The sequence below is a fragment of the Micromys minutus genome (assembly GCF_963924665.1).
Source record: "Micromys minutus genome assembly, chromosome: 22".
Lineage (NCBI taxonomy): Eukaryota > Metazoa > Chordata > Mammalia > Rodentia > Muridae > Micromys > Micromys minutus.
In genome coordinates, this window is record NC_137957.1 from 16,341,636 (window position 1) to 16,485,814 (window position 144,179).

Genomic DNA, 144,179 nt, shown 5'->3' on the forward strand with positions numbered 1-144,179 from the left:
GAAAGAACAAAGATGTTTCACATTCCTGGTGGGGGAGCTTGGGGGAGGTAGAACATAGCTGAGTCTCAGTCTCTGTTGACAGGGTGACTCAGCAAGTCCAGACAGTGACCTCTGTCTCCCTAAGGGACTAACACCCTCAGAAGGAAACATGTACAAACATGTCCAGGCAGAGTTTCTCTGGGGTAGAAAACAGAAGTCCTGCTATGGTCAGTGACTAGACTGGCATTGCCAGTGTGTTGCTCTACAGCCTAACTACAGTTACGGGGCTACACGTTAAAGGAATACACATTAAGCTGGACACACCAGGAGAGGGCATCAGATCCCATTACAGATGGTTGTGAGCCACCATGTGGTTGTTGGGAATTGAACTCTGGACCTCTGGAAAAGCAGTCAGTCAGTGCTCTTAACCACTGAGCCATCTCTCCAGCCCCTACCAATAGGATCCTTAACTAAGACATATACCACATATTCTAGCCTCTCCCTAAATCACTTGCTGCTGAGCAGAGAAAAAAAAGAGTAATGGCTGCAACCACACGTGAGGATCTTAAGATCCTCCCATCTACTAAGGATTAGCAATAGGTCCACTGGTATCATTACAGACCTTGTGACTTTTGCATTGTTCTGTCCAGTCAGTTGCTATGGCTACCAGGCCACGGTAACCCCTATTTCAAGATGGTGTTTGGTGAATGTGTCATTCACAGAGGAAAAAATGCCACAGGAAAACACCCCGCCTCTCAAATGGCTGAGACTACAAGCAGATACTGTCAAGCCCAGAAGAAAATCACGATTTTCATTATCCAACCGCCTTCTTTTCCAGGGCCTGCTTGGCTGGGGGGAAACTCCAGCAGCCTTTCTATCTTCAGGAAGGAGGGTGCTGCTCACTCACTACCCTTCTGCTCCCTCAGCAACTTTCCCTTGAGATGTGATTGTCAGGTCTTAGATATATGGGGCATACCAGACAGAGATTATAGACATTGTTTCTTCAAAAGATAACCTCTGTTGTTCCTGTTCTTCTCTGTGGAGGTTTGAATGAGAACAGCCTCATAGGCTTATCTGTTTGAATGCTTCATCTCCAGTTACAGCAGTGGACCTCAGCCTCCCTAATGCTGAGACCCTTTAATACAGTTAGTTCTTCATGTTGTAATGATCCCAACCATAAAATTATTTTTGCTGCTGCTTTTAACCACTGAGCCATCTCTCCAGCCCTTTGATTTTAATAATAACTTTATAATTTTGTTACTGTTATTGTCAGGGTCCAAGAATCGCTGAAGGAAGACCCCAGACTCAAATAGTGTGCAAAGGCAAAGAGCATTTATTCTGCAGAAATTACCCAGCATGCAAGGGTCAACCATTCATCAAAATGGCAACCCCAGACAAAGGCACACAGGTTTTTGTTTTTTTGGGTTTTCTGTTTGTTTGTTTGTTTTTAATAGGGAACTAGGGGGAATTTAGGAAAGGCTAGGTAATCTAAAACTGTATTGGCGAGTGCTGGGAAGGTACATGGATCGGCTTTTGATTCTCTGCTATGCTAGTTTCACTATATTTGGTGAGGCCTTGAGGAAATTCCAGGAACTGACTCAGCCCTGGCCTTATCCTCACTTTGTCAGAGCCATCAATGATTGACAGCCCATTGTCAGTAGCTCCCTCTGGGGAGCCTGGTCTGCTTCCCTAAGAAACCAAGACTTTTTATTTGTAAGGTTTTCATCTCTCGTTATGACCTGTAACATAAATACCTGCCTTGTGAGGCCAACACTGATACATGTTGAAGCCAGGTCAACCTGGTTAGGCTGCTCTGCTCTGCCTTTGCTGAGTGAGGCCTGCCCCAGCTTCGATCCTGACAGCCCTTCCTCCACTCCAGTGTGGCACAGCAAAAACCCAGAGGTGTTGGAAAAGGACCCATCCCCCACCCACTGAGGGAGATGGTGTGCACATGGACTGTCACATTGAAGAGGACATTGTCAAAGAGAGAGGGTGGCTTGTCACACTGACACGGGCTCTGGGGCCCCCGGTATCTGTGGACAGATGTACCTGGGTTCTGGTCAATGTTGTGGGCATGTTGCTGGGGTTTCTGGAGGGGTGGTGAGGCCTGGTGTGCAGCCTCTCAGGGAGCTTGCTTGCCACGCTGAGTGCAGTATCCCCAAGTATAGTTTATTTTTTCTACAGTCGAACGATGTTGTAGATTTATGTAAAAATACATTCTCTTTTTAAAAATAAAAGTTTTCATGTCTTGTAGAAAACAAAAGAACAACAACAAAAAAAAAAACCTGCATTTTCTGATGGTCAGGTTGAGAACCATGAGTTTTAATGGAATTGTTTGAAAAGGATTAGGAGGTGTGCTTCTTAGAGATGGTATGTCACTGGGGGTAGTAGGCTTTGAGGTTTCAAAAGCCCATGTCTGGGGAGATGGCTCAGTGGTTAAGAGCACTGGCTGCTCTTCCAGAGGTACCGAGTTCAATTCCCAGCAACCACATGGTGGCTCACAGCCATCTGTAATGGGATCTGATGCCCTCTTAAGTTGTGTTTAAAGACAGCTACAGTGTACTCATATACATAAAATAAATTAATCTTAAAAAAAAAAAAAGACTTGTCACATCTGTTGGATACCTGGCATTCGGGCATACTGCAACAGTCCTTACTTAATAGAGCAGCCACATTGGTTCCCAGTGTCCTGAAGTCCTGCAGTACATGGAAGGCAAGAGAAAGCCAGTAAAATCAGTTATTACTTCCTCAACTCCATTCTGGCCTTTGGCTAAGGAAAAAGGCTGGGGCTGCAAAAATTATGGAAAAAGTCAACTGCAAGAAAGAATCCGTTGAGGAAATTCGTGTTCTGCAACAAGACATAGAGTAAACTCCTAGATAAAATGACAACATCTTTCTGGAAGAGGCGCAACTCTTACCAGATGTACCATGATCGAACAAACCTGTGAGCCATCGTAGGTTCCTAACGATGGAATGTGGATCTTTGTGTACAGGGTGTCCTTGCAAACGTGAGTATGTGTAACACTGTAAACTGTACCAGCCAACAGGCAAACTTTGCCCAGGGTTGCTCATAGAACTAAGAAAAAAAAAGCTCTCTTCCATGAGTTGCCTTGGTCATGTATCTCATCAGCTTGGCACAGAGTCAAGGCCATCTTTCTGAGTTTAAGGCCAATTTATCTTCCATAGTTAGATCCTGTCTCAAAAAAAAAAAAAAACAAAACAAAAAAAAAAAAAAAAAAAACAAAAAACCCAAAAACCCCAAAACCTCCAAACCAGAAAGCAAACAAAAAAAGAACAGTATTTTAAAAATAAGCCTCAACTCGTCCCAAGAAAAGCTTCAGGCAGAGTGATATCAGGTGAAGGTAAACAGCAGAAGTGGGTCTGTTTTTCTTCATCTTTCTGGTACTGGGGATTGGAACCAGAAGAAATGTTTCACCTGGGTTTGGAGTTCGGGAGGGGGCTGGGGGCACTGAGGCAGATTTCCATCTGGGTAAGGGATGTATCAATGCATTAAACAGGTAGATAGTGCAGCTAGGGAAGGCAGTAATTTCTGGTGAGTTTGGAACCACAAGATAGACGGGTCCCTTTTTGTCAATCCCAGAGGAAGGGAAGGATTTCCTGTGGCCAGGCTGTCTGATTCTCTTGTGAATGGCAGGGGAGGAGGAGGAGAGTCTTGCCAGGGAAAATGTGTGACTTCAAGGGAGGAGGGGGGCTTGGGGCTTCTAGATGTAGGTGGCCGACAGGTGTGAGGGACAATTAGAAAGTTGTCTTGCTTTGCAAAGACTCTGGAATGTTAGCGTTGCCCTCAGAAGAGCCGTGATGGCCTGTGGCAGTCTCATTATGAGGAAGGACCCTCAGTCTCCAGAGCTGTGAAATGGCCTCATGTAGATTGTCTTAGGTGGACATGTCTCAGAAAAATGTCTCTGCCTGTGGTCTGCCTAGTAGTAATGTAGATAGATGTATATATATTACAAGGGGGTTGATTTTCAGGGGGATGCTTGTGTCTACCCTATGTCCAAGAAGCCATCTCGGGGCTGGGGGAATGGCTCAGCGGTTAAGAGCACTGACTGCTCTTCCAGAGGTCCTGAGTTCAATTCCCAGCAACCACATGGTGACTCACAACCATCTGTAATGGGATCTGATGCCCGTTTCTGGTGTACATAAAGACAGCTACAGTGTACTTATATACATAAAATAAATAAAAAAGTTTAAAAAAAAAAAAGCCATCTCAAAGTGACATGACATCTGGACTGGAGAGATGGCTCACTGGTTAAGAGCACTGGTTGCTCTTCCAGAGGTCCTGAGTTCAATACCCAGCAACCACACAGTAGCTCACAACCATTTATAATGAGATCTTATGCCATCTTCTGGTGTCTGAAAACAGCAACAGTGTACTTACATATAATAAATAAATAAATCTTTAAAAAAAATGACATGTCTATTTTGGGGTATACCCTTGTGTACACCGTAAACACTGGGTACTAAATCCGTCAAAGACTGAAGATTGAAACCAGAAATTTACGTGATAAACAAGCACTCTAATCTAACCATAGTTATTGCCAGCAAGTCTTTGGTGAGGATTAAATCCACCCCCACAGGGTTTTGTTTTGGGATGTCATTTTGATATATAGCCCAGGTTGGTCTTTGTGTTTTACTTGGCTTGGGTCTCCTCCTCTCACTTCGGTCTCTTCAATGCCAGGATTTACAAGTGCGTGTTACCAGGCCCTGAATTTTATGCATGTATATATATATATATATACACACCTTTTCTATTACTGGAGGTTTCTCAATGAGCTGACATTACAAACATGTGACATCACACTCAGCTGGATGTTTTTACTCATCCCTGTTAAGTATGGAGTCCGACAATCAGAAACAGAAATCTAACCTTATTGTATTTGATTTGATAAAGACATGATTTAAAAGACACACCAAGTTCCTGAGGTTAATATTGGGGGAGCTATTCTGATAGAGGATCTCCTGTTATCTTGACTAGCCTCAAACTCACTGTAGCTAAGGATGACTCTGAACTTCTGATCCTCCTGTCTCCACCTCCTAAGTGCTGGGATTATACCATGCCTGGTTACTACGTGGTGCTGGGGAGGGAACCCCGGGCTTTATTCTTGCTAAGTGAGCACTCCACCAACTGAGCTACTTCATTTCCCAAGGTTATTTTTTTCTCTTTTCTCTCTTTAAGACAAGATCTCGGTATGTAGCCCTGACTGATCTGGAGAGCACTGTGTAGACTTGACCTATCTTGACCTCACCTGTCTCTTCGTCTCTACTGCTGGGGCTAAAGCCTGTGCCAGCATGCCTGGTCCAAGGTTATTACATTTAAAATGAATATTCACTCCATTCCTAAGAGGAAAAAGGTGAGGGAAATGAAGGCTATCAGTAATAAGTCACAAGCTCCAAAGAACAAAAGTGTCTTTCTTTTCTTCTTTAGGTAGGTTACCCAAATTAGCTTTAAATTGCTCATCTCAAGCTCTCCTCCTGCCTCAGCTTCCTGATTATCTTTGACTGTACAAATGTGCCACCACCCCTGGTTTTAAGTCTTTTAAGATAGGGGCTTTTGTTTTGGGAGTGCCACACACCCTCCATTCTTGGATGTATCTTAAAGGGTGGACCCAGTCAGCTGCTGCTCGGTACCTGAGATTACAGATGTGCACCATTACATCTGGCCTCGTCATGAGTTTCTTCCTTTTACCTGCATCCACACCATCAAAAGCAGCAGGTTCAAGGCCCTGTTCCTGTAACTTAGAATGCTATCTTGGGCCCTCACGGTAACCACCAATTAGAAAGTTTGTGAACACAGGAACGTATGCATTGAGAAGGCTAGGCTGATTTCAGGACAAGCTTCAAATTGGCAGTTAAGGAGAGTAGGCCTAAATCTGTTTCCAATAATTGGGCAATTCCAGGCAAGTCCAGGCCTAAGAAGCTACCTGAGGCAAGGACAATGGGTCAGCAGCTGTTTCCAAACCTCCCCAACAAGTTTCCAGCCCCCTCCCCCAGGAATGGAATGTCCGTTGAGATGGACCCAACAGATTAACCTAGAGGTCACCTACCCCAGAATTCCCTAATGTGCTTTAAATCAGGCCTGCAAACTCACTTGGGTGTCTATCTTGGTAATGGGGGACCCCAGCATGCTGGTCTTCTGCGTTTACATGGTATGTGTTCAGGGTATCATGGATCCTTTTCAGTCTATAGTCTTTAAACATTTTTAATTTAAATTTTAATTATGTGTATGTCTGTACACATCGAGTGCAGCTGCCCACGGAGACCAGAAGAGTGTGTTAGATCCCCTGGAATGACAGGGTTTGTGTGGCGTGGGTGACTGAAAACCTAAAAAGGTGCAGATTTGCCACCGGGCCATCTCCTCGGTCTTATTTTTATTTATTATTATTACTTTTTTTTAAAAATTCACTTTACATTCCGCTCAGTCCCCCTCCTGCTCACCCCCTCCCACAATCCTTCCTCCCTCTCCTCCTTTCCTTTAAGGGGGCGGGCTCCCCCACCCCGTACCCCCACCTTGCCTATTTTTAAAGTCTAAAAATAACTCATTTGGATACAACTTCAGCTGCTGGTGGGATGGATTTAAAAATACTACCCAGCTGTTATTCTTGCTTCCGTTTGGTAGCAGCGACAGTCGGATACGAATTTGCCTAGGTACCATTGCGGTTTGAGTGGTAAACACATCAGCGTAAGAGCCACACCGCGACCCCTCCCTACCTCCAGCTCCCCACGCACCGCGCGGTCGCTGAGCCCCGCCCAGGTCCCGCCCCCGCCCCGTCTGTATTGGTCCAGGAGGCGGCGGCCGGCGTGCGCGCGCTCCGATGCCCGGATGGCCCGTGGCTTCCGGCGCTCTGTCCGCGGGCGGTAGGGGGCGCCCGTCACGGGATTCTGCTTTGTTAACGGGGCCTCGGAAGCCGGGGTAGCCTAGGAGCGGCCGTGTTCTCCGTCAAGAGCCGCCGCTTCTCTCGAGCTCTCGAGCGAAATGGTCGCTCAGGCGCCGGCCGCCGGGCCTCCCCGCTCCCCATGAAGGGTCGGAGGCCGCTCGGGGAGTAGCAGGTACCCGCCGGGAGCGACGCTTCGTACCGGGCTGGGCGGAGGAGAGTCCCGATCATTCCCGCGTCCTCCGGGGCCCACTCGCAGCCGGGGCTGGCTCGCGGGATGGCGGGGCATGAGGCTGGGCGACCGTTTGGTGGCGCTGGGCCCTGATGTCCTTGTCCCGCCGGGTGTGTGGGGGGAGAAATGTCTAGGTTAACAGTACGCACGCGCGGGAGAGGGTGACGGGGGCTTGGAGGGAGGGGAGGGGAGAAGAGCCGGGGTCTCCCGGCAGGCTCCGCGCCCGGGGGCGGCTCCGGGGTCGCGCAGAGCTCGCTGCAGGGGTCGGGGAGGTAACAGGTGCCTGGTGCGGGGACGCGGCTTCCGGGACGGGTGGGACTGGGCTGCGCCGAGTTGACTCAGCTTTTCCTGTGGGGCTGGTCAAGTTGGGACACGTTCGGCGTCGGCTGTTGGAGGAGCTAAGTCCTGACATGTCTCCAGCTGGGGCTATTTAAACCCTGCCCGTTTCCGCAGAGGTCTGCTGGCGAGCGGAGACCGACACCCCGGGGACCTCTCCGACCACCGCGCTTCTCCTGCGTGCCTCCAGGTAAGGGACAGCTCGCCAAGTGTCGTTTTGCCTTTGGAAGCCACTGTTGAAAGACGTCTTCTGTCTCTTTCGTAAATGCATTTATTTGTCTCTTTCGCAGATATTTTGCTATTTCAAGTTTTTATCGTGTATGTTGTTTTCTTTTTCTTTTTCCTACTTGCAGGCCAATGTGCAATACCAACATGTCTGTGTCTGCCGAGGGTGCTGCAAGCACCTCACAGATTCCAGCTTCGGAACAGGAGACTCTGGTTGGTATTTCTGTCTTGAGTGTGTCAAAGTAGCTTGTTTTACCAGGTAATCGAGGAAACAAAATTTAATCCTGAATTGTAGTACAGTCCTTTAGGTATTTACCTAAAAACTTTTAACTTTCTCGGTTGTCTCTGCATTAGAGAGTGGTCAATAAGATCTGTGTTTCCATAGCCTTTACAGATGAAGGCTTTAGAAAGAAGTTCACATTGTGTGGATGCTGCTGTTTATGACATGATGTTCTACCACTGTTTTAACTTTGTACATGATAATCTGAAAATATGCATAAAATATATAAAGTTCCAGTCTTTGCTCTGTATCTCTTAAGTTCTCTATGTTAGCATATAAAGGTGTTCTACAGCTTGTCAGTAAACTACAAAATTACTTTTAATAGCTGCATAGGATTTGATAATGTGATTGAACCCCAGCCCTTGGGGGATGTGTATGCAAGCACTGTACCACGGAGCTGAGCTACATTCTTAGTCTCCTGACCACTATCGATGTAAAAGTTGCTCAAGTTTTTTAGTAAACTGAGGGTGTGATTACTCTGTAAGGAAGATAGGGAAGTAGATCCTAAGTCTGAGTAAACACATTTGATTGCAAACTGCTAACTCTGCTCAGCAAAGGTTATGAAGTCTCAACTCCTGCCAGCACTGACTAGCACCAGCTTTCTTTTCTTTTTGATGTAAATTCGTACATATTTGTGAAGAATACATGTTTGCAAGTTAACTAGTTTTCAATTTCTTTAAACGTGTAGCATTTCTTTGTTAGAAATCTTCAGACTCCTAGTTCTGTATAAAATATGTCCTAGAACTGAGTTCTTACCATTACTGCTCTGGAGAAAGGTGGACTGTACTGTTTGTCTCAGTGTCCCTGTCCCAGGTCTCCACTTAAGCAGAGCCTGTTTACCCTGCATTTCCCAGTGTCTGTCTCTTTAGCCTCCCTCTTCCTTTCCCCTCTTTCCCTCCCCCCAGTCTTTTGCATATTTTTAGTAGCTTGCATAATTCTCTTTCAAGTAAACCTAAGAAAAGTTTTTTTTTTACAAGTACTGTAACCTGATGTCTTCCCCATTGAGAATTTCTTTAAAGAATCAAATTTATTGTGATAATTTTTAAGTTTTCTTACAATGCTTTGTAGGAATTCTTCCATTTCAAGATTATGCACATATTTAAAGTATTATTACAATAGCATTTTAAAAATCTTTTCCATTCAGATCTTTACTCAGAACTATCTTTGTTAAGTGTGAGGTTACAGTGTTGTCTTTCTATAGTAGTGTTTTTTTTTTTTTTTTTTTTTTTTTTATATGAGTACACTGTAGCTGTCTTTAGACACACCACCAGGGGGCATAGGATCCCATTACAGATGGTTGTGACCCACCATGTGGTTGCTGGGAATTGAACTCGGGACCTGGAAGAGCAGTCAGTGCTCTTAACCACTGAGCCATCTCTGCAGCCTACAGAAATCAGTTTTAAAAGAGAAATAGAAACTAAAACAAAGGTATTATTACCCTTATTTCCAGATTGAGTAACTCAGTCTTGGAAGGTTTGAAAACGGCTTTAGTTTGCTGTCATTTACACAGAAGTCATGCTAGTCTTCTCCTTAGTGTGTCCGTCTTAGCTTCCGTGCTGCCCAACAAGTTCTAAACTTCGCATATTAAATCAGGTCAAATCAAAAGTCCACAATAGAAAGCTAGTTTCTTATCAAAGCTTACAAGATAAAGAGGTGATTTTAAAATCTATTATAGGGCTGGAGAGATGGCTCCGCAGTTAAGAGCAGAGTTCTAGAGGTCCTGAGTTCCATTACAGCTGTCAGCTATCTGATGCCCTCTTCTGGTGTGCAGATGTACATGCAGACGGAGCACTCATACACAAAATACCGAAATAACAAAGTCTTTAAAACTTTTTTCTTTATTTTTGAGATTATACATATCATTTACCATTTCTCCTTTTTCCTTCCTTCAAATTCTCCAATATGCCCCTTTCTTTCTTTCAAATTCATGACTTTTTAAAATTAATTGTTACATCCCTACTACATGTTACATTCCCAGATACAACCTGCTCAGTCTGAATAATGTCATTTGTATGTATGTTTTCAGGGTTGACCATTTGGTATTGGATAGCCAGTTTGTGTGCTCATCAGGAACAAATAACTTTTAAAATTGCATTTTAAAATTGTACTACAAAGTAGTCTTTAAGAAAGAAAGAAAGAGAGAGAAAGAGAAGAAAGAGAAAAAGAGACAGAGGGAGAGAAAGAAGAGAAAGAAAGATGAAAGAAGTGGGGCTAGAGAGGGCTTAGCGGTTAAGTGCATTTGCTGTTTTCACAGAGGACCCAGGCTGGGCTCGCTAGTGGCCTTGTGAGTGACAGCTTGCTAGTTAGGTGACAGTTGTCCAATTTTTTATTTTTTTAAGGATTCATTATATGTATATATATATGAATGCTTTGCCTGCACATGTCTATGTATAACATGTGGATGTCTGGTGCCTACAGAACCCTGAAGAGGGTGTCAGAACCAGAGTTACAGGTGGTTTTGGTCTATCATGGGTTCTGAGACCTAAATTCAGGGTCTCTATAAGAGCAGCAAGTGCTCTCTTAACCTCTTAGCTTCAGTCCCATCAACTACTATTTCACTACTGGGAAAGCTAGATTAGAGTCAGACAAATTGTAGCTAGCTACCTGTTTTCATAAATAAAGTTTATTGTTACATATTTACTCCTATAGTTCATGTAGTACTTTGCTTTTAAGTTGGTTAGACATGGAAAAAAAGCACCTTCTGGCTGTTCTGATCTCACTGGCATGCTCTTTTAAGATCATATATCATGAATTGTGTGTGTGTGTGTGCGCGCACGCACATCTGTTTATAAGTGTATTGTAAGTGATAAGTGGTTATAAATGGTGTTGGAGGCATAAATTACATACAAAGAGTGAGTTGTAGTTGAGGACCATGATTATATTCTTTGAATTACTCATTACCTTTGTGACCTGGGTTCATTCTCTAGCAGTGAGGAACATGGCATATGATAGATTGGTGATAGGTTTTTTCCTAAGATATATTCTTCTCTCCTGTATTCTGTAAGTTCCCTGTCAGTAGGCTCACAGGTTTATACAGTACAGTAAGCAAACTGGATCTCAAGTAGATGGTGTGGCAGTGAGCAGGTGATAGAGCTGGAGGAGGAAAACAGTGCTCACCCGGTGCGTGTAGTTCTTGCAGAGGCCACAGTGGATGTGGATCACCCAGAATGAACTGGTTTCAGGCGGTCGTGAGCTGCCTTCCGGTGGCCATTGGAATCTAGACTTGGGTCATGTTCAAAAGCAGCAAGTGCTTTTAATCTCTCCAGTCTCTTGATACTGTTCTGGTCACAACAAATTGATTATTTGATGTGACATCAAGGATTTGATGACTTCATGATAATTTCATAATAGCTTTTCCCAGAACATTCCTGTCCTTACTCTTGGTGATATGCACTTGTACTGAGTAGAACCCCAGCTTGGTAACATTGTTAAACACGCGGCATTTGCTGTCTGTATTTGGGCTTCTTTCTGGACATACTTGAGAGGCTAGTGCTGTAGAGTTCATTCATGGGTGTAACATCAGCTTTCTTTTACAGGTTAGACCAAAACCGTTGCTTTTGAAGTTGTTAAAGTCCGTTGGAGCACAAAAAGATATTTACACTATGAAAGAGGTGAGCAGAACTGAGGGTGGAGAGCTGATGTCTCAGTGCTTACATGCAGGCATCCCTGGTGGCTTTCTCAAGTTTGTGAATGAGATTGGTCATATTTTGTAATAAGCAAGGACATTACATTTTGTGATCATTTGAACTATATTTTGAAGCTAAAATCCTAATTTACATGATTCCTCCCTCTCTCAGTCCCTCTGTCCCTCCCTTTCTTCCTTTCTTTCTTGTTTTGAGACAAGGTCTTCATGGCTGTCCTGAAACTACGTAGACCAGCTGGTTTCAAACTCAAGAGAGACCCATCTGCCTCTGCTTCCTGGGTATTGGGATTAAAGAGATGTGCCACCACACCTCGCATTTTGTTTTATTTTTTAACTAGAAACCCAGATAGAGTTCTTAGTGTTTTGGTATTGTAAACTTATTTGTCAGACTGGTAAAAGTTTCAGGAATAAAAGAATTATATTGATGTGTTTGTTTTAGACACAGTATAATAGAAAGGCATTTTGATATTTAATGGTGACAAAATCAGACAGCACTACAAATGTTATAGTTTGTCGCCTATATTCATAATTGAGGAGAAAACCAATCAGTTTAGGTTTAGTGAAATGAAGATACTATTTCCCCCATCCAAGTTATTGGATTCCCTCAATTTTATCCAAGGACTTCTTGGGCATTCCTGGATCCCAGGTTGGAACTTGTACAATTGTGCTGGAATGCTCAGGTGGGCTGATCCATGGACACAACCAGTTGTGTTCTCTACCTTAACTTTCTTAGTAAAGTATGGTTTTCAGTTAGAGATTGGGCAGTTGTAGACAGACTTTTCCTGTGGCTGAGATACAAGTGTTTATCTCTCTCACTTAGGTTAAGACTTGTTTACTTAAAACACTGAAGTTCTTGTGACAGGCTAGTGGCTTCTCAGCTACACTTTTCAAAATGTCTCAAAAGATAGTTTCTAGGAGGAACCCAGGTTCCTGTCCCAGTGTCAACAGTTTGTGATCCACAGATATGTAAGAATTTCCGTTAAGATTGATTGGCTCCTGCTTAGCTAAAGTCTCTTTAAATGTTAAGTGATGTTTTTAGGGTTAACTTTTGATTTACCTTTATAAACATTAAACAAGTAGGATTTAGCATAGACATATGTGAGAAAGTAGATGAAAGCCATTAGAAAGATTGAGTGCTTATGCTAAGGCTGTGCAGTGGCTCAGCAGTCTTCCTTTGCCCTCTGCAGGGCATTGGTATTAGGACACTGCCAAGTCTCTTACTTAAAACATGAACCTGTTTTTGTTTGTACATCATCTCTTACACTTCATCTGTAGGCTATCTGTAATACATAATGTGTAGTTGTTATGCTGTATTATGTAAGGAATTTCCATAAGGAAAGACATTCCTACATTCAGGATAGATGCCAGGAACATTTTTAGATCCACAGTCCAATGAAGGCTGGACTTACAGATTGTTTGTGGTGTCTGATACCAGTTTTCAGTTACAAGATCTTTATTCTAGGACACTTGAAAGTAGTGAACCAGTGTGGTACATGGTACACTGGGATAGGTGTCAGGTCCTGGGTTAGTTTCTCGTCTTTTTTTATGTCCCCCCAACCCCCCCATGGTACTGGGTGTCTACTTGTGACCTTATTTTCATACAGTAGTAATAATTCTGTGGGTGTCAGCATGATGAGACTGTATTGACAAAACCGCACTGTGCACTGTAAAATGCCATATAGATGTATGTTGTTAATGGGCGTGTTTTGGAATAACAGAATATGTTGCTTAAGTGATGTGATGGAGCAAATGGAATACAATTTAACTTATTGTTGGTTCAGCCATTGACTATTGGGTGTAGACGACCTCAGAGACATGTCACTGTTCTAATTCATTGCTGTATTTTATTTTACTTGATTCTTTTTTTTTTTTTTTTTTTTTTTTTTTTTTACTTAATTTTACCTTTTTTTCCCCTTGTATGTTAGTATCTAGGTTTCTGGGAAGAATTAAAACTTAAAGAAAAAAAAGAAAAACAGTATTTTTAATGTGGAAGAGCAGTTACTTCTATTTTCATCACCTTGAAAATGTTTTAAAAAAGCATCTACAATACACAATGTTTGGTCTTGTATGTGGTTGTAGATGGGGTTTTTAGTGTAATCTGTTCAGATAAGTGTGGTATTGCTAAATGTGTATGAGATTGATGCGTACTTTCTTTAATACTTAGAAACCATTTTTCTATTCCAGATTATATTTTATATTGGCCAGTATATTATGACTAAGAGGTTATATGATGAGAAGCAGCAGCATATTGTGTATTGCTCAAATGATCTTCTAGGAGATGTGTTTGGAGTCCCAAGTTTCTCTGTGAAGGAGCACAGGTGAGCCTTCTTCGCGGTCGTTTATAAAAACAAACGGCAGCTGTGCATGGGGCTGGAGAGATGCTCAGTGGTTAGAGCAGTGGCTGCCCAGAGGACCCAGATTCAATTCCCAGCACCCACATGGCAGCTCACAATTGTTGGCAATACCAGTTCCAGAGGATCTGGTACCCTCACACAGACATACATGCAGGAAAACATTAATGCATATATATATTTTTAAAATATCTTAAAAAGAAAAGCACCAGCTTGGCAATCATTGGGTCTCACTTCTGTCAGAGATAAACTGGCCATGTATACAAAATGATAAAATTTGGATTCATATTTGGGGGCCCTACTGCTATTAACAGTATTGGCCCTGAGTTTTTTTGTTTTTTTGTTTTTTTGTTTTTTTGAGTTGGGGAGTGATTGTAGTATATTGCATGGGACCCGAACTCTGGAATCTTAACCTTTTTGTTGTTGGGGACTTTGTGTGTGTATGTGTGTGTGTGTGTGTGTGTGTGCTTTATTTTTAATTGTGTGTGTGCATGTGCACATGTCACTGTGAGTGTGGAGGTCAGAAGACTGAGTTTAGGAGTCAGCCCTCTCCTTCCACCACATGGGTACTGGGGATCGAACTCAGGTCACCAGGCTTGACCTATTTTGAGACAAGCCCTGTCATTAGTTGTGTGGGTGTCTAAATGGATCTAACATCCCTCAGCTGTAGGTTCTCTACTTACAATTTTTTTTTCCTTACAAGGAAAATATATGCAATGATCTACAGAAACTTAGTGGTTGTAAGTCAGCAAGGTAAGTTAATTTTGAATATTATAAACATACTATAACTTAAAAACAGTTCTTTTTGATACAAGGTCTTATGTATCCTAATCTAACCTCAAACTTACTATGGAGCTAAGGATCCTTGAACATTAAAAATAAAACTTTGAGTAGCTTTTTGTGTCTGTGTAGGATGGAACACAGATACCATGGTACATTTGGAAGTCAGAAATCAGCTTTGTGGAGTTGGTTCTACCTTTTACATGGGTGCTGGTATCCAGCGCAGATCTTTAGGCTTGCATGGCAGCACTTTTACCTTCTGAACCATCTTGCCAGTCCCCTACTAATATTTAAAGACTTGGATGTGTACTTAGTAGTAGAGTGCTTTCCTAGCATGTATGTAGTTCTGGCTTTAGTTCTAAGCACTGTAAAATAAAAAGGCAAAATATTACAGACACGTTGTTAATATGTGCTGCTTTCAATTTGTGTTTGTTTCTGGCTCTCTGTTATTTTTTTAATTAGCTCTTTGAGTGCCCATCTTTTTTTTTTTTTTTTTTTTTTTTTTTGGACTGTATTAGTGTTTTGCCTGCATGTATGTCTGTGTACCATCTGTGTGCATTGCCTTTGGAGGACAGAAGAGGCCACCATCAGGTGTCCTAGAACTCGTAACAGACAGTTATGAATGCTGTGTGGGTACCAGGAATTAAAGGGGAGTAGCCAGGGCTCATAACTGTCGAGCTATGTTTCCAGCCTCAACATTGTTTTGATTTTGAGACTGGGTCCCTGTAAATTATGCAGGCTCATTTGGAAACCAGTCTTCTTGCTCCCTCCCTAAGTTGCTGGCATTTGTCCATTTATTCAGCACTACCGGAAGCTAAACTCAGACTCACCCTTGCTTTTAGACAGTACTGTACTACTAACTGCCCCAGAAGCCTTGGATTCATCTCATTATCTGTTTAAAAGATTTAAAAAAAATTCATTTTATTTGTATGGGTGTTTTTCCTACCTGCCTGCCTGTATGCATGTATGTGCACAGCAAGGTCAGAAGAAGGGCTTTGAGTCTCCTAGGACTGGAGTTAGACTATTGTGAGTGAGCTGCCACCTCTGGAAGAACATCCTGTGCTCTTATGCACTAGAATCATCTCTCCAGGCCTTCTGGAAATAATAATTTAATTACAGGGCCTAGTGTGCTTATACATACGTTTAATCTCAGCAGTTGGGAGGCAGAGGCAGATGGACTTGTTCAGTCAAGTTTACCTAATGAGACCCTGTCTCAAGAGAGTTTTATTATGTGTGCGTCCCTTTATGTGTGCATGTGCACATGAGTGTCCGTGTCCACAGAGGTCAGAAGTGTCAGGTTCTCGAGAGCAATGGCTGGGAACTGGACTGAGATCTGCTGTAAGAGCAGTGCGTGCTTAACCGCTGAGCCATCTCTCCGCCCATGTTCTCCTTAAAAATAAAAGTCACATTTATCTGTGTTTATGAGCATTCTTACGCCATGTTGTGCACTGGGAAGTCAAATGACAGCTTGAGGGAATCTGTTCTCCTTCTTTTGTGGGGTCAGTCCTGGAGCGCAGACTCTGGAGTAAACTTAGGTTATCAGGCGTTTACTTGCCAGGCCAAGTGGTTCTTTTGAAAGTTACTTTATGCATAATTGTATTAGGACGATAAACTTGAGTAGGAAATGTATGTGAGCTAAAACTATTATGAAAGGTTAAAATAATACAAAATTAAATGTACTGTTATCTCTATAGAAACCTCAGGTTATCAGGATTTTTTGTGAAGAACAGATAATGTTAAAAGCTGCTTGGTAAATGCAGGATCAAACCTCACAATGCATTGAGATGTTTTGAGAAGTAATATAATTAGCTAGTAGGACCTTGAAAGAATGGGGTTTCATCTCTTCTCTTTATGTGCCCCCCTTTCTATTCTTGTGTTTCTTGAGTGGACACTTAGCATTTTTAGGTAAATATCATTTTAGCTCTCTACTTGGAAGTTCTTTTTTAGTGAATTGAGCACAGGTTCTCATGTGGTTCACAAGCACTCTGACATTGACCTACATACATAACTGATGTAATTCGTTATTATTTTTGGGATTCAACCTTTTAAAGAATCTAGTAAAGGTACTTGATTTTCATTCTGTAAGTGTACACACACGGATAGTGCTTTAATACTTTTTTTTTTAAAGAAAGTTTCTCTTTTTAAAAAAAATATTTATTATATAAGTACCATGTAGCTGTCTTCAGATACACCAGAAGAGGGCATCAGATCTTGAGCTACCATGTGGTTGCTGGGATTTGAACTCAGGACCTTTGGAAGAGCAGTCAGTGCTCTTAACTGCTGAGCCATCTCTCCAGCCTCAAGAGTTCCTCTCACTATGCAGTTATGGTTGGGCTAGAACTCACTGTGTAGAGCAGACATACCTTGAATTCCCAGAGACTCATCCACCTGTCTGTGCCTTCCAGGCTTACACACCACCATATCTGCTACTAGTTGTATTTGAATACTAGTAGATGTGAACTCTGAAACACCATGAACCTTATAGTTTATCCTTAAACATGACTACTGTGTTCAGAAGCTTGCTTGGTTTCTAGACTGAATCAACTGCTCGTGTGATCCCACTATTACATTCCACATTCAGGATGTTATGAACAAATGCGTTGTAAAAGGCACCAGGATCTTCCCTTAACAAAGAACAAAGTAATTAGTTTGGCAACTGAGACCTATGATTTTTTATTACATCTGTTTTATAACTATTGTACATCCTAAGACAGAGTTCCCAGATAATACAGCCTATCTACATATTCACCGTTAAAATTCGTATAATGCTAGAATACAAGACAGTTAACTGTGGTAACTCATTCTTTCAAGGTGCATAGTTAGTGCTCAGCCACGACTGTACTGTTGATGGAAATGCATTAGGGTGATAGTGTAGGGTATTTGATTATTTTTGAATAATTTTGTTCATTCCAGTTCTGGAACTTGGATCCTTTGAGAGCTTGGTCTATAAAACTAAGTACAAGCTGCATCTATCTGTATAACTCATTTAAGTTCATTATTTTCCCAAGCTTAATCACCTTTCTACAGTCTCCTGGTTAGTGATACCACACATTTTTCATCTAGTTAGACTCTTGGGATCCTCTTTAACACTTCCTTTTTTTTTTCTTTCTTTTTTTTTTTTTTAAACACTAACTTTTCTTTACAAACACCTGGTCGTAATTTTTCTTAAGTTGATTGTCTTAAGTTGCATTGCTGTAAGAGACACCATGACCAAGGCAACTCTTATAAAGAAAAATATTTCACTGGGGCTGGCTTATACTTTAGAGGGTACGTCCGTTACCCTCAAGGCAGGAAGCATGACAGTGTGTAGGCAGACATGGAGATGGGGGAACTGAGAGTTCTATACCCTGATCCAAAACTGGGACTGGAAGGCAGGCGAGAGGCTGGTTTCTTCCACATTGGTGGATCTTGAGCAAAGGAGCCTCATCTCCTCCAACCAGTCTACACCTACTCCAACAAGGCCACACCTCCTAATAGTGCCACTCCCTGGGTCAGGCATATTCAAACCACCACTTACTTTAATACTGTTTTGTTTGTATTTCAAATATTGTTTGCTTGCGTCTGTACTGCTGTTTGTTTTCCCATGTGGACTTGGGGTCGAGGACCTCCCACATGCTAACTGAGGCCTCCTCCACTGAATCACTATACCCCTTCCCTTTCTCATTGGACAGTCTCACTGAGTTGCCCAGGCTGGCCTGGAATTTGTACCTCCTATCTAAGCCTGCTGGAGATGATGGGTGTAAATTACTCTGCCCAGTGGGTTTTTTGTTGTTGTTTCTGTGGGTTTTTTTTTTTTTTTTTTTTTTTTTTGGTTTTGTTTTTTAAATTCTATTTTGTCAGAGTGATTTGTTGCTTCTTATTGAGGAGTTTTAAGATTTCTCCCTGGGGAGAATAGTTCTGTGAGCTAGGCATTAGCTTTATTTCTTGCACTAAAACCTCTTTAATGGTGAGAGGTTGCCAGGTGGCCTCAGGCAAGATCTAACTGCTTGAATAACTCGAGAAGAATGACATTTTACGCTGTTAGGCTGAGCATACATGGCTCTGCACAGCGATTCTGCATTTTACTGTTTCTGTACAAATGAATTAATTTTAAGATTGTGCCACAGGAACTGTTTGTGTCTATATGCTTTCTCACATACTTTTTCAGTCTGGAGTGTCTTTCATATACCAGCTTCAACATAGGTTCTTACAGAAGCCCTGGTAGTTCTTCAGAGCCCTTTCCCCATGTCTACTAAACAGTACTTTCCTTTCCTCTGCTAGTAGGTCTTAAAAGGTACTTACTTTACTTCACAATTCCACTTGAATTTATATCTCCAGCGTACACATGACACTTGACACAAATGGTTGATATTTGTTGAAAGATTGAATTTTGTACAGGGCATGTGTTAGACTGCTGTACGTTTTGCTGTCTTTGTTTGATTCAGTTTTTACTTTTTCTTATAATCTTCAGACTCTGGCACATTGCTGAATGAGAGCAGATGTCAGCCTGAAGGTGGGAGTGACTTGAAGGTAATAGTTAAATAAAGTTCTTACTCTAACACCACACTTCTTTTTAAAATATTCTATCTGTGTGTATTGTCTGTGAGTATGTGTATACATGGTGGAAACCAAACTCATCCAGGCAAGAACAGCACATGTTCTTAATCTCAGAGCCATTGCTCCAGCTTCATGACAAATAGTTCTTGAAAGCAGAGAGTTATATAAAACAGAATTTGGAATAGCCAATGTTTTATGTTGACTTTGCAAATTTTACTTATTTAGGACCCCGTGCAAGCGCCACAAGAAGAGAAACCTTCATCTTCTGATTTAGTTTCTCGACCATCTACCTCATCTAGAAGGAGAGCAATTAGTGAGACAGGTACATAGGAATATTTATGTAATATACTAAACAGTTGCTTGATGTTTCCCTGTATGGTCAAATGACCCTTTCACAGGGGTCTCCTAAGACAACTAAAAAACAGATGTTTTCGGAAGGTTGGGAGCCCTGCACAAGACTCCTAATAAAAGTCTTTTCTTTTTCTTTTTTTGGAGAGAGGGTCTCTATATAGACCAGACCAACCTTCTTACATAGTCTTATTTTTAAAGCTTAATGTTGACAGGAAAATTGTATACTGTTGGATAGGTAATAGTTCTAGATGGATTAAACTTTCCTATCTTGTGGAGGTAAAGTTCACAAAGATGGTTGCAAGCTTTTAAGTCAAGTTTGTACTGAGTTGAACAGATCCAGTGAATACTGTTGAAACATTAATGGTTGACTTTTCTGACTAGTGTAATTGAACTTGAATTTTGTTACAAATAGGTGATGAAGATATTTCAGTCTCTAAATCACAGTACAGTGATTTTTAGCTACATTTTCCTTTAATCCACAGAAGAGACCACAGACGAGCTACCAGGTGAACGACAAAGGAAGCGCCACAGATCCCTGTCCTTTGATGAGAGCCTGGGCCTGTGTGTGCTGAGGGAGCTGTGCTGTGAGAGAAGTGGCAGCAGCGTGTCCACAGAGACCCCCTCACATCAGGTAGTGCCGGCTTTTCATATGTAAGAGTCTTGCCTGCCAGAATGCATGCCACATGCATGCAGTGCTCTTGGAGCCCAGAAGAGGGTGTGGAATCCCTTGGAACTGGAGTTAGGGATGGTCTCGAACCACTATGTGGGTATCAGGAAGTGGAGCCTGGCTCCTCTTCAAGAGCAGCAAACCATCTAAAGTCCTGCATTCTGGTTTTAAATAAAACAAGTCTTTAAATAAATCTATCTAGTCCCTACAGTCCTAATAAGCCTATAAATAAAATGCCTGTGTTTAATGTGAGATTGTTGGCTGAACACTGGTAAATTTTCATTTCAAATCCAGTACTGGGTTAGGAGGTAGTGTGGAGGAGCTCTGCTTCTGATGTCAGCCCTTGTACTAGAGAATCTTTGTGGACCCCTGTGCTAGTGTCAGTTTAGGTGTGTTGTAGCATAAAGTAAGCTGAACATTTAGACACTTTTTGAGTAACAGAAGGTAACTGGAAATTCAGCTCAGTTGTATAGAAACAAATCTAAAGTAAGTTTGTTTTGACTATTTGTTTGATTGACTTCTTTGCTAAGAATCAAATCCAGTTTACATGTGCTAGGCAAGCATTGTACCTACCACTATAACCTAACCCTTGAGTGTTTAAAGATGGGGATTCATTCTATAATGCTGGCTGACCTAGAGCTTTCTGTGGAAACTCACATTGAACCTCAGAGACCTGCCTATCTCTCTGCCTCGCAAGTTTTGGAATGAAAGGAATGTGCTTGCTAGAGACTCATTTGAAACATTAGGAGGTTTACCTGAGTTGGTAAAGACGGTGCTGGTGTTCCTTCTCTCTGTTAGTAAACCTACAGTACACACAGCTAATTAGTAAATAGGCCTCTCATTTCTAGACCTATGTAGATACACCAGAAGAGGACATTAGATCTCATCACAGATGGTTGTGAGCCACCATGTGGTTGCTGGGAATTGAACGCAGGACCTCTGGAAGAGCAGTCAGTACTCTTAATCACTGAGCCATCTCTCTAGCCCCTGAAAAAAAATGTTAAAGGATGATTTTTTTTAATGTTGCACTAGACAGTGAACTATGTCCCCAACTCAAGGCCTTATAGGAGTAAAGACATACACCATTATGCCTTGCGTTGAAGTTGAATCTTTAATTTCAGTACTCAGAAAGCATGGACAGCAGAGCTCTCTGAGTTAATAGCCAATATGGTGTACATATCAAGTTCCAGGTCAACGAAGGCTATATCAGAAAACCCAGATGCCACCTTTGTGTGTGTGTGTCTTGATTAGCATTTACCTACACTAATAGTGTGAGTAGAGGAGGCCTCACCTTCTTGTGTTTAATAGAAGAAAAAAACCTCACAGTTGTGCTTTGTATAATTAATGGTTGTGTATGTAATCATACAGGTAGGAAAGGTCATTAAATGGGGAAGAACTTTTATTTATGGTATTGTGAGAATCTTAGCCAAAGAAGGATGAGCAGGACTTAAAAACTCAGATTATCTTAGTGAGGAAAAGTTAGTGTGCAGATTGATTTAGGAAACAAGATCTGGCTGGAGCATGGGTATTGAATAGGGTGGAGGGTATGTTTAGCTGGACAATTGAAAATGTCATACAGTTATACTGAGTGTGACCTCAGGCTAAGGAACTTTGACTTTTTTCCTTCATGAAGTAGAATTTTGAGCAGGGAAAATTCAATATTAATGTAATAACCTTGAACCTTAACCTAGGGCCAGTCTGTGTATATTATGAGGCTGGGAAGGAAATAGAGGCCCAGAGGCAATGCATTTACATTCACCTATTCTTTCTCCATAGGATCTTGATGATGGTGTAAGTGAACATTCTGGTGATTGCCTGGATCAGGACTCAGTTTCTGATCAATTTAGTGTAGAATTTGAAGTTGAGTCTCTTGACTCAGAAGACTACAGCCTAAGTGACGGAGGGCATGAACTGTCAGATGAAGATGATGAGGTAGGTTTCCATGTTCATTAGATTTTAGTAAGATGAAGATGTGATCAATTCAGATTCTCTTGAAATTCTTACTTTTTCATTTATTCAAGATAGAATGTTGCTTTGTGGACTCAAGGTAAAATTTTATAGTTTCTTTGCTCGCTTGCTTGCTTGATTTATAAAGATGTATTTGTTAAGTCTACAGCATTCTGCCTGCATGTAGAAGAGGGCACCAGATCTCATTACAGATGGTTGTGAGCCACCATGTGGTTGTTGGGAATTGAACTCTTGGAAGAACATCCAATGCTTTTAACCTCTGAGGCATCTTTTCAGCCCTTTGCCAGTTTATTACAGTCTCATGTTACTAAGTAAAAAACCTTAGGAGAGTTTGAACAATGTCTTTAAACTTTTTTTTAGTTGGTTGGGTGTTTTTGTTTTGTTTGTTTTTTTGTTCTTTTGAGACTTGGTTTCTCTATGTAGCCCTAGCTATCCTGGAACTTGCTTTGTACACCAGGCTGGAATATCTTCCTGCCTCTCCCTCAAGTCCTGGGATTAAAGGTGTACTCTATCACACTGCTCTGCTAATGATGAGCATTCTTATAATGGTTCACCCACAAAACTCTCCATTCTGTCCTCCCATTTATGTATGTGTGTATGAATGTGTTTGTTTTTGAGACAGAGTATCATCATGTATCCCTGGCTGACCCTGAACTGGCTATCTAGACCAGGCTGACCTAGAACTCACAGGAATCCTCTTGCCTCTGCCTCCCGAGTGCTGGGATCAAAGGTGTGAGCCACTACTTTTGCCCCTACCTTCTCAGTAATGACTTGTTTTTCACAAGTGTAAAACATGTAGCAAACAGTGTCACATAGAACCTGAGCATCTTTCTTGGGAGTAATTATACCTTTAACACTTCTAGTTTTCTGGCTAGTAACTCTAAATTTTAAAATGTTTTCTTGAGTATTTTGTTTGGTTCTAAGTATAACAACTCTTGCCATGGTAAAGAAAGATTTTACTGTCCTGATATTTCTGCTTGACTTGAACTGCATTTAACTTTCAGAACTTCTTGTGGACAGTTAATGGCTCAAGCTATTTGTTTAAGACTTATTAAGAATTCAGGCTTCAAAGAAAAAAAAAGCCAAGCACTGACACAATTGTATTTGTATACATTTATGCAAAAATGTTTAAATTTTTTTTTCTTTTATCTTTGTTTTTTAAAATAAAGTTTAAAAATAAAGAATTCAGGCTTCTTGGTTGAAGGGTGGATTGATGCTAATGAATTTATCTTATTAGGTCTATCGAGTCACGGTCTATCAGGCAGGAGAAAGCGATGCAGACTCTTTTGAGGGAGATCCTGAAATTTCCTTAGCTGTAAGTATACAGATTCTTCAAAGAAATAAAAACAATGTTGACAATCAGAATTAGGAAAATATGGTTAATTTTTAAAGTGAGATAGTTTTATACTGTTAAAATTTTTTAAACTCTTATGACTTGAATAAAGCATTTCTCTCTTTGTTGTAGTGGGATCTGTTGCTACATTTGTTTGGTTTTATGGGGTGGTATTTAAACTTGAACACACTGCAAACTGGATATACTTATTCAGGGTACACTAGGAGGTGTCCTCAGTTTAAGCAAGGCTATAGAATATGTTTGGTAATGAGGCAGGGATGTGGAAGAGTTGGCCTTTCTAGGTGTGTAAAGAGAAGTTGGGATAAGGAAGAGACACTGGGCAGTTAGAGTGCAGGAAAACACTGACAAGGATGGAACATACATTTTTGGATTGTGGAGAATAGTAGATTTTTGTTCCAGTAGCTGACAGGAATTGTGTGCAACTTCTCTTATGGGTGGAAACAGGGTATTTAGTTGCACTGGGGCTTTTAGGCCATGTTTTAAAGAATCTTAGCAACTGGTATGTTGGAAGTGATTCTCTAGGAAGAGCAGGTTTCATCTAGATTCATTGTGTAATGTCTGCAGTGTCCAGGGTTGAGCTTTTTGAAGGAAGTGGGTGCAGACTAAAGACACAGAGGGAAAGATTCTGTGCTGTTTTCTTCAGCAAAGTGGATGAGCTAATCTGTGCCCTCAAACATAAAACTTGATGGGTATACAGTACATTTTGAGGGTTATAACTTTTTAAGGTTCCCCCCTCCTTTTTTTTACAGTGCTAGGGATTGATCTCAGGCCTGCAGTAAAGAAACTAACCTCTCTCTCTCTCTCTCTCTCTCTCTCTCTCTCTCTCTCTCTCTCTCTCTCTCTCTCTCTCTTTTTAAAGAATTATTTAATGTATGTGAGTACACTGTCACTGTCTTCAGACACAGCAGAAGAGGACATTGATTCCCATTACAGATGGTTGTGAGCCACCATGTGGTTGCTGGGAAGAGCAGACAGTGCTTAGAACCTCTGAGCCATCTTTTCAGCCCGAAACTAACATCCCTTATTTCACATAGTTCACTTTTTTGTGTGTTTATATCTGTAGGGAAAAGTACCTAAAGTCTACTCTGTTAGCTAATATCTGATATATAGTTCACCTGTAGTCCTCATGTTCTTTGCCTGTTTATGTAAAATGTGAAATGCTGAAAATTAAACTATAATATGCTTTTACCTTAGGCATTTTGAAGTCATTAGTCTTGCTATGAATACTAATTGAAGAGTTGCTCTCTTTTTTACTGAAGGACTATTGGAAATGCACCTCATGCAATGAGATGAATCCTCCCCTTCCCTCACACTGCAACAGATGCTGGAGCCTTCGTGAGAACTGGCTTCCAGAAGATAAAGGGAAAGATAAAGTGGAAATGTCTGAGAAAGCCAAACTGGAACAGTCGGCTCAGGCAGAGGAGGGCTTAGATGTTCCTGATGGCAAGAAAATAACAGAGGATGATTCTAAGGAGTCCTGTGCTGAGGACAGCGAGGAGAAAGTCACACAGACACCCCTGTCACAGGAGAGTGACAACTACTCCCAGCCATCGACTTCCAGTAGCATTGTTTATAGCAGCCAAGAAAGTGGCAAGGACTTGAAGGAAGACACACAGGACAAAGAAGAAAGTATGGAATCTAGCTTCTCTGTGAATGCCATTGAACCGTGTGTGATTTGCCAGGGGCGGCCTAAAAATGGTTGCATCGTTCATGGCAAAACTGGACACCTCATGTCATGTTTCACGTGTGCAAAGAAGCTAAAGAAGAGGAATAAGCCCTGCCCAGTGTGCAGACAGCCAATCCAGATGATTGTGCTTACTTACTTCAACTAGCTGACCTGCCCAAAAAATAGAATTTTATATCTCTATCCCAAATTAGACAACATGGGTATTATTTTTATACATTAAAACAAGAAAACTGTCCACATAAAATTCATTTGTAATTTATCCTTAATAAGAATAGTGAATGTTTTCTTCCTTTAGGAAAATTTCATTTGATTATATTTGTGTTTTAATGTAATTTGCATTGTCTTTGTTCATTTTCCTTCTGTTTTAAATAGTCTCCACTGGGAAGGACCTTTGGAAGTACACTTTGCACAGTGAAGAGTCCTCTCCATCTCCATCTCTTACAGATGATAATGGAGCTTCCTCAGGATTACTTGATTTGTTAATAATAACATTTAATTTATTTAGTATCTTTCATGTAAAGAGTTACAGACTATGTGAAGGATTGTATATTTAAGTTATTGACATTCTGAAACTCCTTAGTTCTCTGAAATGTGTGAGTCATGGGCTGCAGAGAAGACGCGGCAGGTAAAGGTACAGGTTATGTTTGTCTAACGACACATTTGATCCTCGGACTCCCCAGAAAGTGAGCCCGTTTCACAGAGTTGTTCTCTGATCTCCAAATGGGCACGTATACACACATTGTTTTTTAAGGTAAGTGAAAACACAACTTGTTTTCCAGCTTGTCCAGCTCTTTGTCATATGGGGTGTGGCACAAGTGCTGCAGTTGGTCCCAGGTTGAAAAATCTGAGGCTCTTAGAAGCACCTTCTTGGCTCAACTCCATGGCTCCTGATGGCTGCCTAAGTTTCAGGCCTGTCATCTAGGTTTAGAAACCAGTCAGTTCAGAAAAGCTAAATCAGAACATGGATAGATTAATCTCTTGATTCATAATAAGAATCTCCTTTGATCGAAGGGTCAAGTCTAAATATAGAAAACAAACACCTGAACTGTAAGTTTAGAGCAACCAATTGATAGTTTTGTATTGCTGTTGACTTAAGCATCAAAGAACACTCCTCCCACATGGTTTAGCGTTTAAGTAGAAGGCAGCCCTTCAGCCTTAGCATCCGAAGTGGGTGGAGATTTATTTCTGACTTACAATATAATACTGAGGTTATATCCTTGTGTATTATTAAATGTTTAGGTGTTGTATACACACTTTATTTATTTGCAAATAAATGGTTTATTGAATTGTTTCAAGAGATTTGCATATTTTTCTGTCAGTGGTCTTTTCGGAATTCATTTTTATTTTATGTTCATTGGTGTTAGGGCTGTATGTTTGTGAGGGTGACAGAAACCCTGGAACAAGAGTTACGGACACGTGGGTGCTGCCATGTGGGTGCTGGGAACTGATCCATTGCTCTCCGCCCTTTCAAATTTTAATGTGTATGAATATTTCGTCCACATGTATATGTATTGTGTGCATACAGTGCCTTGAACTATCTGCAAGTGCCTGAAGAGGCCAGAAGATGGCATTTGATCCCTTACAACGGGAGTTCCATCATTTGTGTGACATCCTGTCCATGTTAGCCTAACCCTATCCTCTGCAAAAGCAGCACACAGCTGTCTCTCCAGTCTGCCTTACTTTTGGGACATGTCCTCTACTGTCCTAGCTGACCAACAAGTCCCAGGGATTTGCTTGCCTGTCTCAGCCGTAAGACATACATACTGTCTGCAGCTTCTTACGTGGTGCTGGGATTCGAACTGAGTCCTTGTGCTTTCATCTAAGCCCGTTGTCCACACCAGTTACCAGCCTTCCATGCTTTTTCAAAGCTAGCTCCCTGAAAAGCTTTAGCAGGTGTTTATAAAACAATACTTTTATTGGGTAATTTCATATGTGACCATGGTGTATTCAGATCATATCCATCCACCCTTTCCCAATCCCTCCCAGATACCTCGCAATTTCTTTGGTGGCTCCTTTTGTAAACGGTCCAGTAAGTAAGTACTGCTGCCTGAGCAGTTTTAATTACTATTTTTGTTTCAATCAGTGTCCCCCCCCCCCAGCCTTCAGAATACGAACAGTATGAAGTCATCAGAAATAGTCTCTTACCTTCCAAATTCCCAAAGTAAGCTTTTAGATCTATTTTATGCTGGATGAGTCTTATAACTTGTTTACAACTCCCCAAGCCTGTTACTTGGGGCTTTATACAGGGTTAGAATAACACCCCATTGACTTCAAACTTGAGATGTAGCAGAGGCTGGCCTTCAATTTCTGATCTCACTGCCTTCCCGTGTGCTAAAAGTATAGGTATGTGCCATCATGCTTGGTTTCCATGCCTTGTTGGTTGGTCTTTATAGTCTCACAGAATCCAAATTGGCCTTAAACTCTTGAAGTAGCTAAAGATAGCCTTGTATTACCTGTACTGGCTGGTTTTGTGTCAGCTTCACACAAGCTGGAGTTATCACAGAGAAAGGAGCCTCAGCTGAGGAAATGCCTCCATGAGATCCAGCTGTAAGGCATTTTCTCAACTAGTGACCAAGGGGTAGGGCCCAGCCCATTTTGGGTGGTGCCATCCCTGGGCTGGTAGACCTGGGTTCTATAAGAAAGCAGACTGAGCAAGCCAGGGGAAGCAAGCCAGTAAGTAACATCCTTCCATGGCCTCTACATCAGCTCCTGCTTCCTGACCTGCTTGGGTTCCAGTCCTTACTTCCTTTGGTGATGAACAGTGATATGGAAGTGTAAGCTGAATAAACCCTTTCCTCCCCAACTTGCTTCTTGGTCATGATGTTTTGTATAGGAACAGAAACCCTGACTAAGACATTACCAATCCCTTTACATCCTCTTAAGTGTGTGGTTCCCTGTATACCATCAAGCTCGGGACTTGATGTATTCTGGGCAGCACTTGCCAACTGAGTCACATCCTCTGGATCCCTCTGAAACCACTGCTTGCTTTTCACACTCTAAAACAACTGCTGGACTGTAAGCTTCCATGTCCCAAAACCTTTACTGCTAAAATATTCATAAGCTTTCTTTAGTGGGGGGCCAAAATCAAGATCACAGATGGGCTACTCTTTTAGTGACCTTTGAATCAGCATTAAGTGTATCAGACACACAGAACCACCTGGAAGCTTGCTGGCCAGCCAACTTGCAGTATGCATACATCATGGCAGAAATGAAACTGCGGAAAGGTAGACTGTTAGATTTGGTCTGTTGCTATGTATTGTAATGCATGTAATGTATGTAATGCTAAATACTGGCCTTGGTTGACCCCAGGAACCAGGAAATTATCATTTAGACCCAGATGATGCTCTCCAAGTTATTGCTGATTGGTGAATTAAGATGCTGTCTTAGGGTTTCTATTCCTGCAAACTTCATCACCAAGAAGCAAAACCAGCCAGTACAGATGCCTACAGCCTGCAGCTGGGTGGGAGACAGGTGGGGTTTGGGGTCTGAGGCAGGAAGAAGAGAGAAGATGGAGAGAGAAGACACCATGGGGTAGGTGAGTCATGAAAACATGGGCAGTTGGAGTTAAAAGCTGCCCAGAGGGAATGTGGCAAGTTCTAACTTGGGGTTATTAATGGGGAGGTAGATTTTAATAGCTTAGAGAGTAGGTATCTGCCAAGCTCCAGGGTATTAAAGGCTTATAAATATAGAAGTTGTGTCTTCTATCTGGGAACTGAATGGTGATGGTGGAGTAAAACCCCCAATTGAGATTAAATAATTATAACGGGGACAGTTTCTTAAAATTATCCTCTGACAACACATAATACACATGCTAGTTAAATATGCAATATATTTACCTTTGAAAAACTGGCAAGTATTTCTATTTAGGGGCTCAAAGGGGGTTCAGTGGTTAAGAGTACTGGCTACTCTTAATTTGCAGTCCACACATGGCTTGTAACCCACAGCTCTGGTCAGGGAATCAAATGTCCTTTCCTGACCTCTGGGCACCAGGGACACTAGTGGCACAGACATAGTAGGCAAAACACCCAGACAGATAAATAAAATCCCACTTGTAGCATTTCTGGAGATAGATGTGGACTTATACCAACCTGTCCTTGACCACAAAGCACAATCAAGATTTTTATTGATGAGGTGAGGACCCGTAAGTGTCCCAGCTCCTCCTGGAAGCAAATTCCTTATTTACAACTATGCAGTGTGTTTTAACAAGCAGCTGGGAAACAATAAAACTCATTAGTTGCGACAATTTTTTTGTTATGATTCTCCAAAATGTGTTTGGAAATCTAAGATCACAGTAGGCTAATTATTTAGCAAATGGCCCCATGCCTAAGTATACTTGGGAGTCATGATTTCTCAGATTCTTTACTACATTAACTGGAATCTTCTGAAGCATTGTGTTCCTGTGGTACTGGACACTGAATGCAGGTCTTGAGCAAGCTCCTCAAACGCTCCTTCCCAGACTCCTGCTCTGAAGACACCCTTGTCAGTCATCTTGTCCATGGAACACACAGCCATATAATTCAACCTAACTCAGTGTATGCCGTAAATAGCATATACCGTCTTGGAGGGATCATTTGGTTTTTGGGAATATTGTTAAAATATTCTTGCCTAAGACTTTAGATCTGATCACTCCTAGAGTATATTTAAGGCAGTCTTTTAAAAAAAAATTATTTTGTGTGAATATACTGTAGTTCTCTTCAGACCCACCAGAGGGCATCAGATCACATTACAGATGATCATGAGCCACCATGTGGTTGCTGGGATTTGAAACCAAGACCCCTGGAAGAGCAGTCAGTGCTCTTAACCACTAAACCATCTCTCCAACCTCATGTGGCAGTCTTTTCTTTTTAAAAAGATTTTATTTATTATATATAAGTACACTGTAGCTGTCTTCAGACACTCCAGAAGAAAGCATCAGATCTCATTACAGATGGATATGAGCCACCATGTGGTTGCTGGGAATTGAACTCAGGACCTCTGGAAGCGCAGTCAGTGCTGTTAACCATTGAGCCATTTCTCCAATCTTTTCTAGAGTGTAGATTTTGTTTGCAAACAAAATAGTAATAGAGACTGTAAGGAAAAGATGACGGGGCACCAATGAAAGGAAAAGTCACTGAAAGGATAAGTCACGGGGCACCAATGTTGTGAAAAGATGACGTCCCGGGTTTCAGCACCAATGTGGTGCTGAAGGATGAAGAGAGTGGGGGGGGGGGCATATGGCCCATGGAGGTGCGGCGAGGCCTGAGGGCAAGGGAGATGCCTCTGGGGGCCCATGTTGGGAATCCCTTCCCCCTGAGGGACCAGCCACACAACAGTATAGTACAGAATAGGGTTTATTCAGGTCATGGGAGAGTTAAGAGGGTGGTAGAGGCAGAAAGAGAGGGAGAGTAGAGGAGTAGAGGCCGGCTATGAGCACATGGAAGGAGAGGAGAGAAGGGAAGGGAAGAGAAGGGTTAGGGGTGGGAGAGCAAGGCTGCAAGAGCACAAGAGCACGAGAGAGAGGAGGGGTCAAGCAGCTCCTTTTATAGTGTCAGGTCACTGGGGCGGAGCATATCTGGCTACTGCTGGGTAATTGAGGGGTGGGGTATACCTGGCTGTTGCTAGGTAACTGAGGGGGGGGTTTACAGAATCCCAACAGAGACAACATTCCCTATATGAATATTTTTTATTGATAATCAGATAACGTAAATAAAATAAGCTCAGAGGTAGCCATCATCCCTCCCAAGCAAATGTTAAATCTTAGATAATCTGAGAATTTATTTATTTTTCTGAGACAAGGTTTCTCTGTGTAGCCCTGGCTGTCTTGGAACTCACACTATAGACCAGGCTGGTCTTGAACTCAGAGATCCATCTGCCTCTACCTCTGGAGTGCTGGGATTGAAGGCATGGGCCAATGCCGCCCCATTCAATCTGAGCATTTTTAATCGCTTTTAAGACAAGAATCACTTAGAAGGCTGGAGAAACAAAACCCCACATGACTGAATGAACAGTCTGTGAGACTGTACAGTGTCTGCTAATTAGTGATGTAAGTCCGGAACAAACTCAGTTGTAGAGTCTGTCATAGGCATGGAGAACACCGTGTTCTTCTAATCATTCATCATTCTTTCCCGTGCCCAAGGTGACTAGGGAGGCAGAAGTGAGCTCACACAGGTTCACTAGCTGCCCTCTTGTGGGATGAGAGTTAAGCCCCTGTTGCAGTCGGAGAGTAGCTATGTCACATGGGTTTGTGCGCCTCTCCTAGAATCAGATGCTTCTCAACCTGGTGTCAGCTCATATGTCAGAAAGCAGAGCTGGTGTGCACCATTTTAATACAAGCAGAGTTCAAGTTTGAGAAACCTGGATTCGTTTCCAGATACAATTTTTCTGTATAGCCCAGGTTCTCCTGGGACTTGTAGAAAAGACTGGCCTTGAACTCACAGAGATCCACCTGCCTCTGCCTCCCGAGTGCTGGGATTTTACCATCTCAATTCAAAGATGGTACCCACATAAACTAGGCACTTTGTGGAAGTTTCCCCAAAAAGGATACGATTCTTGGTAACAAGTAATTCAGTTTCCAGGTCACCTTTAATAAGGTATAATGCTTTCAAAATAGTTATTAACCCAAGTATTTCTGTGCTTTCTCTACCTGGCAGAGGGCCACAGGATAGTCCCCTGGTCATATTTTGTCTTGTGATTGGGGGGTGGGTAGTTAATGGAGGTCGAACCCAAGCCTTTGACTATGCGGAGCACACTGTCACTAAGCCGCACCCCTCACCCTGTTTCAGTGATTTTACAGTGGGTTTTGATACAGATTTCTGATTTAAGTAATGTTACCTTACGATGAACAGAGCAGTCCAGGCCTACAGTAGCTACTCCAGTGGCTAAGGCAGGCCGATCCAAAAGCCAGTTAGGATTATGGTGAGTTCCAAGTCCAGCCTACACAACCTAGGGAGACGCTGTGTCTGAACAAAAAGTAACAAAATAAAGACGTAGCATGACTCAATGGCCGTGTGCAAAGCCCTGGGCTAGTCACGTAAGACACGTGTACGTGTAAGTTGTTTCAGCGAACTCAGCAAACAGCTCATTTCCATTCACACAATCCTGGGAAAAGGCCAGTCAGAACTCAGAACACCCAGCTGATGGCAAACCAAGTTTGAGCTTAGATATTCTATTGTTTTCTAAAATGAGTCTCACTTGTAGTCCAGGCTGGTCTTGAAGTGTGTTGATCTTGCCTCAGCCCCCCAAGAGGCAGGATAACGCCCGGCTTCAACTTATATTTTTCAAATGTAATATACCCAGATCCCCTTCTGAACTACTAATACATGCTTTCCGGATATAAGTTAATGCTTATTTAAATAAAATGATCAAGATACTCGTGCTATTTCCTAGTTTAGAAGTGGTTAAAAAGCTATGCATACTATTAATATTAAAATATAGACTATGTTTGGCACCAAGAAAGGGCACCAGGGTGCCCATGTGTCTCATTAGAATCTCAAGCCTTCATTGCCTACTGAACCCCGCATGTTCTTACTTCCTGAGGAAAAAGCACGGCACTCAGAAACCTGTACCCTGAAGTTAATGCTGATTTTCCTGTTCAGTATTTATCCTTTTTATTTACTTTTGAGACAGGGTCTGGCTCTGTGGCCCAGCTGGCCTAGAACTAAGACATGCGTCTGCCTCGGTCTCCTGAGTGGTGGAATTAGAGGTGTGTGCCACCATACCCAGCTTTCTCTTCTCACGATGTGTTAGAATAAAGTTACTTTCACTGATTCTCTGGCCTAGAAGGAAGTGCAGATGCAGGTTAAGAGATAGCAAATGCCTTTCTCACCAGCCTTATAGTGTTAGCACTTGCTGCCTTTGGAGTTTGTTTTTTGATGCGCGCATGACAAGTTTGTGTTTGTGTGTATGTGTAGTGAGCGGAATGTTGACAAACATAAACCCTATTTTCACAAAACTGCTCAAACCCTTAGAGTCCTGGAAAGGTCTGGTGCAGGTTGCTGAAACAGCTCCTTACCCATTTATTTCCTATTTTGTGCTCCGCTCTGAGACATGAAGTTTCTCAAGTAGATAGATCCTGATCTTAAAGCGCTCAAGGCGTGCTAGAGAAGGCCAGCTCGGAGTAGTTCCACACCACGGTGCTGCAAACTCACTGGTCAAAACCAGCTTCTTTGAAGAACCAGCCTTGAACCCGGCCACCCGGAACTCCATGGCCTTCCCCACTGAAGACGATGCTTAGAATTCTTCTTTTTTTAAAAATTTACTTTATGTGGATGAGCACACTGTCACCACCTTCACACACACCAGGAGAGGGCCTTGGATCCCGTTACAGATGGTTGTGAGCCACCATGTAGTGGCTGGGAATTGAACTCAGGACCTCTGAAGAGCAGTTGGTGCTCGTAGCCTCCCCATGGAATGGAGTTCCATGCAGGAAACGAGGCAAGGCACAATCAGAAAGGCATCCAGACCTGGGGCTTCGAGCACTGTGCTGTGGTTAGGGAGCAGGCTTTTGGGCAGCTGGTTGGAAGATGCCCATGAGCAGATGGGTTAGCAGTGAGGGTGATAAGTGACCTGGAGAGGCTGGCAAGGATCAATACAGCTGCCTTCAGGGACTGGGTATGGGGTCCGAACAGCCTGGCATGGCCTCTCAACTGTCAACAGGATGAGCCCAAGTCCATATTCAGGATGGTGTGTCTGGTGAGCAGCCAGAGCTGCGTCTGAGGCTCAGGCAAGAGACTAGGGTTACACAGGGGTCATCTTCATAGGACTGTGGCATCGGGTACAGGGAGGCTAGGAGCGCGGCACAGGAGACAGAGGCCACCTCATCCGTCGGGCTCTGTAGCCACATAGACTATTCGCCCATTTTCCTCTCATCTGTTCTTAGAACATTGGCAAGAGTAAATGCTCTTAGTCCTGTTATCTAGAAATTTCTTCCTTTGGGGAGAACCACTTATAGGCCTTATCAGCTCTCTACAAATACAACCCGTGAAAGGTCGAATAACATCAGGTGATCAGAAAGTGTCTATCCTTGCGGCTTTGATCCCTGTGGCTCTCCGTGTACAAACCGTTTCTCTTGTAGGGATGTCTGTTTTGCTTCTGAACTTTCTTGTAAGTGTTTGGGACTCTCGGAATGGAGTGGCCGTGGGCAGCATTTGCTAGGCAGTGACTCCATTTTATCCAGACTGAGGATCCATTTTGTAGGTGGCTCTAGGTCAGGTTTGGAAACATCCATTTTTCTTAAGGACAACAGTGGAGACCATCCCAGTCCATAAACTGGAGTAGCCAATCCCTGATTCCAGGGCGTCATGGGGGTTGAGTTTCACATTTTGCTTTATTTGAGAAGTATGTGCAAAAGAGCCATGAAAAAGACGAACAAACTAGGCTTTGTCGCGGCGGAGTGGCTTGGCATTAGTTTGTACAGAGGAACCACTGGGCACGAGGGATTTGATACAGAGATGACATCCAGCTGCTGTCGCAATGGGAGGTGAAAATCCTTTTTAAGGGCACTGAATTCCTGGGATTTCCCTGGGATAGTGAGCTTCGTGAGGTATGAGTCATGTCCAGGGACTGTGACCTGAGAAGGAACAAGAAACAATTACTCGAGTGATTTCAGATGCGTGTGGGGTCAACGCTGAAGACAGATCGGGCGAGCGGGCGAGCATCGGTTTCCAGCATGTGCCAGGCCTGGGCTGCGGGGGAGGGCAGCGCCCCGAAAGTTGCCAGTGTCTTCTGATGTAGACCGTGGGAGCGAATGCTGCTACCAAGAATTACAAGATGAAGTAAGATCACAGACGGGTTCAGCATGCGGTGAAGTAAAGGACCGCGTGGAGGAAGCAGATGACCAGAGTCATTTTCAGCCAGCCGGGGTAAAGATGCTTTCCTTTGTACCAAGCCTATAGCATCTTTACTGGATATCAAGATTGTAAGTAGATTCTTTCTCCACTTATTCTCCTTATCACTGACCTAAGGTGTAAACTCTACTTCACTCCCCGCCCCTCCTTTTTTAAAAAAAACAAAAACAAAAAAAAGGTGCTCGGGTGCGGGTGCGGTTTTTTTGTTTTTTTTTTTTTTTTGCCTGCACTTGCAGTGCTTACAGAGACCAGAAGAGGGCAGCAGATCTCCTAGACCTGGAGTCGCGCATGGTTGGTTGTGAGCTGGTCTATGGGTTGAACCCCTCTACCGCATTCTTTTAAAATCTTCAATTGTTCTAAAAACTACTTTTTTTTTTTTTTTTTTTTTTGTCTTGTGAATCTTCAGATAGATGGTGACTGCTTTGTATTTTGAGGCCCTTGCTGGCCTAGAAGTAGACCAGGTTGACCTCAAACTCACTGAAATCCACCTGCCTCTGGGCAGTGTTGGCATTAAGGGCTTCCTTTTTTTTTTTTTTTTTTTTTTTTTAAGATTTATTTATTATATATAGGTACACTGTAGCTGTCTTCAGACACACCAGAAGAGGGCATAAGATCTTTTTACAGATGGTTGTGAGCCACCATGTGGTTGCTGGGACTTGAACTCAGGACCTCTGGAAGAGCAGTTGGTGCTCTTAACCACTGAAACATCTCTCTAGTCCAAAGGCTTCCTTTTGAATGCTTTATATATTCCAGAAACTAATTTCTTAATGGAGAAGCCACTTGTAAACCTTTCCTCCTGGTTCTGAAGATTCGGGGACAATCTGCTGTGGGCTCTGTTGCCATACCATACTCCTTAGTTTGTTTCTCTTTGTCTGTCTTAATTTGTGTGCCTTTGGGGCCCTACCTAAAAAAAGCCACCGATTTACATAAATGCCTTGAACTGGCTCTCTCATTTTCAAGTGCAGGAGCTCGCACGAGCGCGCGCGTGCACACACACACACACACACACACACACACACAAGCACACTCACACGCATGTGTTTTTGTGAAGCCATTGTTTTTTTCCGTGGGAATCGCAGACATAGATCTGGGAATAGCAGATCATGTGGGAAGTATATTCACCCTGACGATATCGACTCTTCTGGTCCACGCCTGGGGTGCTTGTCCTTTTCGTGAGTTCTTTAAAATTGTGTTTATTTGTGGTTTGTATGCTTCTTTTCTTTAGACAGTCTCAGTGCTGGTCTAGAACTCTGCTGCTCTAGTGAGGGGTTAAAAGCACGCATGGCCTAACCTGGCTTACAATTTCTATTGCAAGGACCTGTTGCTTAATTTCTTTCTTTCTTTCTTTTAGATTTATTTATTACATATAAGTACACTGTTGCCCTCTGTACACGCCAGAAGAGGGCATCAAATCCCATTACAGATGGCTGTGAGCCACCATGTGGTTGCTGGGATTTGAGCTCAGGACCTCTGGAAGAGCAGTCAGTGCTCTAACCACTGAGCAATCTCTTCAGCCCTGTTGGTTAATTTCTAAATATCTCATTTTTTTTTTGTAGTTATGGTGGACGAGATTTCTTTTTTACCAAGTTCACTACTGATATATGTGCATACTACTGGCTTTTCCCCCATATTCATTTTTTTTTTTTGTTTTTCAGCCTGGAACTTCCTGGACCTCATTTGTAAGTCTCAGCTGCTCTTTGATGAAAGTTAGATTTTTCCTAAGCATAAAACCCATGATGGCATTGTAAGATAACTAACTTTTTACCTTCCAGCTGTATACCCATTTTTTCCCCTTGCCTAATTGTGCTTGCTAAGACCTCCTGAACTTGTCCTGTTCCTGACTTGAGAATAAATTCTTTATGCTTTCCCAATTCCATATGGTACTTCCTGTGAGCCTTTCACACACAGACTTTGCTATATATGTTACACACACACACACACACACACACACACACACACGCACACACACACACGAAGCTGGAACCTGCATCTGGGGCTGTGAAGACTGGGCGAGTGAGTGGTAGGTCTGGGCCTCCCAGCGCCTCTGTCACCACCTGGCTAAGCTCCTGATTGGCAGTTGTGCTCAATCTGTGGACTGAGGGACCGCCCAAGATGCACCAAGGCTTCGGCCAGAGTCCAAGCTGGCTACCAGCTCCTCCGCTGAGATGGTGTTTAGCAGTGGCTCTGGGATGGCAAGGAAAAGTGACAAGCTTCTCCGGAACAAATAAGTCACTTTCAGGAGAGCTCTCCGGACTGGATTTAAAGCTTGTGGTTTCTCATTCGAGGTCCCCTGCCACACGGGTGCTTGTTGGCCTCCCCCCACCACCCTCAATTCACCGGCAGGCCTGGGTGCTAGGGCTGTTACCGGGTACATCCCTCTTTCCTCTGGGGTCATTTCCAACCACTTCCTTTCTCATCCTCCTAGTTCTCCCTCATTCATTCATTCCAGCCCTGGGGTGTCCGATTTGCTCCTCTGACTTCTCTGGCAGGGCTACATGCAAGGAACCTTAATTTATGTTGGCTTCCTCCTGGTCTGACTGGTAAGGTTACCCGCGTTCATTAGAATAGCCATCTTGAGCTGGTGGGATGGTTCATCTGGTGAACCCGCTTGCCCAGCGAGCACAACAGCATGATTCAGTCTCTGCTGGAAGGAGCGAACTGACCTGCAACACTGCTCACTGACTTCTGAAAGTGTGCTACAGCGCGCGCGCGCACACACACACACACACACACACACACACACACACTTAACGGAAAAACATGGTACTTGGCTTCACACACATACTTAACTGAAAAACACGGTACTTGGCTTCTATGAAGAATTATCTGCCAGTTAGGAAGGCACATGCTTTCCCCTACTAAGAAAAAGTTTCTCTTTGTAGCCCTGGTTGCCCTGGAACTTGCTCTGTAGACCAGGCTGGCCTTGAACTCAGATCTACCTGCCACTGCCTCCCGAGTGCGGGGATCACAGTCACGTGTCACAACCTCTAGGCTATACGTGATGTTCTCCCATTGGTTCGTTTCTGTCTACGTGATGTTCTCCCATTGGGTCGTTTCTGTCTTCCACTCCTCTCCTAGGGCGGGTCTGATGTTCACCTTGCCTTCTGCCTCGCTGTCCCCAAGGTTATTCTAGATAAAACCAGGCCTCGCCCACTTACGTTTATCACGTAAGACCCAGGCAAGAGAAGCAGATAATACTCTCCGAGCTTGTTGGTTCGGTACGGGCAGATATGCTTCCTGTCTTGGACTTCCACAATCACATTCGGCAATGGATTTCCACTCTGATCGAACACTTGACCCTTTACACCTGCGAGGCAAAGAGAAAACTAGATATAAACGCCGTATTTCCAGTCAGTGAGATGGCTCAGGGAAGGACACTCTGTGGAGAAGCCTGAAGACCTACATCCAATCCTTAGAGCCCGAAGTGGGAGGAGAGAAAAGATGTCCCAAAGAGCTGACCACTGAACGCCCTCTCCATGGGTTCTGCCACAATAATAATACAATTTGAAAGATTTATTTAAAGTAAATAACAGGTTTTACGGCATATGACAGATATTTCCTTTAGTGATTTCAGAAACACATCCCTAGCGTTTGTTATCTGTCTTAACTGTGCTCAAGAAAGGAGGGTACATCACAGTTGAGCTGCAAGCCTGGTTTATAGCTTTAATTGCTGGTTATTGGCTATTCAGTGTATAGCACATATTATCCAAACGACAATAATCCATTCCTGCTATCTCCAAGTTGTTTTTTTTTTTTTTAATCATCAAACTGTACTGACACATAATGGTGGTGGGGAGAATTCCTTAGAACCTCAAACAAAGACCGTGAACTTACAGGACAGTTGTCATGTAAGGATTTCAAAAGTCTGTCTTCACACCAACGCAAACTAAGTGGGAAGCAAAACTCTGACAGCAGTGTCCCTTGTCCACTGAGCAAATACTTTGGTGCAGGCTGGATGCCGAGGGCTGTGGGTGCATGTTCTCAGTGGATCCTTACATCAGCTCTGCAAGCTGACAACGTTACCAGAGTCCCACAGGGCTGAGGTGACACCAAGTGGCACAATTACTATTTAGCATTAAGCACCATAAACATGGCCCTGGGTTTAAATCCCCAAGACTGAAAAACAAAGCAAAACAAAACAACATTGCAACGTGAAGAATAGGCTTTCAGTGATTAAAATAACTTTCTCCTCCTCCTTTTTTTTTTTTTTTTAATGGTTCTAGGGACCAAATAAGCCTTAAATAAGCTCATTAATTCTACAGCCAACCATATAGCCGGCCGGATCTCAGGTCCACAGCAGGCCCCGGACTCCACACTAAAGCACTGTATTACACAACACTTCAATGTTCCAAGCCTCGAGGATCATACCTGGGGCTTTCCACACCGCAGGAAACTCCTCCCCGGAACTACACCAGCCATAATTCTAATTTGTTCCCTCCAGTGACAACTTGGATTATCTGAAGGTGACGTCATTTATGCCTAATGGCATGAATGAAAAACAAAACACAACCCAATGGTAACAATCTCCAAAGAGCTCCACTCAGCCATTATTTACTTCGAGGAAAAACACTAGACACAAGATAAACAGTGTCCCCTCAAAAAGACCAAGAGAAAAGATGAAGGTTTGATATCAGCAACAAAGTAGCTTTATCTCAACTACTAAGAAACGCCTGACCTAGATGCGCCCCCCCATCCCTTTCTGGTTCAGTTCCTGGCTCAGGGAGTGGGTTATCAAAGGCCATCTCCTCTCCACTTTGTCTACGGAGGTTAACTCTACAAACTTATCTTTCTGTCTTTTTCCTCCTTTTGTATTTTTGTTCAAAGTCTCGTTTTTATTTGTCCTTACGTGTATTCAGGTGCTGAAGTCAGGCACTGAAGAAACCAGAAGACCCAAAGGTTCAGAAAGAGCTGCTACAGCAGGAGAGAGAACAGCCGACAGCGGAAGACAACACCAGCCAGTAAGCAAAGACAGCAAGTTCTCTTGTCTAGTCCAAAGATGGTGGAAGGCACAACCTGGTCATCATTCAGAGTGGGAGCCAGGGCAGGCCCTTGAATTCTCCTTCAAACTTGATGACCTTGACGTGCCCTGCTCTGGATCTGAGGAAAGAGCTACCTCGTGGCCCAATGGGATTCTGGAGCTCAGTGCTTCCCCAGTTTTGGGCGGTGGCTCATTCCTCAGCCTCTAGGCTCAGACCTGCCTTAGAGTCCAGGGAAAGCTGGGGCAGCCGCCAGCAGCATCATACTTTGCTTCCCAGAGATGAGGCAAACTACCTGGGCCTCCCAACCTAAAGACGCTCTTCCCCAGTTCACGCTGAGTGCATCCTCTACTACCGATACCACAGAGCCCAGGTTTAGATGGAATTCTTCTGGGAGCCCCGCTAGCCCTTCTGGAGCCATAGAACGGGCTGGCGTGCAGCAAGGATGATCTTTCACTCCACCTTCAGATCACACCCGAGTCTAATGCTCTCGTGACCTTTGAAAACAGGACTCCAGCCTGACAGCTTGGTGACAATCCTGGCTCCTGTCCTCCAGGCCAGGTACGTGGGACTACATCGGAGGCTTCTCTTTGCCACATAGGGCAGGGTCTCAGACACACATGTCTCCTTGCATGTGGTGAACTGTATCATGAATGCACAGTGTGGCGGAGACCAGGGACAGTTCTCTCTGATGGCGGACAGGACGCTAATGTGGAGGGAGACTTTCTATTAAGTAGTAACAACCACATCAGTATTTCGAAATAGTGTCCTTTTGATAATCCTGCCCCCTTGTGGTTTAAGACAGTTTAAACATTCCTGTTTTAAACCACAAGGGGGCAGGATTGGCGTGTTAATAAACCTACCGTTAAATGAGTTTACATCAGATTACAGGGGCAGGCAGATGGAAAGATAGTCTTGATACCGCCTAATTAAATGGACTCGTAAATTCAATGCACTAATGCTAACAATGCTTACGCTGTTATTTCATGCCTATTATTCCTATTATTTATGGCTTATGCTATTATTTATCAGCATACTCATACTCCATTAAACAAGGCCCTGGTTCAGTGCTCTAAGGGTAATCCCGATGGCTAGAGAAAAAGATGATGAAGGGGGCAGCGAGAGGCAGAGACATATTCATGTCCCGTCGCAGGCCCCTGATGATCAGGACAGAGGGTAACTTCGCAAAAGAATTCAGAGTAACTCACTAGAGGATCAGTATCGGGAGAGCTATGATGGGAATTATTCCAGGACTCATGGGAAAAGGACACGGAACCGTTAGAACAACCGAGGACCCAGCACAGTGGTTACTTGAGGGGCAGCCACATTTTTCCCGTTTGCTTGTTTATTTATTTGTTGTCTTGGGGAGGCACGTGCTCTGTGGCATGAGAGTTTGGAGGTCAGAGGATAATTTGCAGGGGTCAGGTCTCTCCTTCCACCCTGTGTGCTTCCTGGATGAACTCAGGTCCCTGGGTTTGGCTCAGGCACCTTTACCTGCAGAGCTATTCGGGGCTCCAACTAGGCTTCTGATTGGAAATGTTGTAAGAGTATGTCCGTTTTCCTGATCTCTTGCCAGATTTATACATCATTCAATATTTAAAATTGGGGGTACTCTGGGCCTTTACACCCTCAAATCAAGTGGACACATCCTCTCTTAGGAACAGCTGGACACAGCATTTCACACACAGTAGAAAACACGGAGACTACAAACCCTCAGTCCTGACATAGAACACCAGGTCCAGCCCCAAGCCCCGAGAGGTTTTATCTGTGCTCAACCCAAAGGTTCTACCCACACCTTGTGTGTTTATACGAAGTGAAAGGACACAAACCTAGGTGCACCTGTTTCATATACTCGATCAAAGACGCTTTGTTATCACTCCAAAAGAAAGGCAGCTTCTCCTCCCGGGGATATTTACAGCAGGACAGCTCCAGGGTAATTTCAAAGCACTGGGCCCAGATGTAGTTGTAATCTTGCATTCCCCCTGCAAAGCAAGCGCATCTCACTTTTGTTAAGGACCAGTGGTGGAGGGGAGCCAAATATCACATGCCCTGGAGACGTGTGCACCAGCCAGTCGGGACAAAGTACTTAGAAATGGGAAAAGAGGCAGAGGCTGTGTTAACACGTATCCCTGGGCTTCACATATCATCATGTGACCAGACAGACACAAAGAGTCCCACAGGGTAGCTGACTAAAACTGAGTCAAGCACCAAAATTATGTGAGAGATGGGAAAACATCCTCTCCCTTCTGAAATCCTACACTTCAAGAGCGGTCCCCACTCCTTAGGTTGCATTCTGAGTGTAGAGTCCTGGGGGTGTGATAGGAAGACAGAGGTTACATTTTAAATGGATACAGGCTATTTCTAAGAAGAGGTTCAGGGGAGGACCGGAGGCAGCCTGAAAAACATGTATTTAAGGGGGAGGATTTTATTTCCTTGGTGGTCGGTTATATTTTGTACGAATGGCATCTTAGGTTAGATGAAATGCAGTCCTTCCTCCTCCTCTTTCTGTACTGTACTGAGCTCATCATACTAGTTCAGTGGCTCACCACTGAGACACACTGTCAAAGTTACTATAGTAACTTTGATGGAAGTAGATTCTACCTTGTTATATATACTCAGTACCTGGTCTGGTTCGAATGTGAAATGTCCTCCTCTAAGCTCACGTGTCTGAGCACTTGGTCCTCAGCTGCTCCTGGCAGAGGTAGGGCCACAGTGATAGGACCAGCAGGTAGCATCTGTCCCAGTCTGGCCAGTGGCCTGTTTCCTGGTCTGCCAAGGCCCCTCCCCCACCTTTGTCGTGCAAGTGTCAGGTAAATGATGCTTCTGTCAGGCACTTTGTCCCAGCGAGGACAACAGAAACCAATACAGTATCCACCCCAGAAAATACATGTGTTCTCAGTTCCAACAGGCACTGGAGAAGTTTAAATCCAACAAAATGCTCAAGGGGTAGAGAGATGGCTCAGGGTGTAAGAGGACCCAGGTTTGGTTCCTAGCACCCAAATGGCAGCTCTCAACCCCCTGTAATTCCAGCTTCAGGGGATCTGACTCCCTCTTCTGGCTTCTGTGGCATAGCACACATGTGGTTCTCAGACATACACACAGGCAAAAACACTCATATACATAAAATGAAAAAATAAAAATTCACAAAGAAAATGTCAAAATGTTAAATAATCTATATAAACCTAGATTCTAGTGACAAAGACTTTTTTTTTCTGAGCTGGAGAGATGGCTCGGTTAAGAGCACTGACTGCTCTTCCAGAGGTCCTGAGTTCAAATCCCAGCAACCACATGGTGGCTCACAACCATCTGTAATGGCATCCAATGCCCTCTTCTGGTGTGTCTGAAGACAGCTGCAGTGTACTCAAGTACATAAATAAATAAATATTTTTAAAAAATATTTTTTCTTTTCTTTCTTTTAACCCTATGGATTTTGTATTTCTCTTTGAATTCATTTTTTGTGAGCAAGCATACACACACACACACACACACACACACACACATGCAAATAACTTGTAACAACTTTGGGAATTTCCACACATCTGGATTTTTGTCTTGGCCGTTACGCAGGACCATGACGGACAGTTGTGCTGGGGAACAGAAGGTCCTTTGTAGCGATGAAAATGGAGGAGCAGGAGTCTGCTGGAGACCTGAGGTGAGCGGGAGCAGGTCCTGAAGAGCAGAGGGAATTTTACGGTGCCTCCACGTCTAGCCGGGCTCACTGCCTGAACACGATCAACTGTGGTCTATGCTTATTTACTTCATCTGGAAACTTGGCAGTGGGCCACGCAGACACAAAAGTACCAGTTTGTGCTAGATCACTAGACAGCCCATGCACCCAAAGTGACAGCTGGGGAAGGCGCCAGTGGCAGTGTCCCGTGTGCGGAGACGCAGGCTGCAGCTTGCTGTCGGTAGACCAGGCCTGCTAGTCTGGGAGGGAAGGTCACTTCTCTTGCCTTTTCTCCCTAAGTCCCTCCTCACGGTTTTTAGTTTCCAGGCGGGAGTCCCGGTTTCTCTATACCCCGGCCTCTGTTGACACAACTCATTCCATTGAGAGTGTGCTAAACCTTATGATGCAGGTCTGCCTGTAACCCCAGCTACTTGGGAGGCTATGGCAGGAGATTTGACAGTTCAAAGCCAGCCTGGGCAATTTAGTAAGCCCCTGTTTCAAAATAAAAGTAAAAGGAGGGCTGGGGACAACCCAACGATGGAGCGCTGGCCCAGAACGTGCAAAGCCCCAGATTCAATCCCCAGTATGGACAACAAGAGGACATGATAGTATATCTGGTTCAGTGGTTTACCACGGAATATCCTTCCCTCTGAGTGAGCTTTCTCCCTACGCCCATCAGCCCTCCTCTGCCCGGGTGGGGAAACCAGAACCCCTTCCCTAGGCTCTGCCTGAAGAGCATTTCTTCCCGATATCCAACTTCTCTTTTAGTCTCTGGAAGAAGACTGGCCACACTGTCTCCACTGCTGCCTGCGCGTAAATGGTGGGAGCTGAGGGGTCGCTGTCCTTGTAGGAGGGACATAAGTACTGTAACCTTCCTCTAAAACCTACAATGCTTTGCTGGTGCCGGTGTTGGCTGTGGCTGCAGACTCCTTCACGTATCCGTGGCTTTTCTAAATCTCTCTTCCTACTCTAATGGTAACCCAGTCCCTCACATTTGCCCCACCCGGGGGCGAGGTCTGTGTCTTCCTTCTGTCCTGGCACAGTTCCTGGATGCACTGAGCACACAGGGTAAACGGATAAATGTCTTAGAGAATGAAGAAGACAGCGAGGAACACGCCCCTGCATCTTCCACACCATCAGTCACCTCCACTGCTCCTGCGATACTGATATTATGGGATAGAGACCCGACTGGGGGACTACACTGTGCCTTGAAGGTCTTTTGGCACTCTCTGGCGCTTCCGGCGAAGGCGGCTGGAGAGGATGAGGAAGAGGAGCTCACCTTGCAGTGGGTACCAGGAGTACCCGTTGATAATCCCATTGGGGAAGTTCCTCTTGTTTTTACACTGATCCCCTTTCGTCATGTTGGGATTTCGAGAGGCATAGGTATATGCCAGGTGTTGGAAAACGTCGTCATCCGGAGTTAAGCTTCGGGACAACAGTGTCCCCGTAGCTGTGTCAGAAAGACAAAGGGACGTGTACAACACACATTGGCAGGCACAATCACGGCACACGCAAACAGTCTCCATTCCCACCTCCAGGACCACCCCCTCTATCTTCTGTCTACTTTTTAACGAACAAGGGTGTCAGTTCACAGACTAATCAGCCTAGAAATGAAGGCAGCTCTTCATGCCGATCAGTCTCTGGAGTTCGGCCATTTTCCTTAGATGCTGCCAGGGGTCAGCAGGTACCTCAGCCACACTCTCAGTTGTTGTTGTTTGAGACAGGGTCTCTCTGTGTAGTCCTCGCTGTCCCCGAACTCTACGTACACGGGCTGGTCTCAACTTCCAAAGTGCTGGCTTTTAGACGTAAACACATCTCATCCGACAGAGTCTAAGGCAGCGGCTCTCAACGTCCCTAGTGCCGGGACCCTCTGACACAGCTCCTCGTGTGGTGGTGACCCCCAGCTATAAATCATTTTCCTCGCTACGTCATAGTTGTCATTTTGCTACTGTTATGAATTGTAATGTAAATGTCTGGTATGCCGATGGTCTTAGGCAAGCACTGTGAAAGGGTCGTCCCACCCCCCCCAGGGGTCGTGACCCACAGACTGAGAAGAGCTAGAAACAGTCAATACTGCTCACACGGTTCAAAAAAACAGGTGAAAAGATAAACCACATTGGCTTTATTTTCTTCTAGCCACATAACCTAAGTCTGGGACGCAAGCCGCACCTGGCTGTCAGGCCTCACGGATGGTGGTCATGTTATGGGCTGTCGCTTTCCATCTGTCACATCCACACTGTCCATCCACTGGTTAAGAATTACAAGAAGACCTGGCCATATAGCTTAGGTTTCACCGTGCCTGTCTAGTGTGCACAAACCCCTGGGTTTCCTCTCCAGTATTTCATAAACTGTCCGATGGTGTGTGTCTGTGAGGACCAGAAGCTTGAGATCACTCAGCTACATAGTCTGTTTCAGGGCCCCTGGCACACATGGGATTCATTGTTATCCTTTTTCTCCCCCAAAACCAATCACAGGAAAGATTATGCAGGGGTGGGGACACTAGGCTCTTTCTAGTCCAGTGAGAGAAGTGAAGATTGCAGGATTCATCGGGCACAGTGCTTTCGGCTCAGGTGTGCCAGAGCGAGACAAGGGGCAGGGGACATCACTTACCTTGCACACCATTATCAAAGGGGTAGCTGGCCACCAGGGCACCCCCATGGAGATTTGCAGAGAGGACAAATGTCTCTGTTTTCAGCCACGTCATGACTGCCAGAGTCTCCGGCTGCTTTGTTACGTTGTTATTTTCAAAGGCATCCGGGAAGTTTCTGTTCAGGTCATAATTATTGTAGTTTTCCCTTTAAGAGAAAAGAATTTTGCAGGGTTTATTGGGGTGTGTGGGGGGTTGGTCTTGCTGCGCACAGACTGGAGGTTTAGGTTCCAGGTGTTTCCCAGATGTAACTACAACTTCAGTGTATAATTGCTTTGGAGGCCTCTCATGAATCATAGCTAAAGTCCCCGTCCCCTACTGTGTGACTTGCTTTGCTGATGGGACATTAGCTACTGTGACACATGCAAAGGCTGGGCAGTTGTTTGCATTCTGGGACTTTCTGTCCTTGGAATGGTGCCTTTTAGACTCTGAGGCACCACTGGTAGCCACATGTGGGCCATGTAGGACAATGAGGAACCCAGGTGACAGGCCCCCTGAGAGCACATGGCCCAGACACACGGCCCCAGGCTAACTGTCTCAGACCTGAGACTGACACCCACCCTGCTTTGCCCTTCTCAAACTCCAGATTTACAGGATAAAACAGTTTATAAAAAGGCTCTGGTCACCATGGTTGGCGATATTCCTTACACAGCAGCCAAGGTCAGAAACAGGTTACCTTATACAGACTTGCTCAGAACGCTGGGGTGACCAGGCCTAACTAGTCTAGGACAGGAAAGGAACCCAGTGGTGAGATTTTACTAATTTTTGGCAAACTCAATAAATTTATAAACTGTGCAAATATATGTGTATATTAATCACCGGGGAAACTCTAACCTCCCCTCCCAGGCGGTTTGAAACAAAATGCACCATTAGACTACACGGCAAGAGCCACACTTCTTAGGTTATTGGGTTAATAAGCCAATTTTGGAAGATCGGTGTATTATGCTAGGCAGGTGGTTCTCACCCTATGTGTTGAAGCCTTTTTGTTGGGGAGGGGAGCTGAACAACTCTTTCACGGGGGTCACACATCAGCTATCCTGCAGATCAGATATTTATATAACAATTCATAACAGCAAAAATACTAATGAAGATAACTTGTGGTTGGGGGTCAGCACACAGGAAGAACTGTGTTAATAGGTCACAGCATCAGGGAGGCTGAGAGCCACTGTGTGTGGGAGGTGTTGGGGAGGGGAGGTGGGGGGGATGCAGAATGACAAACTACCCTATGTAGTTTGCAGTTTGGAGGAGAAAAAGACATTAAATAAGAAATTAGACAATACGGGCCATGAGATGGCTTAGCAGGTACCCGATACAAGCCTGGTGACCAAGATTTGACTCCCAGGACCCATCCCACGGCTAAAGGAAAGAGCCAACCCCTAAAAGTTATTCTCTGAGCTCTACACCCCCACAGCGGCATGCCCTATACCATGTCCCACAAATAAGTAAACGTGTATGTTAAAGATTGTGCCATAGAGGTAAGTCCCAGACGATGAGAAAGCATACAGGGGACAGGGGACTAAATGTATGATACGTGGTCGGGGCAGGGTTTTTCATAGGAACGCTCTTCGGGCAATCGATGCGGCCGGAAATGGATATACACAGTACCTGATCCGAGAAAGCACCCGGGAGTTCCAGGAGGAAGATCAGAGAGGCCGGAGCACACAGAGTGAGGAGTTGTCAGCAGAGGCAGAGGGACTAGGCAGGCGCCACGTTTCATCCTACAAGATGGCAGCCTGGTTGCGCCTGTGCTAGGCACAGGCTCTGGGGTGCTTCTCTGTGAGGTGAGTCCTCTTGCTGGGCGGAATGGGAGCCTGGTGGGAGACCAGCCCATCTTTACCTTCCATTACTGTAGTAACAGTCGGGCTTCTTGACGGCTTCGAATCCATCTGGGTTCATGGAAGGCATGATGTGGATCCGGGTGCTGTCGATCAGATGCGTGATTTCGGCGTCTTTCCTGTAACTGGTGACCAGATAGTCGATCAGGTGAAGTAGCAGTTCTCGCCCCACGGTCTGCAGGCAAAAGAGGAACGGGGGGGGGGGGTGTGTTATTCAGTCAGGAATAAGAAATGACTCTCCAAAGCGCAGATCCCCCTGTAGGGGGTCTCCACACTTCATATCGGGTTTTCAAGCTTTCCAACAGTGGCAAAGTGTCAGCCTGCCGCTGGGGTTCTTCTGTGACCGGTCAGTCTCTTTTGTAAATCATCTGCTCTTGGTATGTGTGTGAAGGAGTGAATCCAGAAAGAATTAGAAGTTCTTATCGTGGTGGTCTTCATTTCCTGCCTTCCAAGAGACAAGAACAAGGCGCTCGCACTAGATTTGCATGTTATTAATCATATCAGTGGGCCTCAAGATTTAAGCAGGTTTCAGCATTCCTACTCTCCTTTTGCTCTTACATACCTGTGTTATGTGTCTGTATCTGTAACTTTCTAATTTCCACATTCTTATGATCGTGGAACATGACCGTTTGCATATCATCCACATATGATTCAGTTTCTGCCACATGGATGTATTAGATACACAGCATTGTTTAGATTTTCTTTGAACATGCTAATTTTTTGTTTATATTAAAAGTAAAGCTTCAGGGCTAGAGAGATGGCTCAGTGGTTAAGAACACTGGCTGCTCTTCCAGAGGACCCAGGTTTGATTCCCAGCACCCACGTGGCAGCTCACAAACAGCTGTAACTCCAGTTTCAGGGAACTCAACGTTCTCTTCTGGCCTCTACAGATGCCAGGCACTAATATTGTACACAGACACATGTGCAGGTAAAAGACTCACACATCAATTAAAAATAATAATTAAAAAAAAAGCAAAACCAACTGATTCCAGTAGATTGTCCTTTGACCTCTACATGTGAGTTCTCTGACATATGTGTGCCCTCCTCACACTCATGCACACACATACACACACACACACACACACACACACACACACACACACCTCTCAAATACACAATAAATAATAACATATAATAAAGAAACTTAAAATATCAAATTTCCCATCTGGTTTTACTCACTGGCTAATACATTAAATTTGACTAAATTAAATAGGTTTTTACATGATGAATATGCCACATATTTTATTCTAGATTCTTAAACTTTTTGTTTAATTTAAATTTTTTATTTATTTGTATGGCTGCTTTTCTTACATGTCTGTGCACTGTGTACTCTCTGGTGAAGCCAGAGGAGGGCCTTGGATCCCCTGGAACTGGACTCCAGACAGTTTTGAGTTGACGTAGGGAATTGAACCCTGGTCCTCTGCAGGAGCAGCTAGTTGGTTGTCCTCTCTGCTGAGCCATCTCTCCAGCCTCCCCCACCTCACCAGATCATTTGCATTCCTCCTTTTCTCTTCCCACAGAAATATATGAATGCTTAGAGGGATCTTTGAAAATATTAATAACAGCCATTTTTAGTAATAGTTGCTTCTTTCTGCTTATTTTTCTAGTATAATTTTTTTTTTAAACTGAAGAGAACCCATGTTGTCTTCATGGATGAACAAAATAACATTTCTTTTAGAGGAAGGAAGTGTATAATCCAAGACATATCTGTCTTAATATTTCAAAATAAATTCTCAGGGCTTAACTACAGACGGTTAAAAAACAAACAAACAGAAAAAACTAACCAAACAAAAAAAGAATCTCATAAATATAGAGAAACAACCATGCATCATTTATCCTGAAAAGGTGGAGGCAAACACACACACGTCCCAGAGGGAGTTAAACAAAATCCTTTTGTTGTTTTCTTTATTGGGCCATATTTGCTGTCTGTGTGACTTATGACAAATATGCCTCTTTCTTGTTCAAATGCTGGCCCAAATATTTTACATGCTTCCTCTGACCTCCACAGCTGGGTTCTTGTGTGGCCCTATTACACTTGACACCCATGTTGCTAACATGGGCTATAGTCCCCAGACTAACCACCCTTCCCATTCCACCCAGGCCTCCAGAGTAGGGATCCTGTTTCCTCTTGACCCACAGACCTTCCTCTGGTCTATCTTGCCTGGCTTCTGGCACAGTGGACATCCAATAAATAGTTAATACATTACTGTCAATCAACCCATTACAACATTGAAGTTATTGTTGTTGTTTTGGTTTTTCTTTTTTCTTTTTGTTTGTTTGTCAAGACAAGGTTTCTCTGTGTAGCCTTGGTTGTCCTGAAACTCACTGCATAGACCAGGCTGGCCTCAAACTCGCAGAGATTGCCTGCCTCTTCTTCCCTAGTGCTAGGATAAAAGCATGTGCCATGACTACCCTGCTTGAGACTATATTGTAAGAAACGCAGGGCCTAAGGCGCTGAGGGGAAATGTACAAGCGCCGAATTAATCAGAAGACTTGCAGTGTTGAACAGGTTTTGCAGTGAGAGCTGATTATTCCGCTTATGGCCAAAAACTCGGGCTATCTGGGCATGTTAGCCCGAAGAGAGGCGGAGAAAACGCTGACCAGATGAGCAGTCTAACTCACACTCTGCCTGGAATAATCATTAGTTCTGCCTACATCCCCAAACAAAGAACTGAACTATCCGAAGCCACATTGCCTACATGAGAACGCAGGACAGCAATAGAAAAATGAAAACCGGGAAAGTGACATTTGGAAAGACAAACTTTCTGGTCTTGTTTTAATAAACATGGAACCCTGAACATTGATTTACACCCATTCCAGGCTGTCTTGGCTAATTTTCTGCTCCATCGCCAAAGACAATTTGGGAAAGAAAAGTTTTAATTCATCTTACAGCTTTCTGTCCATTATGAGAGAAGCCAGGGCAGGAATTCATGGCAGGAACCGGGGGGGTGGGGGGGGGCAAGAACTGCAGCTGGGGCCATGGAGGAATGCTGCCTCCTGGCCTGTTTATACAACCCAGAAGCACTGCCCAGGGGTGGTACCATCACAGCGGGCCAGACACTCCCAAGTCACTAATAACACCAACAAACACTAAATGTGATGGAATTTTCAAAATCTATAGCAAACAACCATAGTAAAAAAATTCTTTTGAAAATTGGAAATTATATAATTTCCAAATATGAATTATGGAAAGATAGAAAAGACATAATAAAGCTTAAGAAGAAAAAGGAGGAGGAGGAGAAAAAAACCACTACTCCCCACATATACAAAATAAAACAAACAAACAAAAACCTCCAGAACTGCAGTTTAATTAATTTTATGAATTCTGCCTGAGTGTTTCCTTCTACAGGAATCAGGACATGGGCCCCGAGGTCAGAGGAGCCTGCACTAGAGCCCTCTGTGTTGTCGTTGGCTAAGCTGAAGGCTCGGTGCTGGGTTCTTCAGCAGCCTGAGCTGCCTTAGTACTTCCTCCTAAGAACACTCGGAGATGGTTTATGGAACTAGAGATTGCATGTGTCAATTTTTTTTTCTCTCTACAAAAAAATGTAAAAGCACAAGATAGAAAATAATTCTAAAACAGAGCAAAAAGAGCTTGTGGAAGGAACAGGGGTCCCCCTCCCTCCTCTCTGACAGCCCCACTGGGGATGAGGATATTAGACATCCTTATGTCAAGGTGTGGGTGTGGCTTGTATTCAAGCTTGATTTGAATTGGTTATACTTTTCTCCAAAGCAAGCCAACAGCAGAATGGAGTGATGCTCTCTCTGTGTGTGTGTGTGTGTGTGTGTGCGTGTGTATGTGCATGCATGTGTTTATGTGTGTTTACATGTATATCTATGTAAATGTATTTGTATGTGTGCATGTGTGTGCATATATGTACTCATGAGTGTGAGCCTGTGTTTGTACGTGTGGATAGTATAGTATAGGTATAAAAGTCTTACCTCTGACAGTGCCAGGAGAATAGAGTCTTGAGAAAGCCACACCAAGATTAATGTCTGGAAAAAAACCCTAGAAGTCCTTCCCCACCTGAGCTACATAGGGAACCAGAGCATAATCTACCCTCTCCCTGCCCTGGAAGAATATACTCAACCATAGATAATCTTGGAGAGGGAGGTTATGTTAGTGACTGGTAAAGAGTCATGAGGCTCAAGGCCCTGTGTTTTGGGGGTGCATGTTTATCTTTGAACTCACTAGCCCACTCCTGTTGTGATGGTTTGCATATGCTTGGCCCAGGGAGTGGCACTAGTAGAAGGTGTGGCTTTCTTGGAGGAAGTGTGTCACTCTGAGGATGGGCTTCGAGACACTCTTCCTAGCTGCCTGAGGATGCTCAGTCTGTTCCTGGCTTCCTTTGGATGAAGATGTATAACTCTCAGCTCCTCCTGTACCATGCCTACCTGGATGCTGCCATGCTTCTGCCTTGATACTGGACTGAATCTCTGAACCTGTAAGCCAGCCTCAATTAAACGTTTTTATTTATAAGACTTGCCTTGGTCATGGTGTCTGTTCACAGCAATAAAACCCTAACTAAGACACCTGTACTTTCCTTTTCTTAGTAAGTTCTCTTTATTTCTAACCTTGTGTCCCCTCTCCAGTTCTTTGCTCATCATGGCCATAAGAGCCCGGGAACTTCAGCTGGTGCCTTGGAAGTCAGAACCAGGCTTATACTGTGACTACCTGTGGCATAAGGACAATCTCTGCGTGTGCCTGTATCACCTCTCAATTAAAAATGACTAACCTTTGGGAATATCTATTAATAGCCCATGTAAATTGAATCTAGAATGGGGGTGTCTACACTTCAGCTTTCCGAGCTGCTTGCAGAGCAGGGTCTGGGTGAGCCACAAAAGCACCTGCTGGTTTCCGCCAAGAAAGGTAGAGCCTTAACATTCTTTCATGTGGTTCTGAAGACAGCATACTCATCAACCTGATGACGTCCTTCTGTGAGCTCCCCAGAGTGATCCCATAGCAGTCAGGGCAGGGAGGGAACTAGAAGGCTCTGGGAACAGAGAGCTGATAGAGAAAAATGCTCCAGTAATGCCCAGTCTAAGGGTTTGTTGGTTTTACGAGGTCAACCAGCCCAAGTTTTCTCAACACACAGAGATGGAACCACCGGAATTCCATGAGACAAAGTATCATCATAGACTGTAGATCTGTATCTAACATCTGGAGCAGGAGAAACAGCACCCCAAAGCCAGTGAGAAGAGAAAAAGTAGCAGCTCCATGAGTAAGCGCAGCCCAGGCTCCAGATTTACCTTCTGTTCAAACCCTGAGTGTGACAGTACACGGGACAGCATCTAAACCTTCTGCAGAGGCGATCAGAGATCTTAGCGTGGCTCGTGCCTGGTAAGCATTAGCTACTGCTCTGCCCTGGTAAAGATCTGTAAAAACCTAACTGGTTAGTTCAGCACACGAAGCTGATATCAAAATAAAGACGTGAGGCGATCGTAGAGCCTCCAAAGAAAGCAAAGTAACCACAACACAGGTCTCCTTCGAGCACATAAATACGAACCTTGTAAGAAGAGATGTGAAAATGTACAAAATAGGGAGAGATTTTATAATTACTTTGATAGCAGCACTAATGTGCAAACGGCCATTTTAAATTTGTTTTTGCCACCTACTGTTTGCTTTTAAAAGTTCCAAGTGAAGTCTAGCTAGCTCTTACTCTCAGCACCAACTGAATTAGCCCTGAACAGTTCGTAAGGTGTGTGTTGGCCAAACCATTGTTTTTCACCTAAATTTGCAATCACTTGTGTTTTAGTCCCATTTCTTTGCTCTGATAAAATACCCCAGACAAAAACAACTTGTGAGAGAAAGGGTTTGATAGGCCTATACTTCCATCATTTGGAGGAAGACAAGGCAAGGACTCAGGGGGGCTAGTCACATCACAGCCACAGTCAAGAACAGAAAGAAAGCGTGTACACATGCTCACTTATTTGCTTGTACTTTACTTGCCACCTCCCCAACCCCTCAACTCCTTTTGAGACATGGTCTTACTCTATAGCCCTTGCTGGGCTTGAACTCAGAGATCAGAGCCTCCTGAGTACTGAAATTAAAGGTCAATGCAACCATGTCCAGTGATTTCTCCATTTTTACACAGTTTGAAACTCTGGCTAGGGAATGGTGCCACCCACAGTTGTCAAGGTCTTCCCAAATTCACTTGATGAAGACAACCCCTAAAGACATGCCCATGGGAAAACTCAAAAGTGTTCAATCCCTCAGTGAGACTCGTTCCAGGTGACTCTACATTGTGACAAGTTGACAAAGCTAACCATTACACCTTGGCTCTTACTTCTAGAGTAAAGTAAGGAGGTGACAAGGGTAGTAGTATTCCTGTAAGGAGGCCACTCCAGAATGCAGATTCTGCCTTGGAGATCACTAAACAGGCCCCTTCTTTAAGCCTAATAGCATAAAAACATTCTTCAAGGGCTACTTAGAAGACTCAATGACATGTCACCCAGTTATGACTCATGGTTCTGGACTGGATTCTGATTCGCACAGGTTTGAAGAGAACCTGAGAATCTAGAAAGTGAGAGCAAGGTAGGACAGACATTTATTGGTATTAAAGGATACCAGTTCTAAAATGTTACAAAGGGCAAAAGAGTGTGTTAGACGAACCCACTCTACATAGCTATCCGGAAGGATGGAAATGATAAGAAAACAAAGCTCTTGTTGTAGGAATGTCAATATATAATGTTTCCTTTTGAGTTTTTAAAGGCACAGAAATGAAATTTGTAATAGTGGGTTGCTTTTGAAGAGCCACCAGCTTTCTCTTACTTTTTAAAAAATAGGTTGTAAATTTTGTCTGTAATATTTTTAAGCTTTTAAAGGCATAATAACCAGGTGAAACTAGAAGGCAGTATTTTTTTCAGTACCTTTTTTTGAAGACGGCATCTCATGCTCTGAAGCTTAGGATAACCTTGAACATGTGATCCCCCTGCCTTCTCTACCCCAGTACTCGGAGTGTAGGCCTGTGCCAGCATGAATTATTTTATGTGGTGCTGGGGACTGAACCCTGGGTTCTATGAATGGTAAGTGGTAGGAAAATGAGCCACACCACCAACCTCTAGTACTTTTTATATTAAACTCAAATTTTAGTTCTTTGGAGTAAAAAAGTCTGACTGCTTATAGATTATTCCTGATTTATAAAATTTCTCTGTTTTTCTCTCTTTTATTGGCTTCCACAGACAACAGGCATTACTTGCATCTGTAGAAGAAAAAAATAATCTAATATTGTTATTAATTTGTATTTATTTAATTTATTTAATGTGTGTGTGTGTGTGTGTGTGTGTGTGTGTCTGTCTGTTTCATATCCAGGAGCTTATGGAGATGAGAGAACATCTATTGGAAGTTGGTTCCCTCTTTCTATCACCTTGATGCTGGGGAACAAATTCATCAGTCTTAGCAGTAAATTCTTTTACTTACTGAGCCATCTCACTGACCTTTGGCATTATTTTTTAAATGTGAAAATACATGATTTTAAAAGGTGTTAAAGAGGCAAAGTGGAAATTCATGAGGTCCTGAAGCTAATCCCATCAATCCCAAGAACCTCACCCCTGCTCACACACTCAATGTGGTGGTATCTAGGAGAAAGAGAAAATGTCCTCAAAAAAATCATGTTTCCATCTGGTCTCCCTTGCCATTCATTGTGTATGCCTCCTACACAAATTCACCATGAGGGTCCTAGACTTCTGGAAGAGCTCAAGATCCTGGGGTCAGAGGTCCAACTTTTTACATCAGGATAGCAAGAAATACTGTGGTGGTGTGACTATGCTTAGATCATGGGAAGTGGTACTGGCAGGAGGTGTGGCCTTGTTGGAGGAGGTGTGGCCTTGTTGGAGGAGGTGTGGCCTTGTTGGAGGAGGTGTGGCCTTGTTGGAGGAGGTGTTGCCTTGTTGGAGGAGGTGTGGCCTTGTTGGAGGAAGTGTGTCACCATGTAGGTGGGACTTAAGGCTTCCTATGCTCAGGCTCCGCCCAGGGCAGAAGAGCACCTCCTCCTGGCTGCCTGTGGAAGAGTCTTCCTTCTGTCTGCATTCAGAGCAAGATGAAGAACTTTCTGCTCCTCCAGCACCATTTCTGCCTGCAGGACGCCATGCTTCCCACCTTGATGATAATGGACTGAACCTCTGAACCTGTAAGCCAGCCCCAATTAAATGTTGTCCCTTATGAGAATTGCCTTGGTTTTGGTGTCTCTTCACAGCAATACAAACCCTAACTAAGACATCTTCTAAAGAAGGATAAGACCCATTGTCCAAGATATGTTAGCAACGTTGCTTTTTAGTAAAACATGAATTGAAAATGTTTTCTGATCCAAAAAGGATCTAAGAGGAACAAGGTGGGGCTTCATGCTCAGAGTAATACCTCGGCCACCAGGTCAGGCCATCCCTGTCTCCAGCTCCTAGTAGCTCCAGAGGGCAGGGCAGAATACACAGGACCTCAAGTTCAGAGCAATAAATTTCATTAACAGGCCTGCAGAGAGCCCACAGCCACAGCCACGAGCTAAGACTTAAGAGAAGACACACTTGGAACACACGAAGGCTTTCTCTGCCCTCCCTCTACCCTTGAGCAGTTTTCAGCATTCCTTAAAGACTCCGGATGAACCAGAGAGACTGGGTTTGATGGGACACAGTGACTCCCCAGAGACAAATGTCAACAGTTTGTCAAAGAGCGTGGAGCGGGTAGCATAGCTGGGCAGACAGGGCCCCCTGCTCCTCTCAGGAAGTTTTAGATCTGATGATTCCTGAGCAGCAGTGACCTCTGAATCCCCAGGAAGTCAATAAATAACTTCCTGTCTCTTATTAAAAATGGATTCCGGGGGCCCTTGATTCATAGAGTAGATACTGAAAGGAAAAGGAAGTCTGGCCAGCTGTGTCACACACACAGCTGGCCATTAAAAGCAGTTTTGAAAAGACTCCATAGACAAAGGATTTTAAAGAAGCAGTCGGATATGATTAAAGACAAAACAAGACAAAATAGGTGTATTGTTCTTTAGCCACTCCAAATCAGGTTCCGTTCTTGCAAACATGTATTTGCAATTCAACTGGGGCTGCAAGAAACATTCTCTCAGCAGGACGGGTTGGGCCACATGCCTGTCAAGGGCTGGCTGTGTGTGTCACAAAGGGTGGAGCTAGTCCTTCCGGAAGCAGAGTTTGAGGAGGTTAAATCAGGTCAAGAGGTTCAGCATTGGCTACAGCATCCTACCTCAGCCATTGCAAATTATGACTTGGTTTGGCAACCAGCAGGTTCTTCCTCCTGCCATTTGTACTGACTGGAATTCCTAAAAGCTAAAAGCCTTTTAGATAGGGTGCTTTACACATCCCCCATCAATTTCCTTCACGGTGGTATTGGGAGCTACCAACCCTTCCTCAGTTGTATGTCGTCCTGGGACATAGAAATCACTGGAAGTATCCAGAGGAAACACAGAGAGGAAGACAACCAGTGATTGCTGGTTGGTTCTCTGTCAACTTGACAGAAACTAAGGTCATCTGGGAAGAGGGAACCTGAGACAAGTAAGTGCCTTCATTAGGCTGGCCTGTAGGCAGGTCTGAAGGGTATTTTCTTCATTAAGGATTGATGTGGGAGGGACCAGCCCACTGTGGGCGGAGCTAACCCCTAGGCAGGTGACCTTGGGAAGATGAGGAGAAGATAGGAAGGAGATTGGGAGCTGTGAGCTAGAGAAAGCAGGAAGTTGCTTTCCTTCAAGGTCTCAGCTTCAGTGACTGTCCTGATTTTCTGAGTGTCCTGAAATAAACCTCTTTTCCCCCAAGTTGCTTTTGGTCATGGTCATTATCATTGTGAGAGAAAGCAAACTAGGACAACAGCCATTTTTGTGAGAGTGGTTAAAAAAGGGGGGGGGGGTATTTTGCATAACAAAATAAAAACAGGGTTCATCTCCTCTAAGTTGGAAAAAAGACCATACTAAGGAATCTAAGTGTGGCGATTCCATGGTGGGTTGGAAAGAACACTGTGTAAATCTACCTGGAAAGTGCTGGAATTCTGACAGACTGGGTCAAATGCCACATTCATGGGCTGGAAGAACAGCCCAGGAATGAAGTACTTCCCTAGAAAGCATGAGACATGAGGTTCTGTCCCCAGCACCATAAACCAGTAGGTACATTAAGATTAAAATTGAAAATTAAAAACTAAAAGAGCCAGATGCTGGGAGTCTGGACAGCTACTTGATGTCTTGTTTTGAGTTCAAGTACAACAGAGCTCCAGTGCTGGATTTCCTAAATGCCCACAGGAAATGGGAAAACCCAGAAAGGAGCGGAGGGACTGTAGGCAGCTCAGAGAGCCCCAACACAAAAGCATCTCTGGGGGAACCCAACATATAGTCATGTGATCTGACGCTGTTAGACTCGCTCCTGCTCCCTCCCTCTGACTCCCTGGTTTCCTCTCCAGCCCTTGCTGCTTGACTATGGAAGCATGATGCTGGCCCAGGCTTTCTTGGCGGTGTTGACAAGACGGGAGGGGAAGTTTCTTTCAGATATTCACGCCGGGTACTTACCTCATCCCCGTGCATATTAGCCACGTATTTGAATTCCGGAATCCCGACTCTGTGTTCCTTTGGAGACTGCCCCACAACGAGAACCCACAGGTTTCTACCTTCACAGGGAAGAAGGAAAGAAAAATAAGTTGTCTCGGAAAAATGAACTCTGAGCGAATGGGAAGAGAGGAAAGGACGTTTCTCCCTCCGGGCGACTTTATAATTTCATGGTGACTTACATTCGTTTACGTGACTAACGTTTTCATGCTTCAAATACTCATTATTCAGAGGGAAAAGAAGCTCAACTTAATAGAAACATTTCTTATTTTACAATGTGATTGAAAAGATCAGTATACTAGGTTACATTAATCTTATTTTCAAAACGTTTATATACTGTGTTCTGGGATCTTAGCGTAGCAACAATCTTGCTAAAAACATACAGTTATACAGCGAAATCCCAGTTGATGGTTGCCTGGAGCCATGTAAGTAAGAAAAAAAGAAGTAAAAACAGAAAGAACAATAAAACGTGTAATTCACAAGGGAGCTTATTTTTTAAGTATTGAAGTGCTGACGTGGCAAAAACCTGGCTCTGCCTTCTGTGTTCTGGTTTTCCAGTGCTGGGGAATTCAATCCAAGGCTCTGCACTGGCTCTGCTTCCCAGCAGGGCATGTGCTTTGCCTTGAGGCCCAGTGAGGTACATCCCCTCTTACTCTCTTTTAAAAGCTTTGTTCGTTTCTATTTTATGTGTATGAGTGTTTGCTTGTGTGTGTGTGTGTGTGTATGTATGTATGTATGTATGTGTGTGTGTATGTGTGTATGTATGTATGTATGTATGTATGTGTGTGTATGTATGTGTGTGTATGTATGTATGTATGTATGTGTGTATGTATGTATGTGTGTGTATGTATGTGTGTATGTGTGTGTATGTATGTATGTGTATGTGTGTGTATGTATGTATGTATGTATGTATGTATGTATGTATACCTCTTGTCTGCCTGGTACCTGAGGAAGTCAGAGGAAGGTTTTGGACCCCTGGAACAGGAGTTACAGATGGTGGTGAGCTGCCAGGTGCATGCTGGGAATTGAGCCCGGGGAATTGAGCCCAGGTCCTCTGGAAGAGCGTCCAGTGTTCTTAAACACTGAACCCCTCTCTTTGGTGTTTTGAGCCTAGGCTGGCCTCAAATTAACAACTCTTCTACCGAGGCCTCCCAAGTGCCAGGGTAACAGGCATGTCTGCCATGCCTGGCTTTGGCTTTGCCTTTAATGCTATTGAGTTTGGTGCCAGAAACCACAGCCCAACCTAACGATGCCAAGGAAAGCTTACAGCTTGCAAGTCCCCTTTCGGCCACAGACTTCGAGTCTGGCAAGCAAGAGATCATGGAAGCCGTGCTTGGGGCAGCTGCGCTCCGCTTTACGTCATCTTAAATGTTTTCTTGTCATGAACCACTGAGACAGACCACCACCAGACAAGCCAAGGTCATATAGCAAAACACTGCCTTAACCCCTCTCCTACCAATAAACCCAAATTAAGAAGTTCCTTTCGATTTTAAAATTGTCTTGCTTTTTTAATACAGAGGTAGTCTCAGAGGTTCACACACACACACACACACACACACACACACACACACACACACACACACATACACACAGAGTTTAAATGCCTAGGAAAGGGTAACACACGGGCTAATGCTCAGCAGGCGTCTGCAGGTTTCCAGATCTATCCTTCAGTCAGAGACAGGGAGGGGCTGAGGGACGCTTATGGTCCTGAGGGCCGAGGGGAAGGGAACACACAACAGATTCACTGTTTTTAAGCTTTTTTTCTCTTGTTTTCAGAGTTCTTTATCATTCATTCATTCATTCATTCAACTTGTTGAAGACCACTCTATCCAGTCACCTACCTAGTCAGAGTGTACAACTAAGTCATGGTCTATGTCAGGAGGGTACTGGGAACTAAGTCCAACTTGCTTGTTCTACTGAGTTATACCTGCAGCCCCTAAATTCTTCATCTAGTGAACTACATGTAAATACAACCATACCTATATGGCAAGCATATGTAACAATAGAGACGTGTGGAGGGTTCTGTTTGTGTAGAATCAAAGAAGAAATGGTTAACTTCCCTGTGCAGGAAACAGCAACACTCTGCAGAGGTGGGGCTTCACACACGATGCTTCTGAACAGGGTTCCAGGGAATGAATCTGGGTTTGCTGTGTGAGAGGGACATACTCATTTCTGCACCCAAAATCAGCTCTCAGAACCCCTCCATTCCCTGTGGTACTGACTCTACTCATTTGGAACTTCAGTCCTACAGGGTTAAAGCTTTTTTTTTTTTTTTTTTTTTTTATGAGCGGCTAATAATGGTTCTTTGATTTGTTCCGGGAAACCCTTTTTCATAACTATTAATGCTTTCAAAGCCAGATAATAACAGATTTGTACTGTATATATTGTCTTGTTCCTCATGGTCAAGGAGGGAAAAAAATCAGCATCATCTCAACATATTTGTCAGTTGTCGTTACTAATTGCAAGTCTACAGCTGCTGGCTGGTCACATGTAGGGTGGCAAATGACAACAGAATTCTGTTGGAATGGAACCCCAATATTATCTAGTTTGAGGAGGGAAGAGAGACAAACCAGTCAAGCATAAAATCAATAAAATACTGTGGGAAACTCAATCCTCCTTTAGCACGGGTGACCTCTGAGTGAACTGTAAGGTAAGAAGCTGACCTTGAGCGACTTCAGTGGTACCAAGTCAGAGACCGAAAACCAAGTAGTCCCCTGAAGAATGCGCAGTCCTGTCAGAACGAGGGCTTTCTTACAGGGCTTCAACCACCCTCTCCACAACGCCAGCTTCTAGCTTAGACTCAAGTAAAGAAAAGGCAAACCATTTGCTTTTAACTGTAGTTGCCACGGTAAGAATTAATTTAAGCAAGGTCGGTCTTTTCCCTGTAACGCTGGAAATACTTTATTCCCCAAAAGTCTTAGCTAATAACTGGTGTGCTCAAGAGATCCGAAGCTAGGCGGGCAGGATGGTATAATGATTGTTGTATTAGCCTGAACTAATCAATCCCTGGAGTGCATGGTGGGAAGGAAACCAAATCTTTCTCTTTACCACCTGGATTCAAGATATTTCTTGGTCTTTATTTTCTATTTTTCCCAGGCTCTTTTCCTTTTGCTTTGGTGTCCCCATCCCCCTCTCACTTTGGGCTTACAGTCAATCATACTGACTTCCACAGGGAAGCGCTCCAGAGCTGTGGGATCAGGGGTGGTCTGCCTGCAAGGTCTGGTAAACTCTATTTCCCTGAGTGTTGTCCTTGGCATAGTAGAGAAACCACTAGATTGCCTCTTTTTAAATACTGTTAATTCCACAAAAAGAATTCTAAGAAATTTCTTCCAGAAAATCACCTCACAGATAGTGTACCTTAGAGTTCACACACACACACACACACACACACACACACACACACACACACACACACACTGGACAGCGAAGATGTTGGCTAATCTATAGATATGAGACCAAGTTGCAAGCAGCTGCCTTGAAAAAGTCAGTGAAGTCACCAGGGGGAAGCAACTCACTTATAAATCCTGATATGAACTTTGAAATAAAATCAGACACATGTTCATCCTGTACAACTTCACTTTTAAAAAATTATTTATTAATTATATATAGGCACACTGTAGATGTCTTCAGACACACCAGAAGAGGGCATCAGATCTCATCCATTACAGAAGGTTGTGGGCCACCATGTGGTTGCTGGGAATTGAACTCAGGACCTCTGCAAGAGCAGTCAGTGCTCTTAACCACTGAGCCATCTCTCCAGCTACCACTTTTTCCCCCATAGTATGATGGAAACCCCTGTGACCTGCCAACAACATGCCCACTTCAATGGGCTCTCTGGAAGGAAGTCAGTTTCCTAGATCAGTTCCAGAGAAGATGAACCTTCTTGGAGTACTTCCAAGAGAGTGCTGAGGTCTAAAGCACACATCTGGTTTCAGGTTAAACTCTGCCAGCTGAAGGATGGGGTTTCATCTGCTCCCACATCTGTCCCCCTGGGTGGAATGTTTTTGTATCAGACCAGAGGAATGTCAGTGCTAGGCTCTATTTTATTTCTTGATGAACAGGTGATAGAGTGGTTTGCAGTGTTTTCATTGCTAAATGAAAGACCTTTTCATTTTTATTATGTTTTTAAAAAACAAAGCTTTGACATCAAATCTAGGCTTTGTGAGTGTTCTACCAAGAACACAAGTGGTGGGCTGGAGAGATGGCTCAGTAGTTAAGAGCACTGACTGCTCTTTGAGAGGTCCTGAGTTCAATTCCCAGCAACTACATGGTGGCTCAAATGCCTTCTTCTGGTGTGTCTGAAGACAGCTACAGTGTACTCATATAAATAAAATAAACAAGCCTTAAAAAAAAAAAACTACAAGTGGTTGGTTAGAGGCAAGAATCCTACCTCTGAGCTACCCCCAATCCCAACTGTATATTTTTAATTGAAAAAGATAAAGAGAATATTTAGGGATGAATTGAGTTGGGGTTGGGGTATGTTTTCTTTTTCTGATTTCACCATGGTTAAGACCCCTAGCACACAGGAGAGTGTGTCAATGAGCGGCAATCTGAACAGAACCCTGACTACCCTCATCCCCCCTGCACCCTCATCCCCCCCCGCACCCCTATTTGCTCTTCTACACACAGCAAACTGAAAAGTATACACGTACGTGTTTTCAAAAACAAGACACAAAACCATCACATCCCAACCATCATAATTTCTCTGCTTTTTTTCTAGTCTCTCTCTTTTTTTTTTCTTCACACAGTGACAGGAAACTTGTTTTTAAATCCCCAAAGCTAAAAGAAATCTCTAGAGGCCTTATGCTATAAAAAGCTTTGGCTTCCCTTATTGGTCCCTTGGGGGAAACATCCTAACATGATCTGCCTGTCCTTTTTGAAGGGCAGATCAGTAATAAAAATGAGAAGATAGGTATCCTCTTGAAGTGCAAACAAGTATGGAAAGAGATTTCTTAAATGTTCCTTTGATTTTGTTGTTGTTGTTGTTGTTGGGGCTGAACCCAGAGCCTCACATACTAAGCACATGCTCTGCCACACATGATCTATACCTCCAGCCTCTTGGATCTGAAAAGATGCACCCTCCGTGGGGAATGCTACAATGTATCATCCTTTGGGAGTTCCCTTTTATACAGCAGGAACATTCTGTTTCAGTGATGTCAGGCAGGTTGGATCCAGGGCATACTAACTAACAGGCCTCCAAAGTTACAACATAAAGGACAGTGGGAGGGCCAACTGAAGGCCCCAGCGAAACAGCTTAAGATAGTGGTTGTGATTAAGATACAAAGCTAGCTAGCAGTGGTCACTACGCCAGCTCAGGGCTCCAGAGTCACTACTGTTTGGCCAGACCTCTTATTTTTAAAAGAGTATAAAAACACGCAAGCAAACTTTTAAAAAATTAGAACAAATTACATAATTTTCCTCTTCCTGCTTCTTCAGAACCTCTAAGCCCTCCCTATCTTATTTTATCTCAGACTCTTTTTCTTTGACCGATATCATAATCCTACAATACTTGGATGTGTCTCATTTCATTGATATGTATACCATATCAATCACTTGGTATTAGATAACCAACAGGGGACTCTTCCCTAGGGAAGACTATTTCTCCGGTTCTCAGATTCTTAGGTTGTCCAGTAGTATCTCTTGGTGTCTATTGGCATCATCCTCATCTAGGCAGCCATATTGCTGAGATGTCATGGGTACGGTTTCCCTGACATTTCTAGGAGGTGCAATCTCACAGCAGGTTTCCCGTTCTTCGGGCTCTTTCCACCCCCTCTTCTGCAATGATCCCTGAGCCTTGGGTGCAGGAGTCGCAATGGCGATTTATTGGTTGGGGCTGGGTATCACAGGCTCCCTTGTTCTCTGCATTCTGATTGGGTGTGGTTTTCTGTAATGGTCTCTATCTGTTACAAAGAGGAGTGTCTTTGATGATATACGGCTTCCTTGCTTGTTCTGATTAAAATCTCAACTATTTGATTTGACTACTGCTTGTGTTCTGTTGAATTCTTCTCTTTGGGGATGGCAAGAACTGAGTGACTACGGTTGAAGCTGAGACCAGAAGAAACTGGGGACCTCCTCATAGCAGTGAGACTGTGGTTCTTCTAACTTGACTGATGTTCCTCTCTGCAGTCTCTCCTCCCCCATCTCTCTTATTACTATAGTGAGGGACAGAGACGTGCATGCCACAGTGCACCTGTAGAGGTCAGAGGGCAGCCCTGTGGAGGTAGTCTGCCTCTCTCTACCTTTATGTGGGTCCCAGGGATGGAGCTCAGGTTTCCAGGTTTGTGCAGCACGTCCCTTTACCTGTTGAGTCATCTCACCAGCTGCACACTTACTTCATACTCATGACTGTAGGTGCACACTGCTGCAATGTATGATTAGGTCAATAATTTTTGAGCCACTTGATCTTCCCCTGAAAAAGTGTGTACTTGGGATCTGCTTATCCTTGTAGGTATTTATTTCTATTAGAAGGACTTTAGTTCCCTTGGAAGCTACTCTGGAGAAGAACCTGCCTACTCTCAGGTTCTTTCTCCCAGAGTTTGGGCCATAAAGTCTTTCATTTTGGGGCTGGAGAGATGGCTCAGCGGTTAACAGCACTGGCTGCTCTTCCAGAGGTCCTGAGTTCAAATCCCAGCAACCACATGGTGGCTCATAACCATCTGTAAGGGGATCTGATGCCCTTTTCTGGTGTGTCTGAAGACAGGTACAGCGTATATAATAAATAAATAAATCTAAAAAAAAGTCTTTCATTTTAAGGACAAGCAAGCTAGAATCTTGAATGAAGGCCGGTGCACTCCCAGAACAAGCAGAGAGTCTAAAGTTGCTAAATGAGACTCTTTTAAGGACCAACCTAGGGCATTTGATGGATTAACAAAGATGAACTTTTTATTTTCCTATTCAGGCTGCAACAACTTTATTTTTTTCCCTTAGCTATTTTACTATTATTATTATTATTATTTTTACTATTTTTACTTTCCTGGATTTTGTTTGCAGTGCTAAGGAATGAGGAGGGAACCAGGGTCATGTGCATGTTAGGCAAGCATTCTGTCACTGAGCCAAATCTCCATCCTTGTTTGTCTTCGAGACATTCGGTCATTGTGCAGCTCAGACCGGCCTGGACCTTGGAACCCTCATGCCTGTCCCCACAGTGCTGAGATTATGGGCACTCACCATCCTGTCTCGTACCCTTCTGACATCAGAATCTCCAAACGGATCACTTGTTTGGTAAGGACGATGAGCCTGTTTTAGAGTGTCATGCTTTCTGCCCCCAAACAGCATTTTTGATCTCTTAGACACGATGCAGTTAGGCACGATGTGTTCCTGAATGAAGTGTGCTGGTTCTCAACCTGAACTGCCAGCCTTGAGAACCTGCTGTCACCTGTTAGCCATGTGACATGGGACAAGATGCTTTACCTCCTTGGTAATCACTTTTCTTATCTATGCTGTGGGATTAAGAGAATTGATATTTCGTGGAGTTGTGCTACCTCACCCAATCCTCCTGATCCTTGGAACACTGGAGTAAGCTGAGGAGACGGCTCAGTGCTATAATACCTCCTTAGCATGCTCAAGGCTGTGAGTTCGAGCCCCAGCACTGCAAATAAGATCAACTACAACAAAGGCAGCAAAACTCAGTAAGCATGTGCAACCTCGGGGCTGGAGAGATGGCTCAGTGGTTAAGAGCATAGACTGCTCTTCCAGAGGTCCTGAGTTCAAATCCCATCGACCACATAGCAGCTTACAATCATCCATAAAGGGGACTGATGCCCTCTTCTGGTGTGTCTGAAACAGCATACTCACATACATAAAATAAATCTTAAAACAAAACAAGCCTCAGGCTCTCCTGAATAGTGCCTCAGAGCAATTAAAGCAAGATTTCCAATATAAACAGTGACTAAAACATGTGATGGAAACTTTGGCCAGTAGTCAGTGAAGCCATGTGAGCTCCAGGAAATCTGCACTTCAGTTTGGATGGCCCAAAACACACTGAAGTGCACAAAAAGGAAAATCGAAGGGGCTATTCTTTAAAGATGTGCTTTCCTGAAGGCCTTAACAAAACACATGTTGCAAAAGCTCACCCCGCTAAGTATCAACAGAATTTACACTTTAAAACCCTTCATAATTTCCAGGGCATGGTGCCCAGCCGAAAAGAGGTGAGCACACACACACCACCACAAGGGCAGGGCCGGAAGATAAGTCACCTTTACTGGCTGTGTTGGACCATTAACCACAAACATCTTACACAATACTTTCTCACATGGCCTGGTTCTGAAGTGATTGAGGTCACTGTGCAGATTTAATGATCTCAAGGCTAATGATGCTGGAAGCCATGTTCTGCATCCCTAGTCTGGCTCCCATGAAGAGACTACAAGGCATCATTGAACAGGGTGAACTGAGGACTTGTTGACAGGATGTTTGCCCATTAGCAATTATTAGGAAAGTTGGGTCAATATGAATTGGTCATCGTGGACACAAAGCAAAGGGATTGTCCCAGATTGTGAGGCTGGAGAGATGGCTCTTGGGGTAAGAGCACTGGCTGCTTTTCCAGAGGACTGCCATTCTCAAAACCCATATGACTACTCATAACTGTCTGAACTCCAATTGCAGGGGAATCCAACACCCTCTTCTGGTCTCCATATGGCATACACATGGTAGTACATGGGCATCATCCAAATGCCCATAAAATTTAAAAAAAAATCCTGAGGGGAGGAAAGTTATAGAAGGTATTGTTGGAGCCACAGAAAACTTTAATAATGTCCGTTATCATCGGACTATTATATTATGTTTCTTAGTTTAAAGATCGTATATTGACTAGGTAGAAGTTACATTTAGGAGATACGTGTTGAAGTATTTAGGGGGATGTATACACTATTTACTATGTCTAATAGTTCATCAAAATCAATAGAGCTCAGCCAAGCGGTGGTGGCCTTTAGTCACCATACTCAAGGGGCAGAGACAGGCAGATCTCTGAGTGTGAGACAACCTGGTCTACAGAGGGAGTTTCCAGACAACCAGGGCTACACAGATAAACCCTGTCTCAATAAAATAAAACCAAACTCACAAGAGACAAAGTAAAATTGGACAAAATACCATTGGGTAGATCTGTGTGCAGTTGGGTATTTTTGTCTTTTTTCCTATAGGGCTGAAATATTTCAAACCAAAAATTTTCAGGACTAATGATACTGGGGCTGTGTCTTTCGAGCTATATCTTGGCATGATATTCTGCCTCACCAACGCCCCGGAGCAATGGAGCTAGCTGCCATCATGTCCATGCTCTTCCATGTGTTTTCTATGTTCAAGAAAACTCTGAGTAACATGACTATTAGAATAGCCCAAATCTGGCATCAAATGTTGGTGGGGGTACGGTCCACCAGGAACTCACTCTTTGCTGGTGAGCACACAAAACCACACGGCTACTCTGGAAGAAGATTTTTACACAGCTAAATCTCCTTTTATCATTTGATCTGGTAATTAAACTCTGTGTTATTTTCCCAAACGAAATAAAAAATTACATCCATATTAAAAACACATACAAGGGCTGGGGAATTGGTCTAGCAGGTAAAGGTACTTGTTGCCAAGTCTGGTGGTTTGAGTTTGATCCCCAGACAAACACACAATAAATAAATGTACCAAAACCGTACACAGAAATGTAGTGGTTTTATTGACATGTTGGAGGCAGCCAATATGTTCATCTGGGGATGAGCAGATAAATCCTGGTCTAGCCAGGCAATGGGATACCAGTGTTAAAAAGGAATGAATTACCACGGATGGAAAGACAGGGAAGAAATCTCACACTTGTAACTAAGTGAAAGAAATCAACTGGAAAAGATGACCTACTATGTGATTCCAAGTACAGACTATTCTTGGAATGGAAACATTAAGGAGGTGAAAAGATCAGCGGTCTGTCAGAGAGGAGAGAGGGATTTTAGGGCAGCACCAGTGCTTTGTGGGGTGGGGTGGTAATAGGGGATCTGTGCCCTCATGCATTTATCGGAAACTCAATGAGTGCAGAACTCCGAGCATGCAGAGCGAGGTTTAATGGGACCCCTGGACTTGGCCAGTTACAGTGTGTCTACGAATGTTCATCAAGTGTAAAGAACATTCATGATGCTGGGGAGGGATGCTGAAGGGGGGGGGAGGCTGTGCAGGAGGAGACAGAGGTTCTGAGAATTACTTTGGTAACGGATCAGACTGTAACTTCAGTGACACCAGCATCAACCTTCAATCTCGACTTCTGCTCTGTGTGTCCAACGGAACAATCCTTCTTGCTAAGGCCTTGAACCATCGGCAGGAAGACCCAAGGTGATGTGGGCCACCCCCACTGGGACGATCTGCCAGGCTCAATTTGGTAACTTCATCCTGTAATTAGTTGTATCTTGGGTCGGTTTCTGCCTTACAATGTGTTGAGAAACACCATCTCAGGAGTGAGATGCAGGCGGGCGGTTGCCTAGTCAGTAGCAGAGCTCTCCCGCCCACTCGGGTGTATCTTATCTTCTTCTTAGCTTGTACGTGTTTAATTAACCGTCCACACCCATCAATTTCACTAAGGACAGGAGGCAGCTTGGTCATCCATCACATTGCTCGCTGGCAAGCTGTGCTCGAGAAAGACTGGGCCACGGGCCAGATCTAAGGCCTACTATCCACTAGGTCAATGGTCTAAGTCCGCTGGAATGATAAAGAAACCGTAGCAGAAAATCCCCCAAATCATAAGGAACCATTCCAGACACACTCTTAACCATGCTAGATTTTTTTTTTTTTTTAAATCATGGGCTAAGGAATTCCTAGTTTATGTCAAATTCACTGGCATAAATCAGAACTTTAATTATTTTGCGAAAAGGTCTCACTATGCACCCTAGACAGGCCACAGACTCAAGGTGTAGACCAGGCTGGTCTTGAACTCATGATTCTTCTGACATGCCCTTCTGCTTACAGGCATTTTTATGTAGGGCTTCTGCACTGTTGTGCAATTTTCTTTCAAATCACCAATGAAATGATACATGAACAGATATTATGTAACATGAGTTTAGTCTTTCTCAGATAATTCTCTGCTTACACAGCACTGTGTACAGTTAGGGGCAAGCAGTTTCAGTCAGCAGCAGGCCTATGTGGGTTAATTTCTTTTATCCTTTTATTAATTTTATAATTATTAATAATTAAAATTATTCATGTATTAAGTAGCTGGTAGACACATTAGATTGAAGGTACTTGAGGGGGGATGATCATATTTCACATTTGAAATTCTCTAAGAATAAATTTTAAAAACTGAAAATTCAAAACATATCATGGAGAAATGAAAATTTTAGTCTACCTTTGAGAGGAGGAATTAGTATAAACAGGTCAAGATCTGAAAATTTATATTTTGCCAATTTAATGTATACAAGTGTCAGCTTTAAGAAAAATAAATGTAACTTACATGTTAAGAAATTGAGGCAAAGGAGCTGACATTCCAATGGCTCTCAGGGCAGCGCCTGCACACACAGCAGTGAGCAGACGTGTTGGTTGGAAAGGTTGGTTGGGGCCTCCAAACTCAGTGCCACAGACAGCAACGCTCAGGGGTCCAATGCCAGAGGAAGAAAGGAAGCGTGGTTTGGGCGGATGAGCCCGGAGAGTCCAACTCAGCCCCCTTTACAGCATCATCCACCCAACTCCTGTCCGTTTGTCTTTCATGCTTTTGCTACACCACCTTTCTAGGATCTAAAGAGAATATTAGTTCACACGTTTAAAGCTCACTCACTGCCTTTCCCAGGCAGAAAGAATGGAAGTCGACACCATTAACCTGGGCTGGGTTTTTTTTCCCCCCAAATAATGTATTGTCTCAATTATTGAATAGTGTATTATCTCAAGCTTTTTTTTTTTTTTTTTTTTTTGTCCCAGGTGATGGACTGAAAGTTTTATTATGAGCCAGTCTAATTCTTTTGGGCTTGTCACCTGGCTCTTGTAAAGCTGCGACATTTCTTTATGATTCGTGTATTTTCTGAGGTGCCTTAGATTCCCGGATCACAAAGTAAGCCAGGGATGCTCTTCTGACCTCTTGTCCCTACAGGGATGCATGGCAACCTTAATCTACTCCTTAGACCACAGCCTCATTCCCCATCCCTTCCCTCCCCTCTCATAGACACTGCCCCTTCCCTCTCATAGACACTGCCCCTCCCCTCTCATAGACACTGCCCCTCCCCTCTCATAGACACTGCCCCTCCCCTCTCATAGACACTGCCCCTCCCCTCTCATAGACACTGCCCCTCCCCTCTCATAGACACTGCCCCTCCCCTCTCATAGACACTGCCCCTTCCCTCTCATAGACATGCTTCCTTGCATTTCTTTTCAAACTCCTTGTGGTTCTTTCTGCATATAAAAGTCACAGGTACTTGAGAATGTGAACATTGGTATAAGTATGTGCTACGAGATGTAAAAATCTGCTGACGAACCACGCTAAGAGATTCCAGATGGACGTAGGTATAAAAACACTGGCTTATGTGTATGACCTTGGGGGGCCGGTGACTTCTTAAAAGGATACCGGGATTGTAGCATTTTCTCTTAAAGAGAAAGCTTCGTGAACAGACCCTTCTGCAAATTAGAAGACTTGCACAGGGCAAAGAATAATGAAAACAAAATCCAGCAGGAAGCCACGGAATAGATGAAAACATCCTCTGAATGTGTAGTAGAAGGCCCAAGAAAGCCAACAGGTTAGTAGGAAAAAAGGCGCAAGAAAATGTACACAGGCCACAGACTGAAGGTTACGTCCTCAAGAGCAGCAACTGTGCATGTCCTATTACTGGGTAATGAGAAACTCACCCCTTCTCAATTTCAGTCATAAAAATGGCTTTTAAGGTGCAGGGAGTTTTACTCCTAAAACGGGGAAAGGGTCAAGCGTTGGTTAGGATATGGGACAAATGTGCGTGATCACACAGCGCTCATAGCACAAGCATGTATCTTCACATGGTTCACAAGATCAGGATCTACCAAGTGAGTGTTCAAAGCCACATGTAGGGCGTCTGATTTAGCAATGCCTATCCTGGGACAGTAAGGGGCACCTGTGCTTGCTTGTTCACGGGTCCCTATCGCAGCCTCTGCCTGAAATATCTAAAAGCTGTAAACAGTCTGAATGCTCATCAATGTGGAATAATAGATCACGATAAAAATCGTAGCGTAGAGTAATTTTAGAGCTCTTTAGAATGATGAAATCAGTTATCTGTTGACCAACACTGGGGGAGGGGCGAGCTGTGTAGTGGTTATTGCAAAGGTGATGCCCACAGACCTGAACTGTGGTCAAGCAGAAACATGTTTGTCCCTGAGCCCTTTCACCTCACAGTGTGTTCTGTGCATTATACCAGGTCTAAATAACTCGACCCAATCCTCTCTATAAAAGTTGTGAACTAGTCCATTGTCGCTGTCTTTCCATAAACTTACCAATTTCCTGTTGGTGCTTTTTTAAAAAAATGTCTTTATTAAGGTACAATTCACATACCACGTAATCTACCAACTTAAAGTGTACAATCCAGTGGTATATTAACATTATTAAGTTTAAAAAATTAGATCAAGAAATTAGATATGACTAGTCACCTAATACATATGTCACACTAACCTATTGAGAAAAAAATAATTAAAAAAAAATTAGATGTTTTCTGTTGGGAGGCAGAGGCAAGTGGCGCTCTGGGAATTCCAGGCCAGCCTGGTCTACATAGCAAGTTCCAGGCTAGTCAGAGTATGCACTGAGATCTTGTCTCAAAATAAAAACATTAAGTGAAAAAAAAATAAAACTATATGAATATATTTTTGTCAGCACTTGATTTTTTTAAAGGTTTGGTAGTATGCATTGAAATCTTACTAGTTACCATAAGCATAAAGTACATGTAAAACAGAATGTAACATAAAAATAGTCGAAGTTTTCTTGGTGTGTATAAATTAAGCATAATGATTTTTAAATACCAAAAATTGCCACAAGGCTATCTTCTTAGCTCTTGAGTTATTAGTAGGTCTAGGTGTACCCCACTCAGAGTGGGTGCTATACATTTGTTGTTGTTGGGTTTTTTTTTTTTTTTTTCTCTAAAAAGGACTGAGGCTTTCACTTTTTGGCCTTTCTTTTTTTGAGCTCCATATGTTTATCCTGCTATTTAATATGTAAACTACATTGTTATTCATTAAATAAAGCATGCTTTTTTTGTGTGAAGAAAAAAAAATCTTTTAAAAGATTGCCACAGCACATCCAAGCCACACTCTTAAAAAAAAAAAAAAAAAAAAAGATTTGTTTATTTTATGTGTGAGTACACTGTTGCTGTCTTCAGACACACCAGAAGAGGGCATCAGATCTCATCACAGATGGTTGTGAGCCACCACGTGGTTGCTGGGAATTGAACTCAGGGCCTCTGGAAGAATAGCCAGTGCTCTTAACCACTGAGAACAGAGCCGCCGCCCCCCCCCCCCCCCCCAGCACAGGCGGCTTGAGAGAGGGAGTTAACGGGCAAGAATGTGGGAGTGGTCAAGAGCAGCATCTTTGGCTTAAAGATACCAGGTGATCTCTCAAGTTGTGTTACTGGCTACGTTCTGTCTTTTCTAACCCTCTTGTTTCGATCAAGTTCGGAGGGCTCCAGACCTTGTAAAGAGTCACAGGTGCTTGTCTCAGCTAGAATGCTACGTCTCAAAGCACAGAGACTCATATCACTTGGGCACCCTCCAGAGTGTTTCCACTCATTAACTTGCTCATATGATAGCACACGACCAGTTTGCTCCTGATAGCAAAGATGCCAAGTCAATGCAGTATTTTTCAAGATACTCACCCCAGGAGTGGAGCCAGTTAAACCTACTGTCGAAGTCTGAGCTGTTCCCTACAGGGTCTGTCTCCCCACCTAGGAAGAAGCCCAGCTCACCTCTATGGAAGCCTCCAGACCCTAGAGACCTGCTTGAAAATTGGGACCGGGGCTCTGAGTCCTGGCAAGACTGTTCCTTACCCTAAGTCACTTTCCCTGAGCCTCAGTTTCTCGTCTGTAAAATGAGCATGGCAGTTTCTCATTCACAAGAGTGAGGGGGGTTTAAGGGCTCCTACGCTTGGCACTTAGTGAAGCAGGCCCGTCTCGTTGCTGACCATCACATGACATCATTTCCCAAGGGCAAAGACCAGAATGTCCGATGGAAACATCGGTTCCCTGGGGACCACAAATAGCAACAATTTCAGCAAGAAGTTATGGGAGTCAAAACATCTTTTCCATACCTAACCACTGTTCTCTGGACGTTTTGTTTTAAAAAATAAAGGGCACAATGCCAAAAAAAAAAAAAAAAAAAAAAAAAAAAAAAAAAAAAAAATCCCAAATCCCAAACTGTGTTTTCTAGTCAGTGGGATGAAGATGCTGAAGATGCTAAGATACCCTGGAATCAATCCTCATCCTGGACAGTACAGAGAAGAGCTGCCTCATCTCTGGCTCACGCAATGGGAACTGCCTCTTGTGTTGCTGGTCAGGCCTTGGTCTCGGCACAGACCAGCTATGGAGGCAAGTGAGGTTTCCTGTCTCTGCCATGTAGGATTCCTCTCCCCATACAAGTCTGCGTAGGTGCTGAGGTTTAGGTATCCGCTTCCCTGAGAAGCTTTTCTGACCTTCACCAAGCACCCCAGGGGCCAGAGCTGGGAGCCTAGTCCTCCGACAAAGCTTTCCCCACCACAGCAACAGGGTTTCAGCCCACTCCGCTGTAGTTACGAAAGGAAGAAGCCCGGGATTTGTTCTTTCTATCCACCTGGAAAGGTTCTGCTAGACAGCAGAGGTCAGTGAACAAACATGGGTTAAATGGATTCATAAGTGAATCACTAAAAGGCAGACTGGCCTAATGAACCAAATCTGTCAGTACACACACACACACACACACACACACACACACACACACACACAAATTATATTCTTATAAAGGGCCGACCAACTGAGTGTGATCCCTAGGATAACACGGTGATCCATGTGGTGGAAAGAAAGAAAAAACCCTCAAAAGTTGACCCCTGACCTCCACACTAACAACTGGCACACATAGAGTGGGGAGATAAATATAATTTTAGAAAACAGTCTTTTAAATTATAAAAGCTGCTAAAACATTTGCCGATCAAGGAAACAAACCTGCCACCCTCATATCTGGAATAATATGTCCCCTTTGGATGAAGCAAGGTAGCTTCAACAGGGCGGTTAAGAGCTTCAGTCCACATACCTTCCTTTCTCCCCTTGGCCAAGTGAGTTTTTTTTGTACCTCCAAGTTGATGGATTCTTCTTCAACCCCAGGCCCACCGTTTGCCCCGCCTTTCCTGTTGCAGCAGGCTTAGTATCCTTCTGTCTTTCCGAGTTGCCTTCTGTCCCCCCCCCCCCCCAGAACTAATCATATCTGTTCACTGGCTGTCTTGCTTTTCTCCTGTTCTCCTAACAGTTTCAGGGCAGGGGTCATGTCTTACTTCTTTACCTTCATATTTCCAGGCTACTAGAACAGCAAAATCTCAGGCACTGAACTGCTAAAGCAACTAAGTCTGTCTATAGAAAAATGGAATTATTTCCTTAGCTATAGTTTGGGTCGTCTTACTTAAGTTTATGGCTCTCAGTTCTGACTCCCAGCAACATTTAATATTAACCATGACCTTGAGAGGAAGTGATTATCACAGCCAGTCTACCTTTCTCTGCTCTTGCTTATCTCTGGAAACACCTGCAGTCTCGGCAATGACCCTGAACCAAACGAACTCCGCAGTGTTGAACTGCTTGCTAGTTACGCTATTTCTGTATCCTGTACCCAGCCTGAGGCAGTGAGTCGGGATAAGAGCATTGTTTGACCCGGTACTCAGAGGTTGGTATTGCTGACAGTCAAGCTGAACTGTGAACTCCGAGGCACCAGTGGGCTTTCCGGTTTGGAGGGATCATTCACTTGTCTCTGGCTCACAGCTGGTAAGCAACATGTCCCCGAGGGGGACAGAACCTGGGCTCACTCTCTCCCTCTTTCTAGCACAGCCTCACCCTGCTGCTTCTGTGTGGTGTCCTTGCTGCAAGCTCAGCCTTGGGTTTGAACTTATCTCGACTTGGAGTCCTTCCAGAAAATCCCCTGCAGAAGTCAAGGGACCCTGGGTATCTCCTCCTTCCTGTGGCACTATTCTTAGTCCCCCCTCCCCACTGATTTCATTTTCCCTCCTTTGTTGGCTCCTAGGTCTACCAGACTGTAAGCGTTGGACTAGCCTTCAGCTCTGTTCTAGCCTTTTCTTGGCTCCCACTCTCTTGTAGGATGGTTTCGCTATTCTCTGTGTTGCCAATATCATCAGCAGTAGATGATCTCTGTGGATGATGTCTGTAAGCAGGTGAGGGCAGGCACAAGAGAAGGCAAGGCCTGTGATTGGGCAGTGAAAAAGACAGGTGGGGGCAGAGTTTTGGAAAGGTGGAGAGATGGGAGAGGAGAAAGAAGAGAAGTTGGAGGATGAGGATGACCAGGACCTGTGGCTTTAAACAGCCACATGTAGCTACGAGTATCTTATAAGGGATGGATTAGTACAGGACAATCTGTCTTATCTAGGTGGGCAGTTTATATCAATATCAATTGGCTCTGAGTTTATTGAGTGTGGATGTTTTGTGGAGTGGGAATTTACTAATATAAATCTGATTGACAAATTACAAGCATCAAGAGCTTTGAATTTGTCAGGTTACCGGGAATTGTGACAATAACCATAGGGAGTGGATACTGGGAATGTGAGCAGGGTTCGCAGCAGAGAGGCTGTCGGGCAGAGAGACTAGGGGGTAGTGCTGCTGGGGACAGAGAGCACCAGGGGGTAGTGTGGTGTGCCTGAAACCTTTGATTTTTCAAGTATTCACCACTACAATCTCCAAGTTCATTTTCATGGCCAAGCTTCTCCTAAGTTCCATTTACCTAAATACTCACTGAAGTCCTGGCTGGAGATCTCCTGAGGACTTGGGCTTGTTTCACTGGGTTTTGAGGTAGTGTCTCACTGCGTAGCCCAGGCTAGCCTGGAACTCACTATGTAGATGGAGCTGGCCTTGAATTCACAGAGATGCTCCTGGCTCTGCCTCCCAAGTGCTGCTGGGATTAAAGGTGTGTCACCATGCCTGGTCTTTGTGTCTGAGCTCCCGACTCTACCCCAGATCTGGCCTCTTCTAGTTTTCTCTATCTTGGAGGATGGCACCAATACTCTGAGCTGCCAAAGCAGGAAGGAGCGTGTTAAAGCGTGCCCCTGGGTCATCTTTCTTCCTCTCTCCCTCACAACTGTTTCCACACCCAGTCCACGTGCTGCTGGCTCTGAAGAACAAACCTCCAGTGCTTCTTTCATTTTCTCACTGTATTTATGTACATATGTGTATGTATATGTTTGCATGTATAGTGTGTATGTGTGTATAGTATACATGTGTGTATGTGTATGTTTGCATGTATAGTGTGTATGTGTGTAGTGTATATGTGTCTATGTATGTGTATGTGTGCATGTGTATTTGTGTGTGTATGTATGTGTGTATGTGTATGTGAGTATAATGTGTACATATGTGTGTATGTGTACATGTGTATTGTGTATATGTATGTGTGCATGTGTGTTTGTGTGTATAGTGTGTATGTATGTGTGTATGTGTGCATGTGTATGTGTTTATGTGTGTATGTGTGTGTGAGTATGTATTTAGACATGTTGTGCATATGTATTTAGACATGTGTGTACTACTGAGTCCACCTTCCAATGATGGTCCTTGCCTTTCACCTTGTCTGAGAGATGTCTCTTGTTTCCCACCCACAAGCTAACTGGCCCATAAACTTCCAGAGATTCTGCCCTCTTGCTGTGGGTGTGCTGAGATCGGAGGAACACTCCTAGTTTTCCGTGGGTTCTAGGACGTCCTCTGACTTCTGCCCCACTTAAGCTCTTCTTGGCAATTGTCAAGACCCACCCATACGCTCCTGTTTTCTGGCTTCCCGTTAGCAAGTATGAGAGACAGCCACACAGCGATAGACTGTCCCGCCACAGTTAGCCTATTACGGCCACAAAGAGGACTCCACTTTGCTTCCCATCAAGAATCAATTGGCCAAAGATGGCTCAGTGGATAAGAGCACTGACTGCTTGCTCTTCCAGAGGTCCTGAGTTCAAAACCCAGCAAACACATAGTGGCTCACAACCATCTGTAATGGGATCCAGTGCCCTCTTCTGGTATCTGAAGACAGCTACAGTGTACTCATATACATTAAATAAATAAATCTTTTTAAAAAATCAGTTGGTCAAAGGACTTTCTGCATAAGAGGCCTGGAAGTCTCTGTAACTGCTGTGTTTTGCTAGGACATCTTACCACCACCTGAAAACCTTTCCAAGGAAGATTTGCTATGAGGTAGCTCCCTTTCTGTTTCTCACAGGTGGGAGGCAAATGTGCCAGTCTGTGGGTTGTCATTGTTACACTTGACTCCAACGAAGCGAGAGGAAACAGAAAATAATCGTCCTCAACTGAACAAGCCTTTTGTGAAAACTGACTCTGCCTTTGGTGTTATTAGTAAGGTGTAAGTGACTCTTCCTTTCAAATAGAAGAAAGCTCGGTGACACCGTCACAGGCTGCACACGTATTTGTGTGTCCCATGTGACAGTGCCTACTTTCTCACAAAAGCAACTGTCTACCATTAAATAGGGCTTTAAAAATGGTCATCCTTTCTTCTTCTAACACCGCTCTGTTCAGTCTGGGCAGAGAGAATAAAGGGGAAAAGAGAGCGGAGCCACTCCAGTGTTGTTCTGAATACCAGTTGGTGAATAACTCTGTTATATTGTTTACTGCCGGAAAGGCACTAAGAGTCCGTTGGCTTCCTCATATATCCAGGGCCTTCTGAGCTGAGATGTGACAATGGCACTCAGTTCCCCCCAAATTATACAAATATAATAATAACTGTCCTGCAGGAGCAATGATATTCTAAGATACCTGGACCTTTTCCATTGGCTATCAGAAGACTGAAACAAAGGACCCCAAAGAATTGGAACATCTGTAGGAAACCTTATGCTGGGGATAAAAAAAAAAAAAAAAAAAAAAAAAAAAAAGGCCTCTGGTGCCAGCCAGAGCAGGAGCTCGTCTCTACGAAGCAGAGTTCAAATCCCTTTGTGTGTCAGAGTTCTTCCCTTGGCTCTGGTTCCTCCTTTGCTGAGTCCAGTATTTTGTTGTCCCCTTTTCTATGCTGGTGTACGGTTCATAACATATTTCTGTGCATAGCTTCAAGAGAGCCAATCTAATACTCAAACTGCATTAAAAGGAGAAATAGAAGAGAAATTGTATAAAATATGATGCCAAATTACGAAAAGCTCTTGAGATGACCCTGCCAGAAGGCAAAGAGAAAGTCAGTTATTCACAGGGGTGACAAACAGAAAGGTTCATCTCTGCAGACATTGGGGAAGGGACTTGGAAGATGTTAAACTCTCTCAAAACAATGTAAGTTGATGTCAATCAGTCTACAGCTGAGTTCCTGGGAAGTTCGGTATATGTTACAACGGTGAGGGAAAGTTTTGTCCATCCACCTTGTTTTGGGTTTAGACATTGGATAGTTCACCTATGGGGGTTGTTAAACAACCGAATGGGTCAGTCTTTCCCCATGTGTGACTGTTCCATGATTCACCTGCCTCCCATAGTCCCAAGCTAAGAACTAAATCTTCCCTTCACTTCCCCCAAATCCCCTCCAGGGGGTGCTGTCCTCAGTGAGAATCCTCTTCAGCTCAAGGCCTCGAGCTCAAGATGGCAGACCCCAGACTGTGTGCTGATCACAAGGACCCTCTCTTCCTTTTTGCTTCCTAATCCAGGAATGTGAGCGCCCGAGCTAAGAGAGTGGGCTAGCTGTACCAAAAGATGGGGCTCAAGGGACTGGAATGAAACCAGAAAGCTTTCATTGGCAGGGGCTCATTCCACATGTGAGGAATGTTTACTACCCGAATCACAGGGTCCAGGGGCCAGTGGGGACAGGTGGAAGGGCAGGGTAGGGAAAGGGTAGGAATAAGACCAGAAGGGGAGAGCTGGGGAAACCTCATAGCAAAAAGGCTGCCGATTCAGACCTTGGCCCAAGGTAGGTTTTGATTTTAGTCAAGCCTCTGTTATAAAAATGAACAATTTATTTAATTCCAATTCCTATTTGTAAAATATCTGTTTTATTATGTGTGTGTGTGTGTGTGTGTGTGTGTGTATGTGTGTGTGTAGTGTTGTGTAGGTACCCTGAGAAGCCAGAAGAGGGCATCCTAGACTCTAGAGTTGGAGTTATAGGCAGTTGTGAACCACTATGTGGGTATTGGGAACTGGGGTCTGATCCTCTGAAAGAACAACAAAGCTATTTATTTTCCAGCTCCATTTCTTTACACATAAATCAAGGTGGACATGGTGGTGTTGGGTGCCATTGTTAGGATGATTAGGCCTTTTTCTGTCTCTCTGCGTGTCTGGTCTGTCTGTGTGTCTGTCTGTCTGTCTCTCTCTCTCACACACAGGTAAGCATATTAGTTACTTAAAATGCTGGCTCTCATTATTACTTTTACAAGTCTCGAAAATATTTCTGTCTAAGCATTTGAGATTTGAAATGCAAGTTGACACTGGCTATAAATGAAGCAAAATATGACACTGGTTTTACTCTTTGGATATTCCTTGCCCCAACTTCCACTTAAAATATTATACTAAAAATCCAAAGGATATATAACACATTTTCTTACATCTGAAAAATGTGTATTTTTTTTTAAGGCCCCCAAATACTTACAAATTTGTTAGATTTCTTAAAAGGAAATGCCTGCTAAGTTCAGCTGACTTTAAATCATGCATGGGGACAGCAAGAGCCAAAATTCCGAGGCTTTAGGGTTTGTTCTGAGATTCGGTTCTGGATCTTTCAATATTTCCCTCACTTTATACAGGACCTCTAGCAAATTGGTTTTTGGGAGCATGTTTGGAAAAAGCAGAATGTGGGGAAAACCAACTGCTGCGCCTCAGATCTTATATAGATGGATCATTCCCCCAACACACACACACTCAGGAGAATCCAGTTCTTATACCTAAGCAGTCAAGAGCAGGAGGGCGTGAGAGAGGGGCATCTATAAGCTCACCCTCTGTTTGTGGGAGCAAGAATCTAAGCCAATCCTGAGGAGGTTTCTGGACACCCGAGAAAGCACGCAGGCTCCAGCCAACCTGTGGAAGTTCCTGGAGAAGCAAACGAGAGACAGAAGCTCCTCCTTTTGCTTCAACCACAATGGAAAAGCCGCTGCAGCGACATGAGAAACAGTGTTTTAGGAGTTTTCCCCCTTAATATACATTTTTGGGGAATTGTAAACCAACATAATAAATTTAAAATTTCATTACTTTTAGAATGTGTGTGTGGCCCATGCATGGCACAGCACATATGCAGAATTCAAAAGACAACTACGTAAGGTGGTCCTCTCCTTGTAGCACGTGAGTCCCAGGGCTGGGCAGTAAGTGCACTTACCAGCTGAGCCATCTCACCCGCCCAGTAAGTTATCTTTAAAAGGCACATATAAAAAGCTGTGTGTGGTGCCTTGAATATGTAACTTCATCCATGTAGGATGATAAGTACACATACCTCACACCAGAGGGCAAATGTCCAGGGAAAAATTTCTTATCCTGTGGAAAAGAGCACCATTAAACATCACCAGGCCTCAGTTATCCCACCAAAAATCAGGGTTACCTTGGCAACCAGGTGTCAATCACAGGAGTACAGTTTAACCTACCCTGGAACCTAACGGGAGATTTGGGATTTTTTTTTTCCTAATCCAAGTAATATTTAATACGCAGCATTAAATATCTAGCTGCTGGTGTCAGCATTTATTTCTTACATCACAGCCCCTTCATCCTTTAACCACTGAAGCACATACAGGGTTTAAAACAAAGGTCAAGCCAGTCTATTGGCTTTCACGCTTCCCATGGTTTGAGTTCAGGTGAGTGGGCGGCTCCCATTCGAACAGTCCCATTTACCTGTCACAAGAACCTTGTGTTTGAAAACACAAAACCACACAAGTCATGTAGTACTAACAGCATCCCATCACCTTGGTTACAACACGATGGAACAGCAACACATTAGTTGCGGTGCACATTTCTTTTATATTAATTAGTGTTCTTAAATCTTTTAAATTTGCTCTACTCTCGCCCTTGGGATAAATTATTTTAAGAGGTCCAATCTTCGTGCTGATTCAAGATGTAATTCTTCACATATAGTCGGGTCTTGTGGAAACCAGAGGATCTAAGATTTTTTTTCTGACACCAACTCTGGCAATGCCGTTTCAAAAATAAAGCCTCTGGTACACAGTCCAAGCTGTTTTTGTTTTGCATTTTTCGTATTTCTTACAAGAACCACGATAGTAACCATTATGAGCAGTGACTGATTACTTAGTGGTGTGGTTGTAAGACTCTCGGCCGAGTTAATGGATCAGTGCTAAAGTTGCAGGTAAGAATTTGAACACAACCTCCACAGCTGAGCCAAACCGCATGAACTTTCTGACTCTCTTATGTCAAGCATTCCGTTTGCTGGCAACCGCTTCTGTGAGAATCAACGTAGTAACAGAAGATGGAGAAACAGTGATGGCTCCTGCTAAGTTAATTTGCCCCACCCAAAATGATAAGGAGCCAGTCCTGGCTAAAACTTCACCCTCTATGGATAGTAGGTTAGGTTCACGATACAATGTTTGCGGAACACAAATGAGGTCCTGAGTTTTATCTCCAGGAGATAGATAGACAGACAGATAGATAGAAAGAAGGAAGGAAGGAAAGAACAAGAGAAAGGAAGGGAGAGAGGGAGGGAGGGAGGAAGAAAGAGAGGCCATCTAGGTAACTTGACCAAAATCCTTAATTTCTTTGATCCCCATCTGCTCCCTCCACTGAGAATATATAGTTTCAAAATTAAAGCAGACTAAGCGATACACGTGAAAATGCTAAGGATATCATTCGTTTCGACTTACTACCAAGCAGGTGCACCCTTCAAAACCAGCCTTTAGATGTAGACCCGCATTTTCTCAGAACTTTAAGCCATAGGGTTCACCACGCATGCTTAGAACTCCACAAAAAGTACGGCACGGTCTAGTTTTAACAGTCTCAATCAGTATGCAGAGAAGCCAAGAAAAAGGGAAACTGAGGAAGATGTTTACCTTGAAAAGGAGTGAAGATACACCTCTCAGATAACTAATGTCCTCCCAATCCCCAAAGGCAGAAACACAGAGGACTGAGTGATACTGACTCTCGGTAGAGGGACAGCAGTATACACACCGTTCCTCGTACCGCCTTCCTGATCTAACAAAATTGAAGACAAAAACAAAACAACAAACAACCAGCAAAAGCAGAAAACCCACTGACTGGGCACAGTATGCTTTACCTGCGCGGAGCACGTCGGCGAGCCTCGCGAACAGGGCACCAGACGCGGCCATTCAACTTACTTTTGAACGCGGGTTAAGGGACGTGCGCAGGAGGCCACCTACCTCTCACCGATTTCCCGATACTGTGCAAGTACGTGATCGAACTGTAGTTCTGAGCCACGCTCTTTAGGAACGCCTCCATCCCTTCCTGGTGGTGGTATCGGAAATCCAAGGCGGCCACCACGGGCAGCAGAAGCCCCAGCCACAGGCGCGCGCGGTCCATGTCCTAGAGATGAAGGAGGAGTGATCAGCAGAGGACCGCCGGGGAAGCGCGGGCACCGCCAGCCCTTCGGAGCACCTGAGCTCCACGCTCCCTCCTCTAGAGAGGCCAGGTGGAGGTGGTCCCACGGGAGCCCCGCAGCCCACCCGAGTCCCCGCAGCAGCACCCTTCCGCACACCCCGTCTCACCAGTGCCAGGCGCGCGTCTCCGCCCGCCGGCGGGCGCCGGGCGCTCCGGGGAGTTATAGCCCGGACAGAGGGGCGGGTCCCGGACGCCCCGCCCACAGGCACGCCCACTCCGCGCCGCGCCCGCCCCGGGGGCGGAGTCTCCGCCTTCGCTCCGGGGACAGCAGGCGCCGCAGGGTATTGAGCACAAGAGCGCGGTGGGGCGCGACCTGTCCGAGCCAGTGTTGGACGTGCGGCCTGGCCTCGGCCACCGCGGCCCCGGGAACTCTGCGATGACAGTGCCCACGGCAGGCAGTGGGCAGGTCACCTGGAGTCCTAGCTTGGCCAGGCTTTCAGCCCTGTGTTTTACTGGGGGAGCCCGGAGTTTTCAAGAAAGAACGAGCATGTGAGTTTCATGTGCCTAGTGTGAAGTCCAACAAAAGTGTCTAGTAGATAGGATTTGACTGAATCAGAGTTAAGTTTGTGACCAACTCGCAGGACGAAATCAGAGCCACTGTGGTCGCTGCTCCATCGTCCTCTGGTCAGTTCCAGTACTCCTTCCGAAAATTCTGCTTTTTTGGGAGGAGGGGGCAGGCTGTGTTTGCATTGAACAGAACACAGACCGTGACTGGTGAGAAGTGGTTCGTGACAAAAGGTCTTCATGTTGTAAAGGACGCTACACACACAGTCTCTCTGTCCCATGGATTTACATATACTGTTAAAGAAATACCGACTCCCGCCAGGGTCTGGAGCAAACAAACTCCGAAAGCTACCGACTTGTTATAACACATCTTAAACAGATTTTTAAAATAGTGACGACAGGGACCATCCCAAATTGAGGGGATGGAATTTCCTTTCCAGTGTACAAAAGGAGGGAGTTAATCTTAATAGGGCCCTTGAGGGTAGGAGCGGTGGCTCAGAGAGTAAAGACGCTTGGGCTGCGGATATAGCCACTGGAATTCCAGTCTCAGAACCCTAGTAAAGGTAGGAGAGACTAGACTCCACAAAGTTGTCCTCTGACCTCCACAGGTACCATGTGCTCCTTGCGGCACCTCCCCCAACCCCCGTGCACATACACACTACTAATAAAAGAACAAATGTTTTAAAGCAGAGGTTCTCAGCCTGTCGAGAGCCCTTGAGGCTCAACCGACCTTTTCACAAGGGTCGCGTATCAGATATCCTGAATATTTACGTTTCATAACGGCAGCAAGTTTACAGTGAAGTCATAACGAGATAATTTCATGGTTGGGGTCACACAGCATGAGGAGCGGTATGAAAGGGCTGCAGTATCAGGAAGGTTGAGAGGCACTGGTTTAGAGGTTGGGGAGGAGGACTGAGTGGGAAACCCAGGGTGAAGGACTGCTTGTCCTCCCTTACAAACACAGGAGGCGTAAGGTTGTGAGTTCTAGGGGAACTTCAAGGTCTCCTGTGATTCCAGGCAGTAAGTCCTTCCTCTGGCCCTAGGGGCCATGTGAATTCACTGTGCTAGGCGCACTAAGAGCTCTATAAAATGGAAGTCAGTCTGATGTCTTGAATAAGGTTGCTGGGCACATCCTTAGAGCCACGAGGCGTTTATTAAACAAGCCCGGGTTAATGGATGTATCTTTAAGGAGAATTTTCTGGCGATCCGGAAGCTTTAATACACCCAGCGCTCGCACTTTCGAACGTATTTGCTGCTGTGCCACCTCGGGCTTGGGAGAGCTTCTTTCCCTGATCATGGGTGGACAGCTCAAAGGAAAGGGGAGGGGCGTGGCTTGAGGACAGTCACCGAGTTTATGCAGTTATTATGGGGGAGACAAGCAAAGTGAGGGAAGGCCTCACTGGAGATCACAGACGGCCGCAGAAATACACGGCAGGATGGTCACTTCCTGGACCTGGTGGTCGTCAACAGCCCTTTCACAGGGGTCCCATAGCAGGGATTTGCATGGCAGTTTACAACAAGATTACAGTTATGAAGTAGCCATGAAATAGTTTTATGGTTGAGGGGGGTCACCACAATGTGAGGAACTGAGTTAAAAGGTCGCAGCACCGAGAAGGTTAAGGACCACTGCTGTAGTGAGTGGCTCTGTGGCTGGAATGTGGGAGATGGTGGCTGATGGGGTGAGAAAACGTCACAGGTGCTGTCCTGCAGGCTGACACCAGCCAACCTGGGTAGGGAATCAGAGGGCTGGGGTCTTGAAGGTTTAGCACTTAGTGACCTTAAGTGTGGTCTAAGGACTTTGATGTCACCTGGGGCTTGCAAAAATTCTGGATCCCTCATCCCACTCCTTTAACAGTGATGCAGAGATTCAGCCTACATTCTGGTGTGAGATGCACTGCTCAAGGGGAAGGGAGAGGAAGAGAGAGAGAGGAAAAGAGAGGCAGAGAGAAAGAGAGAGGCAGAGAGGAAGAGAGAGACAGAGAGAGAAGAGAGAGGAAGAGAGAGAAGAAAGGAGGCAGAGAGAGGAAGAGAGGAAAAGAGGCAGAGAGGAAGAGAAAGGCATAGAGGAAGAGAGACGCAGAGAGAGAGGAGGAGAGGGGAAGAGAGAGAGAGAAAGAGAGAAGGCTCAGTGCAAGAGTATGAAAGCTGTAGAAAAATAGACATAAGCTTGATAGAAGGAAACTCCCTCAAATTTGTGGTTTCAGAGGCACCCTTTCTTTTTTTTCCCCCTTTTATTTTTGTATTCACTTTACATCCCAATTGCAGCCCCCCTTTCCCTCCCCCCAGTTCCACCCTTACAAATTTCTTAACCCCTTTCCTTCTCTTCAGGGGAGGGGAAGCCCCCCTCCCTTGGATACCACCTTTCCCTGGGACATCCAGCCCCATCAGGACTAAGCACATCCTCTCCCACTGAGACCCAACCAAGTAGGGGAAGGGGATCCAATGGCAGGCAACAGAGTGACAGAGCATCCCCTCTGCACTCCAACTGTTAGGGGACCCACACGAAGAACAAGCGAGGCGTCCTTTCTTATGATGAAACATTTAAAGCAAGCTATAGTCCAATGGCTGACAGCTTGGCAGTTCAATAGCATATGGTTTCTGTATGGGTAAATATAGTATAAAGTTTACAAGAAAAAAAAAAAGATGAGCCTGATGATACAGTTTGCTTATGAATGTCCGCACAGGCTCCTGTGTGGAAGGCTGCTATGAGCAGCAATATTTAAAGCTGGGATTCTGGAAGCTGATTGGATGGATCGTGACAGCTGACCCACTGTGTGTGAATAATTGGTGGCACTATTTCAAAATGATGAAAGCTTAGTAGAGGTTGAGGAAGTAGGTCACTGAACACATGACTTTCGAAGACATATCTTGTTTCTAGTCCTTTCTGCTCACTCTGCCTCCTACCTCTGAAGAGAGGAGTGGTTTTGTTCTGTCATGTTCCCATGGTGACCTGCCTCGCCACAGAGTCTATGGACTGAAACCTTTGAACCTTTGAACCCAAATAAATCTTTCTACATAGAAGTTGTTTTTCTTGGATGTTTTTTCATAGCAACAAAGCTGGTTGACATGCCAGAATGCCGAATGAACAGCTCTTACAAAACCAAGAATGGGCAAAGGACATTAATAGGCAGGTCCTAGGGCATCAATATAAATGGACAATAAACTGAAGGAATGTTACCAAGGTGGCTAACAAAGAGTTACATATTTAAAGTGAAAGGTGATGCTTTGTTTTGCTAATCAGTTGGGCGTGGTTTTAAACGGATTGGCTAAGCTAGGAAACAAATAGGATCTGGAGAAACTATATGTATGTTCTTTCTGCTGTATTATAAACAGTTACACTTGCTGCAAGGGCTTCTAGAACAAAGACAACAAAGTTTCCAGCTTGCCATTTCTTCTCTAAAGGGAATTTTAAAGTTGTGTTGCATTTACTGTGAATGTCAGAGTTTCAAAATAAGTGTTGTTTTCAAGTCCTGACAAAGTGAACAATACCTAAAAGTCTAACACAAGCAGGCTTCCACCATCAGGGACTATCTCTGGGGCAATATTTCCCACACACACCCTTGGTGATACCTGGAGCCATTTTGATGATTATGACTTGGGGAAAGCGTTTGTGGCACGTAGTCCTGAGGCAGTGGGTACGGAGGGGTCGCTGTTGAACACTCTCTGGCATCAGCTTCCTACTGCTTTGACCCTTTAATACAGTTCTTCATGTTGTGGCGACTGGAAATGATAAAACTATTTTGTTGATACTTCATAACTATCACTTTGTTGCTGTTATTAATTGTCATGTAAATATTCATGCTTTCAATGGTCTTAGGGGAGCCCAGTGAAAGGATTGTTCAACAGCCCCAAAGGGGTTGTGACCCAAGGTTGAGAACTGCTGTCTAAGGCGTACAGCTTGCCCGTCTCTGCAAAGAACCACCCAGCTGGAAAGGTCAGTCATGCCAGTTGAAGCATCCTACATCAGGGGAAGAATACCGTGACCGCTCTGCAAGTTCTTTTACAAGCATGATAATGAGACTATAGTTTCGACTTATTGACTTAGGAAGACATCATTCAGTGGGGAAAAGGCAAACGGTAAAAGCAAAAATGTAGGAACTTTGGAGGTAGAGCAGATAATAAATTAGTCCTACCAAAATGCTGAGTGATTTTTAATCGAGCTGAATTGTAATCTTTAGGTTGCTGTGTCTTTATTTTCTTTTAAAAGAAAACAAAACCAACCGTGCATTTATTTGTGTATGGGTGTGTATGTATGCACATGATGTTTGTGGAGGTGAAAGGACAATTGGCAAAGAGTTCTTTCTATCCTCCCACCACGTAGAGCCTAGGTATTGAACCAAGGTCATCGTTGGGCTTAGCAGCAAGCCCCACTATCCGCTGAGCCTCCTCACTGACCTTCTTTTTTAATGATGTATTTTTCTGAACAACCTTTTTTCCTCAACAAAATGTTACTTCTTTTAATTAAAAAGAGTTTTCCCCCCATAGAATCAAAACTGAGCAGAAAGCACAGACGCTCTAGAGATGAGCAGATCCAAATGAAGATGACATCTAAATGTCACTGGAGTGAGTCACAGGACTGGAGAGGAAGTAAAAGGTCACTGGAAAAGTGGGATAGTAAGGAACTGAAAAGCTAAGGTGTTGGAGAGTTCATGCTGAGGACATTGAGGCCCCCGAAATAGCAGCAGGAATTGGAGCAGAGAGAAAAACCACAGCCAGGGGTTAAACAGCCCAGCAGACTTTAACAAGAGTGAAAAGCACAATGTAAATAGACTTTGTGACTTCCCTCCCTCTCTGTCCCTCTTTCTTCCTTCCTCTTCCCTCCCTCTCCATCCCTCTCCCTTCCTCCTACTTCCCTCCCTCTCCATCCCTCTCCCTTCCTCCCCCTTCCCTCCCTCTCCATCCCTCTCCCTTCCTCCCCCTTCCCTCCCTCAATCCCTCCTTTTCTTTCTTCATTTTACATTTGATTATTTTGTGTGTATGTGTGTGTAGATTTGTTTGTGTATGTAAGTGTATGTGTATGTATAGTGTGTAGGTATGTATAAGTGTGTGTCTCATTATGTATGTATGTATGTGTAATGTGTATTGTGTGTATGTGTATGTGTATGTATGTGTGTGTGTGGGTACATAGGTGTGTGTAGGTATGTAGGTGTGTGTGTGTGTACGTGTGTATAAGTTTACACATGCAGAGTTTAGAGGACAATTGCAGGACTCAGTTTTAGTTCTCTCCTTTAATCTGGTTTCTGGAGATTGAACTGGTCATTGAGTTTGGTGACACGCTTCTTTACCTACTGGGCCATCTCACTGGTGATCTTTACAGCTTTTAGAAAGTGTCACAAGAAAATATAACTAAAAACAAATAGGAATGCTTAAAAAGTTTTCCCTTGCTTTGAACCAACCATTTTAGGACACATGTAGATACTAATCAGGGGTCAACAAGGACACTTCCAGCTAGAATTTCATTATCACACACAGAATAGCAAGTAGTGTTCTTGGAGCAAACTCTTCAAGCACATCTTAATTTCCTTAGTGTGGAATTTCTAGGTAAAGGAGTACATACATGTTAAAATGTACAATATTTGAGACAGATTTTATTTCTTTGAAATAGCAAATCATTTTCAAACCGTGAAAGGCAGGGGCCAGAGAGATTCGACTCACAACCCTATCAAAGCCTGGGTCTCAGCACCCAAAATGGGTAGCTTACAAATGCCTGTGTCTCCAACTCCAAGGGAACCAATAGCCACTCTGGCATCTGCATACACCTGAGCAGACACAGACACAAAACAAACACACGAATAAAAGAGATTTCTAAAAATAGAAATGCTGATACTTCTCATACAAGCACAGAGTAAACGCAGGGCCAAACTTTCGTGTTGATTAGTTTCTGAAGACACTTCTAGGATAGCAAGGCATGGATGGATACAAGATGAAAATATATGAGGGGGCGTGGCTATCATACGTAAGGATTTGAGGGGTGTGGCTATTAGACGTAAGGATGTGAGGTGTCCAGTGGCCAAACTAAATCTTCAGAGACACACTGAGAGAGAAATCACCGCCCTCAACACACACACAAATTTATAACCTTCTTATTAGAGACCTATCTTTTACACCCAACTATAGCAACAAATACTTAAAGTCTTTGTAGAGATAAACTTTAAATCCTGGACTCCCTTGAGTGCTTCTTGTTCTTAATCTTTGAAATGGGGAAAACTGTTTTGGCTTTTCTTCAGGACTGAGCTCAGGGCATTCACTGATCTGCATGGCCAACTCTGCACAGGGCTGCTAAAAGAAAGAGCATACGCAAGGGGATTTGAGCAGCAACTTACAGAGTGAAATTTTGGTAATTATTCCCTTCTCAGAGTATGCTAGTATCGCTCCCCTATAGCAACTTGCCAACATTAAAAAGCAACTATGTCTGATGTGTCGCTGCTCGGACCACAGCTATGAAAGGTGTTCCCCTTCTTACTCACACTCGTGCCTGGTACTGCCGATTTGTTTGAAGTGTTCTCATTTCCAGGGTTTTAGTATGTTACCCCAGTTAATCCTCACAGCCATGTGAGTCATGTGAGCTTACTCTCCCTGCTTCATGGATGAAGAATGTTACTACAGGCAGTCTACCATAAGCCTTTATTGCTCCTGCACGTCCTGGATGAGTGTGCCAAGAATTTAACCCTAGAAGCCATCCCTTGTCGTTGTCACCTGGAGCTTTGATATGAAGTAATGCCTTCTTCCAGGACTCAGAAGCATTAGTCTCTGCTTTATAAAAAAGCAGAGAAAACCAACGAGGGAGGCTGGCTACACAGCTCTGCAGGCCAAGGTGCTTGTCCCCCAAGCCTGATGACCTGAGTTTAATCCCCAGAACCCGTGAGATGGAAGGAGATGCTTAACTGCCACCAGTTGTCCTTGGCTTCCACAGGTGTTCTGTGGTGTCTTCAAGGCTAACAGTCAACACTGAGTTGCCGAGGCCACTTAGTGTACCTGTACCACCCACTTGGGTCCTGCCCTTCCAAGACTCAGTGGGCAAAGCAAAACAGCTCAGTGCCTGCAGGAAATGAGTAACTGTCACACCTTCTGTTACTCTGGTGAAGCTGTAGGGGCTGGTTAACTTATTAACTTCCAACGAAGTCTCAGACCCAGACGAGGAAGTTACCCGGTCACATCCTAGCATTTCCAGGAGACTTAAGCCCTTTGCGATAGAAACTCTCCTATCTCCGTGTTTACCCATAGAGAACACGGCAGAGTGCACAGACTGAGCCTTTTCCAAGCCCTTGTTGGATGAGTGCTTCTGATGATTAATGACATAATTTTCTGAACTCAGAGACCCATCTGCTCTGCCTCTGCCTCTGAAGCAATGCTGAGGTTAAAGGTGTGTACCACTACCGCCAGGCTATGATTTATGTATGCAAATATAAAAATTAATACACATGCATAAGTTACATTTCACAAGACCCCTTTAAAGACTTTAGAAGGTAGAGGGCATTATTTCCATTTTTCAAATGAGAATGCAAAGCTCTAAGCACTTAAATAATGTGCCTGTGGTCACTTGGACAGCAAATGGTGTAGTCAAAACTGAATCTCCCATTAACAAAAGTCTAAAATCCATTGTTCATGAATAATTTACTCTGTATGCAAGGAAACTTTAACTTATGTATACTTAATATGTAATTTAAATTAATAACAAATTTATAAAGTGTCTGTTTTATATCTATTATAACATAATTATATATATATTCTTTTAAGATTAGTTTTATTGAAGTTCTATATACAGAAATACAGAGACTTGGAATGAAATACCATTGCTCAATGTTTTTTTTTTTTTTAAGATTTATTTATTTTATTTATATGAGTAAACTGTAGCTGTCAGACACAGCAGAAGAGGGCACTGGATTCCATTACAGATGGTTGTGAGTCACCATGTGGCTGCTGGGATTTGAATTCAGGACCTCTGGAGGAACAGTCAGTGCTCTTAACCGCTTTAAAATTAGATTTAAAGAAGAAAGAACATTGTTCTCCAGCCTTCAATGTTCTTTCTTCTTTAAATCTAATTTTATTCATGTGTACATGTGTATGTCTGTGTGGGTGGGTGTCACATGGGTGCTGGTACCCCCAGAAGCAAGAAAGGGGTATTAGATCCCTCTGGAGCTAGAGTCAAATGAGGTTGTGAGTTGCATCACGTGGGTGCTGCGAATTAAACCCTGATCCTCTAGAAGAGCAGGTCTCAATCTCTGAGCCTCTCAGTCATCTCTGGCTCCTTCATAATCTAATGCTTGGTACTTCCCAGGTCTCTTGGGGCTTTGGGCATTTATCTTAAGCCTACTTCTTCCAGTCTCATCTTCATTACCGTCTGTCATTTTTCAGAGGAGGACCCCAAATCAGATCTTCACTTCCACCAAAACCAGATCTGTTGGTTTCAGTAGGAAGGAAAGAGGGACATGTCTTTATGGTGCCACGGAGTGGAAAGATGGCCATTTGTAGTCAGAGAGATGAAAGTTATTCATAAAAACTAGCCAGTTTCATCAAGACAGAGCGGCCCTCTTTCCCAGGAACTTCCAGAACATTGTCTCTGAACACCGTGAAGCAGACATTTGAAGAACACAATTTAACTCAAGCCTTCTCTTTAAGATGAGAACCTTACCTACAGTTGCTGTGCTTTATGATTAAAAACAGACAAACAAGCAGCAGCAGCAACAACAACAGTTTTTCCTTTATTTTTTATTGTTGTGTTGCCTTTCTGACAGATTTCTATAGGAACTATGTTTTTTATTTGCTGTGCAACTTGCCCGTCAAACTTCAGAGCAGTTCTTCCATTTTGGATGAGCAACTGTTACTACTGTAGCATCCCCTGGGGTATTCAGATAGCACTTGTGTTCTAATGAACTTCCAAATTCTGGAATTTTTTTATGGTACACAGAAAGAAGCAAATAGATTAAAACAACTAAGCCATTTTTTTTTAAAAAACAGAAATAGTAGAGATGATGATGATGATGATGATGATGATGATGATGATGATGATGATGATGATGGGTGTCTTAGGGTTTTCATTGCCATTTAGAGACATCATGACCAAGGCAACTCTTATAAAAGATAACATTTAATTGGGGCTGGCTTACAGGTTAAGAGATTTAGTCCAGTATCATCAAGTCAGGAAGCATGGCAGCATTCAAGCCCTTGTGGTCCGAGAAGAGATGAAAGTTCATCTTGTTCCAAAGTCAAACAGGAAAAGACTGTCTTGCAATGAACTAGGAGGAGGGTCTCAAAGTCCACCCCACAGTGACAGACTTCCTCCTACTAGGCCACACCTCCCAACAATGCCATTCCCTATGGGGCAAGCATATTCAAACCACCACGATGATGTTGCCTAGCAGTGATTGTGAAAGCATCCATTGCTGTCATTCTGTCTGTCCTTTCCCTTCAGTGTTATCACTACAGGAGTACACCTGTTTCTGCTCTACCCCACTCTCTTATATCATCCATCTGCCAATTGTTTATTACTTTCTCTGTGCTAGGTACTTTATTAGCTCCTAGGGAACACAACAGACTGAATCCCTGCCTCTGTGCAGCTTACAGTCTACAAGACCCAAGTCCCCCTTAGGTTGCCTCACCCACTTTAAGAAACCCATGATTTTTCTTGGGTGAATGTGTTGACTTAACATTACTTTCTGCCTCTACGTCTACCCTGGCTGCTTTGAACTTCATTTGATGGAGCACAGACTGAGCCACATGCAACATTGTATCGATTGGCCATGGAGCAAAATTCAAGTTTAATCACTGTTTGATCTGCCCATCGCTGAGAACGTCTCACTTAATTCTGGAGGGTGTCCTGGTAAAGAAAGCATTGGTAGCTGAGTTGCCATGTTTCTTCCATAGCCTCTGGGTCAGAGGTCCCCATATGTATGCCAGCCTGTATGTAATTGCTGAAGAAAGGATGGATATAGAGGTATACATAGTAACTGAATGATTTATTGTTAAAACCTTTGCGTCTCATGACACAGCAAAAGATTATACATAGTAACCAAAATAGATCATTAGTAAAAGCAAAGCCCATGGAAACACATGGCAGTGGGTTAAACCCCAGTTCTGTCTCTGACTGCATGATTTTGAGTAAGTCATTTAATTTCTGTGTTCCTTCATGTACTTATCTATAGGATGGGGTGAATTGTGATATTGGTTTTATAGGATTTAGAAACCATATAGGATTGCAGGTATTAAATGACTTCATGTATGCAAAAAGCTTGGAAGGTTCAGTCTGACATGCTGTAACCTATCTCAAGGATCTAAAATTGCCACTATGTTGCCCTATAGTGAAAACCAAGTACTGGTAGGAGGGAACCTCAACTTGAATTCCCTTGTCTCCTGTTTGTAACCTTCTCAGCCTGGCAGGCTAGGGAGACAGTGAAAAACGCCCATGAAAGACAAAAGCAGACCTTAAGTGATAAGCCTTATCGGCCTGAGCAGAAACATCTGCCTGGGCTACAGACTTGAGCTTTGATGTGCCGGAGTTAACAAGCTGCAAAGACATGGAGACTTTTCAGATTTACAGCTGCACTGTTACTACCCCTGCGTGACTGTTCTGGGATGGGTTTTGTGGTCTTCCCTTTATATATGCTGTGCTGAATATTAAACTTTGAGCCTCGATCAGAACACTTGGCTCTATGTTTCTCTTACCCCCTTCCCTTCTCATTTCTAGCCCTCCTTTCAGGTGAGCCCTGCTTGATCTTAAGCCGATGAGCACTACACCTGTTGATTGATTAATTGATCAATTCAAGCTGTTGACAATTATTCGTTGAACTATGGTGTCTTAGTTATTGGTTGACTTCTGTAGACACCATGATCAAGGCAATTCTTATAAAAGAAGCTTTTCATCGGGGGGCTTGCCTACAGTTTGAGAGGGCTCATCCGTTATCCTCATGGTGGACTGTGGTAGCATGGTACTGGAGAAATAGCTGAGAAGCCTTACATCTCAATCTATAGGGAGGGGAGTGGGGAGAGAGAGAGAGACTGGGCCTGGCATGAGCTTTTGATACTCAAAGCCCACCCTAAGTGACACCCCCTCTTTCCAGCCCATACATTTTCCCAAGATAATACTTAAATAGAACAATAAAAAAAAAAATCTCTTAAAGCTCCGCAACTAGTTCACATTAGAGCTACTGGTAGCCACACCTACTCCACACACCTCTCAGTCCTTCCTAGAAATCTGCACTAACTGGGGACCAAGCATTCAAACGTATGAGCCTATGGGGACCATTCTCCAGCAAACCACCACATATGCTAAGCCCTGTGGATACCGTGGTGAAAAGAGAAGTGCAGGTCTCACGTTGACAGGGTTCAAACTCTCCCCAGGAGCAACGGAGATAACAAGTATTCAGTTACTGTTTTAACAGGAGAGTTTCCAGGTTCAATGGGGCATCCATCCCTACTAGATGCTCTGCAGGTGAGTGGCCTAATGTATGCCTGCGAAGGCTGCCTAAGGATGCTTCTGCTTGAGCTGACACTTGAGGGATGGAGAAGTATAGGGTCCAAGTAGAGGAAGAGCCACATGCTTTGTTTTATAGATTCATGTAGCCTTTCTAGTATTTCTTCACTCACATTAGAGACAATGTTGCGATGCTGACTCATTTTGAGTTCTGATAAATGTGTGTGAGGATTGTGAACTTAACCCATGCCTACCATTTCCTTTTCTCTAGCCACTCTCATGCCTGTCCCTTGTCCCAGAGCAACTTAGAGGGCCCCAGAGAGATTCTAACAGGGCCAGGGCTCCCTGGATGCTGAGGTTCCCAAGGTAGGCAAGCCTTTATCAGCTGTTTCTGGGTTTGACCTTCAGACTTAGCCACCGGATTCCAGCTTTGACATCCTAGGATCTAAAGAACATTTGAAACTTAAGTTTTCTGAGTGAGCACTTGATCTGTGCTCCCAAGCATGTGGACTGACTTGTTTTATTATCTGCCAATGCTAGCCGGAAAATCAGGTAAATACTGACAATAATTTACTTTCTAGGGTTTGCATCAAAAGTGTGAGATATTTCTATGTGGCTTGAATCAATCCTTCATTTGGGTAGATGAACAAGAGGTGGGGTGCAGGAGTGGGGAGATCAAAATGGAGTGATTAACAGTGTGGTAGGCCTCTGGGAGAGGTGGAGTTTTGCAGTGAAAGGCCAACCATCACAAAGGAGCTGAAGATGCTCAGGGTAAAGGGCGCTTGCTGCTCTAGGTTCTCAGCACCCACATCGGGTGGTCCCAAAAGCTCCAGACTGGGGGCCCTCACATTCATCACACATACGTACACACACACACACACACACACACACACACACACACACACACGAACATGTGTGCATAAAAAAGCCCTTTAAATATAATTTTTAAAAGGAATTGGAAAAGTAGTCACAGTGTAATGCTGGGGACATGGCTCAGTGGCAGAATTATGCTAAACACGCACAGGATCTGGGCTCAAGTCCCAACTACTACAATAAACAAAGAGTAAATATTCTTTAAAAGACCCAAATACATATTTTCACCCTTTATATTCTGAAAATATTCACAATATAAGACTTACAGGTCACGGATCAAGTTACCAGATTATTTAGAATTGGAACAGCTTCTGGTTTTGTAGAGAGGGGGTCAGAGTGGTCCTCATCCCTAGTTCACTGTCTGGAGCTCCAGACTTGAGTTTTGAAATATGAGCAAATTTTATTTGCGCTAGTTAGTTGTCAACTTGACACAAACTACAGTCCTTAGTGTTTGCTGCTTGGTTATTGTACTCAGAAAACCTACTTATTAGCAAAATATAAAAGTGTAAATAGAAATTAGATGCAGTTAGGTGTGCCCTATAGAGATGCAATTTGGGTGTGCCTCCAAAAGCCTCCATAGATAAGAATGGTAAAGAGAGACAGTTCTGGCCTATTGCTAAATTCCCAAGGCAGGTCTCTTGGGAGAAGTCTTTCGGTCTTTGCTCTATGACCCGAAGCAAAGCCTGCTGGGTGGCCTTGAACTGCTCCACCTTAAAGGTGAAGTGGTTCAGTCCGGTACTGACTTGGCTTGGAGCCCCAACCAACCATGACTGGTGTGGTTCAGCCTGCCCAGGATGTAGGGGAGGACTTCTTTTGTAAACAATTGGACCTTTGATTGAGTTCTCTCTTTCTCTTTTGGCTTGAGAGAGCTTTTATGGAAGGACTTTCGGGTGAGAATAGGGCTTTCTCTTTGTTCTCAGTGCAGGAACGCAAAGGGAAGCCTCCAGCAGGACAAAGGTAGAGTAGTATTCTAGGAGCCACAAGGAACCCTGTGGTTTGGAGGAGCTCAAGAGAAAGGTAGATTAGCTTGGTAGAAAGACACAGATAGAAAGAGATTTCAAAAGAGCTACTTGTAGAATCAGGCTTGTAAATAGATACATTGCACGTAGTTGAGAAAATAAAGTTACTTCCCTGAGCTGCCAGGTTTTTACCTCCGTTTATGCCTCCTGTGTCTTTATTGGTATAAATATTTAGATAATCAAAACGAATACACATCATAGAAGAAAGAACCTCACTTGAGAAAATGCCTCCACCAAATTGAGGATATATTTAATTAATGTTTGATGTGGGAGGGCCCAGTCCCCTGTGAACAGTACCACCCTTGGGTAAGTGGTAGTGGGTTGTACAGGAAAGCAAGCTAGGCCAAGCCATTGGGAGCAAGCCAGTAGGCAGAGTTCCTGTATGGCTTGTGCTTCAGTTCCTGCCTTCAGGTTCCTTCCGATTGAGTTCCTGCCTGGGCTTTACTCAGTGATGAACTGTGATTGAGAGATGTACATCAAATTAAATCCTTTCCTTCCCACGTTGCTTTTGGCCATGATGTTTCTCACAGCAACAGAAAGCAAACTAGGACACATCCCCAATGTGAATAACGCTATTGTTATTTGACTCTTCCCAAGAACAGGAAGCCTAACATTGCTGCAAAAATAAGATGGCTGTTGCCAGTTGGTTTGGGGACCACTTACAAGTTAATGCATATGATACTTTTATTTTGGAGCCACTGCTTTGCAGCAGAGGTGGATTAGAGATGGAGGCAAAATACCTCTTGGTTATCTACAGATGGTATAATTTGAATATAAAATACCCCCTGGAAACTTATGTACTGGGGGCTTCATTATCAGTTGATGTGCTGTTTGGAAGTGACTAGGTTGTAGGGAGTTTTGACTTATAATATTATCTTAGTTTTTTTCCTGTTGCTGTGATAAAGTGCCAGACAAAGACAAGTTACAGGACAAAAATGTTTATTTTGGCCTACAGTTTTAGGTTACAGTCTATCACAGCAAGGAAGATATGGAACAAGAGTTTGAGGAAGCTGGCTACATTGTATCCACAGTTAAGAAGCCGAGAGTTCTAAGTGCTTGCTATTGCTCAGCTCACTTTCTCTCTTTTATACAGTCCAGGATCCCACAAGCAAGAAACAGCCTCATTCACAAATAAGATGAGTCTTTCCACAGCAATTAACATTGTAACATTGTGATAGTGCAGAGGTTCCTCCATCTTGTATTCTTGCTGAGGCTATTAGACCTAACTACAATTTAATTTCTTGATTATAAGCTCCATGAAAAATTACCCAACCCTATTCTAGGAACCAGAGGTTAAGCTGTCCCAGATGATTTAAGATAACACAGGTTAAATTGTAGGCTTAAGCAGAACTACCTCCAGCTAACTGCTTATTTTAGCTTCTGTTAAACTGCTTGCTGACACAAAATCTCCCCCTGCAGCTGCCAAAAGAGATAAAAGGAAGAAGTTTTTGCCTTTAAAAACTTCTTACTCTAAATGCTCAGTGCTACACTTGGGTCCCAAATACCTAAGTATAGTCCCAGCCTGCTGGAATAAAGACTCAGTTGACTACAGACTGTGTCTGAGCAGTCATCTCTGGTAAGTTCCCCATAAAATATAGAGATAATTCCCCATAGACACACCCAGAAGCCCATTTCTCTAGTGACTCTATATCCTGTCAAGTTGACCACACTAACCATCATGAGTATGATGTTTTGGTTGGGAGGTGGTGAAAACTGGGTGGGGCTGATTTGGAGGATGCAGGTCCCTAAGAGGCTTGACAGCGACTTTGTCCCTTCCTGTATTCCTTAGCTCTGTTTCCTGTCCAACCATGATTTGGGTTGTTTCACAATCTACTCTCAACCATGGTAGGGTGAAATTGTGAGCAGAAGAAATTCTTTTTTCCTTAAGTTGTCTCTGTCCAGTATTGGTTTCAGTGATGACAAAACAGACTAAGGTGGTAATTGTTGGCACACATATCCCTCTAACAACTGGTGAGCCACCCAAAGCCAAAGCGGGAGACATACAGACTATTAATCACCTTATCCTCCATCAAGTCAACACATTCTTTTGTACATAATGGAAGCCACTCTGGTTGTGAGAACAGGTAGCAGAGTTAAATAGATAAGAATTCAAAACACAGGAGCGGGACATGACCGTGAGTTTGGTGTGCAGAGCTGTAATTATGTATCTACCATTTGGCATATATCTGAACTTCTGAACTTATAATGTCTCAGTTTTAGTCCAGTGTCAGCTCGTCCTTTCAAGGAGGGGTGGGGACGATTGGCAGCATCTATATCGTATGGATGCTGTGGGGTTAAGTGCATTTGTCAAGCAAAGCACTCAACATTGCAGTCAACTATTAGGAGATGTTATCAGTGGGCTGTGTAACAGGTGCTTGGAGAAGTGTGTTGAACTGTTGAATTATTCACATGCTGTGGATGCTCAGGTAAGAGGACATGGGTGAGCACAGCAACTGTGAATTCTAAGGGCGGGCTGCTGAGGTCCTCAAATCTGTGCTCACTACAGTGCTGTGGCAGCTGTGGGTGTCATGGATGAAGCCACAGCCCTGTCCCCATGCCCACCCAACGCTGTGGCTGGGGGTTCAGTGGACTCATCGGCTCTGGACTTGTTGAGGTCTGGAACAGAAAGAGGTAGCTACTTTCAAACTGAATGGACCAAGATTGGAGGAAGAGCTGGTGCCCCGGAAAGAAACTGAGGCATGTGTTCCAGAAGGTGACTGCCCCGTATTGTCAGCGTTCTAGATCCTTAGTTCAGTGTTATTCGATGAAATCCCAGTTCCAGAGGATGCCGGGGGACTACTTGGTTCAGGCTGAGCAAAACTGCAATTACAATTTCCTTGGGTTGGGAGTCCCAGAAAAACCAAACATAAGAAAAACTGACCTAGGTCCAAACCCGTTCCCTTCAGAATTGTGGAAAGCAGGTGGCCTTGGACTTATTATTGAGGAGATTAATGTACCACATATCATTCTATCAGTGGTATAACCATTGTGTGTCAAGAGAGGAAATCTTGGCTTTTTCTTTGTTTGTTTTGAGACAGGGTTTCTATGTGTATGCCTGGCTGTCCTGGAAGTTACTCTGTAGAGTAGACTGGTCTTGAACGCACAGGCATTCAACTACCTCTCTGCCTCTTAAGTGTTGGGATCAATGGTGTTTCCTCCCCCTCCCCCCCAACCAGGCAGAAATCTTGTCTTAACTTGTAATAGTAAAGAAACTGGGAAATAAAATCTGGACACACACACACACACACACACACACACACACACACACACACACACACACAGAGCACAAAAATACCCTAGAAAAGTCAGCGGATGAAGTAGGTTTACTGTCTATTCAGCTAACAGGAACTGGAGTTGCAGACTTCTCTACGTTTCTGACATAGGTGGACCTCGTGTCTGAAGTGGCAAGTACAAAGGGAGACCTGGAGAAGGCCAGGGGCCAGGCAGGGAGACTGAGTCAGAAACCAGCGAGACTCCCAAGACTTCCGGGCTGGAGTGGAAAGGAAGTGTTTTTGCTGCAAGGGGCAAGGCAGGAAACACAGACGGAGATTGTTAGGTGTGAGCCAGTGGAGGCCCAGAAGGAGCCCTGTGAGGGGAGAGGAGGCTGCAGGCCTATGGTGGGCCTCTGGTCGGCCTAAAGCGCATGCGCACCTCGTACCTCCCGGCGCGGTGCCCGAGGGGATGGGAGGGGCTACAAGGTCGCTAACCCGCGGAGGCATCAGGTTACCAGAAGGCCGAGTGGACGGTGGGTAACATGTTTTGGAAATGTGCCCGACAGATCAGAAAACAGAACACACACATGCTTCTTGTTTGGTTTGCTTTGCGAGACAAAGCTTCGCAATGAAGTCCTAAAGAGCTTGGAAACTATTCTGTGGCCTATTCTGGCCTCAGACTCCAGTTTCTCCTGCTTCTGCCCCAGGCGAGCTGGGATTATAGGTATAAACCAGACCACATCTGGCCTTGGAGTCTGTTGTTTTTGTTAATGTTTTCGTTTGTTTGTTTGAGCCTAGGGCCTTAGGAATGCTAGACAAGCATTCTATCACTGAGTCAAACCCTGGCCTTGTGATGTTTTCCTAAAGGATAAAATCTTAAGTTTTCAAAGCTTCCTGCTCCTCCCTCAGACCCAAGTCAGACAGGGCCATCCCTTTGTCCTAATGTTGGGCATACTTGAGAAGAGAAGGTGGACCAGGTTCTGGGTGAAGCCTGTGATTCCTTTGTCCTGGAGGCCTGTTCTTGCCCCCTTCTTTTTCCAAAGTGTGAAAGGCAAAATGAGATTATTAAGGATTTTGAGATGGCTTCAGTGGAGCACTGAACCAAGCAGACGCTCTTCTAGCGTTCGGGTCCCCGAGTACCATGTGACCAAGGTACCTACCCTTCCCTAGCCTTCCCACACACATGGGGACATTTCTGAGGCAGCATAGCAGCTGAAGGCAGGAAACACAGAATCTTCCAGATCCTGCTCTATTCCTGCCTCCCTCAGTCTTTGTCTTGTCTGTATTTGACAAGAAAAGACTCCACGGAGCAGCCATTAGTGTTCAGTGTCCTTGATGCCTGTCTAGGATTTCTCATGAAAGCACACAGGGAGACCATGGGCATAGCTTGGTGTAGCTAGAGCCTTAGCCCATCACACACAAGGCCTTGGTTGGATCCCTAGCAAGGAAAAAATTACCAACCAACAGACTAAAGCGGGGTGGGGGAGGGGGAACGACACTCCGTCTGTGGTAAACCATGAACACTTCCTGTATTCACAGCAGGTCTGAAGAACATGGGGTTTGTTACTGCCTGTGACATGACCTGGTCTACAGCAGGAATGCGGCTGAGACTGGCTAGCAGCCTCATTTTGTATATTCTTGTACAAAATTTCCAGGTGACCCAACTCAAAGTGTTCTTTCAGAAGAAGACAATATCGGCCAAAGGAAGAAGGAAATAGAGAGCCTCCCCCCCCATTTCTCACCCCTCCACTATCTCCTCACTCCTCCTCCACTCCCATTGCACCCCTCCCCCATTTCTTCCGATTACCCAGGCCCACACATACACACCCATTCTCCCCTGCTGGCTAAGTTGCGCATTCAAGCACATTGTTCCTGTAGAATACTTGGCTCCGTGGTAGGGACTGAACTGGCTCACGGGTATAATAAAGGATGCTCTGTGCAGAGAGGTTTTTGTCAAGAGACCCTCCTGTTGGATAAACACCTTACGGAACCGCTGCCCTCTGGTCTTCGTGCCCAATCTCTGTCATCTCTTCCTACCTACTGAAGGTCTACCGGGCTGTCCGGGCCACAGTTTTTCAATCATCCTTATTTATTTATTTTTGACAGTATTCTTCCTGCGACCCCTTGCTTCTATTTTCCTATTTACTCCAACGTATCCCAAAATGTCTTTTTTACCCCCTTACTAACTAACTCATCTGTTTAGCCGTGTGCCCAATACACCCATTAATTACCTTCATTCCGAATCTGATCACACATTCTCTAACACCGGCTGCCTCTACCTCCTCCAATTGGTTACAGATGAAGGGAGTCATGGTTCTTATTACTGTGGCAGCCAGCCTGGTGGCAGAGAGACTTTTTTCTTTTCTTTCTTTTTCTTTTTTTATTTTTTATTTTGTTAGCTTCTGAAGACACAGGTTGCTTGTGACTCATCTCCGTCTTCTTCAGCAGCAAGTACAGCCTCCTCCTGTCTTGATGAAATGGAACACAAGCAAGTTCAGTAGCAGCTTGTGGACAAGTGACTTAAAACTGGGATTCGGTTCTGGACAAGTGTTACGGGTTTGTTATAGTAGGGATCTGGTAACCACAGACGTCATCGCTCTGGGTTTATGGTTGTCTCCTTAGCATTACAACCTAGATATTCACCAGGCATGGCTCATTCCCAGACAGTTTTTCGATTTCTGTTCAGCTTTTTACAATTGCTTTTATGAGTTATTCTTTCAGGATGTCTTGGAGAGCTGCCCCGTAAAAATTATTAATGCTAGTCATCCGGGAGCTCTTCGCGGTTTATGAGACGTGTGGGTGGCAATGAAGGTTTTTACAGCATCTTTTTGTTGTTGTGTATCTGTTCGAAGTGCCATTCTGTTTTGAAAAAAAAAAGAAAGCAAATTTCTAAGAACATCACACACTCCGGGGTCTGGCACAGCGCCGGGGCATCGCCCCACCTGGAGGAGAATGATTTCTAGCCCCTCCTTCGGCCCGTCACTGGAAACTGTTCCAGTGACAGTGACATCTGTCTGCCTCTGGTGCAGCTCTCATTGGTACTGGGCTCAGTTTCTTCTCCCCTATCTTTAACCAGCACCTCTCTTGTCTTCTGCGTCTCACACCCTGTTCAGTAGTGCCGTCACCCAGGCTCTCTTCCTGACTTGTGGCTGGGGAACGGTGGGTGTCTTTGATCTCCTTTTCCTCTGTCTCTTTAGATGATGGCTGGAGGCCAGCACACACACACACACACACACACACACACACACACACACACACACACACGTCGATTCTGCCTCTGGCTTCTCTGTGCCCCAGACTCACATACTTGGATGTGCCCAGGACAGTTTGACCCAGATATCTGCTGGGCATCTTTTAAGCTTTCCCTCTCAAAACCTGTTTTACCCAGTTTTCCCAACCCTGTCTTGGGAAGTGACACCGTCTTGTGTTCAGTTACTCTACCCCAACCCTAGGAGTGGTCTCAGATGCCCTGCCTGCTGAGGCCTGGATTGATCCAAGACTTTCCCTGAGGCTCTGGCGTATGAAGAAGGAACATAGCTTCCCTCTCTAAACCAGGGACACACAGAGCCAGTGATGGCCTGGGCCCTGGGGAGCTATGGCTTCTGACACTGATAACTCTTCTCACTACAAGGAGCTAAAATGATCAGTCCCAAGGCCTCTGTGTGCTTGGTCTGTAAAGTTCCCGAGATGCCCTGTTTTCCATGTGTGTAGCATTGTTTGGTTAGCTTCCCATTGACTTCATCCATGATAGTTTCTTCTGACCTTGTCCCATTTTCCCCCTCGAAATAGTATATAAGACACCATATTTCTTAATAAACTTGCTTGGCATTAGACAAGATTATACAAGACTTCTGGAGCCTATGTGTTCCATTTTCTTTATCTCTGGTCTCCTGAACCTTCCTCCTCAGGACCCTGTTGCTGGTTTGGGTCATGCCTGGCACCTGCATACAGAAGAAAGATTAAGTATGGCTGTAAATAGATGGTTAAGAAAGGACAAGCCAGGAGACCCACCTGAAGGAAGAGGCAGAACATGGGACAGCTGGATTCTAAAGAGCACTTTTATCCTCGTAGATGCTTCGCTAGCTTCTAAATTCTGGTTCTTGTAGCATTTTGCCAAAGTGCATGTAAAAAAATTGTTTACCTTCATTAAGAAAATCTTTCCTAAAATCTGGCTCTAAAAAAGGTCCCTTAGATTTAAAAACATGGAAAAGTGTAGGTAAACAGTTTAAAATAGAATATCACCTCCAAGGGCCGAGTGGTTTCCTGTTGATGGTTTTACACTGTGAAGTTGGATTTGGGGTTGTTTAGATCCACAGCGTAACGGGGATTCAGTTGTGACTAAACAGCCCTGTAAATATGGTCAGGCTACTCCAAAACAGACCCAGAAATCAGAGACAAAAACAAAGAACCAAAAAAACAGAGAGATAGAGTTGAGAGGACCAGAGATGACATAACTGCTTACATTACTTTCAATTCTTGAGGCCTCAGAGGATGAGGGGAAAGTTCTCTCTCTCTCTCTCTCTCTCTCTCTCTCTCTCTCTCTCTCTCTCTCTTTCTCTCTGTCTTTCTGTCTCTGTCTCTGTCTCTCTCTCTTTCTCTCTGTCTTTCTGTCTCTGTCTCTGTCTCTCTCTCTTTCTCTCTGTCTTTCTGTCTCTCTGTCTCTCTCTGTCTCTGTCTCTGTCTCTCTCTCTCTCTCTCTCTCTCTCAATAATAAAGTTGTCAAGTCAGTAAAAATGGCTTCCTCCCATTTAACTCTGCGCACACACACACACACACACACACACACACACACACACACATTTAAAATGAGCACCAGCACCACCAGCAGCCGCAGCAGCAGCAGAGTGTGGCCGGAGAGGCCCCAGACCCAGGAAACCTCCTGATGACTGTATGGTCTTGTGTGTGTATCACCTTGACACAAGCTGGAGTCTTCAGAGAGGAAGAAGCCTCAGCTGAGGAAATGCCTCCAGGAGATCCAGCTGTAAGACATTTTCTCAACTGGTGATCAATGGGGTCCAGCCCATTGTGGGTGGAGCCATCCCTGGGCTGGTAGACCTGGGTTCTATAGGAAAGCAGGCTGAGCAAGCCAGGGGAAGCAAGCCAGTAAGTGACATCCCTCCATGGCCTCTGAATCAGCTCCTGGCCTTCAGCTTCCAGCTCTGCTTGGGTTCTAGTCCTGACTTCTTCCAGCGATGGACTATGATCCTGGAAGTGTAAGCTGAATAGATGCTTTCCTCCCTGACTTGCTTTGTGGGCTGGGTGTTTTCGATCCTTGCAGTGACAGACCTCCAACTGACACCGCGATGAGGTGCCTGAAGTGTTTCTCACCTTCATGTCCCCTTTCTTTTTTTTCTCCTGTTCTTCCTTTCCACAGATTGGGTTTTACAAGCTCGAACATCCAAACCTAATTCCTAAGTTATTCTTGTATACTGACAGAACACACACACACGAGCACACACAGCCACGCATACACACATGCACATGCGCATACATGCTCTTAAAAGGATTTTCAAGATATGTTTGATCTCTTTAAACACAACGGGTTTTTAAAGACCCCAATACAGGACTTCTATTTTCTAAAATAATTGCTATCTTCCTTCTTCCAACTGTGCTGGCCTAAAATCACAAAATAATATTTACATATAATATTTTTTTACAACTAAAAAGCTATGTAGGTCATCCCAATCCCATAAAGAACTAGAAGACCTATCTATATGACTATTATGTCTCATAATATTAAAAAAGTGAAGAAAAACATTATAAAGATAAACATAATTTTAGTAAATAGGGATTAATATATTGTTATGGCTTATATATTCTTAGCCCAGGGAGTGGCACAATTAAGAGGTGTGGCCTTGTTGAAATAGGTGCGTAACTGTGGGTGTGGGCTTCAAGATTCTTATCCTAGCTGACTGGAAGTCAGTATTCTGCTAGCAGCCTTCAGATGAAGATGTAGAATTCTCAGCTCCTCCTGCACCCTGCCTGTCTAGATGCTGCCATGGTCATGGACTGAATCTCTGAACCTGTAAGCCAGCCCCAATTAAATGTTGTCCATATAAGAGTTGCTTTGGTCATGGTGTCTGCTCACAGCAGTAAAAACCTAACTAAAACATATATAAAAATTAGGACAAATATATGTTTACACAGTTAAAAAAATAAAATCTAAAGACCTTTTTAAGGATAAAGAGCCAAATAAGTTAAATTTAAGAAATATAGAAGATAGTATAAGGTAATATAGAGAATAAGAATTAAAGATAATGTGTATGATATTCAAGTTTCTAAGGTCTAAGGTTAGCAATTTTAAAATGACTGGCTAACTATATGTCAAATCAAGGTTTATTTTAAAATATCTGGTTATTAAAATATCACATAATAATTATAAGTATCAGACTCATCTTCTGGATACTTCTCAGGTGGTGACCTGTACAGCTCTCTTTAACTCTGCTGGGATAATACCCACCATTCCGATTTGTCATTGGTGGCTGTCTTAGTCAGGGTTTCTATGGCTGTGACGAATCACCACGACCAAAAACAAGTTGGGGGACTTGCTTCCACATCATACCTCATTACTGAAGCTAGAACTCACACAGGGCAGGAACCTGGATGAGGCAGTGGAGGTAGAGCACGGAGGGGTGCTGCTCAGTGGCTTACTCTCCATGGTTTCTAATAGAAACTACTAGTCCAGGGATGGCCCCACCTACAAGGGGCGGGGCCCTCTGCCATCAATAACTAATTAAGCAAATGCCCTACAGCCTTGCCTACAGTCAGCTCTTAATAGAGGCATTTTCTCAGTTGCTGTTCCCTCTTCTCAGGTGACTTTAGCTTGTGGCAAGTTATCATAAAACTATCCAGGACAGTGGGTCGGTTTGGATGTCTTCTCATCTGAACAATCCATAAAGCTTTGGGGTCCCGCAGGGATTTAATGTACAGCTTTCCAAACATCAATTCATTCATTACTTGAGTCTTCCAGTTTCTAATCACCCACAGGTTACTCCGCAGGGTGGACATTTTCTGTTATAAGGTAGAAACTGGTGCCCTGGTTTTTGAATGAGCTGAATCCCTATTGGGTGGGGCACTCCTTGCTTCTGAAGAACTCTGTGCCCCTGAGTGGATAACCTGAGGCCCTGGTGTCCATAAAACAGGCTCGCTCTTGGTTTAAATGACACCAGGGGTAAGAGTCACCTTTTATGTTGTACTGTCCCAGGTTAGACCCTTTTACACTGCCAGGAAAGCATCCTCAAGAATCTTACCACTCTTTCTTCTCTCAGACATATGGCCTTTTGTTTGCTTCCTGGGGTCTCTGAGCTGGTCCTTCTATACTGGGAGGGAGTAGGAAACTGCCACGCGGCACTTAAGGAAGTGCTTGCCACATGTGCATGTGGTGGTGCAGCACACATCTATAAACCCGGTGCAGATGGGCAGCCAGTCTACCTCCTCGGTGAGTTCTAGGTTCAGTAAGGGACCTTGTCGGAAATAAACCAATATAATAATACCAGATCGATGTCTAAGATAATAGATAGCCAAGGACAGAAGAGCACTAGGCATGGCACCCAATGTTGGCATCATGTTCACCACGGGCCACTGTGTTGAAATATTGCTATTGTATGAGAGTCTCTGGGATGAAGAAAGATCTGATGAGTCCCTCCCTGTGCCAGGGCTTTGGCCAGAGCCTGGATGGGGAAGTGAAGCTCAAACCTGGTTCTGAGAACCTAAGAAGACGGGCTCTATTGTGACTCCAGCGAGAGCAAAGATGGCTAATTGGTGAGGCACCAATGTTTCAGCTTTACTATATCCTTTCTTTCCTGACATCAGTTTATTTCTCTACATGCAAAAATCTGCTCAGCTCTGGGTTTATGAAATTCAGTAAAATATACAACTGTAAAAGCAAACGTTACTCTGCTCGTCTGGAATGGATTCTGTCAACCATTCTCAGAAAAAGACACAAATGTGTTCTTTGTTCAGTTCCTTGAACAGGCGTTGTCCTGCTTTGAGACCCGGTCTACATCAGCAAAAGTAAGAATGTGTGTTTCTGATAGGTGTTGGCTTTGCAAAACTCGGTAAATAAGACCCACGTTTTCTATAACCTATGGATACACAAGCAACTCATTCTTCAGCTCAGAATGGAAATATTTATTTTTGGCACTCTTGGTTCTTTCTGCATTAGCTTCACAGATTTTTCTTAGATGTCGATGTTGGGTGGGCCTAAGTCACAGGAAATGTCTAGATAAAGGGAGTGACTGATGTCCAGCTATGAATCCCTGTAAATATTTATGAGAAAATTATGCTGTCTTTGGAGATTTCTTTCTGAAATTGTGTGTGTTACTCCTCTTTAAACAGTGGGTGATGGTGTTCATTTGTTTTTTTTTTTTTTTTTCTTTTTCTTTTTCTTTTTTTTTTTTTTTTGATGCTAGCCCCAAAATGTAAAGGGAGAATGATCTTTCTTTATCTGTATGACTCCTCCCCTTGCAGAACAGAGAAACTTGTTTTATGAAACCAGTGACCCGGGCACCACACTGAATGGATGCTTTACAGGGCCAAGCAGGAAATGAAGACAGGAGACCCTGCAACACTGCGTATGATTTGTCTTCCAAACTCACTGATATTTGCTCTCTATGTTGAGATATTGGGAGAGATTGGCGTTCTGTTCCTTTGGGTGGACCAATCTAGTCATGTGACTTTTTTCATAGCAGACTTAGCCTGGTCAGGGCCTGTACCACCTTGAGGTACCACATGTAAGAAGGCCATTGCCAACCGTGGTCCCCCCAACCTTCAATGTCTGAAACCGTGAGATTAAGTGAACACCCTTTCTTCCTGTTAGCAGTCTGTGTGATGGTGTCATTAGCAGCAGGTAGTGGAAAAAGACGGGCTCCTTGTTTAAATATTAATCATTGCAGGGTGGCACCAGCAGAATATTGAACCAAGTGTGGCTGTGTGTAATCCCGGGACCCATGCGACTGTGCTGGTTATAGGCCTGAAGCTAGCCTGGCCTATGTCCTTATTTCAAATCTTGAAAATATGGCTTCTTCAGGGGAATGAACCCTCATGAATCCGCCTGCTCCTGTGTGAAGAACAATCAACTTCTACTCACTCGGGCTGATTGTCTGAACACTCAAAGGAGGAAACCAAGCTCTTCATGTGATTGCTGTCCCCAAGAGAGGGGATGTGAAGACAGCGTCCCCGTGTAAAAAAACGTGAAGACTTTGTTTTAGTATAAGGACATGTAAAGACAGAGTCCCCATGTAAGTCCCAATTTCCCTTGGCAATGCCTTCTAGCTTCAACTCAGATTCTTCTGGGCAGGGATTTCAGAATCACTTCTAAGTATCAGCCCCGAATATTTATAGATCTGTACTAAGCCATACAAACATTTCACTACTGTTCCTTCAGTCCATGCCTGGGGTCCCCACAGACACCTGGAGACCATGTCACCAGCACAGCTACAGGATCCACTACAGACCCAGCTCATCAGACTCCCTAGTGGGAAAGTAACTAAATTACCCACTAATTAGTAATTAGTAACTAAACATTTTAAAATGTTCTCATTGTTTCAAATTAAAAGAATGTGAAACAGCTGCCACAAAGTGTCCAACTCTCCCTTAAATGGAGTCCAAAACCACAGAGGTGAGTGGAATGTTAGAGAAAGAAGTCAGAGGGTTTTTGTTGTTGTTGCTGTTTGTTCTTTCTTTTTGACACAAGATCTTACTATGTAAAACAAAGTTCTTACTAAAAAGAACAGGTGTCTCCTACCGAGCTTTTAGCACAAAATAATTGTAAGCCAAAGTGGCAAAATTTGGATGTCACATTCTTTCTACCTTTACCAGATGTTGTTAATGTGCTTAACTACTGATGGGCACTACAGTTCCTAGTTGTTATTGTCTTCTTCCTCTTTCTCTTCTTTTTCTTCCTCTTTGTTTCTTCTTCTTTTCCTTTTTTTCTTCTTTCATTTCTTCCTCTCCTCCTCCTTTTCCTTCTTTTTTGTTACTACTTCCAAAGTGGTCCATCAAGACTCCCTCCTGCCCAATACTCCAAGAAGAAGAACAAAGGCGTCTCAAAAAGGAGTCCTGTAGGGTAGAAATTTGTCCATTGTTGCTATCAAAATATTATTATGCTTTGAAAGCAAAATAAAGCATCAATGGGCAAATGATAATCCAATGAGAAAGGTATCGTGATACTTAGGAGTTCTAGGGGCTCTGCCTCTAAAGGTGGTAGAGCAAGTGGTGATCTTGATTAGTCTGTAGCTCATTTTCAGCATGCTAGCGTGGAACCAGCAGCAGTAATAGGAGCTTTGGCAAGTAAATATTTGATTTTGGAAAAAAAAACTTTTTTTTTCATTAAAGATTTATTTTTTGTTTTTATTTATGTGCTACTGTGTGTGTGTGGGTGTGTAGGTGAGTGCATGCCATGCCTGCTCAAGTACTGCAGAGTACAGATGTGAGCATCAGACTTCTGATTCTAGACTCATAGGCCTTTGTGACTTACTGGACATGGCTGCTGGGAATTGAGTTTAGATCCTTGGCAAGAGCCCTTAACTGCTAAGCCATACTCTGCCTCCCTACTCTCAGTCTTGTTAATTCTTCTTGGAAGTCATGGAGTTTGATGAAGTTTAGATGGCATCCTATGTCTAGGTGACAGTGGCAACAAGATGCAGGAACATCCTGTGCTATGTAACTCAACTCCTGGCTTCTTGGCCCTTTGCTTTTTTTTTTTTTTTTTTTTTTTTTTTGCATCACCTCATCCACTTTGGTTGGAAATGTGTGAGACTTCATCATTACGTACAGACTCTGAGTAAAGGGAATAGATAAAACCTGTCCTATATAGAACATTTCCTGTCCTGATTAAGAAGAGAAGTCATGACTCATTCGGGGTAAAATGACAACAGGAGAGACTCACTAAAAATTGAAGTGGAACACTTTATAAATATAAGGAGAGTTAACAGACACACCACGTATTGATGTGAGGACCTAGCAGCGAGTGGCAGACTGTTGAAAGGAAGTTGTAGGAGCTGGAAACGGAGTTGAATGGAATTAACTTTGATGTGAGTTTGTGCTCATGACAACAAAGCAATGACCAAAGCCCCTAACAGATAATGGGATGTTAATGAGGGCTATCCAAGCTGGGCTGCTTTACCTAGTGTGTTGAGAAGGTTAGTGAGGTGGGACTCCGTCCTGTCACTGTGATGGGAAACGCAGCAACACTAAGATCTAGTGGTGTCTTGGAGCAGTTCCAAAAGACATTGGGTCTTTTTCCATAGCAGAAGCTACAAATACTTTCAAGGCAATGTGCTTACCTAGGCAGCATCCTGCACTTTAAGTAGAGAGACACTCTGGATCAAAAACCTAGTAGACTTTTAGTTCAATTTAGACCTTTCTAAATGAGGTAAAGGAGGGGCTGGAAGATGGCTCAGCAGTTAAGATTGCTCATTACTCTTCCAGAGGACCCAACTTCAGTTCCCACAACCTGAGTTACCTGTAACTCCAGCTCCAAGAGGATTGGAGCTGTCTTCTCTCCTTGGGCACACCTATACATGTGTACCTACCCACACACAGACCCACGTACATACATAAACTCATATGTACCCCAATAATCAAAAATCTTAAAAAAAAAAAAACAAACAAAAGGAGACAATTAGGCCAGGACTCAGAAAAGATTCAGCCTGTACAGAACCATCTCTTTGAAAGTTAAGTGGATGGCAACCTTTCAATTCTTTGTGTTCCCAAAGTGAACTGGAAACCTAAGTTGATGGGAATGATGGCACGTCCCTCAGAAATTCACCAATATTTTTCTAAACACAGATAACATAAAAATTTCCAAGTGCCATCAGACATATAGTCACTGTCATTATCAAAGGGCCTTGCAAATGTGAGTTGTCAAGCACTTGGCTAAACTCTTCCTCCCCCCACTGTGGACAGGGGCTGAGGCTGCTATGAAGTGCTCAGCAGAACATTTACTGTCTCCCTGCAGGCTCCTTATTTGGCATGCCCTACAAACTACATCAAAAAGAAGACAAATATTTACGAAGGCATTCCTTAATGGACGGTAAAGCCATGCAATGGGATTCCATGGTTTCATAAGCCGAGCTAATGTGGCAGGGCGTACATTAATAATTTAAGAAAGAAACACATATGGAACTCATTTCCTGTTGGGTCAGACACATTAATGGGGTGGTGTGGGGGAAAAGGTGATTTTTTTTCCTTCACCCTTCTGGAGATTGGGGTGTGGCTTTTTTGAGTTCTTGAATTCTGAACTCTTTTGCTCTGCTGCTGGGCTGTGGAGTGTCTGAGGCCACAAGACCCCCGAAGACTAGATATTTCTTTGCTCAGAAGATAAAGCAGGGTCAAAGAGAAGGACAAGGAAAGGAATGTCACCCTGAAGTACAGGAGCTTCTGGCATGTTGTCCCTGGAGATGCAGAAACTCCAGTTCCAAGCCCGACCCCCACTTTCCAGGCAAGAGGTTAGAAGTGTCTTTGATCAGCCAAAGGGGAAATATTCTAAGACTCTAAGATGGAATTCTAGATTGAGAGGAGATTTCAGCAGAGCCCACTCAGCTTTGAGAGTGAAGATTTAAAATGTATGTGCCAAGTTGGGCATGCTGGTGCACACCTTAAATTTTAGAAACTAGAGAGGGAGAAGCAGGTGGATCTGTGAGCTTGAGGTCTATAGAGCGTTGTACCAGGACAACCAGGGCTATACAGAGAGGTTCTGAACAAAACCAAACAAATCAAAACAGTTTCGATGCCTGTGGCAAGTCTGAATAAGGTCGGCCCCCACAGACTCATGTAGTCCCCAGAGAACGGAACTCTCTGATGGGACTAGAAGGACCAGGAGGCATAGCATTGTTGGAGGACGTGTGGTGGGCTCTAAGGATGGAGCTCTGTTACTTTCCCAAAGACCCGAATGTTGAGGACCACTGATGGACAGTGATATTGACTTGGAGCCAAATAATCCTTTTCCTCCCCCAAGTTGCCTTGCTGTGGTCTCATCCCAGCAGCAACAACCCTAACAAAGACAGTGCCTAGCTTTGACTTTAGGGAACACCTAAAAGGAAAATAGAATTGCTTTCCTCTGTGAGTGTACAGTTCAACAAAAATCACAAGATAAACTGTGTACAGTTTACAGTGCATTGGGGAATTACAAATGCTTTTGATAAAAACTGGGTGGTGATTGTAAAATGCCATTTCAGGAGAGTATTGCATTGGTGGATTAAGGCCAGATGGGGTGGATGATAACACACCTACTTCCACACAACCTCTTCACCTAGAAGCCTCTCATCAGAACTGCTTTCTGTTCCCAAAAGTAACCTGCCAATTCCTCCTCACCTTTGCTGTATGCATTCCCTAACCTGTAACGCTAATCTGCCTTGTGCCTGCCTTAGTCCATAGCTTTTTGTTATTATAGATGCCACACATGGACTCCTCCACACACACTTCAGACACTTTCCTCATGTCAAAAAAAAAAAAAAAAAAAAAAAAAAACCCAGTCCTTTGCACTGTTGGCCTTGTAAACACAGCCTCAGAGACCTCTCACTGGTTAATGATTGCCAAGGTTGGCGAGCAAGCTTTAAGCTTGCATGACAAATACAGCTTGCAACCTCAAGGGAACAAACTTGATTCCCTGCAACATCCTACCTCGCAGATGCATTCTTGCCACACAGCTGTGCCATGTCTTCAGGTTGCAGAACCCTTTCCAACCACAGAAACAGGCTCTCAATATTACAGAAACAGCCCTGCCCTTCTTGCTAAGCAGAGGGAATTCTAATTTCATGATGACAGGGGTGATGTCAGAAGTAGGGTAGATTTAATGAAGGTGAATAAACATTATCTACCTACCTGTGTTTAGATCAGAGAGTGACTAATGCAATAAGGTTAAAAGCACGTCTGCCCCAAACTAAAGTCTCTTACTGTTCAAAGCCACCGACATGCCTTTGGTCTCAAATGCACTTTAAAATCATGATGTGAAAAAAAGGGGTGGGGGGACAGACATGGTAGTATAGACCTTTAACTCCAGCACTGGGCATGGAGAAGCAAATGGGCCTCTCTGGGTTTGAGGCCAGCCGGGGCTGCTGTATAATGAGACTTTATCTTAAAAAGAGAAAATGGCAGCCTTTAGTCCCAGCAGCAGATAGATTCTGAGTTCAAGGCCAGCCTGGATGCAGAGTGAGTTCCGGGACAGTCGGGGCTACACAGAGAAACCCTGTCCTGCAAAACAAAACAAACAAGAAAAAAAAGTATATATGATACTCTTTCTCCCTCCCTTCCTCCCTTCCTTCCTTCCTCCCTCCCTCCCTCCCTCCCTCCCTCCCTTCCTCTCTCTTTCCCTCCCTCCTTCCCTTCCTCTCTCAATGTATTTCCCACTTTGGAACCACACACTTCTTTTGTGTGCAGAGTAGCCTGGATGTTTTTGAGAGCAGGGAATGTTTCTTTTTCTTGGTTCAATCTTCAAGGAGCAGTAGAGTTACCTGACCCTGGTAAACACAAACCAAATGTTTGAATAGTAAACAAACAAATGAATACAAATTAAATGTCATAAGACATCTTTTCTTTTTTTTAAAGTCTCAGCAGTTGCTACAATGTATTAAAGTGATCCACTAAATATAATGCTGGACCGAAAGCTTCAACGTTGGTCTCTGTTCAAATGTCACTTTCTCAGTGAGGCGTTCTGGAACCATTGTATGTAAAACGGCACCAGAGTCTCTCCTGCTCCCACTCCCCTTCTGCCTATGGAGTCTGTGATCCATTCTAGCATACAAGCTCCATGGGAATAGGGTCCAGGTTTGTCACCACCATGACCTCAGTGCCCCCAAGAGTGGTGTATGAATGGCCCTCTTTACATTATTAAAGGCTGACAGCAATAAAGATTAATTGTTAGAAGGATGCAATTAGATTTATCTATTTGTGTATTTATCCATTTACTTCGTGTGTGTGTGTGTGTGTGTGTGTGTTCACTCATGTGGAGGACAGAGGACAACTTGTGCAAAGTAGTTCTTGCCTTCCATCTTGTTGAAGCAGGATCTCTTCTGCTGCTTCAGCTGCTCCAGGCTACTACCCACTCTAAGACTAAGTGGCTAAGCCCTGCCCATTAGTGACTATGCCACGCCCACTCCAAGACTAAGTTCCACCCACTATTCTCTCCCCTTCCCCCATCTCCCTCTAAGAGTCCTAAGATTACAGATGGATTCTACCAGTCCAGCTTTTTATGTGGGTTCTGGGCTGTGCAGCAAACACTTTTACCAGCTGAGCCATGTGTCCTGCCCCAATTTAACATGTTGTTTTCTGAATAAGATTAACGGCTATCAGGTCCAGTGCTATAGTGCTATTTAAATCTATCGGGGCACTCCCACTAGATGGATGGATGCATTTTGCACAGCAGCCCAGTACATCTGTGTGAAATAATACCTTCACTTACATGCAAAGTTCTTTTCTCATTTGTGGTGTTGATGGACTCTCTCTTTCCCATTCTATTCTATTATTGGTAAGTCCTCTGATCCACCGAACTAATATTATGGCCCACGGCCACAGTGACAAATAAGGCCACACCCCCTAATAGTGCCACTTCCTGGGTAGAACATATACAAACCATCACATAAACCAGGTGTGGGGTCAGGTTTATGTTTTTACATTTACATCATCCAATTCAATCATTTCTTCTTCTAAAAGATTTTAGCTACTCAGTGTTATTCATAAAGAAGCTTTATGCTATGTAAACACGTCTTTTAAAATAAGGACTCACTATTTCAATTAAAATCCCTTATGGCACTATTAGAAACAAAAGTTGGAATGGTGAGGTTGCCCAGCTGGTAAAGGAGAGAGCTGACCCCTCATGTTGTTCTCTGAGCGCACACATACATTCCCTCCTATACACAAAATAAGTAAAGGGAATTAAAACTGTTTAAAGTTAAAAAATAAATAAAAATTAACTCAAAATTGCATAAATATATCTTTGGTGGTATTTATTATAATACATTTGTAGGACATCAATTCTCCCCTCTGTGATAGGCGAGACTTTAGATGGAAACATATTTCATATCCTGGGCTCTGCTATGTAATAAGATATTCTCTAAGGGTGAAAAGGATGGAACCATAGTGGTCACCATTGTCTTCCATGCTCATTCTAACCAGAAAGGAAACTGTCCAGGCAAAAAGCATCTACAACCTCATACACGACCCAAAGTACATATGAATGAATATACAAAAACACCCAATTTTAGCATTCATAAAGGGGATGAAAGACTTAAAACCATAGTGAGCAAAAATTCTAACTTATCAAAATAGCAAATTAAAATTTTAGAACACTTAAATTGCAGTTTGTGTGTGTGTGTGTGTGTGTGTTGTGTTTTGAAGGGTGTTGAGTGTGCCTGGAGAGGTTAGAGGAGAACCTAAGGGAATGGTTTTTTCCTACATGTAGGCTTTGGGAATCGAACTCATGTCATCAGGCTTAGCTGCAGTCACCTGCAACCCCTGAGACATCTTTGTGGCTACAAAATCACAAATGTTAGTTAAAGCATTTCGCCTATTCAGTTTTAAAGAACAAATGAGCCCTCTTTCTTCTTTCTCCCCTCCTCCTCCCCTTCCTCCTTATTCCTCCCCACCTTCTCCTCTTCCTCCTTATTCCTCCCCTCCTCCTCCCCTTCCTCCTTATTCCTCCCCCTCCTCCTCTCCCTTTTCCTTTCTTCTCCTCTCTTCCTTCTTTCTCCTCCTCTCCTTTGCCTCTTTCTCCTTCCTTCTCCTTTCTTTTCCAGTTCCCCCTCCTTCTCCTCTTTCTTCCTCCTCCTCTCCTCCTTCTGAAAAACATCAGATGGTGATGATGCCAGACCAGCAGGTCTTGGGGCCACAGTTATGGTGGAGGCTGTGGCAATGGAGGTATAGTCAAAGACAGGGAGTGGATGGCGTGTCGCTTCCCTGGCCCAGAGACAATGACATTATCTCTGTTCCTGTGTCCAAGAAACTGCTGCGGAAAGCTGGCATTCATAACTGCAACCAAGAAGCCAAGGGCAGCGCTGCCACCCTAGGCAGCTTTGCTGAAGCCACCTTTGATGCCACCTCCGTGACCTACAGCAACTTCATCCTTGACCTCTGAAAGAAGCCTGCGTTCACCAAGTCTCCTTAGCAGGAGTTCACTGGCCATCTTGTGAAAACCCACACCGTGGTCTCTCTTCAAAGGATTCAGACTCCAGGTCTGGCAACTACATTAGGGTTTTTAATGTTAAAAAAAAAGTGAATTTAAGTCTGTTGGTGGGGGGAGAGAAAGAAGGTGCTCAAATGAATCTTAAAATGAATAAATTCGGAAGGAAGTAGGCATTTATATGTTGCTAGCAGAGATGAAAATTACTACAACCCTTTAGAAAATATTTTTTTCAGTGTGGCCTTACAATGTTTATAAGGGTATTTCACTCTGGAAGTTGTCTTAAGGCATCATCTGAATTTTTTTCTTACTTGTAGTGATCATAATACTATTAAAAGTAGCGAAAACTTGGAAATAAAGTTTATATAATAATTACATGGATCACCACGCGGAATAGTATGCTGCCATTAAGATGAGGCATACCACGTATAATGTTACCATGGTGGGGGCAACATGGCGGGCGCTGTCTACAGAGAACTGCTCCGTTGCATTCTCCTCCCCACTGGCCGACATGCTCCCAAAGGCTCGGGCTCCGTTTGAAACAGTCTCACTGTGTCTTTCAACTCCTTAGAGGCATAAAATTGGTTTTCCGGCCGAATTCTGGATATACTTAAATTATAACATTTCTTGTCCTAAGAACAAGAGATAGAACCGGCTTTTCCCCAACTATGTTAAGTCCGACTCACTGACACAAATAGGTGAAATTCAGGGCAGCAACTAAAGGTGCGAGGGGAAGTCTGCAGGCTCGCCCTCTCTCTCCAGCCGCCCCTCCCCTCACGAACACAGCACGTTCAGCCGTTTGCTTGTGGCTTTTGTTCTTTGGGATCGCCTGGCTGTACTTGTCCTGTGTAAAAAAGTCGTCGTGAGTAACTGCCTTATTCTGCTGCCACAGCATAAATAAATCTTGAATTTTCCCAGCTGGGTCAGAGCCAGACCTAAGCCTGGACCAGTTGGGCCCGGGAGGTTGTACTACAAGAAGCTCAGTGTTGTGTCCTAGCAACCGGAGCAATGGACTCTGATTTCTGCACAAAGCATCGGTTTAAAGACTGTACTTCCCCCACTAAATAGCTAAACAGCTGTATTATTCTTAGAGAAGTTGTGAGGCAGAAATTGGAAAAAGCATTTCCAGTTTTATAGCAAAAAATATGATTATTTTGGTTTGTGGATTGTGTACTGCTGCAGACTTAATGTTAAAGAGAATCAAGAATGTTTGATTTAATTACTGTTTGATGAATGCATATCTTTGATAGAGGATCATGATAAATATTAACTATTATTAAAGGCCAGATTTGCATTTTTCCCCCTGAGAATTAAGCTGAAAATAAGAATAAACAGAATCTACATGTTGTGAATACTTTAAAATGTTTGAAATTTGTATTTTAATTACTAATACATATTCATTATAGAGGAGTTAGAAAGATTTCACTCACTCATAATCTCAGCACCTGCAGCTAAGTGGACTGTAGCTATTATTAAGTTATTGGCATAAAACTCTTCCTTTTTTTCTCTGTATATGTATATGCCATTTTACTTCCCAAATGGGGTGATTCTAGCAAATATTAGAGTTATTGTCTTCAATAGTTGTTAGTGACTTTATGATAAATGTTACAGTTTCTCCCTTAACCCTGCTAGCTCCCAAATAATTGAGACTAGACTGTTATATTTAATTATCAAACTTTGACTAGACAACAACTGAGCAGTATTACTTTATTTTAATTCTCTAGGTGAATCTGTCTACCTCCTGGTCAAAATCCTCACGACACTGGCATTTTTAGTATTAATTTGCCTCTTTCTGCTTTAGGTGTTTTCCCACAGTGTCTCCTGGACTCTCTCTCCCTTTGGCCGAATTCCTATTTCCTGTCTCCTGTCCCCTCCTCTGGCTGGGAGGAAGTCCAGCCCTATTCTCTTCTCTGCGCAGTCATTGGCTGATCAACTAGCTTTACCAACCAAGCAGGAAATAATTGGGGAACAATGTTTACATATCATTGAGACGTGGGATTCTCAGAACAGGGATTGCAACCAGATATGTGAGCACAAAAATTAGCATTTGAATAATACAAGGAAGAGCTTTAAATAGGGCACAATAACATTATGCCTACAATTACTTTTCTATTGCTGGGATAAGATACCATGACCAAACCACTGTGGTGGTTTGAATATACTTGGCCCAGAGAGTGGCACTATTAGGATCTGTGGCCTTGTTGGAAGAAGTATGTCACTGTAGGGGTGGGCTTTGAGACTCTCCTTCTAGGTGCCTAGAACACAGTTGGTCCTGGCTTCTTTTGGATGAGGATGTAGAACTCTCACCTCCTCCAGTCCCCCATCTGCCTGGATGCTGCCATGCTCCCACCTTGATGATAATGGACTGAACCTCAGAACTTGTAAGCCAGCCCTAATTAAATGTTGTCCCTTATAAGAGTTGCTTTGGTCATGGTGTCTGTTCACAGCAGTTAAACCCTAAGACAGCAACGTATGGAAAAAGAGTTTATTTGAGGCTTACAGAGAGTTAGAGTCCATGACCACCATCATGATGGGGAGCAAGGTAACAGGCTGTCAGGCATGGCCCTGAAGCAGTAGTTCAGAGTTTACATTTTGATCTACAAGCTAATTAGGAATGGTGTGAGTTTTGAAATCTCAAAGGCCACCTAGTGACACACCTCCTCCAACAAGGCCACACAATCCTTCCCAAACATTTCCACTAACTGGGGACCAAGTATTTAAATCTATGAACTTTGGGGACTGCTGTCATTCAAACCACCACACTAACATATTGTTAACATCATTCCATGGCAAGGATATGGTCCTATAACATTGTTTTTATAATAGCTGCACACATTTACACTCAATATTGTCCACTTGGGATATTTATAAACTAATGCTTTGCAAACTTGAGTTCATGACCTTTAACAGAGTAAAAAATAAGCTAAAGTGTGTTATGGCTAGTAATTTTGTTTATTAGATTTTAAGTATAAATTGTAGCTTCATAATTTGTCTTGTTAATGGCTGATGGCATGGTTTCCCTTAACTTTGTTCAGCTGACTTTAAAATGATATTATTTCTTTTCTGTAAGTTCAAACTTTTGGATGATGCTCATAATTATTCTGAGGAGGCCCAAAAAATGGCGTGGGGATTTTTATATTAAATTTATAAAGTGATTTGGGAATTGATGCCCATGAATTAATGCCCTTTTCTCTTTGGATATAAGAAATATGTTTTCAGTTTGTTTTTCTTTTATATCATGGATCCAAGTTGCAAAGGCCTCTTCAAGCCTACACATTCCCTCTTGAACTTATCCATTAAATATTTAGTTATATTATTATATAAATGCTATCATTGTTTTTTTTCCAATTGAACACAATCTTATGTAGGAACCACATTTCTGTGCTTGCTTTATAATTAAGTATACTGGCTTCTAAAAATAGCTTACCATCCAAGCTGTGCTGGTCACATGTGAAGGAGAGCTATAGAGTGTAGCTGGACTTTTTGACATCCATCTCTCTGCCTCCTTAGTCTATTATTACAGCCATTTTCATTTCATTAAGTATAAATGGCTGTTTCATGAAAGCAGGATGCCTGTGTGGCTTATAGACATCTCTGTGACCCATCACCTTCATGAAGAGCCAGGCGAGCTTCTGAGTAACAGGACTAAGCCACACACAGCAGGATCAACCTGTGGTGGCCTCGTCCCTTGCCCTTGTCAACAGCTGCACATCTATAAACCATGCTTTTCATGAACAGGAAGAACATAAGAGCTGGCCAGGTCTTCTCCGTAGAACAAAAGAACTGGCTAGATCATCCCTGTAGAACATAAAGGCTGGCTTGGTCAGCCCCGTAGAACATAAGGGCTGCTTGGTCAGCCCTGGGACTATATGACAATGTTAGTTGTTCTCTGACAGGATGTTGTGTTGAATGCATCTAGCATGTTCATTTTACAGATGAAAAAATGAAGACGGGAGAGATCAAACACATCTACTCTTTATCCATTCATTCTTTTCTGGTGCAGTGGTTCTCAGTCTTCTTGAAGCTGTGACCCTTTAAAACAGTTCTTCATGCTGTGGTGATTCCTAGTTATAAGATCATTTCCATCGGTACTTAGTAACTAAAAATGTACTACCATTTTGAATTGTAATGCAAACGTCACTACTTCCTGATAAATTTGGGTTATAAGGGGTCGCAACCCCCAGGCTGAGAACCATTGATGTAGCATGTATTACAGACATACCAAGCAGATAGGTTTCTTTTATGGCTATAAACTAGAAGTCCCTGTTGTCATGCTTTTTTTTTTTAAAGAAAACTATAGCTCATTCTGGGTGAGCATGCTGTCTTAGTTGGAGTTTTATTGCTGTGAACAGACACCATGACCAAGGCAAGTCTTATAAATAAATAACAACATTTAATTTAGGCTAGTTTACAGGTTCAGAGGGGCAGTCCATTATCATCAAGACAAGAGCATGGCAGCATCCAGGCAGGCATGGTGCAGCAGGAATTGAGAGTTCTACATCTTCATCCATAGGAAGCCAGGAACAGACTGAGCATCCTCAGGCAGCTAGGAGGAGTGTCTCCAAGCCCACCCCCAGAGTGTCACACTTCCTCCAAGAAGGCCACACCTACTAGTGCCACTCCCTGGGCCAAGTATATGCAAACCATCCCACATGCCAAGCATTGCCCTGCTCTCTTCAAAGTGCCAAGCGCCCTCTTTGATAGTTCCTGGAGTTTCATTCTGCAGCTTGACCTGAAGAGGTGAGTATATGTCTCCTCAGGAGGGCAGCTCTTGTCACTCAACCTTAATGACACATGAAATTAAAAATGGCACAAACATTAGGTGTGTCCTGCACTCCCACAGAGATGCCCGCGGCCTCACAGCCTGTAGCATGTGGGAAGGCAGTGGCTCAACCTTGTTTCCGGTGCTGCTGACAACAGCATGGATCCCTAGCGGCCAGCATCCCGAAAAGGAAGAAGCTCTAGTCAGTGATATCCTGGTGAGATCCCACGTCCCACTGAACGACTGTCTGTGGGAGCAGTGTGCACGGGCCAAACACATGGTTGATCATGAAACCTCTGCTGGCCATGTACACAGAGGTTACTCGTTTTGCAGTAGAGAGATGCACATCCTCCACAGTGGTCGAGAGCCTGTGCCCCAGCCGAGGGGGTTGGGGGGGTTCTTACAGCAGATCCACAGTCTGGTCTGGAGCCTCCTACACCGGCAGCCAAATGTCAAGAGCTGTAGTCATGGCCATGGGTCGCCTGGGTGATGGGATCACAGCATACTCTGCAAATTGTATCTCAACCGGGCAGGCGCGTGAAATCAACAACAAAACGTTCCAATGTCCTCGCCAAGGTTTGGGCACCTTTATGCCACATGCAGAGCACAGGCCTCAATAAGTAATCTGTCATCCCCTGAGAAGCATTTCAGCGTGGCTGTCCCGGGGGACAACGGCTCTTTCTTAGGAAAGTACTTTGTTTAGTTTACATGTTCATCCTGAGCCCTACACCCACTCTGCTTTTCCTTCCCATCTTTCCTAGTAAAACTATGAGCGAACGAACCTAAGACATCAAGGATGAGGCAAATTCAGTAAAAAGTGGATGCTGGGATTTTCCTTTGTGTAGCAGACAGCTGGAATGAACATGGCCCCCATAGGTCCATAGAGAGTAGCTCTAGTAGGGGGCGTGGCCATGGTGGAGTGGGTGTGGCCTTGGTGGAGCAAGTGGGTTACTGTGAGCCGCTTTGAGATGCTCAAACCACAACCAGTGTGACATTCACTTCCTGTTGTATGAAGATGTAGAATAGCACCGGGTTTGTCTACATGATTATGTTTCCCATCATGATGATAATGGTCTAATCCCCTGAACGGAAAGCCAGCCCCAACTGAACGTTTTCCTTCACAAGAGTTGCGAAGGTCATGGTGTCTCTTCACAGCGATAGAAGCCAATCTAAGACATCTGCTTTAGTCTGATTAGGTAAAAACTTCTAATATCACCCTAAATTACTTTAAAAAGCGGGGCTGCTGGCCAGAGGGCTAAACAGGTTTACTTTGATATAATAAAGTTATATTGTAAATCTTTGTTATTCTTCCGTTAATGAAAACAGTGCTCTTTTCCCATTGCTCACAGATACTTCTAGAATATCTAGAGTTAACCTTCATCTGTTAGGATCGGTCTGGATTTTCACTTTAAAAAATATTTATATTCTTAATTCTTATAAAATACTTGGCGTTAAGGAGGCTTTCCAACCAGAGAATTCTGAAGACTCTGAAGGATTTGAGTTGCCTTAACACAGCTGGCAGTTTAAATACAAGAGAATATTTCTTTGATATTAACTCAGCTCGATGTCAGATTCCATTAGATCCTTGGAAGTCAGCTTGAAAGTTTCAGTTTTAATATAAGACTGTGTGTGTGTGTGTGTGTGTGTGTGTGTGTGTGTCCAGGCACTCGTGTGTTTTAACCTGTGAAAACCAAAGAAAAGCTGAAACCGAGCTAAAGGAAACCACCCAGAGCCCCTTGCCCTGATGAGGTTCAGGGAGACTTGATAATTGCACACACTGTAGAAAACTTACACACTCCTGTTTGCTACAACCCATAAAGTCCTTGCAAACACAGGGACGTGCTATTTGCTGGCAAAGAAGGCAGCGATCCAGGACAAGCAGCCCTCTTGTCCTTCCCACTAAGAAGAAAGGGAATCTACTCTGTGTTTGGATGCACAGAAGGGAAACTGTATTGTACGTCATGGATAAATTGTGTGTGTATTTCCTGCGAGTGACCCAGAACCCCAAACTATTCAAGGGGAGGGGGAAGCATTGTTTCTTTACCAAATTAAACAAGACAGTAACTTGCCTGTCTGGGGGAATTTGAGGAGGGGACAGATGAGAAAAAAATGGATAAAGAGGTTTTTCTTTCTGTCACTTGCTATTCATTCATCCTGCAGCCTTCCGTGTGCTGGGCTGGGCTCTGAGTTGAAAATATCAAGAAAGCGGCACTTCTGCCCTGGCGAAGCTCATTTTGCAAACGAGCTAGACAAGCAAACAAATCACTTCAGGCCTGGGAGACTCGGGCTGTAATGAGAAGCACCTGGCGGGGCCCTTGCCCCCCACCCCAAGACCCCCAGGCAGTGCAGCGGGAACCAGGGTGCCTGCGACCCCCCCAGACCCTGAGTCAGTGAAGCAGAAACATATACAAATCACAATAGAAAGTTCCAGGTTTTCAGCTTTATTGATTCCAAATGATGCTGTACACGCAGATCCCTGGAATCGTTCGTTGCCTGTAGACATGGGTGGCCAAGAGCCATAAGTTGGGTAACTTCAGGGGGGTCTCAGATGCAGGTAGATTCTACAGAGAGGCCTTTCTAGAAAAATGCTGTCTTTCTGTCATTTACAAGTTGGTCTGAGTCTGAGGATGGAGTCAGCAGCCTCTGCCTTTAAAGACTGCAGCGGATTTATGAGTGTCCAGCAAACAGTAGCTCACTGCTGTCACCGAGGTGCTTTCAGCTTCTGCATCACTGCTCCCGGAGCCTCTTACCGACAGAGGGGGTTTATATCGCAGTCAATGAAACTTGTGTTTTGGAGCCTCTCACTCGAATGTGTACTTTTGGAGTCCTGGAGGAGTGGGCAGTGAACAGATTCCCTGTCTCTGCTTGTGTGGGTGCAGTGATGGGAAAGCATTTTAACCATGGCCAACTAAAATCCACAGCCGCTTCTGCTGCGTGTGTGTGTGTGTGTGTGTGTGTGTGTGTTATGTGCATGTGTGTGCATGTGTATGTATATGGGGTGTGTGTGTATGTGTGTATGTGCATGTGTGTGTATGAGGTGTGTGGGTGGGCATGTGTGTGTATGTGTATGTATATGGTATGTGTGTGTGTATTTATATGGAGTATGTATGTGTGTGTGAGGTGTGTGGACATGTTTGTATATGGTGTGTGTGTATGTATATAGGATATGTGAGTGTGTGTGGACGTGTGTGTGTGTATGTATGGGATGTGTGAACATGTGTGTGTGTGTATGAGGTGTGTGGACATGCATGTTTATGTGTGTGTATATGGTGTGTGTATATGTATATGGGATATGTGGGTACGTGTGGACGTGTATGTGTATGTATGGGGTGTGTGAACGTGTGTGTGTGTTTGGAGTGTGAGGGTGTGTGTGGGTACATATACTGCAGAAGTCACAGTAGGATGTCAAGGTTCTGCTTTGCTACTCTCTGGCCCATTTCCTTAACACAGCATCTTTCACTGAACCTGGAGCTACTCTGGCTGCCCTGACAAGCTTTCTGTCTCTGCTCCTCTCAGTACTGGGGCCACAGACATGTGGCTTTTAAATGTTTGTGCCTGGGATCTGAACCCCTCAGACCCCCTCTCTCACCGCCATCTCTCCAGTAAATGATTCCTCTTCTTTTAACTGTGATTTTCCTCTTTCTGTAACCCTGGTGGCATTTGAGTAGCTGTAGGCATTTCAGAGAAGTGACAGGAGCTGGTTGCCTGTGCCAGCCAGATTTATGTCATCTTGACACCAGCTAGAGTCATTTTAGAAGATGTAATCCAAATTGAGAAAACAGCCCGCACCAGACTGGCCTGTAGCCAAGTCTGTAGAACTTTTTCTTGATTGCTGATTGATCTGAAAGGGCCCAGCTTACTGTAGGTGTCAGGGTTTTATTGCTGTAAATAGACACCATGACCAAGGCAAGTCTTATATGGACAACATTTAATTGGGGCTGGCTTACAGGTTCAGAGGTTCAGTCCATTATCATCAAGGCAGGAATATGGCAGTATCCAGGCAGCCATGGTGCAGGAGGAGCTGAGAGTTCTACATCTTCATCCAAAGGAAGCCAGAAACAGGCTAAGCAACCTCAGGCAGCTAGGAGGAGTGTCTCCAAGCCTAGCCCCAGAGTGACACACTTCCTCCAAGAAGGCCACACCTTCTAATAGTGCTACTCCCTGGGCCAAGCATATGCAAACCATCACAGTGGGCAATGCCAATCCTGGCCAAGTCTTCCTGGATGGTATAAAAGAGCAGGCTGAGGAAGCTTTAAAGAGCAAGCCAGTGAGCAGCAGCCCTCCATGACCTCTGCTTCCATTCCTGCCTCAGGTTCCTGTCCTATTTGAGTTCCTTAATTTCCTTTATGGTGAACTATGATGTAAACTTGTAAGCAAAATAAATCTTTTTTCCTGTTTTGTTTTTGTTGATGGTGTTTACTGTAATAATAGAAACCCTCCTGTGGGCTGGAGAAGTGGCTCAGCGGTTAAGAGCACTGGCTGCTCTTCCAGAGGTCCTGAGTTCAAATCCCAGAAGCCACATGGTGGCTCACAACCATCTGTGATGAGATCTGATGTCCTCTTCTGGTGTGTCTGAAGACAGCTATAGTGAACTCATAAAATAAATAAACAAATCTTAAAAAAGAAAAGAAAACTAAAAGAAAGAAACCCTCCTTTGATGGTTGGTATGTGCTTGGCCCAGGGAGTAGCACTATTTAGAGGTTGTGACCTTGTTGGAGTAGGTGTGTCACTGTGGGTGTGGGCTTTAAGTTCCTTGTCCTAGCTGCTTGGAAGTGAGTATTCTGCTAGCAGCCTTCAGATGAAGATTAGAACTCTCAGCTCCTCCAGTACCATGCCTGCCTGGACGCTGCCATGTTCCTGCCTTGATAATACTGGACTGAACTTCTGAACCTGTGAGCCAGCCCCAATTAAATGTTGTCCTTATAAGAGTTGCCTTGGTCATGGTGTCTGTTCACGGCAGTAAAACCCTAAGACACCTACTAAAACGTTGACTTAGGGACTCATTCAGTTTGAATGGAGAGGGAACATTTCTGTGGTTTGCATGGACTTCCTCTTATGGTTCTGTTATTTCCAGATGACCTGGTTCAGCCACGGTTCCCTGGTCACTCACAGTCAGTCACCTGCCTCCGTCATAGGAAAACCAGCAGCACCAAACCACAGGACGATGGACCTGGGACCAGAGCTAAAGCATGAGGTCTGAGAGTTCAGTTCCCAGTATGGCAGAAAAGAGAGGGAAGGAAGGAGGGGGGAGGGAAGAGGGAGGGAAAGAAGGGGGAGGAAGGCATAAATGAAGGAAAGAGTATGGGGTGGAGATTGAGTTTGAAATGTCAGACACAAACCCGTGGGGCTTTTATTCAAAGCTTATAACTTACATTTAATACACCTAGCAGAGGATTTCTGAAACTTGATGACAATCCTAAATGCCAATTTCCCCCCTAAGTTGTGAAGCTGAAAGAAACTTAAAACACTCAATATCTAAATATATATATGGTGTTTTGGTCTGTTATTTTAGAAGAGAGAGCAAAATCTCTTTTCGGTCTCCTAAGGAAAAGTAAATTACTATGCTCAAGATTTGGATGTTGTCCTTTGGTCTCTGTTGGGAGTGACTCTAGAATATCTGTGCATAAAAAGACGCTGGAACCCTCTGGTCCAGTATTTTCATGTTACACGCACATATTCCTGTGGCTCTTTATCACTAGATTCTGTAGGCTGTGTAGGTCATCACGCCGTATTGTTCAGGGATATAACCAGAAAGCGGACCTATGCATTTGGCACAGATGCAATCCACCAATATCTTAATTCATAGTTGGTTAAGTTTGCAGATATAGGGTCCACATAGTGCAGGGCCAGCTCTGTAGCCAAGGAAGTACAGGAAAAGGCAGCAAAAGACTAACTGACATCAATATGATGATCTATTTCCTCGATCATAGGATGCTTCAGCAATTTGTTAAAAGTTACTTCTCATCTTGAATACATTTTCATTTTTAAGCTAGTTCTGTATTCATGGTTTCTTTTTCTTTTTCTTTTTTTTTAATTTAGGAAGAAACCCCTACCCCCAGTTGTGAGTTTCAGCTCTACAGTGTATGAATTGGGTCCGTTTTAGGCCTCCCCATTGGAAGTGATGGCGGTTCAGTCTTCCATGGTGGAGCGTGCCTTCTCTGCCTTTCTCCCTGAGGAACACAGGGAACAGGCACCATTTTTCACCTCAGGGCAGCACTGCAGTGAATGCCCCCTACCTGCATCTTTCAGCCCACACACCCTGCACCAAGGAATCTTCTTCCTTGAAGACAACATTCCCACCCTGGTGCTGTCAATCACCCCCAGAGACTGGAACCAACGCTACAGTCTCTTACCTTTTAGCACAACCCTGATGGTGCAGTGTGTACTCCAGAGCCTTGAGGGCCAGGCTGTGGCTAGAGTCACCCTGGGGACACTCTCTGTTGGCTTTTCGCCTTCTCATCCTATTTGCCTCACTTTGCAGATTTTTCCTGAGAACATCATCCATGAATATCTAAGATCTTCATCTTGGTTGTAACATCACACTTAATCACGCTTACCTGTGGGTATAGCCTGTCTCCAGTAGAACCTGAACTTAGGAGAGTGGCAACGAATGTGTGCTTCTCATTTTTATATGTGTGTGGGTGTATACACACACATATAAGTACACTTTGTTTACTTTATGTCCTGATTGCTGTCCCTGCTCCTGGTGCCCCTCCCCCAGTCCCTTCTCCCATCTTCCTCCCCTTCTCATCTGAGAGACTGGAGGCACTCCCCCCTCCCTGAATCCTCCCATCCTGCAACATCAAGTCTCTTTAGGGCTAAGTGCTCCTTACAAAGCTGCACATCTGCTACAGATGTTTGGGGAAGCCTAGGTCCAGCCCATGTATGTTCTTTGGTTGGTGGTTCAGACTTTGAAAGCCCCAAGGGTCCAGGTTACTTGACACTGCTTGATTCTGTAGAGTTACGATCCCCTTTGGGGCCCACAATCCTTCCTCCCATTATTCTGTAAGAGTCCCCAAGATCCATCGAATGTTTGTGGGTGTCTGCATCTGTCTCTGTTCGCTGCTGGGTAGAGCCTTTCAGAGGACAGCGATGCTAGGCTCCTGTCTGCAAGCATAACAGATTATCATTAATAGTGTAAGTGGATTGCTCATGGGATGGGTCTCTAGTTGGGCCAGTTTTTGCTTGGCCATTCATCAGTCTCTGCTCCATCTCCCATCCCTGCATTTCTTGCTGGCAGGATACATTTGGGGTCTTCTGGTAGCTTGGTACGTAGTTCATTACAACAACATGGAATGAATTGAGTAGTCCCTGGTGTCTATGGGCTCCGGATTGTTGAACATTTTGCTCAAGGCCACAGAAGGTAGTGCTTCCGTTGCTGACCAGCTTTGCTATCCTCCACTGGTACTGGCTGACCCCAAGAGAGGGGACCCAGCATTCCTCCTTGTTATTCTGACCCACATTTTGGTATGGCCCTGTCTTAGTCAGGGTTTCTGTTCCTGCATAAACATCATGACCAAGAAGTAAATTGGGGAGGAAAGGGTTTATTCAGCTTACACTTCCACATTGCTGTTCATCATCAAAGGAAGTCAGGACTGGAACCCAAGCAGGTCAGGAAGCAGGAGCTGATGCAGAGGCCAATGGAGGGATGTCACTTAGTGGGTTGATTCCCCTGGCTTGCTCAGCTTACTTTCTTATAGAACCCAGGTCTAGCAACCCAGGGATGGCACCACCCACAATGGGCTGGGCCCTTTCCCCTTGATCACTAGTTGAGAAAATGTCTTACAGCTGGATCTCATGGAGGCATTTCCTCACCTGAGGCTCCTTTCTCTGTGATAACTCCAGCTTGTGTCAGGTTGACACAAACCAGCCAGTACATCCCTTCCCTGATTCAGTTTAAGGACAGGACACATAGCACAGAGAACGAGTCAGGACCAAGGTGAGGCCCTTTCCTTCGACCACTCCTTATCTCCCTCCCAGGGTATCTCTCTAAAGATGAGAAAAGGTAGCTGTCACCTCCTCCAACAGAAACGGTCCAGGCAACTCCACAACACTGAGATACACTACATGTCCAGAGCAAAGGAAGTATCCCTCCCAGCCATTAAACTTCTTGCAGAGTCATTATGCCCTAGTCTAAAAGCAACCTCTTCCCAGACTCTCTGAAAAGGTGATGCTCTCTTCACAGGACACACCCCAACCCCACAGAACCAACAAAGCTCTCCAGTAGAAGAATCTCCTAAGTAACTATTCCTTTCCCAATAACAGTCTGTGTCTGTGACTCCCAGCTCTGTGGAGCAACTTCTTAGAAACATTTCACGACATTTAAGTAATGTCATCATGTGCGACCATCACCCTGGGGAGGAGTAAGCTAAAATGCACACAGTAGGTATTTTAATATGACTGTGGGAGTGAGGTTAGCTCATGTGAGGCAGCTATTGAGTGTCACCTGACCTGGCAACATTGCTAATACCAAAAAATTGAACAGGGAGTTTGTGTGCATACGTGTGCATTTATGTGTGTGGTATATATATATATGTGGAAGTGTGGAGATTTGCATGCTGTACACATATATGTACATACATGTGGGGTCAGAAGTCAACATTATCGTTCTTCACTTTAATTTTTGAGACAGGTCTCGCACTGAACTCAGACCTCACCAGACTAAGCCGATTTGGCCAGTGAGCTCCAGTGTTCCTCCTGTCTCTGCTCACTAGCAATGGCCTACAGAGGCATGCTGCTGTGTGTGGCTTTGACATGTGTGCTAGAAATCTGAACTCAGATCCTTGTGTTTGTCTAGTGGGCACTTTACTGATTGCGCTTATCACCAGACTAGGAGTTAGATTAACATAGAAGGGTCTGGCGCTCAGGTTTAAACTTTTCCAAGAAGAGGAAGACCTCAGATATTGTTGGATGGAGTTGTCAGGAAGCCACAGGAACGGTACATTTCTTCTTGGTGTGCAGGCAAGAAGAAGCCCAGTGTGCTGACCCTCCACCAGCCCCAGGCATGAAGAGGCAGACTCTCCCAGTTTATTCCGGACTCTTGCTTAGCTTTTCCATTATGATTTAAATGTAAAATATCTCTCACTTCTTCCATTATGATTTGAATGTAGAAATATCTCTCATAGGCTCATTTGTTTGAACCTTTGGTCTCCAGCTGGTCATTGAGGAGGTGACAGAACCTTTGGGAAATAGGTGCTGATGTAGGTGACCAGGGCTAGGGGCAGGCCTGGAGGCTTATGACTTGCTGCTATAATTCTGATTCCTGGTGGGTCACAAAGTAAACGAGCAGTGGTTACCTTCCAATGCAGATCAAGTTCTTCAGCCACCGAAACATCCTCACCACAAAGGACAGTGTTCTCTGAAACTGGGAACCAGATACATTGTTTGCCATTTAAGTCCTTTCTGTCGGGTAGTCTGTCACAGCAAATGAAAAAAGTGAGCAAAACACTGTCCTCCACCCCTGCCCTGTTCTCTCCCCTTCACTTCCTATTCATCTAACCTTTTGTGGTGGTTTAAATATATTTGACCCACAGGGAGTGGAATGATTAGGAGGTGTGGTCTTGTTGGAGTGGGTGTGGCCTTGTTGGAGTAGGTGGGGTCTTGTTGGAGGAAGTGCATCACTGTGAGGGTGGGCTTTGAGGCCCTATGTTCAAACTCCACCCAGTGCAGAAGAGTCTCCTCCTGACTACCTACAGAAGAGAGTCTTCAGCTGCCTTCAGATCAAGATGTAGAATTCTCAGCTCCTTCTCCAGCACCATGTCTGCCTGCACACTGCCATGCTTCTCACGATGATAATGAACTGTACCTCTGAAACTGTAAGCCAGCCCCAATGAAATGTTTCCCTTTATCAGAGTTGCCTATGGGCTGGAGAGATGGTTCCGCAGTTAAGAGCACTGGCTGCTCTTCTAGAGGTACTGAATTCAATTCCCAGCAACTACATGGTGGCTCAGAATCATCTATAATGGGATTCGATGTCCTCTTCTGGTAAGTCTGAAGGCAGAGACAATGTGCTCATATACATAAATAAATAAAATGAGTTGCCTTGGTCATGGTGTCTCTTTATAGCAATGAAAACCCTAACTAAGACACCTTTTTATCCTTGTTTTTTCTTTAGAATTTAAGACTTGGTCAGTTGAAGACATATATTGTACTTTTGGGGTCCTGGGAGAAAGGGCTCCCAGGTAGCATGGATCTGGGTGTAAACTCAATTTGTTCCTTTTCGGTGAGCTATGTAAATTTTCATCTGCAGAAGCAGGGACATTTGTAAGTTATTTGGCAGAATAAATACAACACTCAAGGACCTGGCCCACAGGATGTTCGCTGTGCATGTTTAGAAGGCAGTATTTCCTCTTCCCTCACTTTTAAAGCAGCAAGAACATAGTAGCCATTAAAAAGCTGCTGTCATGTGGGTGTTTGGAATTCAGTTCAGGGGACCTTCACATACAGGTCGCGTTTGAGATTGGGAAGGGCTTAGTGATGATTAGCATAACCCTTTAGTGCCGGGGCCTAGGATCAAGGAAGACCTCCCTGGGTACATAAGATGAACACTATTTTTATTATCCAAGATACAGTCTTTATTACACAGGAGCTGTGCTTCATTGTATAGACAAAAGAGACGAGGCTTGAAGAGTTGAGGGATTTACATGAGGTCACACAGTAGAATCCTGGCACCAGAAGCAAACTGCTCGGTCTGGTTGGTACATTGACTGCAGCCCATAAGCAACCATCGATCATTTGTTTCCTGAAGTGACTGAAATTTGTTCCGATTTATTTGTGTGTGAGTGTGTGTGTGTGTGTGAGTGTGTGTGTGTGTGAGTGAGTGTGTGTGAGTGTGTGTGTGTGTGTGAGAGAGAGAGAGTGTGTGTGTGTGAGTGTGTGTGAGTGTGTGTGAGTGTGAGTGTGTGTGTGTGTGTGAGTGTGTGTGTATGCACTTTTCCTGCACGTCTGTATGGGAAATTGGTCCTTTTTGACAACAGTGGAAATAACAGGCAGTTACAGGGAGTGGGAGGAGTTAGGACAGAGCTGGTTTGCTCTCGAGGGAGAGGACATTGGTGAGGGATGGGGGTGTGGAGAAAGCGTGGAAATGACCATCTATGGTGGCCCAGAGCCAGTGAATAGCAAAGTTCTGATGGAGACTTTTAGGGTGTTTGCTGCTTAAGATGTAGGCTAAACCTTCTCTTTGCCTTCTACTGACTCTCTCCCAAGATTGACATTGTTCCCTGGGGCTTTGTGGAGCCCTGCAGGGGGGCATATGCTGTGTTGACTGAGCTGTTTTCAGAGCTGGAGGAGGTGCATGGGCACATGAGAGATAAACCAGGTCTGGTCCTTCTGTTTTCCTTCCCCTCCCTGTGCAGCTCTCTCACTTCCATCTACAGGCTTCCGCCTTATTAATTCAGCACCGGCCAATGAAGTGTCTTTCCTTGGGGTCCTCAGGGGGAGAGACCAGCATCTCAGATGCCTAAAATCCTTTCTGCAGATGTTTGTATTTGCATATCACATGATCGCTTTCAGACTACAAATCTTCCCATGTACTTTATTATAATATATATAATGTCCCATATACTTTATTGCCATTATATATTATCTATAACATATTAATATTACATTGATATAATATCAATAGCATCACAATATATTATTGAGTGATTATTGATTAATACTATTGATATAATAATATATTACAATGTATATAGTATAATAATAATAATAATTTCACAGTGTCTATGTAGCCTTGTTGGCCACATACTTACCAGGAAGGTAAAGATAGTCTTGGCCTCGTGTCCTCCTGGCTCCTCTTCATCTCCTAAGTGTGATCATTGTAGCCTTCAGCAGCCTCATGCTTGGCTTCACCCACGTGCTTTAAATTGCCTCTAGATTATTTGGGACACATAATGACAATGTATATGGCACATAACTACTTGTTATTTACTATACTGAATTCTTCAGAAAAGGACTTAAGGCTTTCAAAAGGCTTACTTTATTTCACGTACACTGGTATTTTGCCTGCCTATGTCTGTCTGTCTGTACACCATTGGTGGATGGACCGGATGTCTGTGGTGGCCAGAAGAAGGTGTTGGATCTCCTAGAGCTGGAGTTACAGGTTATGGTGAGTCCCAACGTAGGTGCAGGGAATCGAACTCAGGTCCTCTGGAAGAGCAGCCTGTGTTCGTAACCATGGAGCCATCTTTCTAGTTCTAGGCTCAGGGAGAGATCCTTCTACAAAACCTAAGGCAGACAGAGCTAGAAGAAGAATCTCAGCATTGATCTCTGGCTTCCATGTGTGTACAGATGTGCACACCTATGTATACCCATGAATACGTACACATATGCATGCCATACACACTCAAACCTTGTGTGTGTGGTAATAAAAAAGAAGAGAAAGGAAAAGACACATGTCAGCACTAGGGAGGCACAGCATTAACAGACAGATCAGAGATCACAAGAACCAAGACAAACCCAGGCTGTACTGATGAGAACAGGAGACAGAAACTAGTAATGGTCAGAACCCTCAATTCCTGATCTTTGGTCAAGCCAGCAGTGTCTTTGGCTCTGTCTTGGTCAGAGTCTGGAAATGTCAGAAGTGTTTAAGGGCTCTGGTTCCCAATGTTGTTTCTTGCTCTTTTTCTTCTACACAGCTGCCTGGAAGCTGTATGTGAGGCAGTAACCAAAGCTCCAGTCCAGACACCTAATACAAGAGGCACATGGATACCCTGTGGGTGGGCAACCCAACTGCCAACTCATTCCCCATGCTTCAACCCAGACCCTTTTCTCTGCACCAGCTCTTGCTATACAGGAACTCTGCTCTCTCCCTGCATCTTAGGTTGCCTGCACACACCCACAACATACCCTTCTCTAAAAAACCCGTCTTCACATTAACCATGAAATCTGTTCTTCAAACTCAAGAGACAAAGGACTCAGAAGGCACCAGCCTGGAGTTGCTTCAGTGGCTGCTGGCTTTCTGGGATTCCAGACCCCCAGGTCATGATCATTTTACATGGAAAAGCATCTGATGTACTTCAAGAACCCCGATTTCCGTCTTGTAAAGTAGCAAGCGTTACCAAGGCATTTGAGCAGAGTAATCCGGCATCAGCAGACCTCTGGCTGGAATAAATCCACGGGGTTTTGGTTATACATGAACAAAGTAGCTAGCCCTGTGAGGATCAGCAGAGGTTCGAGGCCCGAAGGCAGAAAGAATGTGTGTGTGTGCTACTGTAATAATATCTGCACTTGAGGTCCCTTATCTGAGGATTCTACCACCGGACCTTCCTACTGTGCCTGGGTTACTGTGCAGTATGAGTAAGAAGTGTTCTGTGTGCTCTTTCTCATCTTTTCCCTCTGGTAGAGTCTGAAGTCACGGAACCTGTATTTTTTTTTCTGTTTCTGCCATTCCTAACACAGCCTTCTTGCACGAGTCTGAACTAGACTCCATCTGGTGACTGCTGTGTGTCTGCCTCCGCATCCTTTCTCATCCCGCATCCTTTCTCATCCCATTGTTATTTATGAACTCTCCTGCTAGCTTGTTGCCGGACTCGTTTAACAGTTAAAGGCGAATGAGATTTCTTCCTCTCCTTTTGGAAAAGGTTCATACCCCGGTTTTACTGTCGAATCATCAGCTTCTAAACGAAAGGGAGAGCTTTGCACTGGGCGTTTTATTTCCACGCCTTCGGCGATTGCACTGAATTAGACTTTCCTGGTTCCTGAAGGCTGGAGCTCTTCCTGGGGGCCTCAGGGAAAAGCTCAAAGGATGCTCCTTCCTGGTTTAGCATTCAGCCCTAAATGCCAAGACTCTCATTCATTTCTTAATGATGGTGCAATCTTTGCCACTGCAGACTTGAACTTTGCAAACACCATTAAACAAAACCATTACCATGATGAATTCCAGCCAACAGATAAGCTCTTTCAGGCAAGTGCTTTGCCTACAGCATTAAAGAACTAATTCCTAACTTAAAAGCAATGGCTCCACCTCCACCCCTTCTTTAAGTAGTTCGTTAAAGACTTTCACCTCGGTAGGTGAGGAGTCTGGTTCTTTTCACTAACTGGTTGTCTTGGAGCCTGCTTCCCTAGTCAAGACTGCTTAAGAGCAAGCCTTGGAGTGCTTAACTGAGCTCCAGAAACGGATGGGCGCGCTGAGCGCTAACCCTCTGCTGCAGCCACCAAACCCAGAGGCTGAAATGTTCGCACAGCTGCTTGGTGAGTGCAAACCCTTCCTGCTGTTCTAAGAGAAGGAGCTGGCTGTGAGCCAGTTCCTAATGCGGCCACTTTTATGCCTTTTACCACCTGCTTGGATTTCAGTAGATGGGAAACTTGAGTTCAGGAATCTGGAAGCAAATGTGAAAGTCCACCTCTTGGGTCTGCGACCGCTTCGCCGCAGATTTCATAACCCGCTTCGCCTTTGGTTGTGACTCACAGAACTTTAGGGAACCCCCAGGAGAGCCCTATGTGTCCAGGTTCCTGCTAGAGGAACAATCGCCTCCACTCCCCGCCCCTCCGTCATGAATGACTGGACATTTAGTAGTCTCTAGGCTCAGAGCAAACCTGGTAGGAGGCTGGCTTTACCCTGGGACCCAGAGACAGAAGAAAAAAATAGAGGTTAATGTAGAAAGGAGAGGTGTAGAGACCCAGAACATCGCCAAAAAAGCTGGTGCAGAGCGAGGTGGAAGGAAGGCGTGGAGTGCAAGCCCAAAGACACTTTGGTCCTTTCTAGCCCATGCTCTGACCAGCCTGGTGCTTCTTTAACAGCCGGTGTTGAAGTGTTTGAAGTAAACGCGACTGCCTTCAGGCAATAGAATAGAGACATCTACCAAATGTGTAATTATATTTAAAAATAGCTGTGTTTTGTGACGGTAGGATGATCTCTGCCCATTTTTCTCTGTCCTCACTCTCCTGTGTTTAAAAAGAAGGGGGAGGGGGCGGAAGGGGGAAGGCGGGAGAGGAGGAAGAGGAGGAGGAAAAGGAGGAAGGGGGAGGACAAACATCTATGTCTTTTGCCCTGGGAGTGAGTTTCATCAACTCCTTGCTGTGCCACTAGATCCAAACGCTGTCACTCAAAGCAAAACAATATTAAGTGACCATAACTCAAAAAGAAAAATGCCTTTTCTGACAAACTTTCAGGTGGCAGGCAATAATCCAGGAAGGAAGCCGGTTCATCTGTCTTTCTCTCATCTTTCAGGGGCATTTGTTTTGTCTTCATAATTTCCACTTTCTTTTGGAGGTTTTATCACTCCCTGTTATCCACAGAATGTAAAGCCATTCTGGCCAACAAATAAATATTCAAATAAAAACTCGTTAAAGAAAACTGTATAAAAGCAACAATGTTCCCCAAGTCAGGGGTTCCCAGACATCTCACAAGGTCCTGTAGGGTGTCACCGCCTAAGATACCACAGGGAATCTTAAATCAAACACGTTGCTCTCTGACTTCTGTGAGATCACACAAACTGGTAGCTCAAGACACTAGTGGCATAACATGTAATATTTCGCATAAATAGACTTGCTTTGTTTTTCTTCTCGTTGATCTGGCTTCCTTTATAAAGATGGTGGCCTGGGCCCTCTGATGATTGAGGGAAAAAATAGCCTGTTTCCTTTAACAGGCACCCATAACTACCTGAGAGGGTAGCCAGGCGGTGCAGGGTTTCAGAAGGCACACGGTCCTTGGAGTATTTAAAAGACTTGGGGCTTTTTGATCTTTAAACTGGTCTTGGAGAGTAGGATTGATAATTCAAATATTGCCCCAATGTGATTCAGTGAGTGCTGCTTTTAGGGGTAGATACTGAAATCTCTAATTCCACAACAATATGCATCCAAACACTCCAGTTTAATGTCTGTTTCTCTTGGGCTGTTTGGTTCTTTTCTAAGTAAGCTAGAAACAGGAAATGGGGGAGACCCATAAAGCCCTCACTCAGTAAAGTTGGTGCCATCGGGGATTGGAATACAGATGACGTGGATTACGACCCACTGATAGGTTTGTAGCTCAAGCCTGGTCACATGACTGGAAGCCACAGGCAGCTTGGCATACCTGGAAGTTCATCCCTCCAGAAGAGGGTGGATACGGAGCGCCGAGGAGACCTCTGGGGGAGTCCAGGGCAGGATGGCTGGGAGGGCCAGCATCGCACCAGACAGTGCAGAGGCTGTGCTGCTCACTGGGCTCTTGAGGGCTGTGAAGAGACGCTCTACAGATCTCTCGGAACTGTGGAAGAGCGGCTGCTCTGTTCTGCAAGGCTTCTTTTTCTACAAGAAGGCGTCTGCTCGACCTCAGAAACGGATATCTCAGAGAAAGAACCCCTCGTTTTCACCCTCATTCGTGTCTGAGACAAGCCAAAAAGGACCAGAATTTCTTCTCCTATAGTGAGCCACAGGAACGAGAACCTCCATTCCTAACGCCAAGGGCTAAAATTTACCCATTGTGCTAAGTTCCCTGCTTTTCCGGAAGTGTTGGTCATAAATTCTTCGGCCGACTTGGCCTGAATGTAGGTCCCACGTTACAGAAAGGCTCTTGCTCCATGATGTGGGTTAAAGAAAGCTCCCCCAAAGAATCAGTGGATCCCCTCAATTCAGAACAACCTTTACCCTGTGAGAAATCCAGAAATGGTTAAAGAACACATCCCTATTGGTGTTGGTATTGATGCTGCTAAGTCTTTAAAGAAAAACTCAACTCTTTGAAGACAGAGGTCTCATGTAGGCCATACCGGCCTTTGCTATGTGGCCTTGAACTTCTGGTGGCCCTGCCTCCACCTCCCGAGCTCAGGAATTGTAGTGTGCACCCGGCCTTTGGAGGGGCAGGGGTTGTCCTTTTTAAAACCTTGTTTCACGGGATTCAGGGAGGAAAGTATGTAGCCAGGGACAGTGTCTTTGTAGACCTGAAGACCTATTAGACCTATCCTTCACTCTGACAACATCTGTCCATTCTGAGATCCCTCCTAGACCGGAAAGAGGAACTGGGTGTCGTCCAGTTGGGCTCTTACTATCCAGAGCTGGGGAGCTAAGCCGGAGAATCACCACCAGGTTTCCCTGCAGCGCCTACAGATGCAGATACTGCCTCTGCCCTCGGAGGCTGGGTCCCTTTAGCCCAGATCCTTGGACACCTTTTCTTGGTTGTGATTATTAGCTTTTCCAAAGTGCTTGCCAGACCCAGTTGAATAAGCATCCTTCTCAGTGCTGACCTTCCAGACATTAGCTGTGGAACGACCATTCCAGTGCTAGCCAGAAGAAGGGCTTATTGACTGTTGAGAATTGGCTTTTGTCTCCTTGTTGCCACTGTGACAAAGCGCCACAGACTGGTGACAGTAGTATACATTTACCACTTAGTTCTAGAGTTGAGGAGTTTGACATAGAACGTAAGAGCCAAATTGGGGGGGGGGGGTTCATACTCCAGGGGTTTTAGAGCATATACCCCTCCTCACCAATTTCTGGATGCTGCTAATATTCCTTGGCTTGTGAACCTTTCCCCTTCAAAACCAGCAGTATAGCACACACTCTCTCCCCCTCCTTCCCCTCCTCTCTCTCTCCCTCCTTTCCTTCTCCCTCTATGTCACTCTTTTTTTCTCTCCCCCCTTTTTCTTTCTTCCTCTCCACCCTTCCTTCCCCTCCATGATATAACTGAAAATAGTCAAGCAGACATACAAACAAGCCTTTAAAAGACTGAGAAATCCCATGGGCTGCAGAGATGTCTCAGTGGTTAAGAGCACTGACTGCTCTTCCAGAGGTCCTGAGTTTAATTCCCAGCAATCACATGGTGGCTCACAACCATCTGTAATGGGCTCTGATGCCCTCTTCTGGTGTGTCTGAATACAGCAACAGTGTACCCATATAAATAAAATAAATTGATCTTAAAATTTTTTTTTTCAAAAACAGATGTCTTTAATCCAAATACTCATTTACAGAAATCAGAATGTCAATCAAATTTTCAACCACAGCTGCTCAGACAGGCAAAACTATGTCATCAACAAATAAAAATAAAACCCAAACAGCAAGAAGAACATTCAAGTTAGAAGCACAGGAGGGAGGCCCCCTCCCCTTCCCCTACAGAGCTACAGAGCAGAGCTAGAGAGCAAGGCTGAGGAGCAGATGCTGGGTCACTCAGACTGTGGGCTGTATGGCATCCGCTGTTGGATGCTGCTGGGCTCCCTCAGCTGAATCCACTGAAGAGCTGAAAGACCCCCTAGACTGCCGGAGGATACTCTTCCAAAAAAAAGAAAACCTCCAGATTCCTTCACAGTCAAAACTGAGCAGGTATGAAGATGTTCCCCAGGGGAACCATCCTATAACTGGTCAAGAGTGAGTGGGTACGGTCAAGAATATTAAAAGGAATTTGCAAATGGATACAAAATGGCCTTTCCATACACAAGGGAAGCCTTCCCTCCTATTTGTGTGTCAGCAATGGAGGATTGTTTCTCTGGGACATCAGAATAGCCAGGGCAGATCACTGTGGGAGGCCAGCATCCCAGAGAAAGGGTGGTTAGCACTTTCCTGCTGACTTCAAAGACTTTTTTATAGTCCTGACTCAAATCAACAATGATGCATTTTTTTCTCAATGAGAGGCTCAGGCAGAGGTTAAGGGTACGTACCCCAGAGTCTTGGTCCCTAGGCCTGCAGCAGCAACTCTTCTAGTCAGACAGCTTTGAGAAAGTGGCTCAATCTGGTATGAGCAGCCAGCAGCCCAAGAACTGCACCCAGCCCTCTGCATTGCCTGTTTTTGAGAAGTTCTTCAGGGGTTTTAGCTCAGTCAGTGGTAAGCTCTTGGCTAACATGGGCACAACCCACAGAGTTCAATACTCCGCACAGAAAGAGAGCAGACAAAAATATCCCAAACAAAAATACAGGTGAGTGCTAGGTTGGACGTGGAGGCACACATCTTTAAGCCCAGCAGCACTCAGAAGGCGGAGCCAAGCGCGTCTCTGAGTTCGAGGCCAGCCTGCTATATAGAGTGAGTTCCAGGACAGACAGAGCTACATAGTGAGACAGTGTCTCAAACAAACAAAAACAAAAGTTCTTCATATATATATATATATATATATATGTGTGTGTGTGTGTGTGTGTGTATGTATATACATATACACATAAACATACATATACATACATTTACACATATACATACACATATACATATATACATTCATATACACATACATACATATACACAGATATACACATAAATACATATTTCAAGTGGTTGGGAAAACCAAAACAAAAGAACAGTGTACTTTGACACATGATGAAGATTACAGAAGTCAGACCTCTGTGCTTAAAGCTGGTGTATTTGTTTATATGTTGTCTGTGGCTCCTTTCTCTCCAGAGTGCTGGTGTTGAAAAGCTGTGACAGGCACCATTTGACTCACAGTGACTGATGGTTTCTTGTCTGCATCTTTACAGAAGAGGCTTGCCAATCCTTTTCTCTGTTCAGGTTTGATAAGCCTGAGTTTGCTCACTTGGTAAGGGAGCTAAGACTGGTCTTTGCCTCCCAGACCAGCAGTGAAACCTAACTGAGAAAAGACAGGAGAAGTGGACACTTGAGGGTTTTTTTGGAAAGTTAGATGGTGTTTTCCCAGGGCAAACACGTGAAGGAGTATGTAGCTCAAGTGGACACAGGCAAACTCATGAAGGAATGTAGATGGTCCTGAAGCTGTTTGTAGTTCAATATTAATTCCACTTCCCCAAGAAGGGCTGCCTAGTGACGTGACTCCAACTGAACCTTCCCATTTTAATTAGTAAAATAAAGGAAATCCTGTGACTGGGCGGGGCGAGGGAAGTAGAGAGGGTTGAGAGGTCTGAGGAGGTCAGAGGACAGAGGGGGAAGGTCGTGGCAGCATGGAGCTTCCCAAGGACCAGCTAGACCCAGGTGATATTGATTGGTGTTAAAAAGCTATGAACATTAAGGATTTTACAGGTCTAATATCTCATATAGAAGGGCAGTTTGTATCTTTGTCTATTTGATGTAATCTTGTTGTATAGAGGGTTTGTGGATTGAGAACTGAATATATAAACCTTTATGATAAGCTATCGGGCTGTAGAGTTGTGTTTGTGGGATTTTGAGGTACAAAAACACCCTGGGACAGGCGGTAGTAAACTTCCAAGGGAAGGGAGTTGCATGGACAATTTGGGCCGTGGGGGCTCAGACTGGGCGCCAGAGGCGCTCTGTATCAGGGCTGTGCCTGAGGAGTGAGACCTCAGAGCTGGTAAAGAGATAAATCAATTATTATTTTTTAATATTTAAACAAATAATATTTAATTATTTAAACAAGGGAGCACCCGTTGGAGACTGGGTGGTACCCATGGCACCTGGCTTCAGGTCCTTAATTCTCCTAGATATTAGGGGACAAAGGAGCAGATCAACTGCATGTAGTTAATTAGGGCATAACAGGCGATTGGTTATATATTTTTACAACTTAGGTACCTTGGTTTAGATAACAGCAATTTCTTAAGTTTGTTAGTCACTAACAGACACCTAAGGAAACACTTGGAGAAGTGGGTTAGGAGTTTATTCCTGGCCTCCTGGGACATGAACTTGTTTGACCCTGCCAGCAAGATGGAGAAGTTGTCCCTGAGATGTCTGGACTCAGACAACGGTTTACAACAGAAGCTATTTAGGTAGAGAGAAGATCCCAGTGGCCCTAGTGGCTGGGACCTGGAATTTAATTTCTCCTTATAACTAAATGGAGTCTAAAAACAAAATGGTAGCAATTAGAATAAGTTTCTTTTGCTTGTTCCCAACAGGTCAGAGCCCAATTACTGAGGGGAGGGGATCAGAGTGAGAACTCCAGCACCGGGTCAAAGGACACTCACAGTCAAGAGCAAGGAGAAGCGAGTGTATTTGTGCTGCCGGCTTGCTTGCTCTTTGATAGCTTTCTTTGTTCTTACACAGGTCACTGCCCAGCTCCTGAAAGGTTGCTACCCACATTTGAGGTGGGTCTTCCATCCCCCCTCATTCTATTTTTTTTAAGTTGGAAAATAACTTTATTTGGTCTAAGGCATTGGTCCGAGTCCCCTTAGAACTTCTAAAACTGCTTCTTGGTGCCCACAGCCTTGGTGACCTTGAGAAGATTGAGCACATTGAATGGAACAGTCTTGCTCAGGGGCCTGCACTCTCCAACAGTGACAATGCTCGGATCTGGACATCCCTGAAACAGGGGGACAGGTGCACAGACGTGTTCTTGTGACGCTTCTCAAAGCGGTTGTATTTCTGGATGGAATGGAGATAGTCCTGGTGGATGGCAATGGTCCTCTGCATCTTCATCTTCGTCACAACACCAGACCTGAGAAAAGTCCCACCTCAGTCTTTTAAGGCCACCCAGACAGTCACCACAGAAAACTGCTACAAGCCAAACCCAACCAAGGTAAGAAATCCCTCACTTAGGCTGTCTTCACAGCTGATTCTTCTTCTTCTTCTTCTTCTTCTTCTTCTTCTTCTTCTTCTTCTTCTTCTTCTTCTTCTTCTTCTTCTTCTTCTTCTTCTTCTTCTTCTTCCTCTTCTTCTTATCATCAGATACTCTGTATTTCCATTTAAGATGTTATCCCTTCACCCCACCCCATTCCCACCCCCTCTCCCCCTTCATTTGCCTTCACAAAGGTACACTTCCTTCTGATCCCCCTCTCCACTCCATTGCCTTGCCATTCCCCTACATTGGGAAAACGTGCCCTCTCTGGAACAAAAGTCTCTTCTCACATTGATGCCAGACACTGCTGTCTTCAGCTACATACACAACTGGATCAATATGTCTCTCAATGTGTGCACAGAGGTTGGTGTTTTACTTCATGGGAGTTTTGGAGGGTTTGAATGGTTGATAATGTTGTTATCTTCCCATGAGGTTGCAGACCCTTTAAGCTCCTTAGGTCCTTTCTTCAGCAACCTCATTTGGATCCCTGAGTTTAGACCAATGGTTAGCTGCA

General features: G+C 44.1%; 2 protein-coding genes across 3 annotated transcripts; one reads left to right on the forward strand and one right to left on the reverse strand.

Annotated features, from left to right (window-relative positions):
- Positions 1-6,903: 6,903 nt before the first annotated feature.
- MDM2 (MDM2 proto-oncogene) lies at positions 6,904-26,573 on the forward strand. 2 transcript variants are annotated; one of them, XM_080935248.1, is made up of 12 exons: positions 6,904-7,047; positions 7,558-7,630; positions 7,794-7,878; positions 11,482-11,556; positions 13,773-13,906; positions 14,643-14,692; positions 19,170-19,228; positions 19,481-19,577; positions 20,089-20,237; positions 22,050-22,205; positions 23,479-23,556; positions 24,855-26,573. In XM_080935248.1, exons 3-12 carry the CDS (start codon positions 7,798-7,800, stop codon positions 25,425-25,427), a joined length of 1,452 nt encoding a protein of 483 aa, XP_080791374.1. In that variant the 5' UTR covers positions 6,904-7,047; positions 7,558-7,630; positions 7,794-7,797; the 3' UTR covers positions 25,428-26,573. The 2 variants fall into 2 exon arrangements, with proteins under 2 accessions (XP_080791374.1, XP_080791375.1); XM_080935249.1 differs by having other exon boundaries at positions 20,092-20,237.
- A 4,490-nt stretch (positions 26,574-31,063) lies between these two features.
- On the reverse strand, positions 31,064-83,326 carry CPM (carboxypeptidase M; the record flags this gene model as incomplete). Its single annotated transcript, XM_080935758.1, has 8 exons — positions 31,064-34,829; positions 38,265-38,413; positions 41,912-42,064; positions 45,029-45,199; positions 46,360-46,544; positions 48,234-48,406; positions 58,731-58,824; positions 83,163-83,326. The coding sequence occupies 8 exons, from the start codon at positions 83,324-83,326 to the stop codon at positions 34,587-34,589; spliced, it is 1,332 nt and encodes a 443-aa protein (XP_080791884.1). The 3' UTR covers positions 31,064-34,586.
- Positions 83,327-144,179: the final 60,853 nt, after the last annotated feature.

Excerpts from the sequence above, each read along its gene's own strand:
- MDM2 (XM_080935248.1), top strand. The coding sequence starts at position 7,798 with ATGTGCAATACCAACATGTCTGTGTCTGCCGAGGGTGCTGCAAGCACC. Across the intron at positions 19,578-20,088 it reads GAGAGCAATTAGTGAGACAG|AAGAGACCACAGACGAGCTA; the intron begins GTACATAGGAAT and ends TTTAATCCACAG. Across the intron at positions 23,557-24,854 it reads ATCCTGAAATTTCCTTAGCT|GACTATTGGAAATGCACCTC; the intron begins GTAAGTATACAG and ends TTTTTACTGAAG.